At 38.0% G+C, this 144,179-nt stretch overlaps 12 protein-coding genes across 12 annotated transcripts; 6 read left to right on the top strand and 6 right to left on the bottom strand.

The window, feature by feature from the left end:
• The first annotated feature begins 9,685 nt into the window (after positions 1-9,685).
• LOC113881475 (olfactory receptor 2G3-like) lies at positions 9,686-10,627 on the top strand. The gene has a single exon (XM_027524498.1). It carries the CDS (start codon positions 9,686-9,688, stop codon positions 10,625-10,627), a length of 942 nt encoding a protein of 313 aa, XP_027380299.1.
• A 16,876-nt stretch (positions 10,628-27,503) lies between these two features.
• Positions 27,504-28,448, top strand: LOC113881320 (olfactory receptor 2B2-like). The gene has a single exon (XM_027524272.1). It carries the CDS (start codon positions 27,504-27,506, stop codon positions 28,446-28,448), a length of 945 nt encoding a protein of 314 aa, XP_027380073.1.
• An 8,547-nt stretch (positions 28,449-36,995) lies between these two features.
• LOC113881216 (olfactory receptor 14J1) lies at positions 36,996-37,961 on the top strand. Its single transcript, XM_027524050.1, has one exon. The coding sequence runs from the start codon at positions 36,996-36,998 to the stop codon at positions 37,959-37,961; it is 966 nt and encodes a 321-aa protein (XP_027379851.1).
• Positions 37,962-42,503: 4,542 nt separating this feature from the next.
• On the top strand, positions 42,504-43,518 carry LOC113881473 (olfactory receptor 14J1-like). Its single transcript, XM_027524497.1, has one exon. The coding sequence runs from the start codon at positions 42,556-42,558 to the stop codon at positions 43,516-43,518; it is 963 nt and encodes a 320-aa protein (XP_027380298.1). The 5' UTR covers positions 42,504-42,555.
• A 19,060-nt stretch (positions 43,519-62,578) lies between these two features.
• Positions 62,579-63,532, bottom strand: LOC113881349 (olfactory receptor 5V1). Its single transcript, XM_027524315.1, has one exon. It carries the CDS (start codon positions 63,530-63,532, stop codon positions 62,579-62,581), a length of 954 nt encoding a protein of 317 aa, XP_027380116.1.
• An 11,164-nt stretch (positions 63,533-74,696) lies between these two features.
• LOC113881348 (olfactory receptor 5V1-like) lies at positions 74,697-75,620 on the bottom strand. Its single transcript, XM_027524314.1, has one exon. It carries the CDS (start codon positions 75,618-75,620, stop codon positions 74,697-74,699), a length of 924 nt encoding a protein of 307 aa, XP_027380115.1.
• Positions 75,621-83,826: 8,206 nt separating this feature from the next.
• LOC113881472 (olfactory receptor 12D3-like) lies at positions 83,827-84,765 on the bottom strand. The gene has a single exon (XM_027524496.1). The coding sequence runs from the start codon at positions 84,763-84,765 to the stop codon at positions 83,827-83,829; it is 939 nt and encodes a 312-aa protein (XP_027380297.1).
• Positions 84,766-93,722: 8,957 nt separating this feature from the next.
• LOC113881471 (olfactory receptor 12D3-like) lies at positions 93,723-94,679 on the bottom strand. Its single transcript, XM_027524495.1, has one exon. The coding sequence runs from the start codon at positions 94,677-94,679 to the stop codon at positions 93,723-93,725; it is 957 nt and encodes a 318-aa protein (XP_027380296.1).
• Positions 94,680-101,413: 6,734 nt separating this feature from the next.
• Positions 101,414-102,364, bottom strand: LOC113881188 (olfactory receptor 12D3). The gene has a single exon (XM_027524017.1). It carries the CDS (start codon positions 102,362-102,364, stop codon positions 101,414-101,416), a length of 951 nt encoding a protein of 316 aa, XP_027379818.1.
• A 6,765-nt stretch (positions 102,365-109,129) lies between these two features.
• LOC113881470 (olfactory receptor 5V1-like) lies at positions 109,130-110,077 on the bottom strand. The gene has a single exon (XM_027524494.1). It carries the CDS (start codon positions 110,075-110,077, stop codon positions 109,130-109,132), a length of 948 nt encoding a protein of 315 aa, XP_027380295.1.
• Positions 110,078-126,176: 16,099 nt separating this feature from the next.
• On the top strand, positions 126,177-127,103 carry LOC113881166 (olfactory receptor 12D2-like). The gene has a single exon (XM_027523982.1). It carries the CDS (start codon positions 126,177-126,179, stop codon positions 127,101-127,103), a length of 927 nt encoding a protein of 308 aa, XP_027379783.1.
• A 13,458-nt stretch (positions 127,104-140,561) lies between these two features.
• On the top strand, positions 140,562-141,488 carry LOC113881167 (olfactory receptor 12D2-like). The gene has a single exon (XM_027523983.1). The coding sequence runs from the start codon at positions 140,562-140,564 to the stop codon at positions 141,486-141,488; it is 927 nt and encodes a 308-aa protein (XP_027379784.1).
• The last annotated feature ends 2,691 nt before the right edge of the window (positions 141,489-144,179 follow it).

Below are 144,179 nucleotides of genomic sequence, written 5' to 3'. Positions count from 1 at the left end.
GCTGTCTCGTACACAGGGTTGTTGTTACCATCTTTCTAAATTCCATATATATGCGTTAGTATACTGTATTGGTGTTTTTCTTTCTGGCTTACTTCACTCTGTATAATAGGCTCCAGTTTCATCCATCTCATTAGAACTGATTCAAATGTATTCTTTTTAATGGCTGAGTAATACTCCATTGTGTATATGTACCACTGCTTTTTTATCCATTCATCTGCTGATGGACATCTAGGTTGCTTCCATGTCCTGGCTATTATAAACAGTGCTGCGATGAACATTGGGGTACACGTGTCTATTTCACTTCTGGTTTCCTCGGTGTGTATGCCCAGCGGTGGGATTGCTGGGTTGTATGGCAGTTTTATTTCCAGTTTTTTAAGGAATCTCCACACTGTTCTCCATAGTGGCTGTACAATAATAGTGGGAGACTTTAATACCCCACTCACACCTATGTATAGATCAACTAAACAGAAAATTAACAAAGAAACACAAACTTTAAATGATACAATAGACCAGTTAGACCTAATTGATATCTATAGGACATTTCACCCCAAAACAATGAATTTCACCTTTTTCTCAAGCGCACATGGAACCTTCTCCAGGGTAGATCACATCCTGGGTCATAAATCTAGCCTTGGTAAATTCAAAAAATTGAAATCATTCCAAGCATCTTTTCTGACCACAATGCAGTAAGATTAGATCTCAATTGCAGGAGAAAACATATTAAAAATTCCAACATATGGAGGCTTAACAACACGCTGCTGAATAACCAACAAATCACAGAAGAAATCAAAATATGCATAGAAATGAATGAAAATGAAAACACAACAACCCCCAACCTATGGGACACTGTAAAAGCAGTGCTAAGGGGAAAGTTCATAGCAATACAGGCATACCTCAAGAAACAAGAAAAATGTCAAATAAATAACCTAACTCTACACTAAAGCAACTAGAAAAGGAAGAAATGAAGAACCCCAGGGTTAGTAGAAGGAAAGAAATCTTAAAAATTAGGGCAGAAATAAAGGAGACCATAGCAAAAATCAACAAAGCCAAAAGCTGGTTCTTTGAAAGGATAAATAAAATTGACAAGCCATTAGCCAGACTCATCAAGAAACAAAGGGAGAAAAATCAAATCAATAAAATTAGAAATGAAAATGGAAAGATCACAACAGACAACACACAAATACAAAAGATCATAAGAGACTACTATCAGCAATTATATGCCAATAAAATGGACAATGTGGAAGAAATGGACAAATTCTTAAAAAAGTACAACTTTCCAAAACTGAACCAGGAAGAAACAGTAAATCTTAACAGGTTAGGTTTTATGTCTCAGTTTACTTTTCTTTTTTCCTTTCCTTCTTTTTTTTTAAATTTTAATTTAAAAATTTTTTTTTACTTTACAATATTGTATTGGTTTTGCTTTTCTGAGCTTAGCACAGTGACTCCATCTGGGGTGGGTCATTTCTTTTTTTAAATAAAGTCTCAGGAGCACAGAATTCCAGGTTCTCTAGCATTATGATCTAATTTATTCCTTATCTTCTACAACATGTTGTCATTCATCTTTTGTTCAATTAATATTTAAATACCCAGCAGTTTCTTAATATTCAGGGCAAGTTATTGAACTTGTAGGTAAAATTATTCCACTATAGTGAGTAGAACAATAATACCAAGTTCCTATGGTGGTGAGTGATAAGTGAGGTACCTAATGTAACATGCTTGGCAGAGTGCTTGGCACCTAGCAGACTCAATCCATGTTTACCCATGATATCCTAACAGTAAGAGTACTCATGGCGTGTGATTAAAGTAGAAGAACAACAATTTTATTCCTTTATCTATCCTGCCTGTACCATGTAAGCAGTTCTTTCCCTGCTCCTGGATAACATCTTTAGAATGTCTCATAATCTTTCCAGCCATTTTCAAATGGTAACAATGTCAACTTTTACTAATAAAGTGTTTTCACATTAGTAATTAAAATGTCCACTGTCCAGTGACACTTAATTCACATAAAGATTCTGTGTTTCCTGAGCTTGAGCCTGTTCCTGTCAGAGACCTTACAGTGGGGATTTGGGTGAGATCAGTCCCTGCTTTCAGAGAAGGCAATGGCACCCCACTCCAGTACTTTTGCCTAGAAAATCCCATGGACGGAGGAGCCTAGTAGGCTGCAGTCCATGGGGTCGCTAGAGTCGGACACGACTGAGGAACTTCACTTTCACTTTTCACTTTCATGCACTGGAGAAGGAAATGGCAACCCACTCCAGTGTTCTTGCCTGGAGAATCCCAGGGACGGGAAGCCTGGTGGGCTGCCATCTATGGGTCGCACAGAGTCGGACACGACTCAAGTGACTTGGCAGCAGTAGCAGCAGTCCCTGCTTTCCATCTTGTGCATCTTCCTCTGTGCCTCTAGCTGATAAGTGTAGTTTCTGAACTGCCAGGGTAAACCTGTAGGGGAATCTAGGTGGGAATGTTTACTAGTTTCTGTAGTCAAAGACTGACTTTTCAGTTTTTCACATTTATGTTATTTTTAGTCAATTATCAGGCAATTATTAATGTGAAGTCAATTAGCTAACTTCATCAGTTATCAGTTCAGTTCAGTCTTTCAGTCATGTCCGACTCTTTGCGACCCCATGAATCGCAACATGCCAGGCCTCCCTGTCCATCACCATCTCCCGGAGTTCACTCAAACTCACATCCATCGAGTCAGTGATGCCATCCAGCCATCTGTCGTCCCCTTCTCCTCCTGCCCCCAATCCCTCCCAGCATCAGAGTTTTTCCAATGAGTCAACTCTTCGCATGAGGTGGCCAAAGTACTGGAGTTTCAGCTTTAGCATCATTCCTTCCAAAGAAATCCCAGGGCTGATCTCCTTCAGAATGGACTGGTTGGATTTCCTTGCAGTCCAAGGGACTCTCAAGAGTCTTCTCCAACACCACAGTTCAAAAGCATCAATTCTTCTGTGCTCAGCTTTCTTCACAGTCCAACTCCCACATCCATGCATGACTACTGGAAAAACCATAGCCTTGACTAGATGGACCTTTGTTGGCAAAGTAATGTCTCTGCTTTTCAATATGCTATCTGGGTTGGTCATAACTTTCCTTCCAAGGAGTAAGCGTCTTTTAATTTCATGGCTGCAGTCACCATCTGCAGTGATTTTGGAGCCCAGAAAAATAAAGTCTGACACTGTTTCCACTGTTTCCCCATCTATTTCTCATGAAGTGATGGGACTGGATGCCATGATCTTTGTTTTGTGAATGTTGAGCTTTAAGCCAACTTTTTCACTCTCCACTTTCACTTTCATCAAGAGGCTTTTGAGTTCCTCTTCACTTTCTGCCATAAGGGTGGTGTCATCTGCACATCTGAGGTTATTGATATTTCTCCCGGCAATCTTGATTCCAGTTTGTGCTTTTTCCAGTCCAGCGTTTCTCATGATGTACTCTGCATATAAGTTGAATAAGCAGGGTGACTGTATACAGCCTTGACGTACTCCTTTTCCTATTTGGAACCAGTCTGTTGTTCCATGTCCAGTTCTAACTGTTGCTTCCTGACCTGCATACAAATTTCTCAAGAGGCAGGTCAGGTGGTCTAGTATTCCCATCTCTTTCAGAATTTTCCACAGTTTATTGTGATCCACACAGTCAAAGGCTTTGGCATAGTCATCAGTTATCAGGGGAGTACAAATTGAAATCATGATATATACAACCAGATTGGCTAAAATTTAAAATACAGAAAGTATGAAGATATATTTGTATCTTCAATTCAAATATACAAAATTTCTTCTTGTATATTCTTAAATATACAAATATTCAAGATTACAATTCAATTTGTATTCTTCAATTACAAATATAACAGAATATATTTGTAACTAGCAAGTACATATATGTATAATATAGATTATATTATTAGAAATTTAACATGAACATGGCAGAAATTAGAAAACAACTCAGTGTTGGGTGGTTATGAGAGCAGAGTTTAAATATCTCTGTAGTTTGGCCTGGATGGAAACAACAGTGAAAAATCAGAGGGACAAAACTCTCTCTTTCAGGATCATCTCCTGGGACAGTTCTTCTTATGAAGCCTAATATTAATTGCCATGTTGGGAGAACTGTTTCCATGGAACTTTTCCTTATTTGGTGTTCTGTATCCTTTCCAGTCTCTCCTGACTTGCTGACCTTCCAAAAGCTCCATCTTAAATAACAGTCCCTAAAACTAGTACATGGGCCTTCAGAGCTCATTTCAAGGTAATAATAATTTGAATCCTATGACTTAAAGTTCTTTTTCACAATAAGAGTATCAGTATTCCCCAAAAAAGGAAATCTGGAAATGTTCCTCTTTTAACTTATTTACTTTTTCTGATGCCTTGCTTTTATATCTATATCATGCTTATGACTCTTAACTTTTAATGGCAAATTGAGATTCTATTTTAAAGTGATGTTCATTCAGGTGTGGAGATAATATGGTACATGGGTGATGATAAGTTTTGCATCATACTGGAATAGAATCCTTCTAGAAGCCTAAAGTAAACATACTGTTATAACTTTCTGTATAAATAAGGAGCAAATTCATGACTGTGAATTGATCTTTCATGGTATTTCTGTTGAGGTATTGCATATGTGTGTGGGGAAATGTGGCAGAATTTAAAACACAGGAGAAATTCTCATTAGAGAGGATAAGGTAGCAACCTGCAGTCTGAATTAAAATCAAACAAGGGACCTGGGTTTGGCTTTTTGTTACTCTTTTGATAGGAAAAATGAATACTTTTTAGGGAACTAAATAGTTGAAAATTGACCATGAATAATAGAATCGAAGGAATTACACATGTATGAATGTATTTGTATTTTTGTGCATGCATATGAAGATATATAATTATGAGAGTGTTTATAAGAAAAATATGTCTGTATAATATAAACTGGTTTGTTCCTTAGAGATCCTTTTGTATGCTCATTTTACTGTTATTTACTTTTGCTATTTTGAGTGATCACTCAGAGACATCATGCTGCTGTTGAATGTCTAGATTCCACACTGGATGCTTCCCTTAACTTCTTTCCTTTTCACTGGGTTCTACTAAGTATCATATTTATGTGATAAGTTAAATCAATACATCTTATATATAAGAGTATATTTTACATCCATGAATAATTTTCCCAAAAGTAATAAAACAATTTTAGGATATGCAATTATTAAGGAAGAAATTTGAAATCTGAGTGATTTTCACTGATGACATGTAAAAGCTTCTGTTTGTCTTAAACAGGAAATAGAGTTACTGTCTTTGGGGAATAAGGTTTGTATCAGTGAATATACTTTAAACATTTGCATTTATAGCTGTTTGGACTTTTTAAAAGTCCATTACAAATCCTGGCCTTTTAATCTTCCTGAAGATAAAAATTCAATGTGGATTTGAAGGGCATTGAAGCAGCCTTTTTCATCCCACCAAAGATGCTTCCTTTCCTGATCCTCATTCCTTTAATCAGATTCAACCACCTCTTCTTTCAACACACAAGACAGGAAAGCTGACTCCTTTCCTCAACACCACTCACCAAAGAAGGCAAGGAGGTTTGCTCTAAATATGTTCATGAATTTACATCACTATTAAGTGGTAGGATAGATGAGTTGACTAATCCTTAAAGGAAATAGATTTTTGAAATCATGTGTGCATAATGATTGAATATTTGGATATAAATGTTAATATTATTTCTTTCAATAGCCAAATGTTTGCCATTTTATAGGAAAAATAATCTATATAATCTCCAGAAGTAGGCTGTATTTATATATATGAAAATCCTGGGGAAAAAACGCCCACTTAAAATTCCAGTTGAAGAATTCAAATATTATTTACACATATTATACATCAGTATTACTGAGTTTTCCCCATTTAATTTGAATGATTTTTCATAAGCTATAAATTAATCATGTGCTAATAATTATTAATAACAATTAATATCAATATTAATATTATTCTTCAAAATTAATTACAATTAATAACAATCTTAATAATATTAATAATCAGATCAGATCAGTCGCTCAGTCGTGTCAGACTCTTTGGGACCCCATGAATCGCAGCACGCCAGGCCTCCCTGTCCATCACCAACTCCCGAAGTTCACTCAGACTCACGTCCATCGAGTCAGTGATGCCATCCAGCCATCTCATCCTCTGTCGTCCGCTTCTCCTCCTGCCCCCAATCCTTCCCAGCATCAGAGTCTTCTCCAAGGAGTCAACTCTTTGCATGAGGTGGCCAAAGACCTGGAGTTTCAGCTTTAGCATCATTCCTTCCAAAGAAATCCCAGGGCTGATCTCCTTTAGAATGGACTGGTTGGATCTCCTTGCAGTCCAAGGGACTCTCAAGAGTATTCTCCAATACCACAGTTCAAAAGCATCAATTCTTCAGCGCTCAGCCTTCTTCACAGTCCAACTCTCACATCCATACATGACCACAGGAAAAACCATAGCCTTGACTAGACGAACCTTTGTTGGCAAAGTAATGTCTCTGCTTTTCAATATACTATCTAGGTTGGTCATAACTTTCCTTCCAAGGAGTAAGCATCTTTTAATTTCATGGCTGCAGTCACCATCTGTAGTGATTTTGGAGCCCAGAAAAATAAAGTCTGACACTATTTCCACTGTTTCCCCATCTATTTCTCATGAAGTGATGGGACCGATGCCATAATCTTCGTTTTGTGAATGTTGAGCTTTAAGCCAACTTTTTCACTCTCCTCTTTCACTTTCATCAAGAGGCTTTTGAGTTCCTCTTCACTTTCTGCCATAAGGGTGGTGTCATCTGCATATCTGAGATTATTGATATTTCTCCCAGCAATCTTGATTCCAACTTGTGTTTCTTCCAGTCCAGTGTTTCTCATGATGTACTCTGCATAGAAGTTAAATAAGCAGGGTGACAGTATACAGCCTTGACATACTCCTTTTCCTATTTGGAACCAGTCTGTTGCTCCATGTCCAGTTCTAACTGTTTCTTTGTGACCTGCATACAAATTTCTCAAGAGGCAGATCAGGTGGTCTGGTATTCCCATCTTTTTCAGAATTTTCCACAGTTTATTGTGATCCACACAGTCAAAGGCTTTGGCATACTCAATAAAGCAGAAAAAGATGTTCTTCTGGAACTCTCTTGCTTTTTCCATGATCCAGTGGATGTTGGCAATTTGATCTCTGGTTCCTCTGCCTTTTCTAAAACCAGCTTGAACATCAGGAAGTTCATGGTTCACATATTGCTGAAGCCTGGCTTGGAGAATTTTGAGCATTACTTTACTAGCATGTGAGATGAGTGCAATTGTGCGGTAGTTTGAGCATTCTTTGGCATTACCTTTCTTTGGGATTGGAATGAAAACTGACCTCTTCCAGTCCTGTGGCCACTGCTGAGTTTTCCAAATTTGCTGGCATATGGAGTGCAGCACTTTCACAGCATCATCTTTCAGGATTTGAAATAGCTCAACTGGAATTCCATCGTCTCCACTAGCTTTGTTCATAGTGATGTTTTCTAAGGCCCACTTGACTTCACATTCCAGGATGTCTGGCTCTAGGTGAGTGATCACACCATCATGATTATCTGGGTCTTGAAGATCTTTTTTGTACAGTTCTTCTGTGCATTCTTGCCATCTTTTCTTAATATCTTCTGCTTCTGTTAGGTCCATACCATTTCTGTCCTTGATCGAGCCCATCTTTGCATGAAATGTTCCCTTGGTATCTCTGATTTTCTTGAAGAGATCCCTAGTCTTTCCCATTCTGTTGTTTTCCTCTATTTCTTTGCATTGATCACTGAAGAAGGCTTTCTTATCTCTTCTTTCTATTCTTTGGAACTCTGCATTCAGATGCTTATATCTTTCCTTTTCTCCTTTGCTTTTCGCTTCTCTTCTTTTCACAGCTATTTGTAAGGCCTCCACAGCCAGCCATTTTGCTTTTTTTGCATTTCTTTTCCATGGGAATGGTCTTGATCCCTGTCTCCTGTACAATGTCACGAACCTCATTCCATAGTGCATCAGGCACTCTATCAGATCTAGACCCTTAAATCTATTTCTCACTTCCACTGTATAATCATAAGGGATTTGATTTAGGTCATACCTGAATGGTCTAGTGGTTTCCCCTACTTTCTTCAATTTAAGTCTGAATTTGGCAATAAGGAGTTCATGGTCTGAGCCACAGTCAGCTCCTGGTCTTGTTTTTGCTGACTGTATAGAGCTTCTCCATCTTTGGCTGCAAAGAATATAATCAATCTCTTTTCGGTGTTGACCATCTGGTGATGTCCATGTATAGAGTCTTCTCTTGTGTTGTTGAAAGAGGGTGTCTGTTATGACCAGTGCATTTTCTTGGCAAAACTCTATCAGTCTTTGCCCTGCTTCATTCCGTATTCCAAGGCTAAATTTGCCTGTTACTCCAGGTGTTTCTTGACTTCCTACTTTTGCATTCCATTCCCCTATAATGAAAAGGACATCTTTTGGGGGTGTTAGTTCTAAAAGGTCTTGTAGGTCTTCATAGAACCATTCAACTTCAGCTTCTTCAGCATTACTGGTTGGGGCATAGACTTGGATTATTGTGATATTGAATGGATTGCCTTGGAAGCGAACAGAGATCATTCTGTCATTTTTGAGATTGCATCCAAGTACTGCATTTCGGACTCTTATGTTGACCATGATGGCCACTCCATTTCTTCTGAGGGATTCCTGACTGCAGTAGTAGATATAATGGTCATCTGAGTTAAATTCACCCATTCCAGTCCATTTTAGTTCGCTGATTCCTAGAATGTCAACATTCACTCTTGCCATCTCTTGTTTGACCACTTCCAATTTGCCTTGATTCATGGACCTGACATTCCAGGTTCCTATGCAATATTGCTCTTTACAACATCGGACCTTGCTTCTATCACCAGTCACATCCACAGCTGGGTATTGCTTTGCTTTGGCTCCATCCCTTCATTCTTTCTGGAGTTATTTCTCCACTGATCTCTAGTACCATATTGGGCACCTACTGACCTGGGGAGTTTCTCTTTCAGTACCCTATCATTTTGCCTTTTCATACTGTTCATGGGGTTTTCAAGGCAAGAATTCTGAAGTGGTTTACCATTCCCTTCTCCAGTGGACCACATCCTGTCAGATCTCTCCACTATGACCCGCCCATCTTGGTTTGCCCCATGGGCATGGCTTAGTTTCACTGAGTTAGACAAGGCTGTGGTCCTAGTGTTATTCTTCTGCTATTCTTTATTTTTTTGTGATAAATTTTATCTCAACTTCTAATAGTTATTACACAAGGAAATTCTTAAATTAGCCATCATGTACATCTCTTTGTAGTCTGGGCTTTATTGTCATTTGCTGCAGCTTCTGAAGGACATTGCCAAAATTTATTCTATGGGGCACAGTAATTTCTCTCAGAGTCAGTGTTTCAAAGAGAAATTTTAAAAGGTTGATCTTGGTTTCCCTGGTGGCTCCACTGGTAAAGAATCTGCCTGCAATGTAGGAGGTGCAGGCTAGATCCGTGGGTCAGGAAGGAGGAAATGGCAACCCACTCCAGTATTCTTGCCTGGAGAATCCCATGGACAGAGGAGCCTGATGTGCTTACAGTCCATGCAGTCGCAAGAGGCAGACACAACTTAGCAACTAAACCACCACCACCACCACATTGTGACCAGCATTCAATACATTATCCTTTCTCTAAATTCTTACAATGTTTTCCTCCTTTTTGTGAACAGGGTGATGGGCATGAACAGTAGCAGTGTCAAAGAAGACTTTGTCCTGGTGGGCTTCTCTGATCAGCCCAACCTAGAAAAGATACTCTTTGTGGTTGTTTTGGTATCCTATCTCCTGACTCTGATGGGAAATACAGTCATTATTCTGATCTCCTCTACAGACTCTAAACTCAGAACACCCATGTACTTTTTCCTTACTCACCTCTCCCTAGTTGATATTTGCTTTACTACCAGTATTGTTCCCCAGCTTCTGTGGAACCTAAGAGGACCAGCCAAGACCATAACAGCCCTGGGCTGTGCTGTCCAGCTCTACGTCTCTCTGGCTCTGGGCTCCACTGAGTGCATTCTCCTGGCTGTAATGGCTTTTGATCGCTATGCTGCGGTGTGCAAACCTCTCCACTATGCAGCCGTAATGAACCCACGGCTGTGCCAGGCTCTGGCAGGGGTTGCGTGGCTGAGTGGAGTAGGAAACACTCTCACCCAGAGCACTGTCACCCTCTGGCTGCCTCGCTGTGGACACCAGTGGCTCCATCATTTCTTCTGTGAGGTACCCTCAATGATTAAACTTGCATGTGTGGACATCCACGCCAATGAGGTCCAGCTATTCATTGCTTCATTGGTCTTGCTCCTTTTGCCCTTAGCACTGATATTGATGTCCTATGGACATATAGTCAAGGCAATTATTAGGATCAAGTCAGTCCAGGCCTGGCGCAAAGCCCTGGGGACATGTGGATCCCACTTGATGGTAGTGTCCCTCTTCTATGGGACCATTACAGCTGTTTACATCCAGCCCAACAGTTCTTATGCCCATACTTATGGGAAATTCATCTCCCTCTTCTACACAGTAGTGACTCCAGCCCTCAATCCTCTCATCTACACACTGAGGAATAAAGATGTGAAAGGAGCACTGGGAAGACTTTTTCACAGAGCCAGAGACCTAGGCTTATAAAAAATGAAGCTGAGCGCATAGAAGTCGATTTTTGATGGCAAAATGAAGCTGAAGGTCATCTTGTACATTCTTTGTCTAAAGAAACACTAACCTATAAGGAGCACACACAATCATCACAGTCTGCTACTCAGCCTCAGAATCATCCGTCCTCTCAACCTCTTTCCCAGGCTTCTTTTGAACCCTTTGAAGCCACTATTTCCGCACACCCTTTAATTGTCCATTATTCACATAATTTCTGTTTCTTGCCCTCCCTTCCTGCTTTTTTTCAATCTTCCTTCCCTTTTTCTACTGTTCATTCTATTTTTCCAATTGTTCTCTCCTGTATTACCCCTTGCCTTCCCTTCCCTCCTTTTTGTTGCTTCCTTCCTTTCCCCCTTTTTAGTCTTTCATTTCTTTCCATTTTTATGAGGTGCTTAACAACCATTTTCCTGGCTGCTTCTACACTATATCCCTTCCCAACAGTATTCTAACAATTCCTGGAAACAACTCTGTCTAAAAGTAATTTCCCATTTATCACAATAAAGAGTTTTCATTTGCTGTGTGGTGTCCAATGCAGAGAATAGACTCTAAATGTGTGGATTTTAACTCCACAACTTCCTTTCTGAGCTTGTGCAAGTTTTATTAAAGCTTTTTTGTATCATATTTACTTAGGGAATGTACATCTCTTACTTACTTATCATATTTACATATTTCATTAAACGAATGAAACATCATTATTATGTTTATTAAAAGATCCAAAAGGCAATGTAGTGTAAGTTTAAGAGGCTTTTCTTTGTTCATTTTGTAATGTAAGTGCTTGACTTAAGCTATGATTATGGAGGCATCCACTCCAAATGTTCTTAAAAAGAATCATTGCTAAGCACATGAATAGATTAAAGAGCCAGGCTTCCCCCAATCCCATACTCTTAGACTCTTTTGTTTCAGAGGTCTTGGTTGATTTTGGGTGACTGACAACTTGGGCCACTTGTTTTTCACTTCCTGCTCTTTTAATTCCCTCTCTTATGTTTTCACCAATGAAGAGGAAACCCAGAAACCCAAGGCCACCACCTTCAGCCTCATTGAAAGCAGAACCCTAGACCTGCTCTCTCTCTATCCAAGACCAGACTTGCCATGTATACTCTTGAACTTGTTAGTAATGAACCTTGTTCTTTTTTCAGGTTTCTCAGTGGTTATTGTTGAGGGCATCTTGCAATCATAAGAACCACAAAGGGCTAATCCAACCACAACACTGTTTAACCATACGCTGAGATCAGCACAAAACAATAAGTAAAGCATGTGCAAAAAATGATCAATAAATAGCAATTAACATCTTTTCAATCTTCTAATTTTCTGATCATAATATTCCCTCTGTTTTAGTCTATATATGGGTACTGTTTATGGTTATGTTCAATTTACATAGTCAATAACTAGTTTCTGTCAGGCGAGTGTATTCTCCTCGGTTTTTGTCTCATCACAACAAAGATTTGGAGTTATGGACATTAAAGCCCCCTTGGCGTGTCACAGCTCTCAGGTCTTGGACAGACCGTGTTATAGCTCTCAGGTCTCGAATGGGCTGTGTTACAGCTCTTAGACAAATCAGTGTTATAGCTCAGTGTTACAGCTCTATTTTATTTAGAAGATAGCAGGAAAATCCATCTTCGAGGCGTGAGGGCACATTGATCCAAAGACTTGACAAGAAGAACGCCCCAGCACGGCGGAGAGAGAAACAGAGAGAGGCTTTTGGCTCCTCTTTTTAATGTGTTTTTTCCTACCCCCTGGGCCTGCCCTATGCAAATTGGGCTTAGCCAGGAGTGCCGTTTTACCAGAAGTCCTCACTCCCATCCTCGGACCTTCCTTTGACCTTCCATTGTTCTATTTTCGCGGGCTTTTCCCTTCCTTGTCTTTTAGCCACTGCCATTTTGGACTCCTTTTCCCTATTCTCAGTCAGTTCAGTTCAGTCGCTCAGTTGTGTACAACTCTTTTAGACCCCATGAATCACAGCACGCCAGGCCTCCCTGTCCATCACCATCTCCTGGAGTTCACTCAAACTCACATCCATCAAGTCGGTGATGCCATCCAGCCATCTCATCCTCTGTCTTCCCCTTCTCCTCCTGCCCCCAATCCCTCCCAGCATCAGAGTCTTTTCCAATGACTCAACTCTTCGCATGAGTTGGCCAAAGTACTGGAGTTTCAGCTTTGGCATCATTCCTTCCAAAGAACATCCAGGACTGATCTCCTTCAGAATGGACTGGTTGGATCACCTTGCAGTCCAAGAGACCCTCAAGAGTCTTCTCCAACACCACAGTTCAAAAGTATCAATACTTTGGCGCTCGGTTTTCTTCACAGTCCAACTCTCACATCCATACATGACCACTGGAAAACCCATAGCCTTGACTAGACGGACCTTTGTTGGCAAAGTAATGTCTCTGCTTTTGAATATGCTATCTAGGTTGGTCATAACTTTTCTTCCAAGGAGTAAGCGTCTTTTAATTTCATGGCTGCAATCACCATCTGCAGTGATTTGGGAGCCCCAAAAAATAAAGTCTGCCACTGTTTCCACTGTTTCCCCATCTATTTCCCATGACGTGATGGGACCAGATGCCATGATCTTCGTTTTGTGAATGTTGAGCTTTAAGCCAACGTTTTCACTCTCCTCTTTCACTTTCATCAAGAGGCTTTTTAGTTCCTCTTCACTTTCTGCCATACAGTTACTCATTTATATCTGGATGGAAAAATAATCACCTGAGGAGAGCTATTCTGAGAGACTGCTTCCCAGACCTGAAGTCCTCAGAAAGTCTGCCAAATAAAACAGAATTCTAAAGAAAGAGAGAGAGAGAGAGAAGGAAAGAAAATGAAAAATAATCACCTGAAAATGTGGCAAAAATAAGTTAGTCCATTTTTTTTTTGACTTCATAATATGGAAAAAACATGTTTATTTTCTCCACTCAAAAAGTGTGACACATTTGCTTTCAATGGTGACAACAGAGCCTAAGCTGTTATTTCCGAAAGGACAAGTATAGTAATGTGGTAGTAAATAATATTTGAACTCAGATATCAGACTCTATGTCCTGTCTCCATCATTTATTTCCCAGCTGCATAACTCCAGGTAAATCACTAAGCATTTCTAACCCTCATTTTCTCCATTTCTAAAGTGAGGACAGCCTTAGAAAGAATATAGTAAGAATTTGGTCAATGTTAGTTGTCATTAATAAACTTTGTTGATCTTGGTGATAAGCATGGTGTCAGATTGAGTGGCCTTGATAGTAAATATATGTTTTCCCAGCATAAATTTTGTGGGTTGTCACAACTCACAATTCTCATTCTACTCACATTCTACTAGTTTCACTTATGAAAATCAAATGAGTTCTGCTTTTGACATCTCACCAAATATGTTGGTAAGTTGTTTCATTCAAACATACTTTTTTTTTTTTTCATAGACAAGCCAAAAGCAATTAGTCTACTATGATCTAATAATTGTGACTCAATTATAGTATCTAAATCTTGCTTTGATTTTGGTGGTTTTCCATTGCCAGAGCCGAGGGGGAAATGTATTCCTCATGTAAACTCTGAACAAAGATATCCCTATTCCTAGTCCACTTCACACTTGCTTATAGTTCACCTTCCAACCTTCAGACTGAATTCATCTACTGTAATAGTAACAGATGAAGTCTTTATTGGCAAGGTTCTCCTGAAAATCTGTACCAGCAGGATCCATTAATCACCCGTATAATCATCCATATTTTTTCTTTTAGTTTTTATAACTATAAGCTCTCTTTCTCCCTATTATCCTCACAGTTAACCTTTTTAATTTTCACAGTTACTTAATTTCTCACATTAAACCTAAATCAATAAGAAATTTATGCTAAAGAAAATGAACCTATGATCTCTACTATTTAAGAACTCTCCTTAAGATGAAAACATGTGCACTAAGAAGTGACAAACCAAGTCATAAATCAACATATAAGTTTATCTCTAATTTACTCAATCAGTAATAATTTATGCACCATTGTATGTTTATCACTGTGAAGAATTAGAATATCCTAGCATTATTGAAGAATAATATATAATATTCCTATAAAATATAAATTAATTGAAGATCATGATAGATGCAAAATAAAAGGGCAAGTATATCGAATATCTATGTGTTTAAGAAATTCATACTAAAGGATAGATCTATTATAATTGCTTCATAAATCATGAAATTTATTTTATAGGGGATTCCTGAGATTCCTTGGTAACTCAGATGTAAAGAATCTGCCCACAATGCAAAAGACCCGGGTTCAATCCCTGGGTTGGAAAGATCCCCTGGAGAAGGAAATGGCAACCCACTCCAGTATTCTTGCCTGGAAATACCATGGACAGGGGAGCCTGATGGGCTACAGTCCATGGTATCACAAAGAGTCAGACATGACTGAGCGACTATCACTTTCACTGTTTACTATGTAGTACTTTGAAGGAAGAGATAAAACTGAAAATATACATGGAATCAAGAAAGTTGCCTTCCAGGAAAGAATATCCTGAATCTGGTAAGGCTTAGATGGCATCATCTTTGAAGGATGGAAATCACATCATTGACTTCCAATGATATATATCAAGAATAAAAATAATATGGCACCTTACATTTTATAATTGTATAAATCTTTGCTGAATAAAAAGTTAAGGTGCATTTTTCCAAGCTTAACATATATTTTCTATTATTTTATCCTTATAACCAGCTATCTAAGTAGATTTTTTGAAAAATGATTCTGATTAAACATAGTAAATTTAGCAAAAATATTTATTCCCATTCCTTTCTAAAAACCATAAAAATTGTATTAAATACAAAATTGTATGAATCTGTAAGAACAAATCAAACTGGAGCCAAACTATGAGCAGAGAAGAGATCTATAAACATTAGAGAGATAGGAAGTAGGTGCTTGTGTGCTCAGACACTTCAGTCATATCCAACTCTTTGAGACAACATGGACTGTAGCCCACCAGCCTCCTCTGTCTATGGGAATTCTCCAGATAAGAATACTGGAGTGGGATGCCTGATTCTCCTCCAGGATTCATCCTGACCCAGAGATCGAACATGAGTCTCTTTTTTAATCTTCTGCATTGGCGGGTGGGTTCTTTACCACTAGCGGTGGAAGACAGTAAGTGATTTATAGAGAAAAGTATGACATCTGACTGCTTTTGAAAGATTGAGAGGCAGAAATAAAACACAGCAGCCAACATTCAATGCCTCAGGAAATGCTATTATCTCCAACTTCAAAGATATCCAGAAGTTCGCCACTTCTCTTGCTAAGACCCTGCTCTAAGTCTCCACCATCTCTCAGCTAGATTACTGTCTTAGTGTCTGTTTTTGTAATCACTTCCACACTTCCGGGGAATTCTAGGCACAACAGATATTCTGAAACTCAAGGTCAATCATTCATCTTCTTATTTCTCTTTTTAAAGCCCCAAATGTCTAAGCACAGGAAAAGCCCAAATTCTTACAGTGGCATCTCCTGACCTCATCTCCCAACTCCCTCCTGACTCACTCAGCTCAGCCTGTTGGCCTCCATGTTGTTATTAAAATACACCAGGTAAGGCCTTTGCCATTCTCTGGCTGGGAAACTTTATACCTGCTTGGCTCACTTCTTCCGCTCATTCAAGTGTTTAAATCTCACCTTCTCAAGGAGAGCTCTCCTGAGGGCTCCATTTAATTCTACCATCTGTCCATCTCATTCACTGGATGCTTCTCTTCCTACTCTATGGTTTCTTTCACCCAGAGCACTTTCCCTCTTCTGAAATACTCTACAGCATAATTTATTAGGCTTATTTGTTATTATGTTCCTCCTTCCCCTTAAATTTTAACTTCAAAGAGACAACAATCTTTGTTATTTGCCAAAGCATTCTAAGTGCATAGAGTAGTACCTAACACTCTTAAGCAATGAGTGACTATGTTTGAAAATGTTGAAATAATTTAGAAATATTCAAGAAACTGTCAGATAAAAAATCTAGAAGAGCTGAATGTACTTTCTTGTCATAACAGAAAATGGAGGTAGAGAGGATATGGAATACTAGCTACTGCTGTTTGTTTTTTTTTAACTATGTAGAAATATTTGACTTCATATTATTTACATATATCTTTGAGAAAGCATTGAATAAAAAGTCAAGTCTTATGAAAAATAAAGAGATGCATATAAAGGGAATTTGGTTAAGGTAAAATGTTGGTTTATTTAATTTCAAGCTTTGAAAGTGAGTGAAAGTGTTAGTCACTCAGTTGTGTCCAACTCTTTGCAACCTTATGGAGCCCACCAGGCTCCTCTGTCCACGGGATTCTCCAGGCAAGAATACTGGAGTGGATTGCCATTCCCTTCTCCAGAACATCTTCCCGACCCAGGGATCGAATCCAGGTCTCCTGCATTGCAGGCTTTAAGCACATTTTTTTCACAGCTGTCAACATATTCTCTTTACATCCCTCAGGAAACCTCCCATGAAGGACACCATAGTTGTATAGAGTTGTTTTGTCCTTATTATTGTTAAAAGTTTAAAAAATGTGAAAAACCTGACAAGAAATACACATAGTAAGACTATTCATGGGGCAAATAAATTTCTCCTTCACTCCTAACTCCATGATTGCACTCTGCGCTTCCTGGTATCTTCTGTACACAAACTAGCACACTTAGGGTATGTGCAAATGTGTTTTTATACATACATTTATTTATACATTTATGATGATAGATAAATAAATAGCATCTTGTGTTATCAGTACCCTCCTATAACTTTTTTTCTCAAATATATATACCTTAGAGACCATTCTAATTCTGTAGCCATAGACTTGTCTCATTAATTTTAATAAATACATAATATTACTTTGTAAAGACATATTTAACAACTCCAGGGCTGGTAGTCACTTATGATGTTTGTAGCCTTTTGTTAATGCAAACAATGCTGCAGTAAAAGTCTTTGCACATCCGTCTCTGCACGCCTATGTGAGAATATCTGTCTGGGTGAATTCTGGAAATGGAAATGTTGTGTCAGTAGATGTACATTTTTGCACATAGTATATAGTCTTAAATACTCTAAAAAAAAAAAAAAGCTAAAGCAAAATGGTTTTCAACATGATATATTTTGCTGTATGCAATTTGATAAGCAAAAATTATTACCCATTTAATATAATTTGCATTTTTGTATGTATAAGAATAAACCATTTTATCATATATTTGAAAGTCAAGCAAAAGCCTATGTCCTATACCTTTGCTGTTGTTTCAGTTGGATCATTTTTTTCCATACTGATTTTTTTTTTTTTTTTATAATTGACATGTATATGTTGAGTTTAGCCTTTTTAGTCTTTCACATGGGACTTCCCTGGTGGCTCAGACAGTAAAGAATCTGCCTGCAGTGTTGGGGACCTGGATTCATCCCTGGGTTGGGAAGATTCCCTGGAGAAAGCAATGGCTACGCACTCCAATATTCTTGCCTGGAGAATTCCATGGACAGAGAAGATGCTTCACAAATATTTTTGGAAGTTTATCACATTTTTTTGTTTCATTTTGTGTATCTTATTTGTCTTTACAGAAATTTTTATGTAACAAATGCTTCAATCCTTTTAAGCCCTGAGTTTTAGTGATTTTTTGAGTGATTGTAGATCTTTTGTATGCTATTATCATGCTTCTACACTTAAAGTTTTTATTGTTTTGGAGTTAATTTGAAGGTAGGAATTTATGATCTTTTTTTAAAAATTTTAATCAGTTGGTACAATCACATTCTATTGAAAAATTCTCTTGATGACATGAAATTATAATAATATAAAGTTCTACCTTTATTGTAAAATAAACCTTCATGCATATTTGGGTTTATTTCTGAAGCCTACGCTGGACTGGAAGAAACACAAGCTGGAATCAAGATTGCTGGGAGAAATAGCAATAACCTCGTGTATGCAGGTGACACCACCCTTATGACAGAAAGTGAAGAGAAACTAAAAAGCCTCTTGATGGGAGTGAAAGAGGAGAGTGAAAAAGTTGGCATAAAGCTCAACATTCAGAAAACGAAGATCATGGCATCTGGTCCCATCACGTCATGGCAAATAGATGGGGAAACAGTGGAAACAGTGGCAGACTATTTTTTTGGGCTCCAAAATCACTGCAGATGGTGACTGCAGCCATGAAATTAAAAGATACTTACTCCTTGGAAGAAAAGTTATGACCAACCTAGATAGCATATTGAGAAGCAGAGACATTACTTTGCCAACAAAGGTCCATCTAGTCAAGGCTATGGTTTTTCCAGTGGTCATGCATGGATGTGGGAGTTGGACTGTGAAGAAAGCTGAGCACTAAAGAATTGATGCTTTTGAACTGTGGTGTTGGAGAATACTCTTGAGAGTCCCTTGGACTGCAAGGAGATCCAACCAGTCCATTCTAAAGGAGATCAGCCCTGGGATTTCTTTGGAAGGAATGATGCTAAAGCTGAAGCTCCAGTACTTTGGCCACCTCATGCGAAGAGTTGAGTCATTGGAAAAGACTCTGATGCTGGGAGGGATTTGGGGCAGGAGGGGAAGTGGACAACAGAGGATGAGATGGCTGGATGGCATCACGACTCGATGAATGTGAGTTTGAGTGAACTCCGGGAGTTGGTGATGGACAGGGAGGCCTGGCGTGCTGCGATTCATGGGGTCGCAAAGAGTCAGACACGACTGAGTGACTGAACTGAACTGAAGTGAATATAAATTCCTTTCAAAAAATTAATTTCATATCATAATCTGAAGCCAAATAAGTCAGGGGTTGAATAACCAGAATTTTTATGATAAAGAAGTACAAAGTCTGGCTTTTGGAGTTTTTTGTCCAAAATTACAGATTTAATATTTATAAACAATCATAGCAGCTATATGTCCATTACTTTTCCTACTACATATGTATTGTGAAAGAAAAAAAGAAAGGCTAATACAGCAGAGACACTGGATAAAAACATGTTGAATTTTAATTTTGACATTCGAACTGGGGAGTCTGGATTAGTATTCCTCAGTAACTTGGAGGAAGAAAAACTAGATCAAATTTAGAAGCACTAGTTTTATTCCTGGTTGAGTCCCTTGGACTGCAAGATCAAACCAGTCAATCCTAAAGGAAATTAGTCCTGAATATTCATTGAAAGGACTGATGCTGAAGCTGAATCTCCAATACTGTGGCCACCTGATGCAAAGAACTGACTCACTGGAAATGATCCAGATGTTGGGAAAGATCTAGAAGGAGACGACAGCGGATGGGATAGTTGGATGGCATTACCGGCTTGATGGACATGAGTTTGAGCAAGCTCCAGGAATTGGTGATGGACAGGGAAGCCTGGTGTGCTGCAGCCCACGGGGTCACTAAGAGTTGGACATGAATGGGCGACTGAACAGATTCTGATTCTACTGAACAGATTCTGATTCTACTTGGCTGTATATTTGGGGCAAGTTATTTTATTTTTCTGAGTTTTAGAATTATCATTAGCTAAACCTAAATTATCAAAATGTATACCTCTAATTTATACAGTGACTATGACTACCAAATAAATATATATATTATGTTTATTAAATAGCTTTTATAATAAATACAAATATAGAGTGAGAATGAGGAGCCACTATGGTGGTGAAACATGAAAAGAATCATAATTTAGAAAGATTACTTTTGCAACTATACCTAGTTGTCCTATTTTTCTCAGAATAGTAAGCATATGTAAAGTGTGGTTTTACCTATTTAGTATTGCATATTACTAATTTAGTTATTAATATATTGACATACATTAATGTTTTAATGAAGTGAAGTGAAGTCACTCAGTCATGTCTGACTCTTTGCGACCCCACGGACTGTAGCCTACCAGGCTCCTCTGTCCATGGGATTTTCCAGGCAATAGTACTGGAGTGGATTGCCATTTTCTTCTCCAGGGGATCTTCCCAACCCAGGGATCAAACCCAGGTCTCCCGCATTGTAGACAGACGCTTTACCATCTGAGCCACCAGGGAAGTCAATGTATTAATATAATATACTATATAAAATATAAATTAATCTATAATATATAAAATTATATATAATATCTACATACCATATAATCTATATTAATGTAATTATCAATGTGTATTAATATAATTATTAATATGAAATGATATCAACAACCACTAAATCTTATTGGAATTGATTTGGTTTCCTCTTAGATGATTCTCCATACTGATATGCCCAATGTTTGTGTATCATTAGAAACATTTTCCTGGTTGTCTTTGAGGTTGTCTCACCTTCTAGTCCCTCTGGTTTTTTTCTCCTGGACATGCTGGTGGTATAAATGTTAATTATGCTGACTCTCAGAGGTTTAAATGGAAGGATGAGCCAAGATAGGAATAGCATGACGACTCCTGGGAGAGCTTCTTGTGGATCTATGAATTCTATGGATAGCCTTAAACTGGAGTTAGCTTCTTGAAGTTGACCCTTCAGTAGGTCAGAGAGAGCCTGGCTGAAACTCTGCAGAACTGAGAAGAAATGCAAACAGAAAACCAAGGTCTGGGTATTATGGTATTATGTTTCAGCCACAGGTCAGTCTCCCATAACTCCCCCACTCTGTCATGCCCTGAACAACTGATGAGTTAAAACTCAACATCAAGTAAGTGCAGAAAGAATTTGGGGAGGTAAGGACAGTGAAAAATCAAAAGTCACCTTGCTTTGTCATTGGTTGATTTATAAGATGGAGTATAGGGACGATTCAGCAGTAGAACGCTAAGTGATTTTCTTTTAAATTTAAGGTTGATTCCACAGATGCATATATTTTTGTTTGAGAGGAGAACAATGAAATTAGGAAAAGTGTACAGACCTAGGATTCAAAATCTTATTTTATTCAAAGTTTTGCTTCTGAATTTTGTAGGTTTATATACTTGGGTAAGTCCTGTAACTTCTTGCTGTCTGAGTTTCTTCTCTTCTATCATTAAAAAAAAATCCTTTTTACTTTAGAAGGTTATTATGATAACAAAACAAACATACATGTGAGGAAGATTGCTATATGAGTACCAAAGCAAATATATATGTGTGTTTGTGTGTATATATATATGGTTACATATATGCTTATGGAAAATTCGATATATGCTGATGTTTCTAAATCCTAGGTATACATTATTTTATTATGAGGAAAGCTATGGGAAAATGTAAATTTACTATTAGTGTTAGGTACCTTTGGGACTTTATATTTTCATTTAAATATTTTTAAGTGTGCCTTTTTTTTATCACTTTTCTAGATTAAAACTGCTATTTGTATTACAAAGTTTGTGAACAGCAAGATATTGATTTTGTGCAGATAGCAATTAAGTTCTGAAGGTCCTACTATTCAAACAAATCAAAGACTGTTTAAATCTATGACAATTTAGAACAAAGGAATCCGATAGGCAGAAAGCATGGCATTGAGATCACGGCAAAGATCCTCAGATAATATCTAAAATAAATTAGAGGTGAAATGAATACTTAAATATTGTTTTTATTTTGTCATAACATATTATATTCGAATCATGCTTATGAAGTTGTTAAAGAGTATATCAGGATGCAAACATCTATAAAAATGGCCAATGTTTCCTTAAGCCATGTTTTAAGATACTTCTTTCTTGCTGCCCTTTCATTCCTTTGCAGGTCCTATTTGCTGGAGAAGCACAGATTCTTCTGTCTTCCCAGCTCCATTTTCTCATCCTCTGGGGGGTTCATCAGCATTTCCTTTAACTTCCTATTTAGACAAATTAAGCTCTACTAATCCCATAATTTTCATACATAACCAGAAAGGCAAAAACTCCCCACAGCCTTTTCCAGGCAAATTAACAACTGCTGGATTTGGTCTCACCCCTGTAATCTTTGCATCTTATTTTTTTCTGTTTCTCTCTCCTGTTGCATATTCAGAAGACACATTTAACTCATCATCTGCAATGTGCTGGACAAAACAGTATGCTCTTTGTGGCTGTGTATATCTTCTCTCTCATTCCCATTTTTCTTTCTTTTTTCCAAATAATTCTATCGATTCTTTTTTTTTTTTTTTTCTTTCTATCCTTGCCACATAGCATGAGACATCTTAGCTCCCTGACCAGGGATCCAACCGCATACCCCCTGCAGTGGAAGCACAGAGTCTTAACCACTGGACCACCAGGAAATTCCTTCTTTCCCTATTTTCTTTCTTCATTCCCCCCCCAACCCCCGCTTTACTTATCTGTTGCTATCATTTTATCATCACTTATTTTATCACTATGTTTCTACATGCCTTCAATGTTTAGGAATGCTGTTATGTACTCTGAAAACCAATAAAACATGCTACATATTTTCCTTTAAAATTTTTTACTCTTCCTAGAGTAAGTATGTGATTTAATTTTATTCAAAACAGTCCAAGCTTATCTCAGAAACTTAAAGGCATGCTGGATCCATTTAGAGGGATATAAGAGAAAATAATAAAGATTGGGAAAATAGCATGGCAGTAATCTGTGAAAGGTAGGAGAAAATTTTCAGCTTTCTTTAGATTTAAAAATAGTGTCTGAGTGCAGGTAACTACAAAATGAGATCCTGAGTCTTTATTTAGCAAGAAAGCAATTCAGAGAGGGTGAATTCTACAATTGTATCTTTTATGATTCTAACTGGAAATATTCATGTGCTCATTGAGGGGCATCCTTCTATAAAGTAACCCTGCAACACATGAGTGATTTTTCTTTGATCAAAATAGATGAGGCAAAATTTGGTTCAGAAATTATATATAAAGATAAAAATGTTTCTCAGTGTTGAATCAGGATCCCATGTTTTATTTCTATAATTCTGTAATCAACTGGCAATGATATCTGTGCCATATCTTTGCAAATACAATATAATTCCAAGCATAATCATATTTCCAAGATTATATTTCTAAAGTCCCACTATCATATGATAAGAAATGGGAGAAGAAAAGACACTGGATAAGACCAGTTTTAAATGAAGAGTATTATTCTATATATAAGGATAGGATTTATAAGGGGGAGTCTCAGAAGATAATCAACTTGATTTTCCATAGAAGTTCACAGGTACTTGAAAATTTCCAGAAACATTTTTATATAATTTTACTATGTAAGTAGTCCTACTAATATTTCAGCTACTGCTTATATTTCCCTTAATATTATACAGTTTTTTCTTGATCCAATTATCATGCAAGCAGTATGGAGTTTGAAGTGGCATTCAAAATCCATTGATTTTGATAAGTAATATAAATGTATTTATTGATTGATTAGTTGCATCATTTTGGGAATGAACAGAAAAGCCTTAAAATATTTGCTCTAAGGGTAAAACAGGGTGTATTTAAACTCTGCTTTAGTTTTGGGGTATGAAATGAAAAAGTAAAGCTGTATCTTGGTTCTGTTGTGATGAAATAGCAATGAAATGGATTGAGGTCATAAAATAAAAAAATAATAAATTCAAGGGTGCTAACATAATTTAACATATAGGAAATCCAAAGGGAAGAGATTCACAGTTGTTGGTTTCAATTGAATTAAAGTTAATTCAGTTAAGTTCAGTTCACTCACTCAGTCGTGTTCGACTCTTTGCGACCCCATGAATCCCAGCACACTAGGCCTCCCTGTCCATCACCAACTCCCAGAGTCTAGCCAAACCCATGTCCATCGAGTCAGTGATGCCATCCAACTATCTCATCCTCTGTCATCCCCTTCTCCTCCTGCCCTCCCCTTCTCCTCCTACCCTCAATCTTTCCCAGCATCAGAATCTTTTCAAATGAGCCAGCTCTTCACAAGAGGTGGCCAAAGTATTGGAGTTTCAGCTTCAGCATCAGTCCTTCCAATAAACACCCAGGACTGATCTCCTTTAGGATGGACTGGTTGGATCTCCTTGCAGTCCAAGGGACTCTCAAGAGTCTTCTCCAACACCACAGTTCATAAGCATCAATTCTTTGGTGCTCAGCTTTCTTTATAGTCCAACTCTCACATCCATACATGACCACTGGAAAAACCATAGCCTTGACTAGACGGACCTTTGTTGGCAAAGTAATGTCTCTGCTTTTTAATATGCTGTCTAGGTTGGTCATAACTTTCCTTCCAAGGAGTAAGCGTCTTTTAATTTCATGGCTGCAGTCACCATCTGCAGTGATTTTGGAGCCCAGAAAAATAAAGTCAGCCATTGTTTCCACTGTTTCCCCATCTATTTGCCATGAAGTGATGGGACCAGATGCCATGATCTTTGTTTTCTGAATGTTTAGCTTTAAGCCAATTTTTCACTCTCCTCTTTCACTTTCATCAAGAGGCAATTAAAATGTAGTAAATGCTTAGTATATTTAACATACACTCTTACCTCTATTATAGGCTTACTCTTTAAGAGTATACAATCCATCTGGTCAGGAAAATAGGACTGGTACAGAAACAAAACAAATTACATATATATATATATATATATATATATATATATATATATATATATATATAATTTTTATAAAATATGGAGTGTACCAAAAGAGAATTACAAATAAAGTGCTCTAGAGAATTAGAAAAGGAGTGCATAGTCACTCAGTTGTGTCCAACTCTTTGTGATCCCATGGACTATAGCCCACTAGGCTCCTCTGTCCACGGGATTTTTCAGGCAAGAAATACTGTAGTGGATTGCCATTTCCTTCTCCAGGAGATCTTCCCAAGTCAGGGACAGAAAAAAAGGAAAGTGGGGAATAATTTAGAACACTTTAGTACTTGAAATGGCCCTTACAGGATGGAAAGCAACAACGGTGTCTCATATCAGCATAAATGCCAGTGAGAGAATAAAAAGTTTGGATAAAATGGAATGGTTTGAGCCATGATTATAGGAGGCATTGAATCTAAGTCTGCATTTTAATAAAATGTGTTACAATGTGGAGATTCACTGCTGAATTTTGAGCTGAGATGTGTGTGCATGATCAGATTTGAACTAAGGAAAGACTGTTCTACAAACATGTTAAGATGCTTTGAAGATGAGAGAGCCATTGCAAGTGAGGAGACCACTTTGAAAACTAGAGGCCATGGAATATTGAATTATTTTCTCTGTGTCTGTTTTATTTTATTTTTTTTCTGTGTCTGTTTTAATTTTTCTGTATAGATATAAATTTAATGGATAGACGCAAGAGACAATGTTAAAGAATAGTTGGTCCAGTCTGACAACTTGGCTGACACATCGACAATTGTAATTCAAAGATGACAATTAGGATCCCAAAAGAATTGTGATTTTATAACCAGAGCAAAGAAATCAGAAGTGTGAGATGGATGGGTAAGAAGCTCTGTTTAGAGTTAACAATTCTGAGCTTTGGGCTGTGAAGCAAGCACTTCTCCCTATAATTTCTCACTGTCACTCACCGTCCCCCCTCCCCTGCCACACACACACCAATTCCACAGTTGAATGACACCAATGTGAAAAAAAAAAAAAAAACCTGACCAACTAAATCCAATAATTCTACCACATTAAGGGCACAAGATTATAATGTAAGGCCAATTAGGAGAATCAGAAAAATAAGTAATCAGAGGTTCCAGGGCTATTTTCCTAGTAGTCACATCATATTTATTATCTGTCAGTATTTATTAATTATCTGTTACAAATAGCATTCTACACTGTTTATAGATGCACAAAAATAAGGAAAGTCCAATATTTTAGGGAATTCATAATTTGGGAAAGAAATCATAGTTATTGAATTATTAGCATATGAAAATAACTGAGTTTACATTAATTCACTTAGTCCTATGAGATACATATAATTATGCTCATTTTAGAGAAAAGAAGATTGAAGTACAAAAGGATTAAATGACATTTCTAAAGTCACTCATCTGGTACACTGGGATTTGAAGGAAGAAGGAAAATGTCTTTTATAAAGTAACTTAAAATGCAAAATTTGCCATAACCAGAGAATCAAACCTAAAGAGATTTTAGAGAATAAAAAATTAATCACTAGAGTTTCCTTCAGAAATTTATAATAAAGGAATCGTGTAATTTCGATGGGGGAAGAGTGAGATAGAGGCACCTCAAATGGTAGAAATATTATAATTAATAAATTAGAAAACAAAATAAGAAAGGGAGAGGGGGAAATGTTTAATGTGTTCATAATTATCTTGAGGAGTTAGAAATTTGTATATAAAAATAAGAGAAATTTACTTAAAGGAGCCAAGTATTTGAAACTCTTTCTGGTGTTTTCACTCAGGTTAGAAATTGATCAAATTTATTTAGATATCTGTTGAGTAGCGTTTCAGAGCAAGCAAGTTTCCAATGCTTGATTGTTTTGTGTGTATGTTATCTTGTTTGAATGTTTTGTTTCTTCCTCCTACTTTCAAATTTTCTTAATAGGATCAACACTAATGCTTGGAAGAGGTAAAAGGAGTCCTGATACTCCATATTTTCACTGTGCAAAATCTATGACATGCTCCAGTTCCCATGATGTTTCTGACTAGGATCAGTTTGAGGAAGATGAAGATACCAAAACGCCTTGGCTCCCCCTGGACTGCTGATCCACCTGCCTTCTTCATGCTGTCCTTTGCTCAACCTATATTTGGGAAAGTCTGCCTTCTTGCAATCTGTTTTCATCAATACTCTGATGTTTCTGTTAAATATTCATAACAAGTAGGGCTGATGGTAGTTCTATTGAAACTTTTTAGAAGACAATATAACAAAATCCAAAGGAATGATAACTAACCAGAAGACACTCATCACATAAGGAAAATTTCCCAATTACTTTGCTGGCTCTTTTTATTCTTTTATTAATAATCTTTCACTAGTACACTGATAATGTTGGCTTGATATTTCATCATAATTAGAATATAGATGCAGATTAAAGCAGAAATGAGAGTTTCATCTCAGCATCTCTGGCTTTTAGTTTCCAGTGGCTTCCTTTTATCATTGATACCTATCCTTAGAGAAGTGGGTGTTTAGAGGTCTCAGCTGGAATTTCTCCCATCAGTGCCAATATGTGGGTCAGTAATCAGAGCTCACTAGATGATTTTATCTTATTGGGATTTTCTGATCGATCCTGGCTGGAAACACCACTCTTTGTCATCCTTCTGGTGGCTTACATCTTTGCCCTGTTTGGAAATATCTCTGTTATCCTAGTTTCCTGCCTGGATCCCCAGCTGGACAGTCCCATGTACTTTTTTGTTTCTAATCTATCCTTTCTGGATTTCTGCTTTACTACCAGTACTGTCCCACAGATGCTAGTCAACCTTCGGGGACCAGAAAAGACCATTAGCTATGGCGGTTGTGTTGCCCAGCTCTATATTTCCTTGGCCTTGGGTTCTACGGAATGCATACTTCTAGCCATCATGGCTTTTGACCGTTATGCTGCTATTTGCAAGCCCCTTCGCTACCCAATCATCATGAACCAGAGACGCTGTATCCACATGGCCACTGGGACCTGGATTAGTGGCTTTGCTAACTCCCTTGTGCAGTCCACTCTCACCGTGTTGACCCCAAGATGTGGACAGAGGGTGATAGACCATTTCTTCTGTGAAGTTCCTGCTCTTCTGAAACTAGCTTGTACAGATACCCATGTGAATGAGGCTGAGCTCAATGTGCTAGGGGCTTTGCTACTTCTGGTGCCCCTCTCCCTCATCCTGGGCATTTATGTGTTCATTGCCCAGGCAGTAATGAGAATCCGCTCTGCTGAAAGTCGCTGGAAGGCCTTTAATACCTGTGCTTCACATTTGCTGGTGGTCTCTCTCTTCTACTTTACAGCCATCAGTATGTATGTCCAGCCTCCCTCTAGCTATTCACGGGACAGAGGGAAGATCATGGCTCTCTTCTATGGAATCGTCACACCCACACTCAATCCATTTATCTATACACTGAGGAACAAGGATGTGAAAGCTGCCCTTAGAAGGGCACTAACTAAGGAATTTTGGGTCAGGACAAGATGATCTTTGAAGAGAAGACCTAAGAAGTAAGGCTGACTGGTTCTGCCTTTTAAAGAAGTTTTCAGACATGGAGACGAGAGGACAGTGTCATAAAGTTCACAGGTGAAACAGGACAAAGAAAGAAACCATCAACTCTTAATGATCTCCACACAGCCCTTATCTACTTTTCAGACTATCTGTTTTTGCAATATTGGATCTTACCAAGTCATATCAATTTTTTCCCTAACCCTTATGACTAGTTAACTTAGTTTCAGAGGAAAAACCTGGTGTAATAGATAGAGAAAAGATATTTAGAAAGCTTTAAAAGGTATATTTGGCATAAACTCTTCCTAAGTGAATCCCAAGTAAACTGGAAATGACCCCATGCTTTTAAAAATGCCATACTATGCTGAGTTAACTTTAACCAACATGTATTGACAGCATTTAGTCGTCTTCTAACAGTCACTGTCCAATTATGTCATCCACCAAAGGCCCCAGAGGCAAGTGAAATAAAGAAACATTTAGGTCAAAACCATATAAGACAGACATATGCAAAAGGAAATACATAAAAATTTTAGACTCAGTGATTTTAAATGTTACTTTTGCCATAAACCTGAGCCAGTCTTACACTGGTATGATAAACAACAATGAGGTCAGGGCAAATACAAATAGAACTTACTGTGGAGGAAGAGAGAAAAAGCAGAAAGATGCTTTGAACAATGAACAATGATGGAAAAACCGAAGGCCGAAAATATTCTAACTCAAGAAAACTTACTAGTAATTTATGAGTTTAAAGAGACAACTTCCTTTACCACTTGACTGGGTAAGTTGGGCCTAGTTCAATGTAGGCGTTATGAGGAAATCACGTTGAGTTTAAAGCCTTGCTTGACTTCTTAGCTTTACTTGAAAAAAAGATCTTATAGCCAACTGCCTTGCAAATATGTATTAGTTAAACATGCCTAAAGAAAAGAGAGTGAGTTCAGTAAAAACTCAACATCATTGCCTGGAATGCAAATCAAATATTTTTCTTCATTAATGAGTATATTTATCCCCATAGATAAAGTGATAAACATATGTGTGCCTTTTGGTGAAAACCATTCATTATCTTTGACTATAGTTTTTTGCCACCAAATAGGGACATTAACACTTGCCTTAATTCAAAGGTGCTTGAAATTGCCTTTCTTAGCAAACTTTAAATTTAATATGTAATACTATAGTTCTGTGGCCCATAAAACAAATCTAAATAATAAAATTTTAATTCTAAATTCATAGAACTGTACATAATTCTTTTCCCATATGGGTCATTACAGAGTATTATTCTGAGGATCAGTAGAATTTCTGCCAATCTCTCTTTTATAGTACATATCCCCAAACTTTCTTTATAAAATCATCCTTTCCAAAATACATTTAACCATTTTTACTTATTTTAGTCCTCTAGTTATTTCAAAGTAATGAATCACAGTCCCTTAATAAGGTAATCTCTAAGTTCTTGATAAACATGAATTTCTCGAAACCCATCAGTGTGTTTCATCAGATTCCTGAATTTTGGAGAATAAATACAATGGATGGTATGAATTCTGGAATCTGAATTAAATTGGTATATGACTAGGAACATTAACAATCTATGTGCATTCAACACTGCCAAAAATAATGTAAATTTTTGAATCGCAAATACTGAAGACAGGATGTAAGTAAAATATGCAAAAACTCTCCCTCCCAAAATAAAATATTCCAGTAAATCAAGATCACCTCATAAAATGGAATATTTTATATGAATTTCTCTTTTCTCCCCACATATCAGTAAGAATCTTGGCATTTTCCTACTCAGCATATTCGACTGCATTTAGAATTTGTTTTTCTGACAACACTGGTTAACCCCAATCACATGAGATGTCCTTCTTTCAGGTGGGTTCTATTTGAATACTTTATCAATGCATTGCCTTTCAATATAAGTCATTCCCAAGCCCATATAACATTCATATTTGTAATTTCTCAGATTACTGCAGATTTCTCTTTCATGCTTTGGACATGATAAATGTTCAGTAAATGCACCCAACATGATTGAATCTAGAACTGTTACTTTTTCTTTTTTTTTCCACTGCAACCCTCCCATCTCCTCCTAAAAAGAACAATGCAAAGATCTACTTCCTGTCAGTTAAGTACAGTGAACAATTCTGCTTTCTGTGGTCCAGTTGGAAGACAGATGAAGCTAAAATATAAGGAAATGGATTTTTTTTTTTAGTTTTTTTTTTCTTTTTCTTTTTTTTTAAATTTAAATATATTTATTTTAATTAGAGGCTAATTACTTTACAATATTGTATTGGTTTTGCCATATATCAACATGAATCCACCACGGGTGTACATGTGTTCCCAATCCTGAACCCCCTCCCACCTCCCTCCCCATACCATCCCTCTGGGTCATCCCAGTGCACCAACCCCAAACTTCCTGTATCCTGCATCGAATCTTGACTGGCAATTCGTTTCTTACATGATATTATACATGTTTCAATGCCATTCTCCCAAATCATCCCACCCTCTCCCTCTCCCACAGAGTCCAAAAGACTGTTCTATACATCTGTGTCTCTTTTGCTGTCTCGCATATAGGGCTGTCATTACCATCTTTCTAAATTCCATATATATACATTAGAATACTGTATTGATGTTTTTCTTTCTGGCTTACTTCACTCTGTGTAATAGGCTCCAGTTTCATCCACCTCATTAGAACTGATTCAAATGTATTCTTTTTAATGGCTGAGTAATACTCCATTGTGTATATGTACCACAGCTTTCTTATCCATTCATCTGGTGATGGACATCTAGGTTGTTTCCATGAAAAGATGCTCAGCATCACTCATTATCAGAGAAATGCAAATCAAAACCACAATGAGGTACCATTTCACGCCAGTCAGAATGGCTGCGATCCAAAAATCTACAAGCAATAAATGCTGGAGAGGATGTGGAGAAAAGGGAACCCTCTTACACTGTTGGTGGGAATGCAAACTGGTATAGCCACTATGGAGAACAGTGTGGAGATTCCTTAAAAAACTGGAAATAGAACTGCCATATGACCCAGCAATCCCACTGCTGGGCATACACACTGAGGAAACCAGAATTGAAAGAGACACGTGTACCCCAATGTTCATCACAGCACTGTTTATAATAGCCAGGACAAAGAAATGGATTTTAAAGAAATGAAGGTTCCTAGTTAGATTAGAGAAAGAAAATCTGTTTCCTCAATTCTAACAAAATCTGGAAAAGTATACTAAACTTAAAAAAAAATTTTGATAACAGTGTTTGTCACAATTCATGATCCATTTTTACACAGGACTTCATGTCACTGTATTAATAATATAATTATATGCTAATATTTATATTAAAAAAGTTTATAGTATTAATTTATTAATTCTTGATAAAGCAGTATATTTCTCAGAGCTTGTATGTTGTACTTCTCAGAGGGTATTCGAGGTTGTTAAATAAAAATGCTACATCTTCTTGAGTTTATTAGTTTTGCTTGAAAGTCTAGATAAAATTTAAATAAATGAACATTGAAACTACTATTTTGTATTGGAACAAGTATGGATCTATTATGCTGTGGAAGTTGCATACATTTTTAAGCAAAAACATGGGACCACAAAAAAAATTAGCACTGCTGTTGGAAGTTGCTTCCTATATGCCCCCCCCCCAAATCCTAAGGGTATGTTTTGATTTACCTTCAATATTACAGATATATCAGAGCAAAAACTTGAGACTTAAAAAAATTCTGAATTTTTAATATTTTTACATAAATGATATCTGCTATTTTAGAATTTTATACATTAAAATACACAGTTAAATGAATTACAGTACAGGTACTATCAAGCAGGCAAATAAATATAGTACAATGCTGAAAACAAAATTAATGAAAAAATTTAAATATTCTTACAAATATTACTAAAACATCAGTAAATTTATTAAATTTTATATTAGTAAATTTTATAAATAGCAAGTCATTAAACTGAAAAATATTTTGTGATATAGAAAGAGCAGTAGGAAGCATATTCAACAAGGTAAAATTATCTATTTCAAAACAGTCTAGTGTCTATTTATTAGAGGAGCACTAGAAAATTCCCAACGATGTCAAAAACAAATCAAGGCTTAGATAATGTGGCACTACACAGATTCCTCTTTCCTACCATGTGTGAGATCCCATTTTAACATCTACCTTCTAATTCCTCTGCGGTGACTTCCCTGGTGGCTCAGACGGTAAAGCATCTGTCTACAATGCGGGAGACCCGGGTTCGATCCCTGGGTTGGGAAGATCTCCTGGAGAAGGAAATGGCAATCCACTCCAGGACTATTGCCTGGGAAATCCCATGGGCAGAGGAGCCTGGTAGGCTACAGTCCATGGGGTCGCAAAAAGTCGGACACGACTGAGCAACTTCACTACTATTCACTACTAGGGAACAGGCAGAGGAAGAAAACTGGGTGAAAACTCAGCAGGAAACATGAGTATGCGGGCCCTCCTCCAGGACGCCTTACTCAATTCTATTTAAATAACATACAGCTGACCCTTCAACCACACAGGTGTTCATCTGCCTATAATTTACAGACAGCCTCTTGAATCCTCCGTTCCTAGACTCTGCAGATTTAAGCAGCTTCAGTACTGGTACAGCGCAGTAGTACTTACTATTGAAAAATATCCACATATAAGTGAATCCAATTCACATATAAGTGAATCAAATTCCTTTGGGACCACATAATTCAGGAAAATAAAATGTGAGTCTAAGTGATGCGTGTCTTTTCTGGATTGACACAGTTTTTAAACAAACACTTTTTCCTACTTCTTGCACTCTCACTCTATGCCATATTTTGAGATGACTGGATCCCAAGATAGATAAAATCTGGATCCCCCAATTATTGGAAAGAAAGAAAGAAGCACCAACTTCCCAAGTCAGATTTTATGTGCATAAGAAATACAGTGGTGGTGGTGAAAGTCACCAAGTCGTGTCCAACTCTTGGGACCCTGTGGACCCCGCCAGGCTCCTCTGCCCATGGGATTTTCCAGGCAAGGATACTGGAGTGGATTGCCATTTCCTTCTCCAGGGGATCTTCCCGACCCGGAAATCCAACCCAGGTCTCCTGCATTGCAGGCAGATTCTTTACCGACTGAGCTACGGGGGAAGCCCAAGTATTTTGTTTTAAACCACTGGGATTTGGAATTGATTTATTACTGCAGCAAAACCTATGTTACCTTGACTAATATGAGTACCATACACATAAAATCCCAAATGTAAGAAATTGTATTATTTAAATATAATTGTTAAAAAAACACTTAAAGCTGATACCTGCAGTAAATATTGTAGTTAGGTAAAATATCAGTATTCCCATTATGAATCATGTAAAATTACTAGAAATATAAGCCACTTTTGTTCATGCTGCGCTTTACAACAATAGTCCTGTTTATAAACATAAGCCAGCACATGATTTTCTGAGTTAGAATTATAAAATTTAAAATCCCTAAATTTCTTTCTAAATCTACAGCTTGATTGGTGAGAGTGTTACATAGAGAACACAAACCAGCAAGCAGGTTTAAAGTCGTATTTCTTACATTAGTTGAACTTGTACAGAAAGATGGCACTACTAATACAAAGGTATCCAACTGAAACTTTATGACTCTTTTTACCATAAATACTTTGATTTTTCATAAAGTAAATTCTGGGGAAATTTTTCAGTTAATAACTACATTGGACCATAGCCTTAGGACCACTCGCTTATGGCAATAATTCTACATGAATCAATCTTAAGAGTTACTTTAATTTTCTAGATTAAGGAGTAGCAGAAGAAAAAAGAAACCTGTTAAACGAGTTCTAGTATTTTAATCCTTGGTATTCAGAAGGAAAAATAGAGTGGGGATAGTTAGGTCTTTCTCCTCAATCACACAGCACTAGGTTTTAAGTCAGCAAATCCTTGAAAGTAAAAGGTGAATGAGATTTCAGGTCTTAAATTCCTCACTCATTTGTCTGTGACATGTTCTCAGACCATAATAAATTATACTAGAAATCAGCAACAGAAAGATAACAGGAGGATATCCAAGCCTTTGAAATTTAAGTAATAGTCCTCTAAGTAATCCATGGATCAAAGAGAAAATCAAAGGAAATTAGATAGTATTTGGAAGTAAGGGAAAATAAAAACGCCACATATCAAAATTTGTGGGATGCAGTGCTTAAAGTGTAATACTTATTATTAAATGTTCATTTTAAAAAAGAATAAAAATCTCGAATCAATAATCTAAACTTTTACCTTAAATAAAAAACTAAAAAAGAGAAACAAAATGAACCCACACAAAGTAGAAACAAGGAAATACTAAAGAAAAGTATAGAATTCTGATTTAACCCTCCCTGCAACATTTCCCCTTTGGTAACCACAAATTTGCTTTTGGTATCTGTAAGTATGTTTCTGTTTCGTAGATATGTGCATTTATTATCTTTTTAAAATGAAATTCTATATATAAGTGATATCATATGATATTTTTCTTTCTCTGAGTTACTTCACTTAGTATAAAAATCTCTAGGTCCATCATGTTTCTGCAAATAGCATTATTTCGCTTTTTTTTTTTTTTACATTTAGGAGTAGATGCAAGAGTAAACATTTTAAAATTTTTATCTTATTGTTTAAAAGGTAGATCTCATGTTAAATGTTCGTACCACAATTTTTTTTAAATGCTTTCCCATTATCATAGGATTTGAAAACAGAATACGTTCAATTTTGGATGTATTACCCATCTGTGGTAGCCTATTGTTAAAATGGTGAGTGGATTATCAGGTTCAGTTATTTTAGAAAAGATATAGTATTTGAATGAAGCCTAGACTCAATGACAAAGAAGTTGTCTTTTAACTCTAATTTCTTTTGATTCTGTAATTTTGTATGCATTTATGTAACAATTACTAAACATTCTCTTTTTAAATGAGATCCATACAAACATGCGTGACTTCATGGGTGACCAATAAAGTTAAAATTGATCTTTCTTACTAGAGAAACTTAAGTCTGAACTTATACTGTAGAAAATAAACTGTATATGTTGTAGCAGAATCTAAGATTCAGTTCAACCCAGATGATAATTAACTACTTTTCACTGAAGCAATCCTTGAGGGACAGGTCCATGAAGTCCCATGCTTGAACTCACAGTGTTTACCTGAAACATCAACCACACTGAAAAGTTTGTTCCCTAGTGCCAGGGCAGCACTGATTTCATGGGCTGTCCATAGGCTCATGGGTATCAAGGGCTCAGTGGGAAGTTAAAATGTCTCTGGGTCTATGCTCACTGTTTAATCTTATATGAAAACATCTCAGTCCTTTCCCTACATGAAAATTACAAAGATCAAGCCGCCAGCTCAATTCTAGAATAAAGATGTCCACTTTTAGGATTAAAAGAGATTGGTTCCTACTGACGAAGATCAGCTCTGGTGAGTGAAACTTCTCTATATTTTATGAAACATTTTATAGCTGTGCTCCAAAATTTCTATATTTCCTTTCACATTTCGTTTGTTTTTTAAACCATGTTTTTCATGCTTTTGTACCCATTAGTCCTCCCAAATGCTTCTAGCAAATCCACAAATGACCCTCACAATGGTAAATTCAATACTTTTATTGTTATTTTAAATTTCCTTTCTTACATTAATGAATCTACTGTACATGGGGGCTTCTCTGGTGGCTCAGTGGTAAAAAAAAAAAATCTGCCTGCAATGCAGGAGGTGCAGGAGATGCGGGTTTGATCCCTGGTTTGGGAAGATCCCCTGGAGAAGGACATGGCAACCCACTCCAGTATGCTTGCCTGCAGAATCCCTTAGACAGAGGAACCTGGTGAACTGCAGTCCACAGGGTCACAAAGAGTCAGACACAACTGAAGCAACTTAGCACACACTGTACATTTTTTTTTTTAAACATCTGTCTTCCATTGGCTCTATGATGTCACTCCTTACAGGTGTTCTTCTGTAAATATTCTTTCTCAGTCTGACTCAGTCCTCTTCTCTACATCTATTTAAATTTGATGGCATCTAAAAATCTATCCTCAGACCTCATTTCCATTCTTTTTTTAACTCAAAAGTATTCTTGTAAGAGCACTCTTACTGAATTGGGGGTGTTTCAAGCACTGCCATAGTCTTCTGAGTTCCAAATCCTCATATCTAACTTTATGGTTGGCACACCTCTGACTGGGATTCTCCCATCAGAACTCGTTTCTTCTCCCAATCATCTCCCTGTCACTGTTATCTGTTTCAAAAAATAGGAAAATTTATCTTTCATCTGCACATTCATCTTATCTGCTTATTATCTCTCCAGAAAGTTCTCATAACTTTTTTCAACCTATGTGAAGCTGTTGATCACATTTAGAAGTTCAATTTTTGAAAAAAAGGCTAAAGATTTTTCTGAATTAAATATTACCTCATTCCCATGAAGATAAATTTGTCTTGATTTTAGTAGCTCTTTGCTGAGTACACTTAGTTACTTGACTAATAACTGTATCAATATCATACATTCTTTCCTGCTGTTCTTTGGCTTCCTAAACAGAGTCATCCTTGCTATCTTCAGAGTGACATGGCCAACCTGACCTCAGTGAGTGGATTCCTCCTCGTGGGGTTTTCTGCTGACCATAAGCTTCAGATTTTACATGCACTGCTGTTTTTGATGACATACCTGCTGGCCTTGACAGGCAACCTCCTCATTATCACCATAACTACCTTGGACCATCGCCTCCATTCCCCCATGTATTACTTCTTGAAGCACCTCTCTTTTCTGGACCTGTGTTTCATCTCTGTCACAGTCCCCCAGGCCATCGCAAATTCACTTATGAACAATGGTTACATTTCCCTTGATCAGTGCATTCTTCAAGTTTTCTTCTTCATAGCTCTGGCCTCGTCAGAAGTGGCCATCCTCACAGTGATGTCTTATGACCGGTATGTAGCCATCTGTCAACCACTGCAATATGAGACCATTATGGACCCCTGTGCCTGTAGGCATGCAGTGATAGCTGCGTGGGTTGCTGGGGGCCTCTCTGGGCTCATGCACGCAGCTGTTAACTTCTCCATACCGCTCTGTGGGGAGAAAGTCATTCACCAATTCTTCTGTGATGTTCCTCAGATGCTGAAATTAGCCTGTTCTTATGAATTAATTAATGAGATTGCAGTGGCTGCATTCACAACCTCAACAGCATTTATTTGTTTGATCTCTATTGTGCTTTCCTACATTCGCATCTTCTCTGCAGTGCTGAGAATTCCATCAGCTGAGGGAAGAACCAAAGTCTTCTCTACCTGCCTACCCCACCTATTTGTAGTCACCTTCTTCCTCTCAGCTGCAGGCTTTGAGTTTCTAAGACCTCCTTCTGATTCCCAGTCAGCTATGGATCTCATGTTCTCCATCTTCTATACTGTGATACCTCCAACGCTCAATCCAGTTATCTATAGTTTACGGAATGAAGCCATGAAAGTGGCTCTGAGGAAGATACTGTCAAAAGAAGAATTCACTCAGAGAAAGATGCATTTAAAAGCCATTTTTAAACTCTAAAGTACCATACAAATAAAAGGTACTGTTACTATGTTTCAGACTGTAGGAGGAATAAATCTGATTTCTTTCCAGAACTCCCTTCTAACTTTTCCGTTCTTTATAGTCTTCTCAAAACATAATTCTTCAGAATTTAAGATGCTATGGTTCTAGGGATATTGGTCTTCTTTCCACAAGTTCAATTTTTATTTTTAGGCATCTTACAGCATTTTTTCTGAAATAAAAGAGAAAAGGCAATTCGTTTGGGACTTGGTGAGCATAATTTAAAGCTGGCTTTTAGAGATACATGTGTATAGCTGAGTCCCTTCATTGTTCACCTGAAACTATCACAACATTGTTAACAAATAGATTCCAGACTGCTGCCAAATAAGCTGATTGCGTTCATGAGATAGTGTATCTATGGTGTATTATGTGATTTCCAACAGACCTCCAGGTTTCTTTTGTGCATTAAGTACCCATATTAATTTTCCCTTCCTTTTATGTATTATAATAGCTTTCCCCATACCTATTTATTCAGTCTCTAATAAATGTCAGGTATATTACATACATTTTCCTTTTAATTTTATCAAGCAACTGTTCTACCTATGCCCCATTCTGTCAATTAGGACACTAAATTTAGAGGAGATTAATTTCTTGAGACTTCTCAAAGAATAGCAAATATGTGATTCAAAGTAATATTTGTCTGATTCCAAGCTCACTTATTTGCCTCTACTCATTGCAAATGATTTGTTTCTCCATGTGTGTGCATGCTAAGTCATTTCAGTTGTGTCCAACTCTTTGCGACCCTACGTGAGTATACGTGTTTTTGTATCATCTGTAAAAATAAGCATATTCTACTATTATACACTAATGAGATAGCCTTCAGCAGAATGCTGTTGTAGCCTTTAAAACAGTAAATCTATGTCCTTACAGCTTCAGAAGAAGCCTTTGTAATATAAATTGAATAAATTTATAGTCATATGATTATTACTGAAAAATATTAATAAAATATATAAAAGATGGTAAGAGAATTCAGAAATTACAAAACAGCATCATGGACTTACATTCATTTTTAAGTATACTTATAAAGTAGTTGCATATATTTAAATAATAAATTTATTATTTATAAATTATATATTATTTATAAATAATAAATTTAATGGACTGAGCCTCTTTATGAGATTTTCAGGTACTGTTGCTAAATTTGTTTTAGGATCTTTTAGTAGATAGTTTTATATTTATTAGAGACCACAATGGTTGCCCAAAATAGCTGTTCTAAATCTGAGATGCAATGCATAGGCCTCAATTTCTATAAACAATGATTTCTAGTTTCCCAGGACACGTGACATTAAAAATTTCTTTTAATGTTTAAAATCTTGTTTGCCTTTCTGGAATGCATAATTTAACTATTACAGCAGCTCTCTAAATGTGGCATTCAGTCCATCAGCAGCAGCATCAGGCAGTTTGTTAGGCATTCAAATGTATGGAGGTAACATGAAACCTTCTGAATCAGAATTACTAAATGTAAGGTTTAGGTACCTGTTTTATCAAGCTCTCCAGGAGATCCATACCTCTGCTAAAGTTTGCAAACTGCTGAACTAGGAACAAAATCTCCACAGTTTACCAAGTCACTCCCCCTCTGTGTGAAAAGTTTCGAGTCCCAGGTGACAGAGAAAGAGAGAAAATGAAATAGTCTCATCATTCAGTTCAGGCTTCCATTACAAAAGATGGGGGGATAAAAATCCCCAAAGCAACAGAAACCTTGGGTTCTCAAGGGAAACAACCTGTTTTAAAAGATGTCATTGTAGATGAGAAAGGTCAGAATTTTGTGATCAGCTTTCATAACTACCCACACACCAATAGTGGCTGTGGTAAGTTTTACAATCTTGAATGAGGAAAGAGAAAAATGTTTTATGGAAATTGACAGAACGTTATATTCTTCAAATTGAATTTGAAAAAGCAAGACTATTCATTCTAACAAGGAAAATGAGCTGTTAATAAAGGTCATAGATTTAATTCACATGAATATATTACAAAATTAGCAATTTAAGAAAAGTCAATAAATTAAGAAAGGTTCATATTTTATATGTTTATATAAACATTCAGTAAATAATTACACTATAACATATATAGTACTTATATTGTACTATAACAGTAGAGTAACTGTACTATAGTGATATCATAGTCTCTGATATCACCATGAAAGAAAAAGCCTTGTATAGATAAATGTTCAGTGTAACTTTGTCTTTTTTCCCCAATGTTTCTGCGTGTCTTCCATAAATACTCAGAGATTTTAGATGTAAGACAGTGGTATGAATTGCAAAGGAAAAGGTTTGGTGCTTAGATTCAATTCTGTCATTTAAGTATTCTGAATCTTATTTTTTTCTTTTAAAAATAGAGATTAAAACGCTTAGGCCATAGAAGATAAAAAAATAAAACTTGAGGCATATTTTATGACAAACTCTAGCATGGTGTCTGTCTCATGAAAATGAATGCTCAAAATTTTTCAGACAGTTGATAATCACTGGTGGAAATTTGTCAGACTAAAATACTTAATGTACCAATATCAAAATTAAGTATGGATAATGATGTCATTTATTATTTTATCAGTTCAAGGAAAAGAGAAACAAAAAAACAGGCAGCAACTGCCTCTCCAAGGCAGAAAGGGAGAAACTGTTGAAAGCGTAGCCTTTACTCTTTAATTCTTTCTGTTTTCTATTAGCTGTGAGAGACTTTAATAAAAATGGAGTAAGAGGGTGATATTCTATAGTAACTTTGCAATTCACACCCATAGAGAAAGAGAAAGACTTTTAATTTGGCAGCCAAAGCAAAAGTTTAAAAATTTAAATTTAATGTAATATAAAATTGTAAATCTAATACTATTGACCCCTGCTGGTAGAAGGGGCGGGGCAGATGTTGAGTTCATTCTTCATAGAGGAGGTTGATTTCCAAAACCTGAATTAATGACACACACACACACACACACAGAAATTTCTGGTGAGATTTCATATCTGTCGTTCATTCGCTAGTCATATCTAAGAGAATCTTACTTAGATCAGCACCCCACCCCCATTTCTCATCAGTCTGAGAGGCTTTTGTTAGTTCAGTAGCCTCTCTCATTTACTTTCTTTTTCTCTTCTCTAATGTCAAACTTTCCTGCTCATAGTTCAGATTTATTCTGTCTCCCTTATGTCTCCTCTGACGCCTCTTTTCCTCCTGCCCTCAATCTTGCACATGGTTCAGAATAAAACTCAAAGATATTGCTTCATTCAGCAGTTTTTTGTTTTATTTTTTTTCCCCCCAGCTGCTGCCTAGAACTCACAGGCAGAGAAAAAAATTAAGGAATATGAAAGGTTCATGACTAAGTGACTGGTCAGTTCTCATATGCTGAGGTGTATTTTAATGAATGAAGAACTTTTGTTTATCTCCACCCTGCAAAGCCCAAAACACTATACAATGGCCTAAAACTTGATTTATTTCTTTTGTGAATTGTAGATCACTTTATACCTTTTTAGAGTGTCTTTCTGAAGTTGTATATTGGGTTTTTGAAAGTTTTCCTTCCACATTAAAAGCCACCTCAGAGCAATCACTCTTTCTTCTTCTTCTTTGCAAATACCTTTTGCATGTAGTGGGCTTCTCTGGTGACTCAGACGGTAAAGCGTCTGCCTGCAGTGCAGGAGACCCAGGTTCGATTCCTGGGTTGGGAAGATCCCCTGGAGAAGAAAATGGCAACCCACTCCAGTACTCTTGCCTGGAAAAGACTGAGGAGCCCGGTAGGCTACGGTCCATGGGGTCGCAAAGAGTCGGACATGAATGAGTGACTTTACTTTCACTTTGCATGTAGTAAATAGTCAATACATACTTAATAACTTTAGCTGAAGACAATGTGAAGAGAAATGAAATGAAATGAAATTTCAAAGAGAAAACTCTTAGGTACCAGAAGAAGCCCTAGACAGATTAACACTAAATCTGATAGTGAAATGTAAGTAATTCCTTTGTAAAAGTTTTTTTGTTCTTGATTTCAAGATGTGATTATTAAATAAAATGTTAGCTAGAAAGGCAGTAACACTGCATAATTTGGTTGTTGGCCTCACAATTATAGGAACTTTCTCTTTATTAGAATGGTTTGCCAGGGAAGAACCTTAGATATCATCCCATCCAACCACAATTCCTCTAAAGGGCCCTTCAGAATACTAAAATAGAGCAATATAATCTATCCAATTTTGTGAAACCCCTAATTAAGAACTGATCACTTAATTTCTATTCTTGACTTAAAGCAAAACAACAAGTTTCACTTTGTGGAAATGGAATAGTGTTTTTAGTGGCGGAAATGCAACCATTTTTCTGTGATAGGACCAGTGACTCTGATCGCATTTGCACTCAGGTTTACTTTTGTTTTCTGTAAGCTCCCTGAACACAAGATATACGTATACATCTTGTATATCTTGTGAAGACCTTTGAGTCCCCATCATCTAGGGCACAGCTGATGAATGACAGGTACTCAAAAATTAATTGTTGAAAGAAGCATTGATGAATAAATGAATATTTTAACATCTCTCTACTGCATTTCCTCCATCCTTTTTATCTTCCAGCTGCCAATACAATTTGTACCTTCAAAATGGTTATGGCAAATGTAACCACAATGAGCGGATTCCTCCTCATGGTGTTTTCCAACAACCGTGAGCTGCAGATCTTACATGCATTGCTTTTCTTGTTAATATACTTATTAACCTTAGCAGAAAACCTCCTGATTATCGCCATCACAACTCTGGACCAACATCTCCAAACCCCGATGTATTACTTTTTGAAACACCTTTCGCTCCTGGACCTCTCCTTCATTTCTGTCACGGTCCCCCAGTCCATTGACAATTCACTGACAGGCAATGGCTATATTGCCCACGGTCAGTGCATGCTTCAGGTTTTCTTCTTCACAGCTTTGGCCTGGGTTGAGGTGGCCATTCTCACAGTGATGTCTTATGATCGCTATGCCGCCATTTGCCTTCCGCTGCACTACGAAGACATTATGGATCCCAGAGCCTGTAAGCGGGCTATGATAGCTGTATGGCTGAGTGGTGGCATCTCTGGAATCTTGTATACAGCTGCCACCTTCTCCATCACATTCTGTAAGGCCAAAATAATCCACCAGTTCTTCTGTGATATCCCCCAGTTGCTGAAGCTCTCCTGCTCCAATGATTACCTAGGCGTGACTGGAGTGGCTGCTTTCACTACGATGCTGGCGTTCATCTGCTTCGTCTCCATTGTTCTTTCCTATGCGCACATCTTTTCCACAGTTCTAAGAATACCCTCTGCCAAGGGCCGCTCCAAGGCCTTCTCTACCTGCCTGCCCCACCTCTTTGTTGTGTCATTTTTTCTTTCCACAGGCATTTTTGAGTTCCTAAAACCAACTTCAGATTCTCCAACTGCTTCTGACATTATCATATCTATCTTTTATACAGTAGTGCCCCCAACACTGAACCCTATGATCTACAGCTTGAGGAACGAAGACATGAAGGGAGCTTTAAGAAAGTTACTGTTCCATGGTGAATTCACCAGGAAAAAAACTTTTTTGTCCTGTGGTTGATGGCTGTCCAATATTACACACAGGAGCATATTTAATAACTGGAATCCATTATATATAAATGGTAAAGACTGCCAAAGCGTCAGACATGACTGAGCAACTGAGCATTCATGTAACATGTATACAGTAATGTTGAGGAAAAACAACACTTTTTTCCCGGTTGATAAGCCAAATGCTATGAGCACAATCATAATGAAAATGCTTCATTTGACATCTTCACTTTTTGAGACGCTGAAATAAGACTTTTTGTTATTCTTTCAAAGTAAGAGAAAATAAACAATTATATATAATATTTTAGTGTAGGTCCACTACTTTCCTTTTCCTCCCAATACGTATAGACATGCAGACACAAACACGTATCAGGTCATACCAACAAACACAGCACTTTTGGAAAAACAGCATAGGCAAAATTACAGCAATAATATTAATAAACAGTGACCAATTGTTTAATTCCAAATGTCCATTTAAATTTTTGTCTTTTAAATGCCAAGTTTACATGCTGATACAAATATATACAATTATTATGCATATTTAAGTAGTTTCACTAATACAATTTTCTTGAATACACAGAATTCAATGGAATTCATATCATAATACATTTAACCATTCACCTATTTTATACATATATATTTTTTCCAATTATTCATTCATGCTAGAAATTGAATTTCTACTCTTCATAATTCCATGGACTAGGATTGTTGAGACAAAGCATGTGAAATGTTAAGCTGCTTTGAGTATGTGACTGTATTGTTTTCTAAAAATGTTAAATCATTTTATGTGGCTATTAGGAATGTGTGGCCATGTCAGTTCTACAAGTCTCCTGTGATTTATGAATTCATACAACAAACATGCAGAGAGATTCTATTAGGTGGCTGAAATCATAACAGGTGCCTGGAACATAAAAGTGTATAAAATAGACACACATTGGGTAGTGCGGAGATTTTTCATCTTTATAGCTGCAATATTTTAACTTTAATTATTTTGAATGTGATAGATGAAGAAATTAAATATATTACAATTTTTATTTTGCTCTCATATTATTCATTTTAATTTTAAATATTTTTATTCTTTATCCATTATGTAACAAGTTGTATAAATCTTAGAAGTCTGTGTTTTATAACAGCGAAAACCATTTTCTCAGTCCCTCTTTAACTTTATTATTTTAATTTTCTTTACTATGCAATCTCATATAATTTGATATGAGTTTCTAAAGGTTGTAGCAACAAAGCTTAACCAGTCTAAGTTACCAGGGATAGTCTTAAGTGACTAATAATTAAATCTTTTTTGTTAGTTATTAGACTCTTCAATCCATCTGCAATAATGTATAAATTATATTTTTTATGCTACACACCAACTAAATATGTTAATTTATGAAATATTTCTTTTATTGACCTATTATTTAATGAGCCCACTGAATTATAAAGTATGTCAATTTTTATTTCCATTTCTATGCTTTCAAATTTTTATTAATCTATGTTTATGTATTTAAGCTAGTTAAGTAATATTGTATTTTTTTTTTACTGTAGTGATTTAGGTAGAGGACTATTCTTTGATTTACAAAGTATTTTTATTGCCTTGTATTCTTAATTTGAACCTCTTCATTCAGTTCAATAAATATTGCATTTGTTCTTGAGAGCATTCAGTCATTCAAAATTTACAAATTAACTTGGGATATGTACTCTGTTATATAGTTTCTTTTAACCAAAAAATACTAAAGTGTTTTATACTAAATAATATTTTGTTAATTCTCTTTATGAAAGTAGCTCACATTTCTCAATAGCCTTTTTCTATGATTTTACATTTGTGTGGTTACTATCAGATCAGATCAGATCAGTCGTTCAGTCATGTCCGACTCTTTGCGACCCTATGATTCACAGCACGCCAGGCCTCCCTGTCCATCACCAACGCCCGGAGTTCACTCAGACTCACGTCCATCGAGTCAGTGATGCCATCCAGCCATCTCATCCTCTGTTGTCCCCTTCCCCTCTTGCCCCCAATCCCTCCCAGCATCAGAGTCTTTTCCAATGAGTTAACTCTTCGCATGAGGTGGCCAAAGTACTGGAGTTTCAGCTTTAGCATCATTCCTTCCAAAGAAATCCCAGGGCTGATCTCCTTCAGAATGGACTGGTTTAAACCTGATTTAATTTCTATTCATGTTGAACACTCACTGCAGGTACCAAGCATCTTTGAACAATGCCATAAATTGTAGGAATTCCCACATTACTCCTACCACTATCTCCCAAGGCAGAAAACAAAAACTCACTTTCTTGGTATTTATTTCAGCTAGAATGTAGACGTAGAACCTTAGTTCTGAGATTAGATATTTCAGCCTGAGATTTTAACTAAGAAAAGAAAAATGTGAGAAGCAGGAACTATGTGGCATCCATTTCTAAAGAAGTTAGTGGTCCAGGCATTCAGTTTTGGGGAGTGGAAGTAGTAGAGTCTGTAACCCTGTTCCCCACATCCACGATAGGAAATGCAGTCTGTTCAGCAGTGACAGAAGTGTACTCCCTTCTAGGACAGTGTCACTGTCCTGAGCTCATATCTTCCAAGCTTGATTATCAGACCTTCCAAGAGACTGTATGGTATAGCTAGATACAGTTAGGATTGGTTCTGTGTGTTGCTACTAAGAAATTTGAGAACTATAACTGTTAAGAATACTACACTGATTCTTATATCATGAACTTAAACCTAGCCACTTTATTAATTTCTAATAACTCTAGCAGTAATTGATTTCTGTGAAGGTTAGACTCTTACCCTCCCAGAGATACTAGGAGATCAGAAAGGTTTCTTCCTTGACAATTATATTTCAAAATGATGGCGTTCATCCCTGAGAAAGACATTCTTGGGTTGTAAAACTGACAAGAAAGGATGTTCCCTGGTGGCCTAGTGGTTAAGATTCCATGCGTTCACTGCTGCAGCCCTGGGTTCAATCCCTGTCAGAGAGCTGAGAACCTACAAGCTTCACAGTGAAGCTGAAAAAAGGGAAAAAAATGATAGGAAATTTTTAAAAGATTTATATCTTTAAAAAATTTTTTTTAATTTAAATTTATTTATTTTAATTGGAGGCTAATTACTTTACAATATTGTATTGGTTTTGCCATACATCAACATGAATCCGCCATGGGTGTACATGTGTTCCCCATCCTGAACCCCCCTCCCACCTCCCTCCTCATACCATCCCTCTGGTTCATCTCAGTGCACCAGCCCCATATCTTTTTAAAAAGGGACAGTAAAAGAGTTTACAATTTCAAATTTTCTAAAGACAGGAGCCTAGAGTGAGGAAGAAGCCAGTGGGTTGGTTCATCAGTCATTTGATGGTGATATGGCCTTTTTGTTACCACTGTTTACCCAAAATGCAAAACAGTTACTGCATGAACAACTGGGAAATACAGAACTTTGCACCATCTAGGGCAGTGATGTGCAGAGAGGGTGATTTTGTCTGTAAGAACATTTGGCAATGTCTGGAGGTATCTTTTGGCAATGTCTGGAGGTATCTTTAGTTGTCACAGTTGCTTGGGAGGATGCTCCTAACATTTAGTGGGTAGAGGCCAGTGGTGCTGCTAAACATCCTACAATGTACAAAACTCCAGACATAAAGAATTATCCAGCCCCAAATGTCAATGCAGCTGCCACTGAGAAATCCTGATCTAGATGCTCTGTGGCTTAAGGAAGCTACTACACGACAAGCTAAATATGTTTGAACAGTTTTTTTCTCCAAGTAAGTACATTACAGCCAAATATAGAAGTAAGAATAAGTTGATAGGATGATGTCAATCATCCAACATTATACAAGAAGAAATGGAAAAGAGGTCATGGGAAAGACTGCATACTGCATTTATGAAGTCTTTATATGATAGGCTGTGTCCATTCATGCTGCATCCTGCAATCAGGCTTTCACTTCTATTACTACACCAAAACTTCCTGCTTATGGCCAGTAATCATTTCCTTGCAATTAGCAACAGTGTCATGGTTGAATCATATTTCTTAACAATAATTGTATTTGGTGATACCGACATGAGACAATTTGTAGAAGATGGCTGAGAATATGAAAAGTGCCATTAAATGATGCTGCCTAATGACTTACATTTCTTCTGTAAAACAGGTGAAGGTGAGGGCACCACCAATAATGAAGAGAGTATAGATAAGTTAATGAAAAATGGAAAATTTTGAAATAATTCCAGAAGGAAATAGGAAAAATTGGGAACAAAGGACAAATCACTGAAAAATAAGACTGAGTTCGTTATTTTACAAAGATAGCAGAGTACATTATTGTGGCATTTTCTCCAGATTTCCTGAGCAAAATGAGTGGAAGAGACTGCTGCTTTGGGGTGTGTGGTGGAAATAAGGAAGGAGAATATATACTCTGGGGAGCTAGAAGTCACAGAAGAAAGCAGAAGTTTTCTACTCTCACTCTTAGAGATGTGACTTTTGGTTCTAGAGAATATGGTCTGAAACTGAAGCTATTTTTTAAGCCCCAAAAAAGAAAAAGAAATAGTGTAAAAGACTACACATTATTTGATTCCACTTTTACAATTGTTTATATGATTACTTTCTGGAAAAGCTGAAACTATAAACACAGAAACAGATCTATGGTCACAGTGGCTGCTTAGGGGAGAGGGTTTACTAGAAAAGGGTGTGGGTCAATTTTAGGGGGTGATAGGACTTTTCTAGAGGCTTCCCAGATGGTGCTAGCAGTAAAGAACCTGCCTGTCAATATAGGAGACATAAGAGACAAGGGTTCGATTCCTGGGTCAGGAAGATCCCCTAGAGGAAGGCATGGCAACCCACCTCAGATTCTTGCCTGGAGAATCCAACGGACAAAGGAGCCTAGAAACCTACAGTCCATGGGGTCTCAGAGTTGTACAGGACGGAAGCTACTTAGCACATGTGCAGGGGATCATTCTGTGGCTTGAATATGGCTATGACTTCATGACTACAAATGTTTGTTTAAAATCACAAAAATATATAGTCAAGGGTGATTGTTACTATATGTAAATTATACATTAATAAAAATTTTGGAAAAAGAAAAATAGTGGGAGAAAGAGAGAATAGTAATTATATGAGCTTACTCCAAGATCAAGCATGAAGCCTTGAAACGAAGGTAGGATAGTTGGTAGATGTGTGGGTTGTAACATGATGAGATCCTAAAATCCTTTAGTCATCTCCTTTGAAATGTCTTTCTAGGACTCGTCTGTGTCTTTGTGACATCTTTCCATGTCAATTATTGCATTTACCACATTATATTCTAAACATCTGAAATCAATATCTGTTTTCATCTTTACATGATTAATTATTTGAGGGTGGAGAATTAAGACTTGACTTTTTAAAAATTTCTATTCTCTGATGTCCACCGGATATCACATCCCTTATATTAAGTTGGTAATCAACAGTCACTTTGAATAAACAATAAATGAATGAAGTCAAAGAGTTCTGAGATTAATGAGGAGGCTCAATCCCAGGGATTGAACCTGTGTCTCTTATGTCTTCTGTATTGGCAGGAGGATTCTTCACCACTAGCCCCACTTGGGAAGCCCCTACTAATACTAAATTTGTTTATATCTTGAAATGCACATCAGACTAGTGGGGAAACACAATGGTCAGTTAGATTTTAACACTTTGACTTATAATTTTTAAACTAAATCAGGTTAAAATTTAAAAAACAATTCCCATTTGAATTAGATGATATTAACACCATTTAAAAATGTGCTCTCTGCCACTTTGAATGGGATAAAAGTTTATGTCCTATGCCAATTAATAACATGAAAACACCCTTGCATAATGTACTTCTGCCATGCATTCGTTTATTTAGTTATGGATGCAGTTTAGTCATTGTAGTTTAGTCATTTAGTCATTGAGTAGTCATTAGTCATTTATTTTAGAAAATAAAATATAGGAAAGATATAAGTTCAGTTCAGTCACTCAGTCATGTCCAACTCTTTGCGACCCCACGGACCGTAGCACACCAGGCCTCCTTGTCCATCAGCAACTCCCAGAGCTTGTTCAGACTCATGTCCATTGAGTCGGTTATGCCAACCAACCATCTCATCCTCTGTCATCCCCTTCTCCTCCTGCCTTCAGTCTTTCCCAGCATCAAGGTCTTTTCCAATGAGTCAGTTCTTCGCATCAGGTAGCCAAAGTATTGGAGTTTCAGCTTCAGCATCAGTCCTTCCAGTGAATATTCAGGACTGATTTATTTTAGAATGGACTGGTTGGATCTCCCTGAAGTCCAAGGAACTCTGAAGAGTCTTCCCCAACACCACAGTTCAAAAGCATCAATTCTTTGGCACTCAGCTTTCTTTATGGTGTGACTCTCACATCTGTACAAGACTACTGGAAAAACCATAGCTTTGACTAGATGGACCTTTTCAGCCAAGTAATGTCTCTGCTTTTTAATATGCAGTCTAGGTTGGTCATAGCTTTTCTTCCAAGGCCAAGGAAAGATATACAATGAGATATATATCCTTTTTCCACATCCATCAATTTCCCTCAAATAAACACTGTTATTAATTTCTTTTTAAATTTTGTTTTATTATTTTATTGAAATAAAGTTGATTTACAACATTGTGTTAATTTCTAATGTACAGCAAAGTGATTTGTTTTATATCTCCCTATATATCTCCTTAGCTATTAATTTATTAATGCACATAAAAAACAGAGGACTTGAGCGAAGGGAGTAGCGCTGGTTAATTTAACCATTTCAAATGTAGTCATAGAAATTCTGTATCAAGGGAATTTAATGATGAATTAAAATAAAAAGATGCTATAGCAGTAGGAGATAATTTCCATTATCACTATCCTATTTTTATCTGAAGTTATTCTTCCTTAGCTCAAAATCTTACTTTTTGTAGGTTCTTAATTGTGATAATACATGTTTCATGAGTTGGAATTACCTAATGAAATACTCCAAATACACAATTTTATTAAATGTATCTATACATATATATGTTTGTAATATCTGTATGTAGCATTTTATATATAGATATAAAATGTATATAGCTTTCAAAGCTAGGTAAAAAGAATTTATAGACAATCTAGTAATAAATACCAAACAAAAGATTGTAATGGGACTTCCCTTGCGGACCAGTGGTTAAGACTCTGCACTTCCACTGCACAGGGTGTGGGTTTGATCCCTCATCCCAGACCTAAGATCCCCGGCCAAAAGGCCAATCTTAAAAAATAAAAATAAAAAAGACTGTAATCCTAACAGTAAATTGTGTTCAAATAGGAAAAATCTATACCATGATACACAAACAGCAGTAAAACTGTAGAAAAGCAGGAGATTTTTATTATAAACTTGGACAAATTTATTTTAAATGCTGCAAATAGAAATATCAAGTGGTAAAAAGCTTCCATGCTACAGGGTGAGACACATTCTTTGCAATTATGTTACCTAAATTATTATTCAATTTGGTTTAATTAGAACTTTGGATATGGGAAGCTATTATAACAATGATCCAGGATATCAGAATTACTAATTGAATGAACTGAGTGAATAAATGAATGAATGGTTGCATGACTATAAAGAGAGTTGATATTAACAGAGGTCTAGTTCTCATTCATTCTGGAGTTAGTGGCTCTTAGAGAAAATAAAACACCCTGGAGGTTTCCTAAAGTGTCTTACTTTCTCTATAGTAATGACTCTACCGTTGACTGGTATTTTGTGCTCAGTTACCTATTTCCTTTTCCTTGGGGAAAGCTTTAAACTTTGAATAAAGTTTATCTCAATGTTCTTTGTTAAGAAGTCTGCCCCCAGAGGCCTCTTCCAGGAGTTAAGTTGTGAGATTGTTAAAACGTTGGGGCAAAATTGAGATAGAAGCGCCAGTGATTGCCTAACAAAGCTGGGGACTCTGGAGACAACCTCATGTGCCCTGATAAATCACCTTGCTCTTCAGGGAAAATAGTTCTGAAGCACTAAAACAATTAGGTACTGACTGACTTGGTGTAAACGTTCATATTTTAATAATACAATTATCTGGAAGTTTTCTAATGAGCCCTCTAGTGGCTGTAGTAGAACAAGACCTTGCTTGACAACAGCCAATTTCCAAGGAGACAAATTTTAATTGCTTGGAAACTGCAAAATGATGGCTGTAAGCAGCTGCTGCTTGATCTATGTGAAATGAATGGATTGTTTCTTGGGACAAGGTTTGATGAGCACATGTCTTTAGTACAGGCTAGCAATCGCCATAATCTCGAGTCTTGGTGAGAAAATAAATACTGTAGGGGCCTTCAAAGTTATTCTAGTTACTTCTTTATATTAGAAGAAGGAATTCAAACTTCATTTTTTCAAATTCTTTTCTGCTTTGTGATTAAATAATTTAGTGAAATATTCCAAACAGACTGATTCAATCCCTCTTTCTTTTTAACTATTTCATGAAAGCAATAAACCATAAGGCTCATTTTCAGTGTAGCATATACATCCAAGTCCAAGTGAAAGTTGCTCAGTCATGTTCGACTCTTTGTACTGTTGCTGTTGCTCCTAAGTCACATCAGTCCTGTCCGACTCTGTTCGACCCCATAGACTGCAGCCCACCAGGCTCCTCTGTCCCTGGGATTCTCCAGGCAAGAATACTGGAGTAGGTAGCTTTTCCCTTCTTCAGGGGATCTTCCCAACCCAGAAATCCAACCAGGGTCTCCTGCATTGCAGGTGGATTTTTTACCAACTGAGCTATCAGGGATGCATCAGTTAACAGCACAGTTTTTAGATTCAGATTGCTTGAGTTTAAACAATGGCCCAACAGTTGTTAAATATGTGACCTTCAGTTCAGTTCAGTTCAGTTGCTCAGTTGTGTCCGACTCTTTGCAACCCCATGAATCACAGCATGCCAGGCCTCCCTGTCCATCACGAACTCCTGGAATTCACTCAGACTCACGTCCATCGAGTCAGTGATGCCATCCAGCCATCTCATCCTCTGTCGACCCCTTTTCCTCCTACCCCAAATCCCTCCCAGCATCAGAGTCTTTTCCAATGAGTCAACTCTTCGCATGAGGTGGCCAAAGTACTGGAGTTTCAGCTTTAGCATCATTCCTTCCAAAGAAATCCCAGGGCTGATCTCCTTCAGAATGGACTGGTTGGATCTCTTTGCAGTCCAAGGGACTCTCAAGAGTCTTCTCCAACACCACAGTTCAAAAGCATATGTGACCTTAGGAAAGCTAATTAACAATTTTGTGGTTCAATTGTTTGTAAGAAAAAGGCAGTACTAGTACCTCTGTCATGTGGCTGTTGTGAATATCAAATAAGTTAATATACTTAGTGCTCAGTCTCTGTCCTGTTCTACTCTTTTCAACCCCATGAATTGTAGCCCACCAGGCTCCTCTGCCCATGGGGATTCTCCAGGCAAGAATACTGGAGTGGGTTGCTATTTTCTCCTCCAGGGGATCTTCCTGACTCATGGATTGCACCTGCATATCTGGTCTCTTATATTGGCAGATGGATTCTTTACCACTGAGCCACTTGGTAAGCCCTCTAACATATACTAATCACATTAAATAGTGTCACAATCGTGTCACGTACAATAAGCACACAAGAGATGTTAGCTCTCATTAATCTGCTACCCAAATAACAATGTGTTGTTTTCTACAGTTGTTTATTTCAAAAAATTACTTTTGCATTTTTTAAAGACTATGTTCATTTTAACAGAAAAGAAAATTGAAATTAAAGAATAACAGTCTAGAATAAAATTATACTGGTATTTAACAGTAATGCCCAAATTCAAACTCAAGACTATTGACTAATCTGGGGTGCTTCCACCACCTCACAGCTATTTCTAGACCCACCAGCAAGTGCTGATAGAGTCAATCCCTTCCCGTACTGACAGAATTGAAAACAGTATGGACAACTAAAACTGGAAGAAAGAAGTCCTGACCATTTTGTTTCACCAAGTATCAATAAAATTTCCAAAATACAGGTTCTAGTTCCCTTGATGATGACATAAACATGCTTGCTCTGTCTCTTCCATGAAATGGCAGCTGTAAAACCTGAGCAGAAAGCAAGGAGAAGCTATTTGAGCATCCTGAAAAATAAATATTAGCAGGTGGGTTAGGGAAGAACACTAGAATTCAAATTGCCACCAAATTGGCAGTGTTTACCATTTTTTCCATCAGCAATATCTCAGCCTGAGTTTAACACAATCAGAAACAAAAGCAAGAACGGGTAACACCATACCACAGTCGTAGAGAGCTCTAGGAGAAGCCCGCTGAGACTCTCTGGCTCAAGGAGCACAAAGTGAATTCCTAATGCTCAGAATGTGGAGTACCAAAATCTGTATATGTCTAGATTCTCTACAGAACAGAAGCAATAGGATGTGTACCTTTAGAGAGATTTAAGAAATTGGCTTATGTGATTATAGAGTTGGTAAATCTGAAATCTGCAGTTACGCTGGCAAGTGTAACTGGGGATCCAGGGAGAGCTGGAGTTGGTTCTAGTCTCATGAAACTGTAACTCTACAGAATGGAAAATCAGGTTCCCCTCCATCAGAAGATTGACCCTTATGGGTTCTGCTCCCACTGATGTCACTGATCAGAGAAAGTCTCAAGGGAAATTAATATATACTTAAATGTAGTCAAAATATAACATCAATTTTGTGAAATGCAGCTAAAGGAGTGCTTAAATGTTCCTACTAGAAAAATTTTTAAAGTTCTCAAATTAATAATTTGAATTTCAACCTTAACAAAAGAGAAGAGAATAGGAAAAAACCCCAAATTATGTATATACATTAAAATAATAAAGGACAGTAATCAATGAAATTGAAAATTGCAATGTCTTCCTCCAGGGGATCTTCCTGATTGAACCAAATTTCTTAAGCCTCCTGCACTGGCAGATGAGTTCTTTCCAACTAGCATTACTGTCTGAGGCATTAAAATTTTGTAGGAATAGGCTTCTTGGAGGGATGATAATTTTAAAAGATTGGGAGACACTGATCTATGTAACTCTCCCTTAATAGATTTCAATGCCTTTCTTATCAAAACCCAGCAATCTTTCCAGTGGAAATTGACAAGCTGATTGCAAAATTTATTTGTAAATCAAAGATACTTGGAATAAACAACACATTTTGAAAAAAGACCAATTTGAATATTTAAACAACTTTACCTCAAGGCTTATTATAGACCTAGACCTAGAGTAAACCTCAGAGTGTGGTTCAGTTCAGTTCAGTTCAGTCGCTCAGTCGTGTCCGACTCTTTGCGACCCCATGAATCGCAGCACACCAGACCTCCCTGTCCATCACCAACTCCCGGAGTTCACCCAGACTCACATCCACTGAGTCAGTGATGCCATCCAGCCATCTCATCCTCTGTTGGCCCCTTCTCCTCCTGCTCCCAATCCCTCCCAGCATCAGAGTCTTTTCCAATGAGTCAACTCTTCACATGAGGTGGCCAAAGTATTGGAGTTTCAGCTTTAGCATCATTCCTTCCAAAGAAATCCCAGGGCTGATCTTCTTCAGAATGGACTGGTTGGATCTCCTTGCAGTCCAAGGGACTCTCAAGAGTCTTCTCCAACACCACAGTTCAAAAGCATCAATTCTTCAGCGCTCAGCCTTCTTCACAGTCCAACTCTCACATCCATACATGACCACAGGAAAAACTGCCTTGACTAGACAGACCTTTGTTGGCAAAGTAATGTCTCTGCTTTTGAATATGCTATCTAGGTTGGTCATAACTTTCCTTCCAAGGAGTAAGCATCTTTTAATTTCATGGCTGCAGTCGCCATCTGCAGTGATTTTGAAGCCCAAAAAATAAAGTCTGACACTGTTTCCACTGTATCGCCATCTATTTCCCATAAAGTGATGGGACCAGATGCCATGATCTTCGTTTTCTGAATGTTGAGCTTTAAGCCAACTTTTTTACTCTCCTCTTTCACTTTCATCAAGAGGCTTTTTAGTTCCTCTTCACTTTCTGCCATAAATAAAGGTGGTATCATCTGCATATCTGAGGTTATTGATATTTCTCCCGGCAATCTTGATTCCAGCTTGAGCTTCTTCCAGCCCAGTGTTTCTCATGATGTACTCTGCATAGAAGTTAAGTAAGCAGGGTTACAATATACATCCTTGATGCACTCCTTTTCCTATTTGGAACCAGTCTGTTGTTCCATGTCCAGTTCTAACTGTTGCTTCCTGACCTGCATACAGATTTCTCAAGAGGCAGGTCAGGTGGTCTGGTATTCCCATCTCTTTCAAATTTTCCACAGTTTATTGTGATCCACACAGTCAATGGCTTTGGCATAGTCAATAAAGCAGAAATAGATATTTTTCTGGAACTCTCTTGCTTTTTCCATGATCCAGCAGATGTTGGCAATTTGATCTCTGGTTCCTCTGCCTTTTCTAAAACCAGCTTGAACATCTGGAAGTTCATGGTTCACATATTGCTGAAGCCTGGCTTGGAGAATTTTGAGCATTACTTTACTAGTGTGTGAGATGAGTGCAATTGTGTGGTAGTTTCAGCATTCTTTGGCATTGCCTTTCTTTGGGATTGGAATGAAAACTGACCTTTTCCAGTCCTGTGGCCGTTGTTGAGTTTTCCAAATTTGCTGGCATATTGAGTGCAGCACTTTCACAGCATCATCTTTCAGGATTTGGAATTGCTCAACTGGAATTCCATCACCTCCACTAGCTTTGTTCGTAGTGATGCTTTCTAAGGCCCACTTGACTTCACATTCCAGGATGTCTGGCTCTAGGTCAGTGATCACATTATCATGATTATCTGGGTCGTGAAGATCTTTTTTGTACAGTTCTTCTGTGTATTCTTGCCATCTCTTCTTAATATCTTCTGCTTCTGTTAGGTCTCTACCATTTCTGTCCTTTATTAAGCCCATCTTTGCATGAAATGTCCCCTTGGTATCTCTAATTTTCTTGAAGAGATCTCTAGTCTTTCCCATTCTGTTCTTTTCCTCTATTTCTTTGCATTGATCACTGAAGAAGGCTTTCTTATCTCTTCTGATATTCTTTGGACTCTGCATTCAGATGCTTATATCTTTCTTTTTCTCCTTTGCTTTTCACTTCTCTTCTTTTCACAGCTATTTGTAAGGCCTCCACAGCCAGCCATTTTGCTTTTTTGCATTTCTTTTCCATGGGGATGGTCTTGATCCCTGTCTCCTGTACAGTGTCACAAACCTCATTCCATAGTTCATCAGGCACTCTATCTATCAGATCTAGGCCCTTAAATCTATTTCTCACTTCCACTGTATAATCATAAGGGATTTGATTTAGGTCATACCTGAATGGCCTAATGGTTTTCCCTACTTTCTTCAATTTCAGTCTGAATTTGGTAATAAGGAGTTCATGATCTGATCCACAGTCAGCTCCCGGTCTTGTTTTTGTTGACTGTATGGAACTTCTCCTTCTTTGGCTGCAAAGAACATAATCAATCTGATTTCGGTATTGACCATCTGGTGATGTCCATGTGTCGAGTCTTCTCTTGTGTTGTTGGAAGAGGGTGTTTGCTATGCCAGCACATTTTCTTGGCAAAACTCTATTAGTCTTTGCCCTGCTTCATTCTGTATTCCAAGGCCAAATTTGCCTGTTACCCCAGGTGTTTCTTGACTTCCTACTTTTACATTCCATTCCCCTATAATGAAAAGGACATCTTTTTTGGGTGTTAGTTCTAAAAGGTCTTGTAGGTCTTCATAGAACCATTCAACTTCAGCTTCTTCAGTGTTACTGGTTGGGGCATAGACTTGGATTACTGTGATATTGAATGGTTTGCCTTGGAAACGAACAGAGATCATTCTGTCGTTTTTGAGATTGCATCCAAGTACTGCATTACGGACTCTTTTGTTGACCATGATGGCCACTCCATTTCTTCTGAGGGATTCCTGCCCACAGTAGTAGATATAATGGTCATCTGAGTTAAATTCACCCATTTCAGTCCATTTCAGTTTGCTAATTCCTAGAATGTCGACATTCACTCTTACCATCTCTTATTTGATCACTTCCAATTTGCCTTGATTCATGGACCTGACATTCCAGGTTCCTATGCAATATTGCTCTTTACAGCATTGGACCTTGGTGTTAGCACTAAATAGACAAATAGATCACAGAATAAAAACAGTAAAATCTTGTCTAGGAGAGAAAGAATGGAAGTCAGTGTAGCAGAATAGCAGCCTTGCCATTATTCGCGCTACAAGGACAGATAGATAAAGCAGCTACACAGGCTAACAGGGGCACATAAGAGTGCTTTGAGTGACTACTGCTTTCTTATCAATACCACTCCCAGGTTTTACTTACATTGATTGTGGCGTGTAGCCACGTTTCAATCTGTTCACCATGATATATAGTATAACCTTCAAAAGCTCAGCACTGCAACACTCACAGGTCTTCAAAGAGACCCCTCATAGGGTACTAAATCCTGAAGAGCTCAGGCTTAGGTGTCCCAGCTCCCACGTCCTGTTGTCAGGCTACTTGTATTCTTTGATAAAATCAGATAGTAGCAAGTTGAGCAGAGAGCACTTGTGTTGGTTCATAAACTCAGGAGTTCCTGGGGTGACATAAAAACTTACTCATAAATAAAGGGCAGGGGGAGAGAACATAAATAGAGAACACTCCAGATTGGTAGGTGGCAGCTAATTAAAAAGTAAGCAGGGGACTTACAAGACTTCTTCTGGGTGGCTGCCAGAAGAGTAGATCTTGGAACCCACCCTAAGAATCTTAAAGTTTATATACAGGCCTTACCTGGGCTCAGCCGTGCATAACATCCAGATGTCTCAGTATTACATTGCTCTCTCAAGGTTGCAACCCTGAAATATGGCTCCCGCTGTGGGAACGATGGGCAGAACTGACATCCAAGGACAGAGGAGGAATTGAGGAGGCTCTGATTGCTGGGGTCCAGCTCTTGAGTCAACTGCTAGCTCACCATTTCCATTACCTCCTCCAACACCTTTGCAGAAACTCCTCTTGACTCCAGTCCGTCCTGGGGCCAAGTGTCACTTAGAAGTGCTCGTCAGCTCCATCTCCTTAAACAGCCGTTTAGAACCAGACACTCCAAGAGGCAGAACAGGCTTGAGTAAGATCAAGTCAGACAAAACCCAAGGCCTTTTTTACAACGTTTGTGAGATTGGAGTGTGGGGAGGAGTCTAACTTCACCCCTGGAAAAGAAGGTATGCCCAGCAACCATGGATGCTGCTGGAAGGCAGCCTGAGAATGAAGCTCCATGGATGGGAGCAGATCCAAGAGAATCACAAATGGGGGCAGAACCATGATGCAACCTAATGGAAGTCGATCCGCTCTGGACTTCAAAATTACATGAGCCAACTTTCTTTGTTACTGTAAAAAATAACTGACAATATCAAATTGTACTATGTGTTTAAAAATTTGTGAAGAGGGTAGATCTCAGGTTAAGTGCTCTTACCACAATTAAAAATTTAAAATAATAATTTTTAAAAGTTTAAAAAAAAGCTTATTGAGATAAATGAAAGAAAGAAAGAAGGAAAGAAAAAGAAGGAAGGGAAGGAGGGAGGGAGATTAAAGAGTTAGACCACACTGAGATAGAAGATGTCCTTTTCACTTTAAAAAATGTCCTTTTCATTATAGGGGCCTGGAATGCAAAAGTAGGAAGTCAGGAAACACCTGGAGTAACAGGCAAATTCAGCCTTGGAGTACAGAATGAAGCAGGGCAAAGGCTAATAGAGTTTTGCCAAGAGAATGTACTGGTCATAGCAAATACCCTCTTCCAACAACACAAGAGAAGACTCTACACATGGACATCACCAGATGGGAAGTCAACATTGCAATTAGATTGATTATATTCTTTGCAGCCAAAGATGGAGAAGTTCTATACAGTGAGCAAAAATAAGACTGGGAGCTGACTGTGGCTCAGATCGTGAACTCCTTATTGCCAAATTCAGACTTAAATTGAAGAAAGTGGGGAAAACCACTAAACCATTCAAGTATGACCTAAATCAAGTCCCTTATGATTTTACAGTGGAAGTGAGAAATAGATTTAGGTACTAGATCTGATACACAGAGTGCTTGATGAACTATGGAATGAGGTTCATGACACTCTACAGGAGACAGGGATCAAGACCATCCCCAAGAAAAAGAAATGCAAAAAAGCAAAATGGCTGTCTGAGGAGGCCTTACAAATAGCTGTGAAAAGAAGAGAAGCAAAAAGCAAAGGAGAAGAGGAAAGACATAGCCATTTGAATGCAGAGTTCCAAAGAATAGCAAGGAGAGACAAGAAAGACTTCCTAAGTGATCAATGTAAAGAAATAGAGGAAAACAATAGACTGGGAAAGACTAGAGATCTCTTCAAGAAAATTAGAGATACCAAAGGAACATTTCATGCAAAGATGGGCTCGATAAAGGACAGAAATGGTATGGACCTGACAGAAGCAGAAGATATTAAGAAGAAGTGGCAAGAATGAACAGAAGAACTGTACAAAAAAGATCTTCATGACCCAGATGACATCGATGGTGTGACCACTCACCTAGAGCCAGACATCCTGGAATGTGAAGTCAAGTGGGCCTTAGGAAGCACCACTACAAACAAAGCTAGTGGAGGTGATGGAATTCCAGTTGAGCTATTTCAAATCCTAAAAGATGATGCTGTGAAAGTGCTGCACTCAATATGCCAGCAAATTTGGAAATCTCAGCAGTGGCCACAGGGCTGGAAAAGGTCAGTTTTCATTCCAATCCCAAAGAAAGGCAATGCCAAAGAATGCTGAAACTACCACACAATTGCACTCATCTCACACACTAGTAAAGTAATGCTCAAAATTCTCCAAGCCAGGCTTCAGCAATACATGAACCGTGAACTTCCAAATGTTCAAGAAATGTATGGTTTTAGAAAAGGCAGAGGAACCAGAGATCAAATTGCCAACATCCACTGGATCATGGAAAAAACAAAAGAGTTCCAGAAAAATATCTATTTCTGCTTTATTGACTATGCCAAAGCCATTGACTATGTGGCTCACAATAAACTGTGGAAATATCTGAAAGAGACAGGAATGCCAGACCACATGACCTGCCTCTTGAGAAACCTATATGCAGGTCAGGAAGCAATAGTTAGAACTGGACATGGAACAGCAGACTGGTTCCAAATAGGAAAAGGAGTGCATCAAGGCTGTATATTGTCACCCTGCTTATTTAATTTATATGCAGAGTACATCGTGAGAAATGCTGGGCTGGAAGAAGCACAAGCTGGAATCAAGATTGCCAGGAGAAATATCATTAACCTCAGATGATTAACCTGCAGATGACACCACCCTTAAGGGAGAAAGTAAAGAACTAAAGAGCCTCTTGATGAAAGTGAAAAAGGAGACTGAAAAAGTTGGCTTAAAGCTCAACAGACAGAAAACTAAGATCATGGCCTCCGGTCCCATTATTTCATGGCAAATAGATGGGGAAACAGTGGAAACAGTGTCAGGCTTTATTTTGGGGGGCTCCAAAATCACTACAGATGGTAATTGCAGCCATGAAATTAAAAGATTCTTACTCCTTGGATGGAAAATTATGACCAACCTAGACAGCATATTAAAAAGCAGAGACATTACTTTGTCAACAAAGGTCTGTCTAGTCAAGGCTATGGTTTTTCCAATAGTCATGTATGGATGTGAGATTTGGACTATAAAAAAAGCTGAGCGCAGAATTGATGCTTTTGAATTGTGGTGTTGGAGAAGACTCTTGAAAGTCCCTTGGACTGCAAGGAAATCCAACCAGTCCATCAAAAGGACATCAGTCCTGGGTGTTCATTGGAAGGACTGATGTTGAAGCTGAAAATCCAATACTTTGGCCACCTTATGCGAAAAGCTGACTCATTTGAAAAGACCCTGTTGCTGGAAAAGATTAGGGGCAGGAAGAAAAGGGGACGACAGAGGATGAGATGGTTGTATGGCATCACTGACTCAAAGGACATGAGTTTGGGTAGGCTTCGGGAGTTGGTGATGGACAGAGAGGCCTGGCATGCTGCAGTTCATGGGGTCACAAAGAGTCGGACACGACTGAACAACTGAACTAAACTGAACTGAGATAGGAGAGCATATATTCCAAGATTAAGCCTAGGCTCTTTCTCACTTTTATAGTATCTGATTAGAAATACATGCTGACACAAAAACATTAATATTATCTGATTAAGTGATAAGCAAATGTGAACACAGAGATTTATTTAAACTTTATAACCAGTTTTTCATGAGAAGGGGTACCATCCTTGGAATGAAGAATTCAGGAGTGGATATTATGAACAAGAAGAAAATATCTCAAAAGAGTAACATCAATGTCTTTTGCTCAGAACTAACAAAAGCCCAAAATATGTACACTTAGGCTTAAGTGTGCCAACTGTTCAGTACCTGTCCCTACACTGAGTTTCTTATAAATTGAGTGCCACTAGGAATAGCTGGCTGGTGAAAAAGTTAATTTTTAACATGTTAATTGACTGCAGATAAGAGAAGGGTTTTTTTTATACAGTTCATGAGGTTCTTATAGCAAGTATACTGGGGTGGTTTGCCATTCTCTCCTCCAAGAAAGAGGAGATTTCCTCTTCTTGGGCTCCAAAATCATGGCAGATGGTGACTGCAGTCATGAAATCACAAGACAATTGCTTCTTGGCAGGAAAGTGATGAAAAACCTAGACAGTTTATTGAAAAGCAGAGATATTACTTTGCCAACAAAGGTCCATATAGTCAAGGCTATGGCTTCCCAGTGGTCACACACAGTTGTGAGAGCTAGACTGTAAAGAAGGCAGAACACCAAAGAATTGATGCCTTCAAACTGTGGTGCTGGAGAAGACTCCCGCAAGTCCCTTGAACAGCTAGGAGATCAAATCAGTCAATCTTAAGAGAGATCAGCCCTGAATATTCACTGAAGGACTGATGCTGAAGCTGAAGCTCCAGTATTTTGGTCATCTGATGCAAACAGAGGACTCATTGGAAAAGTCCTTGATGTTGGGAAAGATTGAGGGCAGAAGAAGAGGGTATCAGAGGATGAGATGGCTGGATGGCATCACTGATGCAATGAACATGAACTTGGGCAAGCTCCGGGAAATGGTGAGGGACAGGAAGGCCTGGCATGCTACAGTCCATGGGGTTGCAAAGGGTCAGACATTACTGGGTGACTGAAAAACTACAACAAAGGGAAGATTATATATCAAAAGAGAGTATTGGTGGCTGCCACTTTCTCCCTACAACTTTCACAGCCTCTTTAATATCCTTATTCCTCAACGTGTAAATTATAGGGTTTAGCATGGGGGTGACAACGCTATATAATACTGAGATTAGTCTGTCCTTCTCCAGTGAGTAAGCTGAGATGGGCCGCATGTACGTGAAGATGGCACTGCCATAATAGAGCAGGACAATGACCAGGTGAGAGGCACAGGTAGAAAAGGCCTTTTGCCTCCCCTCTGAGGAACGGATCCTCAAGATGGTGGAGATTATGTAAAGGTAGGAAAGGACGATACACAAGAAGGGAGTCCAACCAATGAAGATCCCAATAGATAGTAGGGCCAACTCATTGACAGAAGTGTCCCCGCAAGACAAGATCAACAAAGGAGGGATGTCACAGAAGAAATAATTAATCTTGTTGTTGCCACAGAAGGGCAGACGGAATGTCAGTACTGTGTGCACCACTGAGTTGAGGAAACCACCAGTCCAGCAGGAGGCTGCTAACCGGCTATACAGGACCTTGTTCATAATAACCGAATACCTTAAGGGCTTACAGATTGCAATGTAGCGATCATATGCCATAGCTGCCAGGAGGAGACACTCTGATCCTACAAAGAAAATGAAGGCAAAAAGTTGAGCCACACATCCGCCATAGGAAATGCTCTTCTTCTCTGATAGCAGATGGACCATCATCTGGGGAACGTTGGTAGTGGTGTAGCAGATGTCAAGAAAAGCCAAATTCCCTAAAAAATGATACATGGGTGTATGTAGGTGTGGATCAAGCACAGACACCAAGATAATGAATACATTTCCTCCTAAAGTACAGACATAAGTCAGAAAGAAGATGATGAATAGCAAAAACTGCAGTTCATTTAGGTCAGAGAATCCCAAAATTATAAATTCAGACAGAGCTGTTTGATTCTTTCCTTCCATGATGTTGCCTGGTTCTCTTTGATGAATTGGGCAAAGAGAAGCACAGATTAAAATAATCATATGCACAGTAGAAAGATCTGCAAAACAAGAAAAGTGTTATGAGTAAAAATCACCACCATCTGTACCAGATTCCAATCTTGAGAAGCAGCATCCTTTCGCAAATCATACTCATATGTATCATTGAACAGGGCTTTCCTTGTGGCTCAAATGGTAAAAAATCTGCCTGCATTGCAGTAGACCCCAGTTCAATCCCTGGGTCGGGAAGATTCTCCTGGAGAAGGGAATGGTAACCCACTCCAGTATTCTTGCCTGGAGAACTCCCTGGACAGAGGATCCTGTTAGGTTATGCTCCATGGGGTCCCAAACAGTTGGAAACCACTGAGCGACTAACACTTTCACTTTTTCACTTTCTTATCATCAGACACAGCTATAAGTACATCTAGTGTTCTACTTGGAGAAGACTCTTGAGGGTCCCTTGGATTGCAAGGAGATCCAACCAGTCCATTCTGAAGGAGATCAGCCCTGGGATTTCTTTGGAAGGAATGATGCTAAAGTTGAAACTCCAGTGCTTTGGCCACCTCATGTGAAGAGTTGACTCATTGGAAAAGACTCTGATGCTGGGAGGGATTTGGGGCAGGAGGAGAAGGGGACAACAGAAGATGAGATGGCTGGATGGCATCACTGACTCGATGGACGTGAGTCTGAGTAAACTCCGGGAGTTGGTGATGGACAGGGGGGCCTGGAGTGCTGCGATTCGTGGGGTCACAAAGAGTTGGACATGACTGAGCAACTGAACTAAACTGAACTGAATAGAGACGGAAGAGGACATAAGGATAAAAGGCACTAAAAGGCTTTTCCACCTCTTTGTTAGGTCAATCACCCTTTGTTAGGGTCTCCTGACACAAATTGTGGTTCATATCTGCAAGAGCAGAAGAAACAGGTAAAAGACATGGATCCTGGTTTATTGTGACCTCTTCTAAGAACAGAGAAATTTTTAGATTAAAGGGAACATGGTAGCTTTCTAGATGTTATACATTGTGGTAAGATATAGCACATACTTTTTGACCTTTCCTATTCACTACAGCTCTTCAGAATGGGTGTTATCATCTTCATTTTGCAGATGAAGTTTTAAAGATCAGAGAGGTTAAACAGTGTGTTCGAGATCACACAGCCAGTGAGAACTAAAGAGGGATCACATTTAGTTCTGTCTAAGTCTGTATCTCCAGCCTGTTTTGGAGACCTAGAGTGGCAAGCAGGTCTCATCTTCCCTGCCAATTCTTTTGCTGAAGACTGCTTACCTAACTTGGGTGTATCCTATGTAAGTTGAGAAAAATGTGTTCTGAACCTAGCAATTTTGACTGTTAATCAAGAAAATGATAGTGATTTCATGTATTCCTTCCATTTGTCAACCTGACTTAAAACTATGCTTTATTTTGCCTTCAGAGATAGATTTTCTGAAGCCTGTTTTAGGAAAACTTTCAAGTATCCTCTCCTTCCCTCCCTCTTTCATCCCGTCTTTCTCTCCCTCTCCTTCCCCACCCCCACTCCACTGCCCATACTCTCCCCTCTTCCTATAGCTTTTTGAAACAGGTTCACATAGGGCAACATTGCACTTTGTATGATAGGGTGTTAGTACACATTCCTCGGACACATATCTTCTTACCCTTAACTCTGAGATTTCCAAGTTTTCCTGACATTTTTCTGCTCAGTTGTGTAGACTAAGGACAAACTCTTGGTGCCCAGTCCAACAACCGTTAGTCACTTCACTTCAGTAACAGTTATCGATGTTTCCATCAGAGATATTTCCTGACTTTCTTAATAAGTTATTGGTGCCAAAGAGAAGTAAATGGAGAGAAGTGTCATAAGCTTAACATGACCTAATATCTCTACTACACTGATAATTATGGATAGTTTGAATTTAAATTCCCAGTTCATTCTTTACCAGTGACTTCTTTTTTTTTTTTTTTTTTTTAAGGAAAAGGAACATTTAAGTTTTAAATATTGGTTATTGTATCCATCTAGACCATGAGCTCAAAAATATAAAACTCTTATTTTGGAATTCTTCCCAGACCTGGCCAACTTCTAGGATTCCCCATGACAGTTTCATAGTCTTATGACAGAACACATAAACGTGTTCTTAACCACGTTTACAACTCCCTCTCCTTCACCTCAAGTCCAAATTCTTGCTGAGTTCTGTCCATTTTATTTCATAAACGTCTAATGTGTCTCCTTTTACCCATGTCCATCACATCTGCTCTAGTCCAAGCCTCCCTCCATTTAATTGTCAACCCCCCTTCTCACTGGTCTCTTACATCCACTGAGTGTGTCTGTCTCCCTATTCCCGCCCTCTCCCTCCCTCTCTTACAGTTGCAGAGCTGTCTATGTGTTTCTAGATAAAGGCTACTCTCCTATACAAGGACTTGAAGGCATGGTCTAGCCCCTGTCTACCTTGCTAGCAACATCGAAAGTAGAGCTTCAGTTTCTTGTCCCTCTTTTCAGACTTCCTTCACATCCGCCAATTTCCTGTGCTTCTCCACTTAGATTGTCCCCAAGTTCTGAAGCCTCCTGGTTTGTAAACTCCTTAAATCTAGGCTCCAAGAGTACGTGAACCGAGAACTTCCAGATATACAACTTAGGTTTCGAGGAGGCAGAGGAACCAAAGATCAAATAGCCAAGATTTGTTAGATCATGGGGAGAGCAAGGGAAATCCCACAAAACATCTTCTGCTGCATCATTGACTACGCTAAGACCTCTGACTCTGTGGATCAAACAAACTGTAGAAAATTCTTAACCACAGCGGAGTACCAGACTACCTGACCTGTCTCCTGAGAAACCGGTATGCCGGTCAGGAAGCAAGTTAGAACCAAAGATGGAAAAGGTGACTGCTTTATTTTTTTTTTTTTTTTAATAACCAAAGTTCAGTTTATATTAGGCTTCACACTTGACATTCGTTGTACCTTCTACAAGTTTAAATATTCCATTATTTTTACATATATATGTTATGTTCAAATTATGTTTTAAATGCCCTCTTAAAACCTTTCTCAAGGAATCTTTTTTTTTTTTGACAGCTTTAATTTTTCAGCACTTTATTTTTTTTTTATTGATAAATTTAACGCCTTTTATTGCCATACCTCATTTTACTGTGCTTTGCTTTAGTGAGCTTTATAGATACATGTTTTGTTTTTTTTTTCCTTGTTAATTTTCTGTTTAGTTGATCTATCCATAAGTGTGAGTGGGGTATTAAAGTCTCCCACTATTATTGTGTTATTGTTAATTTCTCCTTTCATACTTGTTAGGATTTGTCTTACATACTGCGGTGCTCCCATGTTGGGTGGATATATATTTATAATTGTTATATCTTCTTCTTGGATTGATCCTTTGATCATTATGTAGTGACCTTCTTTGTCTCTTTTCACAGCCTTTGTTTTAAAGTCTAATTTATCTGATACGAGTATTGTGACTCCTGCTTTCTTTTGGTCCCAATTTGCATGGAAAATCTTTTTCCAGCCCTTCACTTTCAGTCTGTAGTGACTTCTACAGTGACTTCTTTAGTTCCTAAATTGCTTGACAAATCTAAATTCAAGGAGAATTTTTTTTCACATTGTAGAGTGCTTTAGAGTTATTTTAAAAGATATCATAGAGAGCATGCCCAATGTTCACCTTTAGATAAATTTTTTCCAAAGTTTTCATCATCTATTTTTTTCTGATTAAAGTTAACATATTTGTGTTAGAATGTTTCAAAAATATCAAAAACATTAAAAATTAGTATCTCCATCCAAGAAAACCTCTACTAATGGTTTGGTATATGTTCATCTAATCAATTTTCCATGCACGAAATATTCAAAATGGAGATCAGAAAGTACATGTTTTAATCTGTGTTTTTTCCTTAAGCACCATTTTATAATGATTTCTCATGGCAATAAATATTCTCCTGAAACATGATGTTTGAATGATACACAAATACTCATATGAATACAGCAATTTTTTATACACCCACCCTTATTAATGGACGATTATGTTTATGTTTGTTATGATAAATTTCAGTAATAAGCATACTAAATTAGATTCCTTGAACTTGGAGTTAACTGTCCTATCTTTTAACAAACTTTTAAGGTTTCATCCTAATAAATTAGAGACCCCCTGATGCTGGTCATAATTCTGGAAAATTCAAGAGCCATTTGGCTACTGTAGGATTCAGTGTTTGTTGGACAAATTATTGTAAGTGCTGGGTAGAGAAAAGCACTTAAAACCTTTGAGTACTTTCTACCCAGAATCTAATTTTCTCTTTAGATAAGTTCTCTGAGATAAATAATGTTGTCATTCCGAATTCCAGATGAAAACACTGAGTCTCAGCAAAATAAATATCTGATAGAGTTATGTGCAGAGAAGGCAACGGCACCCCACTCCAGTACTCTTGCCTGGAAAATCCCATGGACAGAGGAGCCTGGTAGGCTGCAGTCCATGGGGTCGCTAGGAGTCAGACACGACTGAGCGACTTCACTTTCACTTTTCACTTTCATGCATCGGAGAAAGAAATGGCAACCCACTCCAGTATTCTTGCCTGGAGAATCCCAGGGACGGGGGAGCCTAGTGGGCTGCCTTCTATGGGGTCGCACAGAGTCGGACACGACTGAAGTGACTTAGCAGCAGCAGCAGCAGAGTTATGTGTCCATCAGGTAAAAATTGCAAGTTTTATCTTTCCCAGACTAATACACATTTGATTGAGTAGCTAAAAATTAAACTTTATTGCTGACAATAGAATTTTCTTTAAAAATACTTTTACTACCACTTATATTCACATAACTGGATTATTTCAATTTGTTTCCAACTCTGATCGGTTTTTTCCTGACTGTTAATGGCAATGGGCTATGCCTGCCATGTCCTGATAGTTAAATCTATTAATAATTGTTACTAAATATCTGGTATTTAATTAATTTTTGAAAAATTGATCCTTATTATGATTTTTTAATTTCCTGGCTCTGCTGTAAATTAATTTAAGTGTTCATGCTTGTATTATTAAAGGATACTGCTCTAGAGCTTGGTTTAGGTCAATTAATAGAAATGTGTGATAAAATTAAAATAATAATACAGAGAATCTCTTAGTTTAAAATGTTCAAGTTCTAATTCACAGAGAAATATTGATTTTGTAGTTTGATACAAAAAAGAAGCTAACAAGATAAATTAAACATGACTTTCTAAAAATGAAGGTGAGGGTGGTTCAGTGGCTAAGACTCTGCACTCCCAATGCAGGGGTCCTGGATTCAATACTTGGTCAGGGGTCTAGATCCTGTATACTGCGACTAAGATCTGGTGCTTCCAAATAAATAAATATTTTAAAAATAAAATAAAAAGCAAAAGTAAAAATGAAGGAGAGTATTGTATATTAATCAAAACAATAAACTTCATTGATTGCCCTTGTCTGTATACAAATACATATTTGAATTCTAAGTTTGAAAGGATGCTTATTTGTATTTTTGTTTTAATTTCTGTCTTTTCCCTCTGTGACCTACTGTGGATATTTTCAGTAGAAGGAACAAATATGTTGGATAAAGGGTTAAATTCCCATACTATAGTATTTCACTTTACCAGAATCAAATGAATTCTCTAATGCAAACAGCACTGTCAAGAGAGGGACCCTAAAATCCCATTGTCTAACCCATGTTTTCCATCACTGCTTATCTCTTCCTTCACCTTTTTCAATCTTTCCTTCTATTTTTGAGGTGGTAAGAGACCAACTACTAGACTAACCCATGCTGCTTATTTTACTCAACAAATGTATTTTTAAAACTTGAAATAAAATGATAAATAAAACAGAAATTGATGTGTAAGTCAGACTTTGACCCTATGTTTCTGTCCTTTATTAATGAAGAATCAGTAAGCCAGCAGAGGGCCATTCTGAGTGATGCTGAAATACCTAAAATAGCAGCAGCTCCGCGGTGCACACACACTCAGCCTGCCATTCATAGCATGGGATGAGAGTTCAATTTCTCCCTCCTTTGGAATCTCACAGCTCATTACACTCCACGTGCCCACTTACGTAGTCTCTCATCTAAAGAACAAGGCATAGAAAATGTATCTCCAAGAGATGTAGAGCTATACAGCTAAGCAATTTAAAAACTGCTTACTCACCTGTGATCAAAAATACACCAAAAGTGCAGAGATCACAATTCAAATTGTAGACCCTAGTGTAGAACAACTTTTATGAACACAAGGAAGTGACAGATATTAACTGACCCTGGAAAGTCTGTGCTATTGAATACAGGGTCTTCTACCTGAATGCCAGGAGCATCCTCAACTCCTGAAAGTCAGCGCAAGGAACTGGAGTGGGCAAGGACATGCTCCCTGGATGCAGAAGGTCCCTGTGTTTTGTGGACTCTTCTAAGGACCCTAGAGACACACGTCTGAGGTCCAGAGACTTGCTCCTTCCAACTCCTGCCTCAATCCCTAAGCATCTGCTTGTCTTCCAGCGCCTCTGTTGCCATTGCAATTCTGCTTCTGGAAGTCTCATGTGAAATCAAAACTGTTCCAGGTAGACTCTTACCTTTTGGCCTACAACTGACCAATGAGAATCATCTTGCAGCCTTTGCCCATTATTAGAAGAAAAGCCGTTTTCTGGTTTTTTGTTCCTCTACCACATTATCGTATATTGGTCCTTGAACTCTACAATTCCAGTGGTACAATCGAGCTCTTTAACTTGTTCTCTTTTTTCCTCTCAGCTGAAGTTAAGGGGAAGCACCTTTCTGGGACTGGGGGAGGCTTACTTAACACCCCAGTTCTCACCAAAGAAATCCTCTTTAGCCACAGAATCAATTCTCTAACTATGTACTTCTTTAGTGACCTAGCACCTTGCTTCTGGATATATTTGTCTCAGCTAAAATGGAAACATATTTTAACATCCTGCAAGATGTGTAATGTATTGATATGTAGGTTCCAAGAGGTTTGTTTTGTTTTTTGTTTTTTTAATGAAACTGAGTTTGGAACAAAAATGTTCGGAAACCACTTCTGTTACCACTTCTAAAATTCTCCCTTCCTACCCATGTTAAGCACTTAAGCCATATTCAAGTCGTTAAGTTCATCAAACCACCATGACTTTAGAATATAATTCCATCATCCATTCTATCATGATACACTGGAAAGCTTTTCACTCTGGAAAGCTAAAGATAATGCTAAGATTTTTATAGCTCTTTCCTGTCCTGGAAGTACCTCAGAATCAGAGGGGACTTCTCTACAGCAAATTAAAGTTAGAGCAAAGTGAAACCAACTTTCCACAGAGTAGAGTTAAATTATACAAGGTTGATCTTCAAAATTCTACCATCTAGCCCAGTTATACCTGTACCATCCATAGAAGCATACAAGTGTTCCTCACATTGCTTGGAGTTATCAAGCTTTCTAGTTTTTGACAATCTGATGGGAGTGAGGTGGTGGCTCATTATTATTCTAATTTTTTTTTTTTTTTTATTTTTTATTGCTTGCACATTATAATAGTCAAAAAGTCCACTTTTCAACAAAAAAAATTATGAAGCATGCAAAGAAACAAGTATTGCCAATCCACAGGGGGCGAAAAAGAATTGAACAGAAACAATCTTGAGAAAGCACAAATATTGGATTTACTAGACAAGACTTTAAATCAACTATCTTAAATATACTCCAGAAGCTAAAGGACATAACAAATAAAGGAAATAGGTAAATAATGACTCATAAAACAAAGAATATCAATATTCTAATTTTAATAACTCAGACTACTAGCAATTTTGAACATGTCCTAACTATGAGGAGATTTTTTGTGTGTCAATCATTTGGGTTTCCTCTCCTACTAATCTGCTATGCTTATTCTTTGCACATATTCTTAATTAAGTTTCCTGTTTTTTTTCCTCATTTGTAGCAATTCCTTATTTAAGACATCATTGGTCATTTATAAATTTAACTTTTTCAAATAATTTATAGAAAGGGCTCATCTGTGCATTAATTTTTATCATTCCATAGAAAAGAAGTCATTCATTTTGTCATGATAAAATCCATATTTTCTTAGGTTATGGGCTGTGCAATTTAAGATTTATTTAAAATTTCCCACTGCTAGTTCATAAATATATTCTTTGAAACTTTTTTATATTAACTTTACAATTTTTAAATTTCAAATTTTGCTTCTTGATCCACTTAAAGTTCATCTTTTTACAAAGTGGAAGTTAGAAAACTAATTTTATTTTTCTTCACTTAATAATCTGATTTTTCCAAACTATAACTAAATTTTCATTATTTATTGTAGCACCATACTTAGTACATACTGTTTCCATACAAATTCTTGGATCTGTATCTAAGACCTCTATCCCATGATATTTTTCTTTTTGGACCAGGAACTTGACTTTCCATTAGTAGGCCTTAGTTTATGTCTTAATGCCAGGTTGAACAAGTCTCCCTTTTAAATTTTTCTTCAAAAATTAACCTAGAAATTGTGAAAATAATACCTTCACACAACCTTTAGATGTTTGTTAAGTTTATTGAATGAATAAAGTGTTTGTGGGCCTAGCCATGTGAGGGAATACCATACAGCAATGAAAAGTGAATGGGCAACAGTGTATGCAACAGTATGAATGACTATCACAAGCATTTACTAAGCATTTACTGTCAACAGAAAGAAAAAAGGAAAGTCCGTGAACAAGTCTAAAATACAGATTACTTGATACCTAGTGAAACAAGAGATATTTATTTCTTCCTAATACACAGCTCATAACCATCTAAAGCACCTTCCCTCTCTCTTTGCTTCATTAACTTCTAACAAATATATGCTTTGAGTTTATTCAGACAAAATGTATAGGATTTAGTAAAATAGGGTGAAGAATGGGGAGACATAATAGGAGGCTTTAGTATTAGTCAAGAAAATTGAGAGGGGGGAAAAAAATCAATCCCTAAGCAAGAGAGACTTGGGTGGGGGTGGAAAGGAATATATTAATATTTTTAATTTTAATTTCCTTTTGACATGTAAAATGTTGGCTTTGTCACTTATTCATCTTATCTCATATGGTGTCAACAGTGACAGTCCCCTGGAAACCGGGATCAACCCCACCCACCATGATCGTTAACCACAGAGCAGCAGCCCTAGCCATAAAGGGCTGGGCTGGATGGCTACAGGCTGCAGGAAGCACTGAGGGTCTCCACCCAAGAGGCCTGGTGTTCTCTAGCCCATAGCCTTTGAGTGCAGGGACTCTTGCCCTTCCTACCAGAGGCCGCAATGTTCCCAAGGAGACTGTGTAGTCTCAGGTCTCTTCTCTGGTTTGGATCTGACAAATTCATATGTGATATGGTAGTACATCCTATATCATTTTCTAAAGGCTTTACTGTTCTTTTATACATTGAGGTATGCAGTATTCTAGAACTGATTTTTGTATAAACTGTAAGGCTGGAATCATAAACCCTTTTGTATTTTTATTGAAAAGATTATTCTTACTCAACTTTTTTTTCAAGCTTATTCTAGCCTCATCTATCATATAATCAAATACACATGTTTATTCATAGAACATTTTTTAGTTTGTTTCAATGATCAATATATAAGTGAATCATTAACACACTACCTTTTTAACTTTGCAATTGGTTGCAACATCTCTTAAAACAAGTTGCCTATCTTAGTTTATAACTGCAAAGACAGAATTGTTCTATGTATACATTGTCCACTATGATAGCCACTAGGCCTATAAGTGACTAAGCATAGCACAGGCACGTGAGTTATTGATAAATTTGCCAGATAAAATGAGGATACCAGCTAAATTTCAATTAGGTAGCTCAAGATCCAATTTTAGCCCTCCAATCTTACAAGAATGTTAAAATGCTGTTCAGAAACTCAAACACTTCCTAAGATCATCAGAAATCCTCACAAGGAGTCCCTTTCACAGTTTTTTATTTTCAACTCTGTTCAGTGTTGGCCTTGTGATTCCTGTCCTTTTAGTTCACTGATCCCTGAAAAAAATTTGCAATATTTTATACAGACCACTTGATCTGCCTCTTGAGAAATTTGTATGCAGGTCAGGAAGGAACAGTTAGAATTGGACATGGAACAACAGACTGGTTCCAAATAGGAAAAGGAGTACATCAAGGCTGTATATTGTCACCCTGTTTATTTAACTTATATGCAGAGTACATCATGAGAAACGCTGGACTGGAAGAAACACAAGCTGGAATCAAGATTGCCGGGAGAAATATCATTAACCTCAGATATGCAGATGACACCACCCTTATGGCAGAAAGTGAAGAGGAACTAAAAAGCCTCTTGATGAAAGTGAAAGAGGAGAGTGAAAAAGTTGGCTTAAAGCTCAACATTCAGAAAACGAAGATCATGGCATCCGGTCCCATCACTTCATGGGAAAGAGATGGGGAAACAGTGTCAGACTTTATTTTTCTGGGCTCCAAAATCACTGCAGATGGTGACTGAAGCCATGAAATTAAAAGACGCTTACTCCTTGGAAGGAAAGTTATGACCAACCTAGATAGCATATTCAAAAGCAGAGACATTACTTTGCCAACAAAGGTCCGTCTAGTCAAGGCTATGGTTTTTCCTGTGATCATGTATGGATGGGAGAGTTGGACTGTGAAGAAGGCTGAGTGCCGAAGAATTGATGCTTTTGAACTGTGGTGTTGGAGAAGACTCTTGAGAGTCCCTTGGACTGCAAGGAGATCCAACCAGTCCATTCTGAAGGAGATCAGCCCTGGGATTTCTTTGGAAGGAATGATGCTAAAGCTGAAACTCCAGTACTCTGGCCACCTCATGAGAAGAGTTGACTCACTGGGAAAGACTCTGATGCTGGGAGGGATTGGGGGCAAGAGGAGAAGGGGACGACAGAGGATGAGATGGTTGGGTGGCATCACTGACTCAATGGACGTGAGTCTCAGTGAACTCCAGAAGATGGTGATGGACAGGGAGGTCTGGCGTGCTGCGATTCATGGGGTCGCAAAGAGTCAGACACAACTGAGCGACTGATCTGATCTGATCTGATCTGATACAGACTTTTTAAACAAGAGTGTTTGCTAATCACTGGCTGTGAAAATTTGCATTGACTTTTAATTTTGCTTGAGAGTAATTTGCAAAAGTCAGCTCTAAAAGTAAGATGGACAGTTTTGTAATATGTCGTTTTCTTAGAAAAGTTTACACAGCAAAAGAGAGGGAGCTTGAAGCCTGCTACTTTCTCCCCACAACTTTTGCAGCCTCTTTAATATCCTTATTCCTCAAGGAGTAGATAATAGGGTTTAACATGGGGGTGACAACACTGTACAATACTGAGATCAGTCTGTCCTTCTCCAGTGAATACGCTGATATGGGTCGTACATATGTGAAGATGGAGCTGCCATAATAGAGAAGGACAATGATCAAGTGGGAAGCACAGGTAGAAAAGGCCTTTTGCCTCCCCTCAGAAGACCTGATCCTTAAAATGGTAGAAATAATATAAAGGTAGGAAAGTATGATACACAAAAAAGGAGTCCAACCAATGAAGACCCCAATGGATAATAGGGCCAACTCATTGACAGAAGTGTCCCCGCAAGACAAGATCAGCAAAGGAGGGATGTCACAGAAGAAATAATTAATCTTGTTGTTGCCACAGAAGGGCAGACGGAATGTCAGTACTGTGTGCACCACTGAGTTGAGGAAACCACCAGTCCAGCAGGAGGTTGCTAACTGGCTATACAGGACCTTGTTCATAATAACCGAATACCTTAAGGGCTTACAGATTGCAATGTAGCGATCATATGCCATAGCTGCCAGAAGCAGGGACTCTGACCCAACAAAAAAAATAAATGCAAAAAGTTGCACTATGCAACCCAAATAAGAAATGCTTTTTCTCTCTGATAGTAGATGTACCATTATCTGGGGAACATTGGTGGTGGTGTAGCAGATGTCAAGAAAAGCTAAGTTTTCCAGAAAAAAATACATGGGAGTGTGGAGGCGTGGATCAATCATGGTCACCAAAATTACGAAGGTATTTCCTCCCAAAGTACAGATATATGCTACCAGGAAAATAGTGAAAAGTAAAAATTTTAACTCATTTAAGTTGGAGAATCCCAAGATGATAAACTCAAATAGAACCGTTTGGTTTTCTCCTTTCATAATACAGCTCTGGTTTTCTTTCTGAAATTGAGAACGAGGAAGCATAGATATCTGTAGTCAGGTATTGCTCCAGAAACAGGCTACGAAACTAGAAAATAAAAGTTTCACAGAGGAAAAGATATTATTTATCAAGAAAATATTAGATGGGTCTGTAAAAATGCACAATCCCACAGCAAATCAACTGTATGCATTAGCACCCAGCATAAACATTATCCGCCTTTCATCTGTTGGTCAAATATTTTAAAATGAACACTACAGACAGTTTTGAATTTTCAAGTAAAACACGTGCACTAAAGGAAGAAAAGGCCCATCTACTCTGTCTTCCTGGGCTGCAGCAATTTGGAAGCTCATTGAAGACAATTGTCAGTGGGTCAGTCAACTATGCTGCCCTGATTGTAAAGCAACTATACTCCAATAAAAATTAATTAAACAAAAAACTGTGCTGCCTTGCACACTTCTGGAGGCTGACATTTGTGGATTGAATGTAGAGTCAGTTGGTCACGCTTAGAGAATTAGGAGAGCAGAAAAAGACATAGTGGTACCACGGGTTGATAATATATTTGAGGGGGAGGGCAGTTCCATAAAATACAGAGGAAATTCACAATTAATCTTACCGTATAGATCTTACAGTTCAAGATGCTCAGACTTGGGCATTCAGCTAATAAAAATAAGTTCTGCTTGTTGAAAGCCTTTCTAAACAAACAAACAAAAAAAACTCTTTATAAAGGGAGAATGAATTAATATTTTATTTATCATTTACTGTACAAAGTTTATCCTGTACTTTATGCCACTAGGAATCACTACAGCAAAGGTGCACTAGAGCTAGCTATTACTGGTTCAAAAAAGCTTGTTGTTAATGTCCAGAAATTTTGTAGGCAAGATATTAAGCACAAACATTATTTAAAATGAAATTACATAAACTTCCAATTGAGTAAATTATGTTAAAAACAGAGGTAACTTACACAAGACATCACTCCCTCATCATTTTACATGTTCCTATTATCTTTACTTTAGAGATTATTGCTTTTATTGTATGTGTATGATGGAGATGCCATAAAATGGCTTCCTACTGATCTTTTATTCCCAAACTCATGTTCAGTGAATCATATCGATAGCTTGCAACTAGTCACAGTGGAAGTATTTATGCCAAGGAGCTGGTAATTCTACAAACTATGAGATTGATTCATGGTTTTGTTGATTGTCTAGGCTTAAGAAAGTGGTGGGAATATGTTAATGACGTCTGCCTGCTTAGTCGCTCGGTCATGTCCAGCTCTTTGTGACCCCATGGACTGTAGCTTGACCAGGTTCCTCTGTCCAAGGGATTCTCCAGGCAAGAATACAGGATGGGTTGCCATTCTCTTCTCTATGGGAGCTTCCTGACCCAGGAAGCAGATCCGGGTCTTCTGTGTTAAAGGCAGAGTCTATACTCTCTGAGCCACTGGGGAAGCCCTGTTGGTGATGCAGTTTAAACTTAAAACTGTGTCATGTTTGTAGCCATTATACTGTAAATAACACAAAAAGTGGAGGAACGTTTCTTCCAGCATTCAAAAAGTTTTGTACTTTTAGTAAAACTAATGTCACTGACAAATGAGAGAAATTCAGACATATAACTTCCTTGACTCACTTTCATCTTACTTATTAACATAGACAAACATATCAAACACTAATAGAATTCAGCAATGATGTGAGAGACTTCTTTGTTGAATTGACGTTCACAGAATACTATTGTTAATTTTTGCTAAATGCTTGAATCTATAGCCGCACTATAGCTGAATTCAACTACTGTTTGATCAAGTTAGACTGTATTCAAGGACTTACTTACAGCTCTCAAGTCCATTCACTCTCACACACTCCTGGATAACCATTTCAAACCTCCAGCTATGCTTTTTCTCTATATTTATTCTCAAATGCTAATCTTGCTTTCTTGTCTATGAGAAATTTGAAGCAATTGAAAAGAACTTCCAGACTCAGCATCACATGTATTTGCTTCTATGTACAAGTCTGTTTTCCCATCTGTGTCTATATTACTAGAGAGTGACTGTCTGTGCTTTTTTAAAAATTCAGTTTTGATTGGAGGATAATTTCTTTACAATGTTGTGTCACTTTCTGCTGTACAACAACATGAATCAGCCATAGGTATACATATATCTCCTCCCTTTTGAGCTTCCCCTCACCCCCACCTGTGTTTTTTTTTTAATTTTTTTTTAATATTGTAGTGGTTTTTGGCATACATTGACATGAATCAGCCATGAGTGTACATGTGTTCCCCATCCTGAACCCCACTCCCACCTCCCAAAAGCACAAGCCAACCTTCTCATTTGTGTTTTTGATGACACCCCCTCACTTAATCAAGTGTGCACGTACTCTCTCCTCTGTAATTCTTTTTTCTTTCTCTGATGAAGCATTCTCTTCAGCAAAGGAACAGGCTATTATTTCTCCTAACACAGTCTTTTGGACTCTGTGGGAGAGGGAGAGGGTGGGATGATTTGGGAGAATGGCATTGAAACATGTATAATATCATATATGAAACGAGTTGCCAGTCCAGGTTCGATGCACAATACTGGATGCTTGGGGCTGGTGCACTGGGATGACCCAGAGGGATGGTACGGGGAGGGAGGAGGGAGGAGGGTTCAGGATGGAGAACATGTGTATACCTGTGCAGATTCATGTTGATGTATGGCAAAACCAATACAATATTGTAAAGTTAAAAAATAAAATAAAATAAAAATTTGTTGTCTTTCTTTTTCACTATTTTTCTTTACCATCCCATTTTCCTGATATTTATATCAAAACTTCTCAAAAACAATAACTAAACTGATGGTCTCATTTCCTATTCTTTGCCATCTCTTGAACTTACTTTGTTAGACCTTTATCTCAATGTTCCCCCAATTCCTAGCTGTTGGATCAATTATGAAATGTTTATACACAGAATCTTACTGCTTATTTTCACTTCTCTAGCTACCGAGTCCTCACTATGTCTCAGTTAATAGTTATAATCTTATTCTCAATAGTTTAATGCTTCTAATCTTGCCCAGTGCATGCAGTGCTTAGTTGTTTGGTTGTGTCCAACTCTTTGTGACACCATGGACTGTAGCTCACCAGGCTTCTCTGTCCATGGGGATTCTCCAGGCAAGAATACTGGAGTGGGTTGCCATGCTCTCCTCCAGGGGATCTTCCCCACCCAAGGACTGAACCCAGGTCTCCTGCATTGCAGGCAGATTCTTTACTGGCTGAGCCACCAGTGAAGCCCAATTATGTGTAAATCACCTTCCATCAGCATGCTTCCACTCATAACCCTCCAATCACCCTAGCTCAAATTGTAAATTCAATTTTTTTTTTGCTGCTTTTCCCAGTTTGTGGGAGTCTTATTTCCCCCTCTAAGGATAGAACTAGGGCCCACCACAGTGAAAGCACTGAGCCATAACCACTGGACCACTAGGGAATTCCCTATAAAATCAGATTCTTAAAAAAATACTACAAGCTCTGTAAAATCTTTTTCTTTTCACTCTTCCAGCCTAATTTACCCCCTTTCTCCCCTTTGTTCACTCAGTCAAGTCACACTGGCCTCTTTACTGTTCCCCTTTGCTCTTCTCCATGGCTAGCTATCTGACAAAAGTCTTAACTTTATTTAAATCTTACCTCAAATAACATTTATTTAATGAGACCCACTCTGATCATCCTATTGGTGCCCTCCTACACTCTAAACCCCTCTCATGCTCCTTTCATTTCCCCATGACACATAGCACCTTCTGAAATCCATATATAATTTATCTATTTATCCTGCTTATTGTGGATTGCCTATTCCCCTAGTTGGATATGGGCTCTTCTAGTGACTCAGTCAGTAAAGAATTTTCCTGCAGTGCAGGAGACTCAGCTTTGACACCTTAGTCAGGAAGCTTCTCTGGAGATGGGAATGGCAACTCACTCCAGTATTCTTGCCTGGAGAATTCCCTGGACAGAGGAGCCTGATGGGCTACAGTCCATAGGGTTGCAAAGAGTTGGACACAACTGAGCGACTAACACAAATTGTATATAAGTTTTACAATATCAGTGTATTGACTGTTAATGATGCATTCTGAGCATCTAGAACAGTCCCTGGCACACAACACATATTTGTTCATTGTTAAATCAGTCTTCCAGATCTCCTTTCATAAAGAATTAACTTAGTTAATTTCTCTTTGCAGAAGACTCATAGGTAAATCTCTTTGTTTTTCCAAGACAACTTATGTTAGCCCCACTTACCCAGTTTGGTTTAATTTGATTTGCTGTCTTGATTCAACCAGGAGTTGTCAAGGAGGAAAATGTTACCCTTATAAAGAAGGATTAGCCTCTCCCTCATATTCTCGTGTGAACAGGAATGAAATTGTCTCCTTCAGTGTTACCATCTCTGGCCACTTATGTTTGGAACCACCGTAAGTGTGGCAGGAAGCTGCTGCTCTCTTCGAACTCACATGCCTAACACCAGAAACCCTCTTCTTTCCTCCTGTTTATGTAATGTCTTTAGAAAAGCATACACAGTGTAGTGAAAATCTAATTACTTTTCCCCAAATAGCAATGATGAAGACTTTGGAGACTTTGAATATCTTACTAGTAATTAGGGTATATTATAAAATTGTTTGTGGGCTTCCCCAGGTGGCACTAGAGGTAAATAACCCACCTGCCAATACAGGGGCCATAAGAGACAGGGTTCAGTCCCTGGGTTGGGAAGATCCTGGAGGAGGGCATGGTGACCCACTCGAGTATTCTTGCTTGGAGAATCCCTTGGACAGAGCACCCTGGCAGGCTATGGTCCATAAGGTTGGAAAGAGTTGGACATGACTGAAGTGATTCAGCACAGACACATAAAATTGTTTATAGTGGCAGAATTTAAAAGAACAATACTGCTATTATTATTTTGCACAAAATAATACTGCCATTATAAATTTTCCATAACATTATATCCTTATTGCTGGATATAGTTGAAAATTATTATGATTGCTGTTGCTTTTATTGTTGTATTTAAAATGATGTTCAAGTGACCTTCATTATATAATTATGTAAATTTAAATAGCATGTAATTTCAGAAACTTAAATTTTTAAAGACTATATTTTTATACTATTTGTCTCATTTGAGTCACATAACAACTTTTAAGATGGGTGTATATTTGTAGGCAAAATTCCAAGATAAATCCTAACAAACCTAACCTGTGTATAATCTCCTCCCTTTGAGTATAGGCAGAACATATGAACATAAGGTGATATTACTTCCATAATTATATGGCAAAATATATATATTTTACAGATGTAATGATATCCTCAAGTTAATTAGCATTAAAATAGGAAGATTTTCCAGGTGGGTCTGACATAATCATGTGGACCTAAGTCTGAGTTGAAAAGGTCAGAGTTAAATTAGAAGAGGAATTTAAATGTGAGAAGTTCTCCACTCTTGCTTAAACATGGTTAGAAGTGTAGGCAGCCTCTAAAAATCAGCAGTAGCTTCAACTGACATTCAACAAGGAAATGAAGATCTCTTTCTACAACTGTAAGGAATTTGGCTAACAACCTGAATGAGCTTGGATTCCAGAAAGGAATGCAGCCCAGCCAACAGCTTGATTTCAGCCATTTGATAAACTTAGCAGAAAACCCAGACATAACACACCTGGAATTCTAACCTACAGAACCGACAACTAAGCTAATAAATGATTGTCATTTTAATAGAAAAGACAATAGAAAATAGTACAGTGAAATTATGTCTATATGAGAATTTTACAAATAATAAATAATGTAGAAGGGTCACGTAAAATTGCATCTTCTCACAGTACACTATTTCTCACTATTCCACATCTATCTCCTTATACCTAAAGTATCAAAATACATTTGTTTGACAATATAAATCTTTATTCCCACATAGAAGCAATGGTTATGTCCTCTCCAACTCCCTATTATTTTCTATCTGAGAAATTTGGGCAAGTTCATTGTGATAAAAATAATAGAGAAATAGAGGCAATTGTTCAACAGAGTAAAATCTTAAAAGATAGCATAATATTTAAAAGTTTTGCTTTTTATCTTCTTCTATAAAATATCATCATAGCCACTGTAATCAATTGACAATATTAGGCATTTCACATTTTTATTCTAGTCATTATGCATATATTTTTCTGCCCCACAAATTTCAGCCAGTTTTCTTGGTGAAGAGATTCACAGAAATTCAGCCATGAAGATTATTCTAGATATCATCTAAATCTACAAGTAAAACATTCAATGTTAACATGGTTAGATTAAGTCCATGTTCCCTTCTTATCTTCTAAAAATTTTCCTAAAAGAAATGATAGAGGAATAAATCCAAATTTTATTTTTAAAAAATTAAGAAAAGTCTGAATCCCAGAACAATAAAATAGAAATAAATGCTTAGAAAACAATGGAGATAAAACAAGGGAGTAGAAGATGTTAAGAAAGGAAGCCCACTGGTGCAAAGCTAAGAAAAAGCTGCTGAATTTCCCTTTGTTAAGTAAGTTGCATAAGCTAAGCTATTAATCAGTCAGCAGTAGGAATTTTTCTTGACCTGATTTGGTTTCAAGGAGTAGTCAGCATGGACTCAAAGAATCAAAGAAGCAAGCCGCATTTGACAGAATTATTTCAGGAAGGAAGTGATGATGTAGCGAGAAACTCTGTGTATTTGAAGGAAATAGTCTGTTATTAAAGCTGTGAGGAGAACAGATCTACAACTGCAAACCTCAGTTGCTTTACAAAGAAAGAAATTACCTCACTTCAAAAACCAGATCCAAAAAGCTTCAACTAAATTTACACTTTTGGCAACAGTTTTACACAAACCTTCAAGAGGAGAACTGAAAGTCGGTCAACATACTAAAAATCCTTCTGAAGGAGTCAGAGAGCTGACCAGGCAGTGAGGACTTGCAGGACTAAGATCTAGAAGAGGAGGGCAGTACATAAAAGAGGGTCCAGCATTTTTTTTAAACCATTTTTCTCCTTGAGGTACAAGCATACCTTAATTTTTTGTATTTCAGTTTACTGCAGTCCACAGATACTGTGCTTTTTTTTTTTTTTTTTTTTTTAACAAATTGAAGATCTATGGCAGCCCAGCACTGAGCAAGCTTGTCAGCACAATTTTCCAAACAGCATTTGCCCACTTTGAATCTCCTGTCACATTTTGGTAATTCTCACAGTATTTCAAACTTTTTCAGTGTTATTATATTCGTTATGGTTATCTGTGATCCGTGATCTTTGATGCTATTACTACAGCTCACTGAAGGTTCAGATGATGGCGAGGAAAAGTGTTTTTAATGAAGATACATACTTTGTTTTAGACATAATTCTACTGTACATTTAATAGATTACACACTATGGTATGAACGTATGCAGTGGGGAAAAAGTATTCACATGACTTGCTTTATTGCCACATCTGCTTTAGGGCTGGAAACAAGCCCGCAGCATCTCTGAGGTATGCCTGTACTGGCATATTCTGAAAAGAAGTCACAAGAAAATATTTGAGAAGATTTCATTTATCCTAACATTAATGATTATTTCTACATCACTAGTATCTTGTGGACCACTACGCTTAGACTGTTATACCTTTTTGGTAATTTTATCAAGGATCAAATATAACACAGTTTCTCTTTTAGACAAATGCTCTCTATTCATCCTAGATTTTACCTCGAATTAACATCTATAATGTCGTTTTCACCTGCCATTTTCTGCCATACTTTTATGTTTATATTCTTATCTGATTTGTTTTAGTTATGTATAAATTCCATAATGGTGAAACTATGTTTTTTTTATTACTGCTCTTATTACCAGAAAAATTGAATTAAACCATGCCTAGAGAGAATAAATTGTCACAAATGAAGTTGTCTTTGAAAGTAAAGCCTGCATACTAATCTATGATTTTTTTAATATATTGTTCTATGCATAAAGAGGATTAGTTAGTAGGAAGGAAAACTCAATTCAAACCAATTTTATTATGCAAAAAGCAAATAAAAACTTTTATCACACCCTTGCTCTATTCATAGACTAATTCTACACTATAGATATTTCTTGGTGTTAACATAAATAAATAAAAATTAATGATCATCCTTGATGCCTCTCATCTCCCTACCATTTCTGAAATGAAAACAGAATTCAAGAAATGTACCAGATTTATTAGATATGAGAAAATGAATGTCATAAAAAGCACAGTTTTTATTTATTCCTGTTTGGCCAATGATTTTCTTTAGACAGACAGCTTCAGTTTCCTGCCAAAGACGCTCTTCAAAGCCAACTTCACTTCCTTATTCCTAAGGGTGTATATCAATGGATTCAGCAATGAAGTGACAGTGGTGTGTATGACAGCCACATACCGTCCCTGTGATACAGATGTGGCAGAGGCAGGGGGGATGTAGGTGAGCCCCACAGTTCCATAAAACAGAGATACGACCATGAAATGAGAGGCACATGTGGACAGAGCCTTGTGGAGCCCACGGCAGGTCTGGTTCTTGAACAGAAGGAAGCTGATAATATACAAGTAGGAGAGGAAAGTGAGAAAGCATGCTGCCATAGATAAGCTGCCAGTGACAATAAAAATGAGCCACTGATTGAGCCGAATGTCACCACAAGCCAACTCTAAGAGGGGCTTCACATCACAAAAGAAGTGATTCAGTTTCAGAGAGTGGCAAAAGTTCAGACGTGCAGTCATGACAGAATGCATCAGAGCATAAAAGAAACTGGTGATCCAGGCCACAGTTGCCAGGAGAATACATGCCTTGAGGTTCATGATAAGAGTGTAGCGAAGTGGATAGCAGATGGCCACAAATCGGTCAAAACCCATAATGGCCAGCAAGATGGACTCAGTACAGCCCAGAAAGTGGAAGAAGTGTAGCTGAGTGATGCAGCCCAGGAAAGATACGGCCTTGTGAGCAGAGAGGAGGTTTGCCATTAGTATGGGCAGTGTCACTGAAGAATAGCAGATATCCAGACAAGAAAGATTTCCCAGGAAAAAATACATAGGGGAGTAGAGTCTTGGCTCCAAGATGACAACCACTAATATGGACCCGTTTCCAAACAGATCGATCATGTATATAATCAGGAGGGTCACAAAGAGAACAGGCTGCAGCTCCTGAGTGGAGGTCAGTTCCAGCAGGAGAAACTCATTCACTGTGGTAACGTTCTCCATCGCTCTGAGAAGGAGTGATAACAGTTAGTAAAGCTGCTCTAGTAGACTGTATGGGTTAAATGAAGCAAGTTCATCATCTGAAAGTATATAAGGATGATCTATGGTGAGTAAAATGGTTAGAAATGCTAGAATTAAATTCACTTGCAATGTAATTAAGGACAGAAATTTGTGATAAATTCTGAGTCAGTGTGATATATGTGATACATAGAACAAAGAAGCATATTTAGGATGCTGAGTTAAACCTATAAAGCAACTCATAAAGAATAAAAGCAGATATTTAGTGAACACAGTAAGAGAACAGGACTCAGTTTTAGCCTCATCGTAGCATTAAAATTAGTGTATCTAAAGAGTCTTGTCAGATGTATTTATAAAAATTTAAATATTTTTAAATGGACATAATAGGCACACTTCTCATTTCTGGTACAAGTAGAAATTTAGCAATAGTCCTAAATATGCTTAAAAAAAATAAGAGTAGGTTCTCCACAATCTAAACCTTCATGAAACTAGAAAAAAAAATTGTAAACCCCAAAATTTCAAATGATGTGTAGGCAGAGGGGATACAAATCAGCAGATTTGATGTCAGCATCACAAGAGGGCAGCACAGCAGCAGGGTTATTTATGCAAGAAAATCCCAAAGTACTAAGAAGTTTTAGTAGCAAAAGAGTATTGAAAACAGCAGAAAATTATCAGTCTCAGAAAGAGAGTGCCTCACATTGAGTGTGAATTTTTCCAGAATACCAGAAAACAAGCAAGTCAGTGTGCACATAATGATGAAGAGAAAAGTATGTTACCACAAAGACAGTAAAAATGTTGCAACTGAAGAGGGAACCAATGAGCCAAGAATCTGGGGAAAATATCCTATCCCCCATGCCATATAAACCTCCTGATAACTTGCCCCCCAAATCCAACTTGTTCATATATAAACAATAAATAGATAAACTTCTATATGCACATGAAAGTATGATAAGAAACAAACAGAAAAATAGATAATCATGATTTCTCAACAGAATTACGTCACCTGAAAGAAATATTTGTAGTGAAACAGAAAAATGGCAGCCCAGCACTCCTAAGAGAAGCCACTAAAACTACAACATACTTTTTAGTCAGGAAAAAATATACAAATATTCAAAACGGAAATTCAAATTAAAATTCAATGATATACTATTTTGACAAAGATTAAAATGTTTGCAACATTTATTTTCTTGAAGGTGGTGAAATACACACAGATGGGGATGTCAATTGATTTAATCTCTAACAGACATTTTAGTAATAATGGATGTGAGAGTTGGACCATAAAGAATGCTGAGCACCAAAGAACTGCTGCTTTTGAATTATAGTGCTGGAGATGACTCTTGAAAGTCCCTTGGACAGCAAGATCAAACAGCAAGACCCTAAAGAAAATCAACCCTGGATTTCATTGAAAGGACTGATGCTAAAGCTGAAGCTCCAGTACTTTAGCCACCTGAGGCGAACAGTCAACTCAACGGAAAAGACCCTGATGCTGGGGAAGATTGAAAGCAATAGGAGAAGCAGGTGACAGAAGATGAAATTGTTAGACAGCATCGCCAACTCAATGGACATGAATTTGAGCAAACTCCAGGAGATAAATAGTGAAGGACAGAGAAACCTGGTGTGCTGCAGTCTGTGGGGTCACAAAGAGTTAGACACAACTTAGCGACTAAACAACAACAAAATTACACAAAACATCACTCCCTAATCATTTTAGATGTTCCTATTATCTGCATGTTTAGAGTTTATCACTTTTATTGTATCTGTATGTTAGAGATGCCATAAAATGACCTGTTCATTTATTCCCAAATTCACATTCAGTGAACCACATTAACAGCTTGCAGTTGGTCATGGTGGAAGTGCTTATGCCAAGGAATTGGTAAATTCTACAAATTATAAGCATGGTTTATGGTTTTTTGATTGTCTAGGCTTAAGAAAGTGATGGAAATGATGCAGATTAAACTTAAAAGTGTGTCATATTTGTAGCCATTATATTGTGAATAACGCAAAAATGGAGGAACATTTCTTCTGGTATTCAAAAAGTTTTGTACTTTAGGAAAACTAATATCACTGACCAATGAGAGAAATCCAGGCATATAACTTCCTTGATTCACTTTTGTCTTTGTTATTAACATAAACATATCAAACCCTAATGGAATTCATCAATGATGCAAGAGATTTCTTTGTTGAATTGACATTCACAGAATGCTAATATTGATTTTTGCTAAATACTTGCTGAAATTCAACTATATTTGAAATTCACACCATAGCTAAAATTCAACCTCTATTTGATCAAGTTACAATGTATTCAGGAATTATTTACAACTGTCAAGTCCATTCACCCTCACACATTCCTGGATAACCATTTCAAACCTCCAGCCAACATTCTTCTCCATATTGACTGTCCAATACTGACCTTGCTTCCTTGTCTATAAGAAATTTGAAGCAATTGAAAAGAACTTCCAGACTCACTATCATTTGTGTCTATATTATTAGAAAGTGATTGCACTTTCTTTTTATTTTTAATTGAGGATAATTGCTTTATAATGGTGTGTTAGTTTCTGTCATATAACAATGTGAATCATACAGATATCTTCTCCCTCATGAGCCTTTCTCCCTGCCCAACCTGTGCTTTTTTAAAGCCAAAGCTCTTGCTTGTCCTTTCAATGATACCCATTTGTTTAATCAGGTGTGCACTCCCACAATGCCATTCTCTCTTCCATAATTATTTTTCCTTTCTCTAATGTAACATTCTCTTCAGCAAAGGAACATTTAAAAGTCTTCCTTTCTCTCTGTTTTTCTTCACTGTCCATTTCCTCTGATCTTTACATCAAAGCTTCTCACAAACAATGTTTAAATTGATGGTCTCCACTCTTATTCTTTCCTGTCTCTCTTCAACCTATCTCATTAGACCTTTACTTCAGTATTCCCCTGAACTCTAGTTGGATCAATTATGAAACGCATATGCACAGAATCTTCCACTTATTTTCACTTCTCTAGCTATCAAGTGAGTCCATGTCATGTCTCAGTTATTATTATTAACAGTTATAGTATTATTATTAATAGCTTCTTGCTTCTAACCTTACCTGTAAAGCACCTCCCATCATCATGCTTTTTCTTATAACCCTCCCACCACACTTCAGCTCAGATTGTAAATTCAAACTTATTTATTCATTGCCACACCACACAGCTTGTGTGATCTTAGTCCCCCAACCAGAGATGGAACCAGGACACTTGGCGTGAAAGTGTGGAGTTCTAACCACTGGACAACCAGGAAATTCTCCATAAACTCAAATTCTAAGAAAGACTACAAGCTCTGTAATGTCTTTTTCTTTTTACTCTTCCAGCCTAATTTCCTCCCTTTCTCCCCTGAGTTCAATCAGTCAAGTCACACTGGCTTCTTTGTTGTTCCCCTTTGCTCTTCCCCATGACTAGCTGTCTGACAAAAGCCCTAACTTCATTTCAATCTTACCTCAAATGGTATTTATTCAATGAGACCCACTCTGATCATCCTACTGGGGCTCTCATACACTCCATACCCCCTTCACTCTCCTTTCATTTCCCCATGACACATAACACCTTCTGAAATCCCATATCATTTATTTATTTGTTTATTCTCTTTATTGTGTATTACCTACTCCTCTAGTTGGATATAATCTTTACAAAGTCAGTGTATTATCTCTTAATGATGTCTTCTGAGCATCTATAACAGTACCTGACACACAACACGTATTTGTTCATTGTTAAATCAATCTTTCTAGTCTCCTTTCATGAGGAATTAACTTAGCTGATTTCCCTTTGCAGAAAACTCATAGAAAGTCTCTTTGTTTTTTCAAGACAACTTATTTTTGCCCCACTTACCCAGTTTGGTTTAATTTGATTTGCTGTGGTATAGGTTCAACCAGGAGTTGTCATGAAGAAAAATGTTAACCTTATAAAGAAATAATAGCCTCTCTCTCATATTATTATGTGAACAGGAGTGAAATTTTCTCCTGTGGTGTTACCATCTGTGCCCACTTATGTTTGGAACAACTGGAAGTGTGGCTGGACTCTTCTGTTCTCGTCCAACTCACATACCCAACACCAGGAACCCTCTTTTTTATAAACCCTCCTGTTTATATAATTTCTTTAAAACACACACACACACACACACACACACACACACACACAGCATACTGAGAATCTAATTACTTTTCCCCAAATAGCAATGATGAAGACTTTGGGGACTTTAGGTATCTTACTGGTAATTAAGGTATACTGTAAAATTGTCTACAGGGGCAAAATAAGAAAAATACCATTATTATCCAGAGAAGGCAATGGCACCCCACTCCAGTACTCTTGCCTGGAAAATCCCATGGATGGAGGAGCCTGGTAGGCTGCAGTTCATGGGGTCGCTAACAGTCGGACACGACTGAGCGACTTCACTTTCACTTTTCACTTTTCACTTTCATGCATTGGAGAAGGAAATGGCAACCCACTCCAGTGTTCTTGCCTGGAGAATCCCAGGGACGGGGAAGCCTGGTGGGCTGCCATCTATGGGGTTGCACAGAGTCAGACATGACTGAAGCGACTTAGCATAGCATACCATTATTATCATTTTCCACAAAATAGTATTACCATTATAATTTTCCATAATATTAAATCCTTATAACTGGATAATGTTGGAATTTTTTATTATTGCTGTTGTTTTTATTGTTGTATTTAAATGATGTTAATGTGAACTTCATTACATAATTACATAAATTTAAATAGCATACAATTAGACAAATAAGAGAAGCAACTGTTCAAAAAAGAGTGAAATCTTAAAAAGCATAATATCTAAAAGTTTTGCTTTTAAAAATTTATTTATTTATTATTTTGTCTGCTCTGGGTCTTCATTGCTGCACGAGATTTTCTCTAGTTGCAGTGAGTGGGGCCCGCTCTCTAGATGCGGTGCATGGGCTTCTCACTGCAGCAGCTTCTCTTGTTGCAGAGCACTAGCTCTAACACACGAGCTTCACTAGTTTCAGCACTTGCATTCAGTAGCTGTGGTTCTTGGGCTTTAGAGCAGAGGCTCAATATTTGCGTGCCTGGGATTACTTGCTCTGAGCATTTGGATTTTCCTGGATCAGGGATTGAACCTGTGTCTCCTACATTGGCAAGCAGATTCTCTTACTCTGAGCCACCAGGGAAGACCTTAAAAGTTTTGCTTTTTATCTCTTTCTGTAAAATGTCATCATAGCCACTGTAATCAATTGACAATAATATCAAGTGATTCATTTTTTTCTAATCATTCTGCATTTATTTTGCTACCACACAAATTTCAGCCAGCTTTCTTGGTGAAGAGATTTACAGAAGTTCAGCCATGAAAATTATTATATAAATCATTTAAATCTACAAATAAAACATCCAGTGCTAATATGGCTGTTATTAAATCAGTGTTAATAACAGTGTTAATAATATGGTTGGATTAATCAGTGTTCTTCTCTTATCTTCTAAAAACTTTTCTGAAAGAAATAAGGAGAAAAAGAAGCATAAATCCAAACTTTATTTCAAAACAAATATTAGAAAAAGTCTGAATCCCAGAACAATAAAATAGAAATAAATATTCAGAAAACAATGGAGGCAAGAGAAAGGAGTAGGAAGATGTCAAGAAAGGAAGTCCATTTCTGCAAAGTTAAGAAAAAGCTGCCAGATTTCTCTTTTTAAAGTAAGTAGCACAGGTTAAGATATGAACGAGACAGCAGCAGGAAATTTTCTCGACCTTGTCTGGTTCCTAGAGCAGAGCAGTCAGTGTGGACTAAAAGAAGTAAGCCGAATTAGACAGAAGTTATTTCTGGTTGGGGGCGGTGATGTAGAGAATAATTCTGCATATTTGAAGGAAATAGTCTGTTACTAAAGCTGTGAGAACAGATCTGGAGCTGCACATCTCAGCTGTTTTACAAAAGGAGAAATCACCTGACTTCAAAAGTGGAATCAAAAATGCTACAGCCCAGGTTCGATGCATGAGACAGGGCACTCAGGGCCAGTGTACTGAGATGACCCTGAGGAATGGGATGAGGAGGGAGGTAGGAGAGTGGTTCAGGATGGGGGACACATGAACACCCTTGGCTGATTCATGTCAATGCATGGTAAAAGCTACTACAATATTGTAAAGTAAGTAGCATCCAATTAAAATAAATTAATTAATTTTTAAAAATAAAAAAAAAATGCTACAGCTAAACTTATGCTTTTGGCAACAGTAGGTTGCACTATTTTATATAACCCTCAGGTTGGGAACAAAAGGTTGGTCAATGTATTAAAAATCCTTCTGAAGGAGTCAGAGAGCTAACAAGGCATTGAGTATTTCCAGGACCAAGATCCAGAAGAGGGCAGTATAGGAAGCAGAGTCCAGCATTTTTCACCATTTTTCTACTTGAGATACCTACATTTTGGGGGGCTCCAAAATCACTGCAGATGGTGACTGTAGCCATGAAATTAAAAGACGCTTACTCTTGGAAGGAAAGTTATGACCAACCTAGATAGCATATTCAAACGCAGAGATATTACTTTGCCAACAAAGGTCCATCTAGTCAAGGCTATGGTTTTTCCAGTCATGTATGGATGCGAGAGTTGGACTGTGAAAAAAGCTGAGCACTGAAGAATTGATGCTTTTAAACTGTGGTGTTGGATAAGACTCTTGAGAGTCCCTTGGACTGCAAGGAGATCCAACTAGTCCATTGTAAAGGAGATCAGCCCTCGGTGTTCTTTGGAAGGAATGATGCTAAAGCTGAAACTCCAGTACTTTGGCCACCTCATGCGAAGAGTTGACTTATTGGAAAAGACTCTGATGCTGGGAGGGATTGGGGGCAGGAGGAAGAGGGGACGACAGAGGATTAGATGGCTGGATGGCATCACCGACTCAATGGACGTGAGTTTGAGTGAACTCCGGGAGATGGTGATGGACAGGGAGGCCTGGCGCGTTGCGATTCATGGGGTTGCAAGGAGTCGGACAGGACTGAGCAACTTAACTGAACTGAACTGAATACTTAGATTTATTGTTTTATTTTATTGCACTCCATGGATACTGTGTTTTTTTGTTGTTGTTACAAAATTGTAATGTTGTTACAACCTTGAAGGTCTGTGACTACCTGGCACAAGGTCTAACTAAGCAAGCCTGTTAGCTCCATTTTCCCAACAGCGTTTGCCTACTTTGAATCACCTGTCACATACTGGTAATTCTCACAGTATTTCAAAATTTTCCAGTACTTTATATTTGTTATGGTGACCTGTGATCAGTGATCTTTGTTGCTATTACTACAGCTCACTGAAGAGTTCAGATGATAGTTAGCATTTTTTTAGCAATAAAGTATTTTTAATTAAGGTACATACATGTACATACATAATACTATTGTACACTTAATAGATTACAGTAGAGTGTACATATAACATTTACACACACTGGGAACCAAGTATTCATGTGACTTGCTTTATTGTTATATCATCTTTATGGTGGTGGTCTGGAAACCCACAATATCTCTGAGGTCTGCCTGTATTGGCGTGTTCTGAAAAGAAATCAAAAGAAAATACTTGAGAATTTTTCCTTTATCTTAACATTAATGATTATTTTTACATCACTAAGATCTCGTGGACTACCACACTTAAACTGTTATACCTTTGTGGTAATTTTGTGTGTGTGCCCTGCTAAGTCATTTCAATTGTGTCCCACTATTTGTAAACCTATGGACTATAGCTCACCAGGCTCCTCTGCCCATGGAACTCGCCAAGCAAGAATACTGGAGTGGGTAGCCATTCCCTTCTCCAGCGGATCTTCCTGACCCAGGGATCAAATCCGGGTCTCCTGCATTGGAGGCAGATTGCTTACTGTCTGAGCTATCAGGGAAGCCCAATTAATAGGAAGGAGAACTCAATTCAAAACAATATTATGGTGAGAAAAACAAATCAAAACCTTTATCACACACTTCTCTGTTCATAGCCTGATTTTTCTACACTATCGACATATCTTGGTGTTAACATAAGTACATAAAAATTAATGATCATCCTCGATGCCTCTCATCTTCCTACCAGCTATCAGCAAATAATGAAAGTTGAGTGTTCAAAATACATCCAGAATCTAACTGCTTCTCCTATCCCCACCATTATTACCCTTGTCTAGGCTTCCATAAATTCTCATCCAAAAGATTATAAGGAAATTCTAATTTCATCCTTGCTCCCCTACTCTCTGTTCTCAACACAGTAACATTGTGATTCTTTCACCACAGAAGTCAAGTCAAGTCAATTCTTCACTCAAATGCCCCATATCATACTAATCACCCAGAGTTAGTGCTGAAAGCCTTCAGCCAGACAACAGAATGCCCATGACATGACTATCATCAACTTTCTGCCCTTATCTCCTGCCACCCGCTTCATTACTCACTGAGCTCCAGGCATATGGGACATCTTACTGGAACAACACTCTATACCAATACTCTTTCATTCTCTGTCATTTCTACATAAAAAGCTTTATTGTCACATACTTGCATGACTCACTTCCCTACTTCCTTTGGCATTCTGCTCAAATGTCATTTCTTAAATAAGATTTCATAGACCCAATCTTACAAAAGAGTGCCCGCTGGCACATGCTCATTCTTGTTCATTCATTCTGTGTTTTATCTTCTGAAAGGCATATGCGTTAACTTGTTCATCTTATCTTTGCAAACCTTTTCAAATGAAAAAGATCCATGTCCTCATGTCAGGTACTCATGGATCTTTTCCAAGATATTATCCTCTGCAAATTGAACACTTCTTCCTGAAAAATATATTTCCATTGAATGAATGACTAATGAAGAGTAATTGGAATCATATACATGAAGAACACAGTTACAAATGGAACAAATTTCTGATAAAAAAAGAAAATTCAAGAAATGTATCAAAAGTATTAAAATTAGAAATAAATGTCATAAACATAAAATAGAGTTTTGATTTTTTTTCTAGTGCTGCCAATGATTTTCTTTAGGCAGCTTCAGTTTCCTCCCAAATACTCTGCTCAGAGCCAACTTCACTTCCTTATTCCTAAGGGTGTATATCAATGGATTCAGCAATGAAGTGACAGTGGTGTGTATGACAGTCACATACCGCTCCTGTATTACAGAGATGGCAGAGGTTGGGGCGATGTAGGTGAGCCCCACAGTTCCATAAAACAGAGATACCACCATTAAATGGGAGGCACATGTGGACAGAGCCTTGTGGAGCACACGACAGGTATGGTTCTTAAACAGAAGGAAGCTGATAATATACAAGTAGGAGAGGAAAGTGAAGAAGCATGGTACCATAGCTAAGCTGCCAGTGACAATAAAAATGAGCCACTGATTGAGCCGAATGTCACCACAAGCCAACTCTAAGAGGGGCTTCACATCACAAAAGAAGTGATTCAGTTTCAGAGAGTGGCAAAAGTTCAGACGTGCAGTCATGACAGAATGCATCAGAGCATAAAAGAAACTGGTGATCCAGGCCACAGTTGCCAGGAGAATACACATCTTCAGGTTCATGATAAGAGTGTAGCGAAGTGGATAGCAGATGGCCACAAATCGGTCAAAACCCATAATGGCCAGCAAGATGGACTCAGTACAGCCCAGAAAGTGGAAGAAGTGTAGCTGAGTGATGCAGCCCAGGAAAGATACGGCCTTGTGAGCAGAGAGGAGGTTTGCCATTAGTATGGGCAGTGTCACTGAAGAATAGCAGATATCCAGACAAGAAAGATTTCCCAGGAAAAAATACATAGGGGAGTAGAGTCTTGGCTCCAAGATGACAACCACTAATATGGACCCGTTTCCAAACAGATCAATCATGTATATAATCAGGAGGGTCACAAAGAGAACAGGCTGCAGCTCCTGAGTGGAGGTCAGTTCCAGCAGGAGAAACTCATTCACTGTGGTAACGTTCTCCATCGCTCTGAGAAGGAGTGATAACAGTTAGTAAAGCTGCTCTAGTAGACTGTATGGGTTAAATGAAGCAAGTTCATCATCTGAAAGTATATAAGGATGATCTATGGTGAGTAAAATGATTAGAAATGCTAGAATTAAATTCACTTGCAACATAATTAAGGACAGAAATATATGATAAAATTCTGAGTCAGTGTGATATATGTGATACATAGAACTAAGAAATATATTTAGGATGCTGAGTTAAACCTATAAAGCAGCCCATATAGAATAAAGGCAGATATTCAGTGAATACAGTAGGAGAACAGGACTCAATTTTAGCCTCATTGCAGCATTAAAATTAATGTATCTAAAAAGAGTCTTGTCAGATATATTTATAAAAATTTATTTCTGGGTACAGATAGAAGCTTAGCAATAGTCCTAAATATCTTCTTTTAAAAAAGAGTAGGTTCTCCACAACCTAAGCCTTCGTAAAACTAGAAGACATTTTTTAAAATCCACAAACTTCAAATCATGTGTAGGCAGAGGGAATACAAATAAGCAGAATTGGTGTCAGCATCAGAAGAAGGCATCACAGCAACAGGGCTAATTATGTAGGAAAATCCCAAAATACCAAGCTCTTTAACGGCAAGAGAATATCGAAAACAGCAAAAAAATTCAGTCTCAGAAAAGAGTACCTCACACTGAGAGTGAATTTCTCTGGAATATCAGAAAAGAGAGAGTCAATGTGCTTGTAATGATGGAATGCAGAGAAAAGTACATTACTACAGAGGCAATAAGAATGTTGCAATACAAGAGGGGACAAATGAGCCAAGAATCTAGGGAAAATATCCTATCCCCTTTTCCATAAACCTCCTGCTGATAACTTGCCCCCCAAATTCAACTTTTTCATAGATAAACAATAATATGAGAACTTCTGCATCTACATGAAAGCACAATAAGAAAAAAACAGATAAATAGAAAATCGTGATTTCTTAATCAAATATATTTCTTCGGAAAAAAATATTTGAAGTGAAACAGAAAACTTCAGCACAACATTCCTAAGTGAAGCTATTAAAACTATAACATAATTTTTAATGAAAAAATATACAAATATTCAAAACAGAATTTCAAATTAAAACACAATGATATGCTATTTTGATGAAGATTAAAATGTTTGAGACATTATATTTGCCTGAGGGTGGTAAAATACACACAGATGAGGATGTCAGTTGATTTAATCTCTAATGGATATTTTAGCAATAACTACTAAAAATCTCACATTCAAAGCAATTCCACTTTCTAGATTGTCCTTCAGATGTGTTTGCAAATGTCAAAAATTGTGTATTTGCCATGATATTTATTTAAGCATCACCATAAGAAAGATTGCAAACAAACTAAATGACCATACGGAACTAGTTAAATAATTTTCAGTACATCAGTTCAGTTCAGTTCAGTCACTCAGTCATGTCCAACACTTTGAGACGCCATGAATCGCAGCACGCCAGGCCTCCCTGTCCATCACCAACTCCCGGAGTTCACTCAGACTCACGTCGATCGAGTCAGTGATGCCATCCAGCCATGTCATCCTCTGTCGTCCCCTTCTCCTCTTGCCCCCAATCCCTCCCAGCATCAAAGTCTTTTCCAATGAGTCAACTCTTCACATGAGGTGGCCAAAGTATTGGAGTTTCAGCTTTGGCATCATTCCTTCCAAAGAAATCCCAGGGCTGATCTTCAGAATGGACTGGTTGGATCTCCTTGCAGTCCAAGGGACTCTCAAGAGTCTTATCCAACACCACAGTTTAAAAGCATCAATTCTTGGGTGCTCAGCTTTCTTCACAGTCCAACTCTCACATCCATACATGACCACAGGAAAAACCATAGCCTTGACTAGACGAACCTTTGTTGGCAAAGTAATGTCTCTGCTTTTGAATATGCTATCTAGGTTGGTCATAACTTTCCTTCCAAGGAGTAAGCATCTTTTAATTTCATAGGAAATAGTAAAACAAGGCAGCTCTTTATATACTGTTTTTTGTCTCGCACAAAAAAACATTCACAAGTACACAGGTAGAGATGCATATGTGCTGCTATATCTACTTCATACAAAAGACGCATGATTAAACAGATTAAGGAAATCAAAGCTTTTCCAACTAAGAAATTGTGCCATAAACCCATTTGTTCCACCCTATAGTTTTGACAAATTATATTCAAAGACATTCCCCAGCTACTCTCACTCACCCTTTCTAATGGTCTCAGTTTCCTTCTATAAAACACACACACATATACAAAACACCAAAAAAAAAAAAAAAAACCCACACATTTCTACACATACAAAAACAAAAACCTTCCTTCTTACCTATTCTCTTATGTTCTACCTACTGACTGTGGCAATTCACCCTATTCTTTACTTCTCTGTGTACATCCTTGGAAAAAATATATGGTTTTGGTGCATAAGGAAACCCAAGAATGAGGGCTATAATATGTTGATTATCTCTTTGTATAAAATTATCAGAAAGATTTTAGCTGCTCAGAGTCTTATATGACAAATATCATATACCTAAGAGTAAATATAAATCACAGAGGACTTGGCCTTCATTCCCATTCTAAGCACAAAATAAGTACATTGAATCCCCTCTGAACTCTCCCTAGAGATGTTCCAAGCATAGATGTCTAGGGATCTCTTCTCAAAGGGTTATTCTCTACTTTAATATTTCAATAAATAGTTATTTTGTTTTTTTAATCTATTTGGTAGAACATTTTGCTACATTTAACTAGAAAAGAATATTATGCTGAGCCAGTGATTTCCACTGAAAGGTTAAAGAAAGAGTAAGTATGACAATTTTTAAACAATACAGCTCCTATCATTGGAAACTCTTAACAGCTTGTGGATCCAAAGTTTGTCATTGTTTAGAGAAATATGTTAAGAAATTAAAAGATGATAAAGTTTAAACTGAACCATTTTGACAAGACAAGGTGATTGATTTAACTTGAGAAACGTCAGAGAAAAAGAAAACAGCAACAAAATAAGGGCTTTATAGCCACCAAAATAAAAAATAAAGTACCTTGTTAGACTCCTGTCTATAAATGGAAGAGAAATTGACAGATTTTTCTTAAAATCTGCCTTAGCCAAAAATTTCTTAATAATGACTATTTATAGATGCATACAGCAAAACTCTCAGACTCTGGAACAAGATCTCCTGGAGTTAGAATCCTGGCTCTGCTTGTAATGTGACTATAGTTAAGTTACTTTTCCTTTCTGGTCTCTGGTTTTCCCCTTCTGTAAACATATGCTAATAATGAAACCAACCTAATTTGATTGATGTGATGACTAAGGCTAAATAAAATAATATCTGTAAGTGAACAAACTCTATATAAGTGATTACACACATACACACACAATCATGGCTACAGAAAATTCTGAATAAGGGTTATAAAAACATTTTGCAAGAAGCAGAGAGAGAATCTGTGATGTTAAGAATTATAGTCTGGAAACCTCAATCACATATCTAGAATTTTATCCAGTTCTACTGCATGATGACTTTTGCCAAAGGATTACTTTTCATCCAATTTAAAATATATTTTCTTTCATGGATATTGACAAGCAGATTCTAAATTAACAAAAAAGAATAACAGAGGTTCTAGTTCAAGATGGTGGAGTAGGAGACCCTGAACTCACCTCTTCCCACGGGCACACCCAATCTATAGCTACACAGAAAAGAAAACCAGAAACTAGTTGAAGTACTGTTACACATCAAATCAATGAGAAACATTCCACACTGAATCAGGCAGAGAGACCAAGATACAGTCTGGCCAAACACTCTATTCCCAGCATGGCAACTCACAACTCCCAGCTTCTCACTGAGGAGTAAAGAGTTTAGACTCCACATCTGGCACCCCAACTCTAAAGAATTTCACTTGAGGAACAAGCCCCCAGACATCTAGCTTTGAAAAACAAGACTTGCATATGTGAGACCTACAAGGCTATGGAGAACTAAAAGAAAGTTCTTAAAAGGCTCACAGGACCTCACTCTGGCTAACTGACACCCTGCTACTCCCCAAAGCTCAGAAAAGAGGCAGTAGATTGCAATGTGTCCAGTCTTAGGGAATTCCCTGGAGGTCCAGTGGTTAAGACTGAAGTCCTTCCCAGAGTGACCTTCTTACGTTCTCATGGGAGGACTAGACATAGGAGATGAAAACAGCAAAGGAAGCCCCAGGAGACTTTCTTCCGTCAAAATGCTTTTTTAAAAACCAAGTTGTACAGAGTGAAGTAAGCCAGAAAGAAAATCACCAATACAGTATACTAACGCATATATATGGAATTTAGAAAGATGGTAACAATAACCCTGTATACGAGACAGCAAAAGAGACACTGATGTATAGAACAGTCTTTTGGACTCTGTGGGAGAGGGAGAGGGAGACGGTGGGATGATTTGGGAGAATGGCATTGAAATATGTATAATATCATATATGAAACGAGTCGCCAGTCCAGGTTTGATGCACGATACTGGATGCTTGGGTCTGGTGCCCTGGGATGACCCAGAGGGATGGTATGGGGAGGGAGGAGGGAGGAGGGTTCAGGATGGGGAACACATGTATACCTGTGGCAGATTCATTTTATTATATGGCAAAACCAATACAATATTGTAAAGTTAAATAAAATAAAATAAAATAAAAACCAAGTTGTGGAATTCCGTGGTTGTCCAGTGGTTAGGTCTTGGAGCTTCCAATGCAGAGGGTACAGGTTCAATCTCTGGTCAAGGAACTAAGATCCCACATGCCATATGGAATAGTCAAAATACAAAAAAAAAAAAAAAAAACAGACAAAAAAACTCCCATTTAATGAAATGTGTCCAGTCTTCATGTGAAGGAGATCTATTTGCTTATTTTAAAGGCTTGACCTAAGTGGTAGGCTTCTTATCTAACACACTTCTAGAGGCCAACTACAATACTCTCCATAGACAGAGGCCTTAGCAGACACCATCTCTTTTCTATCCCTCTGCCTCATTCAGATTGCCAATATATCCCAACATCCAGAGGACACCCCTTGACCATTTGACTCTAGTGGCCAGCAGGGCTCATGTCTTTTGGCTCCCACAGATCTGTAACAAACAGAGAAACAATTCTTAACTGGCTATCTCCCCTGAGACAGCACAGAGACATAGACAGAAACACCCAGTCTTTCTGTGAAATAGGACTACTTGTTTCCCTTAAAAGCTACAGCCTAAGAGGCAGGCTTCTCATTTATCACATAGCTAGGGGGCAAGTACCAGAGAGGGCAATGGCACCCCACTCCAGTACTCTTTCCTGGGAAATCCCATGGATGGAGGAGCCTGGTAGGCCACAGTCCATGGGGTCGCTAAGAGTCAGACACGACTGAGCGACTTCACTTTTCCTTTTCACTTTCATGCCTTGGAGAAGGAAATGGCAACCCACTCCAGTGTTCTTGCCTGGAGAATCTCAGGGACAGAGGAGCCTGGTGGGCTTCCGTCTATGGGGTTACACAGAGTCGGACACGACTGATGCGACTTAGCACCAGCAGCAGCAGCAGGGGGCAAGTACAATCCTTTCTAGAGCTCAGGGAGTCCAATGGATGCAATCTTCAGGCTATAGCTCTGCCCCAGCTCCGATCTCTGGTGTTTCTGAGAAAAAAACATCTTCCTGATGTTCCGGTTTTTGTTGCTGACACCCAGAGGCCACATAACCCAGATAGCCTGCTCTAATGACCAGAAGGCTTGTGTCTTTGGGCTTACCAGACAGTCACAAACAAAGAAACTGTTCTTAACTGGCTACCACCCCAGGGCTCAGTGAAGGAGAAGCAAACTCACTTCTTACAGACATCCTCTGAAGGAAGTCTATAGACATTCATTGAAAATTGCTGCCTGAGAGTCTGGCTTCCAATTATTCTGCATCCAGATGCTGATGGAGACATTTATTATAAATCTCAGTTTTAATATGTCTTCCCTTTTCAAGGTATACAACAAGGGATTTACCAATAAATTGAGTGCATTTTCTAGCATTTAGACCAGCTGATCTTTTTCCGATAAATAAATTGATATGAGAATATCTGACATATATGATAATAGAATGGCCAGAATAGAAAAGAAATAGATAAATCATTTATTATGTAGTAAGTGCCTGCTCTCATCCCTCCCTAACTTTCTTATCTCTTTTTAGTTCTCTGTAGCTTCTAATTGAAGAAGGCAGTGGCACGCCACTCCAGTACTGTTGCCTGGAGAGTCCCATGGATGGAGGAGCCTGGTGGGCTGCAGTCCATGGGGTCACTAAGAGTCGGACACAACTGAGCGACTTCACTTTCCCTTTTCACTTTTATGCATTGGAGAAGGAAATGGCAACCCTCTCCAGTGTTCTTGCCTGGAGAATCCCAGGGACAGAGGAGTCTGGTGGGCTGCTGTCTATGGGGTTGCACAGAGTTGGACATGACTGAAGCAACTTAGCAGCAGCATCAGCAGCATCTAATTACCCTGACATATATACTTATGAATTTGTCCATTGTGTAAGATTGTAGAATTTCTTTTGTTCAGTCTTGCTTCCTACACCATTGCTGCCTGACACAATATATATTCAATGACTATCTCTTAAATAAGTGAGTAGGTAAATAAAAACTGAGCAAATAATGACACATAGTTGAGCACAGAACATGGTTATGGGGCTACAAATTCCTGAGGGAAAATCATGTAGACCATTTATTAGAGTGAAGGGATAAAAATCTTAATCAGAGTCAGATATAAGCCTCATTAATCTCAGTGGTGCTGCCGGCAGTCTTTAAATAACTTGCTCCCGAAGGTTTCCTTCAGCGCCAGCCTCACTTCTTTATTCCTAAGAGTGTATATCAGTGGATTCAGCACTGGAGTGACTGCACTATAGACGATGGCCACCATCCTATCCTGAGTCATGGAAGTGGCTGAGGCAGGACGAATGTACGTGAAGCCTACAGGTCCATAGAAAAGACACACGACCGTGAAATGGGAGGCACAAGTGGACAAAGCTTTGTGGAGTATCCTGCAGGACTTATGCTTGAGCAGAAGGGAGCAAATAATATACAAGTAGGAGAGAAGCGTCAGGAAGAAAGCTCCCATAGATACGCTGCCTGTGACAACAAAAAGCAGCCATTGGTTGAGCAGCGTGTTACTGCAGGCCAGTTCCAAGAGGGGCTTGACATCACAGAAGAAGTGATTGAGCTCTTGAGAGCGGCAAAAGTTCAGGCGTGCAGTCATGACAGAATGTACCAGAGCGTTAAAGATGCTGGTGATCCAGGCCACGGCTGCCAAGAGAATACATACCTTGGGGCTCATGATGACAGGGTAACGAAGTGGGTTGCGGATGGCAGCGAAGCGATCAAAAGCCATGACAGCCAGTAAGACGGCCTCTGTGCTTCCCAGAAAGTGGAAGAAGTATAGCTGAGTGATACAGCCCAGGAAAGATATGGTCCTGTGAGCGGAGAGGAGGTTTATAAGGACTTTGGGCAATGTCACTGAAGAGTAGCAGATATCCAGACAAGAAAGGTTTCCCAGGAAAAAATACATGGCGGAATGCAGTTTGGGTTCCAAAATAGTAATCACTAATATAGCTCCATTTCCAACCAAGTTTATCAAGTAAATGATTAAGAAAATCACAAAGAAGAAAGGCTGCAGCTGCTGAACACTGGTCAGGCCAAGTAACAGAAACTCATTTACTGTAGTGACATTCTCCATTGCTTTGGGAAGCAAATGTAATGATGACAATGAATTAGTTTTTTTGAATTTTACACTGTGGGAATTAAGTGAAGCAAGTTTACTTATTTGGAAAAGCCTAAGGGTGAGCTCCAGTGTGGAGGATATTTAAAAGTGGTAAGTAAACATCTCTACCACTGCTGAATATGAGTCAAACATCTTTTTACTGCTTCAGAATTTATCATGTACTAATAAAAACAGCTTATAATGAGTAAGTCAGATATAGATAAAAGACACTTCTTTAAAGCATAAAATGTAAAGCATGACTATATCTTATTTACAATATTAGAATTAGAGGTTAGACAAAAAAAATTAGAGGTTACAAAATTTTAAAACATACAAAGGAAATAATTGTTCAGCTTATGATTCTCGGTTCTGACAGTAAAAGTGATGTAGCCTAGTGAGGATTTCTTCTTTTCTCCTAAGATATTTTAAAGCCTCAGGAAATTAACGCATCCTTCCTACACGCCTAAACTTTCAGCAAAACTAAGAGACGTAAAATCCAGAATCTTCAAATATTGTGTTTAAGCAGAGGGAATAAAAACAGCATCAGTTCAGTTCAGTCGCTCAGTCGTGTCCAACTCTTTGCGATCCCATGAATCGCAGCATGCCAGCATAATTAGCCTCAGTAGTCACAAAACTGCAACATAGTGGTGGGTTTGTGTGTGTAGTTGAGAAAAACTTGAAAGAGTAAAAAGTGTTAACAGGAAGAGAATTTTGAAAACATCCCCAATTTTTCAGGCCCAGGAAAAAGTGCCCTACATTTAGTGGGAATTTCTACGAGAGGAGGAGAATTAGAATAAGGTAAAGCATAAGCATTGAAAGAGAGGAAAAATATATACTAAATGCTTTGGCATTTGTAAAAAATAATCACCACCTTATTAACAGAAGAAGGAGTCCTTGAATTGAGGAATGGAAAAACTACCTGGTACACCCCCTCCCTGGTGGCTCAGATGGTAAAGAATCTGCCTGCAGTGTGGGAAAGATCCCCTGGAGAAGGGCATGGCCACCCACTCCAGTATTCTTGCCTGGAGAATACCATGGACAGAGGAGCCTGGTGGGCTCCAGTCCATGGGGATGCAAAGAGTCCAACATGACTGAGCGATTAAGCAGCAGCCTACCCACCCTCACCCACACTAACACTCCCCTGCTAACAACTGGTCCAGAATATCACAACCCAATGTAAGCTCCCAATAAAATAGCTTCAAAAGTTGACAGAAATAATGAAGAGTAAAATTCACAACCCTAATAGAAGTTTTTAACATCTCTCTCTCTGTGCCTTATAGAAGAGAAAGCAAAAAAAAAAAAAAAAAAAAAAGTTAGTAAGAATATAAAAATCTGAAAAGCATAATTTACAAATTTGATTGACATATATAAACAGCTCAATAAGAAAAGAATTCACACCCACAAAAAAAGAGCAAAATACAAGCTGAGAGAATTTATCACTACACTAAAAATATACACTAAAGGAAGTTCTCTAGTCAGTAAGAAAAGATCCTAAGCAGAAGAATGGAAATGCAGAAGGAAGTGAAGAACATCAGAATGGGTATGTGTCTGTATGCATGTAAGGAAAAATTGACCCAATAAAAGTGAAAAATGACTATACAAGGGAATAATGACTATGACTTGTGGATGTTAATACTATGTAGAATAGAATACATGAATGGAAAAAGAAAAGAATTCACATTATTTTTAATGGCACATTAAACATTTACAAAATCAAGATAGGTTGAGTTTTTTTTTGAGCATCAAAAATTTCAATAGATTGAGTCATTCAAAGAATGTTCTTTGAATATGGTAAAATTTTTAAAAAGTAAGAAAAAGATATCCAGAAATGCACTAAATGCTTGAAATAAAGCAACACACAGCTAAATAATTCATGGATAAAGGGAAAATCCAAATAGATTTTTAAAAATATTTTAACCAAATCATAATGAAGATGAGACATATCAAAACTTTTAGTATGTAGCTAAAGAAATAAACAGAGAAATTTTATGTCTTGAATTCATATCTTAAAAATAAGAAATATTGAAAATCAGTACCCTAAAGTTGTATTTCAAAAACTAAAAGAATGAATGAATAAAACCAGCACCTCAAATCTAAAGAAACCAAAAGAAAGGAAATAATGAAAATAATAACATGAATCATTAAAATAGAAAAGAAAAATACAGTAGAGAAAAGTCAATAAAGTGAAAACTTAGTTGTTTGAAAAGATTGTGAAAGTGATAAACTCCTGTAAGACTTAAAGAGAGAGAGCTCAAAATATCAATTATAGAAGATCTTTATGAGCAAATTTATGCCAATAAATTTAACAATCTAGATGACATTTACAAATTACTTCAAAACAAAAGTAAATTACTAAAACTAACAGTAAAAGAAAGAAAATTTGAATAGTTTGATATCTATATAGGAAACGGTAGCTGCTATTTAAGATATTCCCCAAAATAAAATGCCAAGTGCAGATTTCAACCAAATAGTTAATAAAGAAATAATAATTTACACATAGTCTCCTAAAGAAAGAAAAAAAGAATACTTCTTAACTTCTTTTATAAGGCTAGCATAACCCTGATGAAAGTAGTGAAAGTGAAAGTCGTTCAATCATATCCAACTCTTTGTGACCCTATGGACTATACAGTCCATGGAATTCTCCAGGCCAGAATACTGGAGTGGGTAGCTGTTCCCTTCTCCAGGTATCTTCCCAACCCGGGTCTTCCTCACTGCAGGCAGATTCTTTCTTACTTCCCACAAGGGAAGCCCAAAGCCCCGCAAAAAGAATACTCTCAACCTCTTTTTCAAGGCTAGCATGACCTTGATACCAATACTTGAAAAAGGACTTAACAGAAAGGAGATGTGCAGATTACCTTGTTTCATGAGTACAGATGCAAAATTCCTTTCTCACTGTCTCCTATGTGACTCTGTGCAAATCACCATCATCACTCATTTGAATTATTGGAATGATCTTATTTCCACTCTTATCCAGTCTCTTATTCTCAAGGCAGCATCCAGGATTATTCTGTTAAACATGTCTAATGATTTAAGCTTCCACTACCACTCTATTCCTGGATTACTCAGCCACATTGATCTCTATGTTGTTCCTAAAACACTAACTACATTCTCATCTCAAGGTCTTTGCACCAGCTCTCCACTTGTATGAAGCATTCTTACACTTAATAAATTCACATGTTTAATTCCCACATCTCTTTCAGACCTTTGCCCTAAAGCTACACCTTCATCGTGAGTTTCTCTGATTCTTTTGTTCAGTCACTGACTCCTGTACAACTCTTTGTGATACGATGGACTGCAACACGCCAAGCTCCTCTGTCCTCCACTATCTCCTGGAGTTTGCCCAAATTCATGTCCATTAAGTCAGCGATTCTATCTAACCATCTCATCCTCTCTCACCCTCTTCTCTGACCCTCCATCTTTCCCAGTGAGTCAGCTCTTCACATCAGGTGGCCAAAGTATTGGAGCTTTAGCTTCAGCAACAGTCCTTCCAGTGAAGTGTCAGGGTTAATTTCCTTTAGGATTGACTGGTTTGATCTCCTTCCTGTCCAAAGGACTCTCAAGAGTCTTCTCCAGGTTAAATGACAAAAAAAAAAAAAAAGCATATCCTTTCTTGCTATGTTATTATCAATGGCACTTATCTTAATCTGCTGTATTAGATTTTATTAAATATTTTATTTTTTTATTTAACTTACATGCAGTCTCAAACACACACACACACAAAATTGTTGTCTATTTTATTCACTACTGCATCCCAGCACCTAAAACAGTGTCTGGAACATTTTTTTGGTGCTCTCTCTATACTTATTGAATTAACTACTGGATTATTTTTACCTGTTCAGTTATTATCAGTTACAAAAGCTACCCTCAAAAGGTCAGATTTGTTTTCTTTTGAACATTCTCACCTATCCATACAATTCTCCTGAATGTGATGCTACACTCACAAAAGATTCTTTCAGTTTATCAGAGGACATGGCAACATAGAAAGTGAGAAATGAATATTTGTGATTAAGTAAATAACTTTTAGCCATATAGGGCCATTTTAGCAATTCATTTTTGTCATGGACTGTTCTCAAAGACACTTGTGATTCTTAATGATTAATTATTGTCTATAAACAGTATTTTAAATTTAAGAAATTACATTATTGATGAAAGAAAACAAAAATCTAGGAACTGCACTCCATGAGTATGGATATAGAAGAAATATTCTAAATGGAGTTGTTGGTAGAGAAGATGATTAATCTCAGGAGTCGTAAATATAATTGAAGGACATTATTACCTATGAAGGACATTATTACCTATATGGGAAAATGGGAATGTACTCAAGTGAAAATATTAATACTTAAGTAAATACTTCATACAAGAGTTTTGAAAATTATTATATTTTTCCTGGATAATAGCACCATCCATCTCCCACTAAAAATCATACTATTGCAAAGTTATATAATTATATAAACAGTAGGTACAATCTAACATATTGTTTGACTAGAACTAGAACCTATTATTTTGGCATTATTAATTTTGACATATATTAAGGTATTACTTATGTAATTTTTTTCTCTACTTCACTTTCTTCTTCTCTTTATATTTTCTCTAATTCTCAGTAACACACACACCCACCCACACACACCCACACCCATACCCACACACCACTAAACAGATATAGACACTCAGACATTTAATTAAAACATAGACCTAACTTGACCACAATGAGAGTCTACCCTGAAACAAATAACAAACAACAACAACAAAAAAAAAACAACAACAAACAAAAAGGTACACACACAGACTGAGAAATTCAAAGCTTTACTTGCTAATGACATGTGCCGTGAACACACCTGCTCTTCCACTCTGTAATTTTCACAGCTTAGATTCAAAGAGTTTTCCGCATTTACTTTCACTTGCTTTTTCCAATTATATTAATGCCCTTTCTTCAGAAAATCATTCCTCTAATCTAAGCTCACTTTTCTTCTGTTTACTCTCAGCCAATTTGTCCTGCATATCTGTCTTCACATACTTTATAATAAAATAAAATTTTGGCTCAAAAAGGATATCCAAAAATCAGAGATCAGCTTCATTTACTGTCTCTTTGAATAAGATCATCATAGATAGTTCCAGCTCTTCAAAACTCTTTCACCCATTTTATTGCAAGCAACCTGTATCTAGATGTGAGATTGAATCTCAGCAAATTCGTCTCTTATTTGAGAGAACAAACAGACTAAATCCTGTATAAACCTCCCTGGGGGTATCTGGACATTAATGTCTTGGGATTTTCTCTCTAGAGACTTATTCTTTCCATATTTCTCTTCCATAAGTATCAATTTATACCCTTCTTTGGTGTGCTTGTGAAGTCACTAGATTAATTCTTTAATAATAAATTTGGGACAGAGCCTTTGGTTGATCATGAGCAAAAGGGAGTGATGAGAATATAAAAGAAAAGAGACAGGTCTATCCTTCAAAAGTCTAACACCTTATAAATGCAAAAAAGTTATATCAGAGCAATATAATGAAAACTAAAAATATGAATTATAAACTGAATTCCACAAATAAAGAAAAGTAAAGGATTTAGGGAACTGATAAACAAACAGGGAAGAATAAACAATGGGAATAATTTGTTTAATTTGCATTTTTATGTATGGAATCTTTGAAGTATTGCAAAAAATCTAAGGTTATTATTTGTGCTATTATGATAAATATCCTTTCTAAAGATAAGAGAAATTATATATTTTCTATTTTGTTTCTTTCTTTTTTTTTTTGGTCACATTATGTGGCTTACAGAATCTTAGTTCCCCGACACCAGGGATTGAACCCAGGCCACAGCAGTGAAAGCGCTGAGTTCTAACCACTGGTCTTATGCTTAGTTGCTAAGTTGTGTCTGACTCTTTGCAACCCCATGGACTGTAGCCTGTCAAGCTCCTCTGTCCATGAAATTTTCCAGGCCAGAATACTGGAGTGGATAGCCTTTCCCTTCTCCAGGGGATCTTCCCTACCCAGGGATCAAACCCAGGTCTCCCACATAGCAGGCAGATTCTTTACCAGCTGAGCCACTGGGAAAGTACAGTAAATGTAAGAAGGACAGTGACAAAGGAAGACAACTTTTAGACAAATGCTGAAAGTTAGAGAACCACAAGTCAATGGATAGTTAGTTCACCATAAGACAAAATAAAATTTAAGAACAATAGATTAACTGAAGAATATATTTGATATGTTTGAATATATTTGGGATTCCCTAGTGGCTCAGATGGTAGAGTCTGCCTGCAGTGTGGGAGACCTGAGTTCAATCACTGGGTCGGGAAGATCCCCTGGAAAAGGAAATGGCAATTCACTCCAGTATTCTTGCCTGGAAAATCCCATGGATGGAGGAGCCTGGAGGGTTAAGTCCTTAGGGTCGCAGAGTCGGACACGACTGAGCAACTTCAGTTCACTATATTTGATATGGAGGTTAAAATACCAAAAAAAGTGTGCACAAGTAGAGACAAGCACATCGTAGTTTTACTTATGCTCAAAAGATTCAAATTAACTTTTTATTTAGATATAGTTTCAAATATATAGAATATACATAAGCTTTTCAGGAATAAGAAGAGAACCCCCAAAATCCATGAATTCTTTACCCAGATTAATCTATTGTTAACATTTTGCCCCATTTATCATTGAAATCAATACTGTTGGCAAGAAAAAACAGATTGCATGGGCAAGACAGATAATTTTCTATATTTATCATGAGAGAAAAATAAACACTACACTTCAAGGGAAATGAAGTTTGAAAGTTGCTACTTTTTCTCCCACAGCTCTCAGGGCCTTTCTGATATCCTCATTCCTCAAAGTATAAATGATGGGGTTTAGCATAGGGGTCACCACACTGTACAGTACTGAGATCAGCCGGTCTTTTGCCAATGAGTAAGATGAGATGGGCCGCACATAGGTGAAGATGGAGCTGCCATAGTAGAGAAGGACAATAACCAGGTGGGAGGCACAGGTGGAAAAGGCCTTTTGTCTCCCCTCTGAGGAGCGGATCCTCAAGATGGTGGAGATAATGTAGAAGTAGGAAAGGATGATACCTAGGAAAGGAGCCCATCCAATGAAGATCCCAACAATAAGTAACACCAACTCATTGACAGAAGTGTCCCCACAAGACAAGATCAGCAAAGGGGGGATGTCACAGAAGAAATAATTAATCTCGTTGTTGCCACAGAAAGGCAGGCGGAATGTCAGTACTGTGTGCACCACTGAGTTGAGGAAACCACCAGTCCAGCAGGAGGCTGCTAACTGGCTGTATAGGACCTTGTTCATAATAACCGAATACCTTAAAGGTTTGCAGATTGCAATGTAGCGATCATATGCCATGGCTGCCAGGAGGAGACATTCTACCCCCACAAAGAAAAGGAATGCAAAAAGTTGAGCCACACAGCCCCCATAAGAAATACTTTTCTTCTTTGATAGGAGATGCACCATCATCTGGGGGACATTAGTGGTGGTATAACAGATATCAAGAAAGGCCAGATTCCTTAAAAAAAAATACATGGGGGTATAGAGTTGTATATCGACCAATGTCACCAAAATAATGAAAATATTTCCTCCCAGGGTACAGAGATAGATCATAAGAAATATGGTAAAGAATAAAAACTGCACATCATTTAAGTCAGAGAATCCTAAGATGATAAATTCAGACAGAGTGTGATTTTCTCCTTCCATGTTTTCTCTTGGAAACTGAGAAAGAAGCAGTACAGATTGCAGTATTCATGTGCTGCAGCAGCAGTAATCTACAAAACAAGAACACATAACTTTATAGATAAAATAATCATCAGAAAATAACAGGAAAAAACACTCAAATTTAGAATCTATGACAAGTTACAGTGTTGTACCACAATTATCACATAAGCCTTCGACACACATTTAAACTTTTCCTATAGGACGCATGTCTTACAGAACATCAGCAACACCTTTGCAGGAGAAAGTAAATATTTTAAAGGTCTATGTGCAGCATAAGAGCTATTTATGTAAATAGGTCTTGGCAAGCCCATTTCTTAACACCTCGTTGTGTCTTAGAGATGACTGGTGAATATCCATTACATAATTTGTTTCAAGAGTTGTGGGGTTATTTGAGTTTCTCCTTGTGATGCCTCCTTGTCTTCCTTGCACATTTAGAGATTGATCTTTATGGTTTTAAGTTATATTTTAAGAAAATGAAAGTGGAATAGAAAATTCCAAAAACAAGACAGTTCCAGAATGTGATACCATGTACTTTGATAAAACTTTATCTTAAAAAACAATAGTTGACACTCGTAAGCATGTCCTGGAACAGACTCTTTCAAACCATGACACTAAGACTTGAAGATGACACTGTTATCAATGGAATTAGTTATTGAAACCACTCTCCAGTGCCCTAAGCTTTGTCATATAATTTCCCTGGTGGTCCAGTGATTAGGACTTGGAGTTTTCACTGCTGTAAAAGTAAGACCAAGTAAATGAATAAAAATTTTAAATAATAATTTTGTCTCATTTTAGCCTCAAATATCATGATGTGGTGGTGGTTTAGTCACTAAGTCCTGTGTCTGCATTCAGAGCAGGAACTTTAAAAATAAGACTTCTCTCTCTTTAACTGGTATGGTCACCAACAACAACCTTAGATGATCAGAGAAAACATGAAACAAACAAGAGAACACGTCTCACAACAAGTCAGAATACCTGAGTTCCCTCCTCAGTTCTACAATCCACTAGCTGTTTGAACATGGGAAGATCATTTTAATTTTCTGGTTCCCTGTTGAGTCATATGTGATGTGAAAGTCGCTCAGTCATATCCAACTTTTTGCAACTCCGTGGCCTATACAATCCACAGAATTCTCCAGGCCAGAATACTGGAATGGGTAGCCGCTCCCTTCTCCAGGAGATCTTCCCAACCCAGGGATTGAACCCAGGTCTCTTGCATTGAAGGCAGATTCTTTACCAGCTGAGCCACAGGGGAAATCCTGAGTCATATGTAAAATTATTATAAACTCTCTGTCTCCAAAATTCCAGAAAAATATTTATGTATTATGATGTAAAAGTAACAGTTTTAGTTTGACCATTGATGCATTCTGATTGCTTAGAATGATGAAGAAACAAAAATGTTTAAAAATCAATTTCTCATAAATGGTTTTGGTAATGTGATATCATAATTAATGATCTCAGTAAATTAAGTATACTATGATCATAGCATATTACAACTCAAAGAGTAAATTTAAAATAAAACGCTGAGTAAAATATTGCTGGGACTGCACTGGCTTTGATGAGACATTAGCCCATTGTCCTTTCCCATTTCTGTCTTTTTCCAGATCCATGAAAAGTTTGAATTACTCCAACTCAGATACTTATGACAAAGATCAAATTTATAAATATTTCCACACAAAATAAAGGATAACTTAAAACTTGGATCTCTTGGACATAGGATAAAATTTTGTATATATTATATGCTTAAAATTGTCAAAATAAAAAATAGTAAAAAAACAAAATGGGTAGGAAAGCAACATAATATCCATGGTAATAATCAGTAATTTTTATTTCTAATTATTTAGTTGTTTCCCCCTAGGTTGGCCAAACTGTTTCCAAAACACACCTTAGAAATATGTTTTGGTTTAAGGCCCAGAGAACAAACATCAAGGAAATATTAATGAAACTGAGATTAAGACTGAGTCTTATTTCAAAAAATTATGAGATTAAATACACTTAGTAAATGCAAATTATTTTATTTCTATTTAATTTCCCAGTAGCCATGCATCATTTCAGTATCATGAAAAATAAACTTTCCATGAAGAAAATCTCTCGTGAGTTAGTCTGCTAAGTCGCTTCAGTCGTGTCCGACACTGTGTGACCCCATAGACGGCAGCCCACCAGGCTCTGCCACCCCTGGGATTCTCCAGGCAAGAACACTGGAGTGGGTTGCCATTGCCTTCTCCAATGCATGAAAGTGAAAAGTGAAAGTGAAGTCACTGAGTCGTGTCCGACTCTCAGTGATCCCATGGACTGCAGCCTACCAGGCTCCTCCATCCATGGAATTTTCCAGGCAGGAGTACTGGAGTGGGGTGCCATGAGTTAGTCTACAGATGGCAATACTTGGCTGAATTCCGTCTCAGTGGAGAACTGAATGGAAGACAAAGAAATAGTAATCCCAAGAGTTCAGTACTAGAACTAAGGTAAAATTTAAACTGGCTTTCAGAATTCTTATCAATATTAAAGTGAAGGATTTAATATGAATTCATTTACACAACAAAGCTTTCTGTGGATCATCTGACCATTGTATCCAGTATACAAATAAGAAACTTTTGTTTTGGAAAAGCTCCATTTTGGAAAATGGTTTGTTTGGTGTTACTTGACCCTATGTTGCTGTTTTTGTAGAGTGTTCAGATAAGTGAAGGAAAAACTCTACAATAGAGTATTTCCCTTTAATTAATGAATTCTCTAGAAATGATAACACTGTACGTATTAATTGAAAAATCATGAAAAAGGTAGAAATCTTGAGAAAACCTTTTCTTTAGGCTTTTATCTGCTGTACCACCACTATCCATCTCCTCTCCAACATTGAAATCAAAGTTGGGGCTAACCATGGCTATTTATATAATCAATGAGCATTACTGAGTCTAAGGCATGGTACTTGGTGCTGAAAATTCAATGCGGTATTTTGGACCATCTCTTATGGAATATACAGAATGGGAATTCCAGCTCCAATTGGGAAGGAGCCTTTAAAAGTCATCTAGTCCGGCCACTGAAATACCCTATACAGCTGTTTTGCTGTGCTGTTCTTAGTTGCTCAGTCATGTCTGACTCTTTGCAACTCCATGGACTGTCATCTACCAGGCTCCTCTGTCCATGGGGATTCTCCGGGCAAGAATAATGGAGTGGGTTACCATGCCCTCCTTCAGGGGATCTTCCCAACCCAGGGATTGAACCCAGTCTCTGGCATTACAGGAGCATTCTTTACCATTTGTGCCACCAGGAAGCCCTATATTTTGCAAGGTGATAACCCAATCTAAAATTGTATACTGTATTGATGAGAGATGTAAACTCTTTAAAGGGAGGCTATTCCATCTTTAGATAAATCCAAGTATTAGAAAAAAATTTTGATCATTGTGGGGTTTTTTGGCTTGACCACATTTTAGTTGTGGCATGTGGGATCTTTAGTTGCAGCATGTAGTATCTAGTTCCCTAACCAGGGATCAAACCCTGGCCCCCTGCATTGGGAACAAGGACTTTTAGCCACTGGATCATCAGGGAAGTCCCTGGTCACTGTGTTTTATTACTGGAAGAATGGTTACACCTACCAGCTGTGTGAACACAAAAAATGCAGCTATTCTACCCACTTACTAGCTGTGTGACCATGAATGAATTATAAAGCTCTTCCTCCCTAAATGAAAATAATGATATCTTTCTCATCTGAAAATTTTGACATTAAATGAGGTAATGCATTTAGTACTTAACCTAGTGTGTAGTACATAAAAATAACAATGAATGATAGATATTACTATTGTTATTTCACATATTTGGTTTTAGATCTAAATTCTGAAACCACAGGTAAAGTTTGGTCTCTCTTCTTCATGAAGGACTTTGCTATATGAAACTTTTGACTCTGGACTAAACAAATTTATTTTGTCTTTGTTTCTCACATAATATGGATTTGATAATAGTTATTTATGCCAAATCATGCCAAACTCTTTTATCATCCAGTAGGACTTGTATCTTTTCACTGTCGTGGACTGAATGACTTGTCTCAAGAATTCACAGTATTGGCAGAACAGATGAATCAAATACTTTGGAGAGCCAAGCACCTTTCCTGTAGCTAAAAAATGACATTGCTGAAGGAAGCTACACAGTTTACAGACATTGAGCTGCCCCACACACCCAGAGACAGGATGGATATCTTATTGTCTCCCCAAATAAAGCTCTATGAGATCATTGATTTCCTTTTTCCTAACTATTCCCTACTGTTTTCCAAAGAGGGTGATTGAAGAAAAACAGTAAATCTAAGAATCAGGCTGAAATAAGAAGTAGGGAGGGGGGGGAAAGGAGGCGGAAGACGAGGAGAATAAGAACAAAAAGAAAAACACTTACTTGTAGTAGAAAAGAGAACATGAGAATAGATGTTCAAATTCAAATTCCCAAAACCTGGTACAAGGCTTCTTTTATGGACTCTTGGAGTGACAGACTTCTTGTCCCTGGAGCTTCTATGCTGTTAGAAACATTTAACAAGAGCCCAGCATCCCTAATTAAATGCCGATGCCGTGGGTGTTACAGAAGCAGGATGTGCTGCTTTAGGGAGTTGAAATAGAAAAGTCTCAGATAAATGGTAATCCTTCCTGGTGATTTTGTAAGAGCTCTCCTCAGAAGAGACTGACTTAGGAGACTCTTAAGCCTTTAGACATTCCTGTTCCAATCATGTTTATTTGCTACCACTATCCAACAGGCAATGAAAACAAACTGAGGTCCCCATAAGTTTTGAACATTTCTAGGATCACACAGAATGAAGGTTCAAGACTCTTTTTCTCTCACTTGGGTATCTGGCCCAATCTCACCTTCAAATTAAAAATATCTTCACTTTAGCTGGTAAATACTCATCCATCTTTGCATGAATACAGATCATGAAGGATGAAATTTCAGATTAAGAAATTATGGCTTGTCTTCTAAGTAGCTGGGACTCAGTTAAGAGTTTAAATGAAAAGAGTGATGGGGGTAGAGGGGAACACAACAATAGAAAATTAATCCAAGGATTCTATGCAGATTTTTCCTAAATATAAATCCTGCTGCTGCTGCTGCTAAGTCGCTTCAGTCGTGTCTGACTCTGTGCGATCCCATAGACGGCAGTCCACTAGGCTCCCCTGTCCCTGGGATTCTCAAGGCAAGAACACTGGAGTGGGTTGCCATTTCCTTCTCCAATGCATAAGAGTGAAAAGTGAAAGTGAAGTCGCTCAGTCGTGTCTGACTCTCAGCGACCCCATGGACTGTAGCCCACCAGGCTCCCCCATTCATGGGATTTTCCAGGCAAGAGTACTGGAGTGGGGTGCCATTGCCTTCTCCGAAATATAAATTCTAGAGGCGAAAAAAAAAAAAAAAATCATTTGGAAGTTAATGCAATGATATAGTTGTGAAGTTAAGAAAGCTTGATTGTGAGGTGTAAGTGATGATACTAAAAAGGAAAGAAAAGGATAAAAATCAAAATCACTGTGAAGAAAAAAAAATAGGTACATTTTGTGGTCATGTTTATTTTTCAGCCAAAGAGGAAAGAAAAATTAAAAAGAGCTAAAGGTTAAAGCTTGGGTGAGGAAATTTGGAGAATGGTAAAGTTATAGACGTAAAAAGGCATTCAGAGAAAAAGCTTATTTTGGCAAAGAAATGAATTTTAAATGACTCAGGTTTTCTGGTCTATCAGGGCACTGAGATTAAATGAAAAATATGTACAAGACATGAGCACAGTGATTATCACAGAGTGCTGAACAAATGTTAGCTCTTATTATTAATATTATTTTTCAATCAGAAATCTCCAAAGAATGTTTGAATATATTAAACTGATACTCAAGAGTTAGATAATAACAATTCATGTTATGTGGAAGAAGATAACATTTGACTCATGAAACTAATGAAGATCACATAGCATGAAATAAAAAACAAAGATCCAAATATCAAATTTTTGTTGACACCAAAATTTAGGGCATGAGAAAGAAAAATAAAGACAAAACTTTTGGTAAGGACAAAAGCCATGTAGACAGCAAAATTGACTTCCAGGTAACACACTTATATCCGAAATGATTTTACTCTTTCATACTCAGTATTTTTAATGGTCAAATAATAAATAACAATAAATAACAAATTTAATTTAAAGGAGAGACTAAAAATTTTAAATTTATCTAAGAAAAAAACTGTTAATTTTCAACATACAGTGTTTGTATCTTATCCTTAGTTCAACTTGGTCTTTTTTTTTCTTTTTAAATTAATTTTTATTTTTTTATTTTTTTTAATATTTATTTATTTATTTATTTATTTTATTTTTAAACTTTACATAATTGTATTAGTTTTGCCAAATATCAAAATGAATCCGCCACAGGTATACATGTGTTCCCCATCCCGAACCCTCCTCCCTCCTCCCTCCCCATACCCTCCCTCTGGGCCGTCCTAGTGCACCAGCCCCAAGCATCCAGCATCGTGCATCGAACCTGGACTGGCAACTCATTTCCTACATGATATTTTACATGTTTCATTGCCATTCTCCCAAATCTTCCCACCCTCTCCCTCTCCCACAGAGTCCATAAGACTGTTCTATACATCAGTGTCTCTTTTGCTGTCTCGTACACCGGGTTATTGTTACCCTCTTTCTAAATTCCATATATATGCGTTAGTATACTGTATTTATGTTTTTCCTTCTGGCTTACTTCACTCTGTATAATAGGTTCCAGTTTCATCCACCTCATTAGAACTGATTCAAATGTATTCTTTTTAATGGCTGAGTAATACTCCATTGTGTATATGTACCACTGCTTTCTTATCCATTCATCTGCTGATGGACATCTAGGTTGCTTCCATGTCTTGGCTATTATAAACAGTGCTGCGATGAACATTGGGGTACACGTGTCTCTTTCCCTTCTGGTTTCCTCAGTGTGTATGCCCAGCAGTGGGGTTGCTGGATCATAAGGCAGTTCTATTTCCAGGTTTTTAAGGAATCTCCACACTGTTCTCCATAGTGGCTGTACTAGTTTGCATTCCCACCAACAGTGTAAGAGGGTTCCCTTTTCTCCACACCCTCTCCAGCATTTATTATTTGTAGACTTTTGGATCGCAGCCATTCTGACTGGTGTGAAATGGTACCTCATTGTGGTTTTGATTTGCATTTCTCTGATAATGAGTGATGTTGAGCATCTTTTCATGTGTTTGTTAGCCATCTGTATGTCTTCTTTGGAGAAATGTCTATTTAGTTCTTTGGCCCATTTTTTGATTGGGTCGTTTATTTTTCTGGAGTTGAGCTGTAGGAGTTGCTTGTATATGTTTGAGATTAGTTGTTTGTCGGTTGCTTCATTTGCTATTATTTTCTCCCATTCTGAAGGCTGTCTTTTCACCTTGCTAATAGTTTCCTTTGATGTGCAGAAGCTTTTAAGGTTAATTAGGTCCCATTTCCAACATATGGAGGCTGAACAATACACTGCTGAATAACCAACAAATCACAGAAGAAATCAAAAAAGAAATCAAAATTTGCATAGAAACGAATGAAAATGAAAACACAACAACCCAAAACCTGTGGGACACGGTAAAAGCAGTCCTAAGGGGAAAGTTCATAGCAATACAGGCACACCTCAAGAAACAAGAAAAAAGTCAAATAAATAACCTAACTCTACACCTAAAGACACTAGAAAAGGAAGAAATGAAGAACCCCAGGGTTAGTAGAAGGAAAGAAATCTTAAAAATTAGAGCAGAAATAAATGCAAAAGAAACAAAAGAGACCATAGCAAAAATCAACAAAACCAAAAGCTGGTTCTTTAAAAGGATAAATAAAATTGACAAACCATTAGCCAGATTCATCAAGAAACAAAGGGAGAAAAATCAAATCAACAAAATCAGAAACGAAAATGGAGAGATCACAACAGACAACACAGAAATACAAAGGATCATAAGAGACTACTATCAACAATTATATGCCAATAAAATGGACAACGTGGAAGAAATGGACAAATTCTTAGAAAAGTACAACTTTCCAAAACTGGACCAGGAACAAATAGAAAATCTTAACAGACCCATCACAAGCATGGAAATTGAAACTGTAATCAAAAATCTTCCAGCAAACAAAAGCCCTGGTCCAGACAGCTTCACAGCTGAATTCTACCAAAAATTTAGAGAAGAGCTAACACCTATCCTGCTCAAACTCTTCCAGAAAATTGCAGAGGAAGGTGAACTTCCAAACTCATTCTATGAGGCCACCATCACCCTAATACCAAAACCTGACAAAGATCCCACAAAAAAAGAAAACTACAGGCCAATATCACTGATGAACATAGATGCAAAAATCCTTAACAAAATTCTAGCAATCAGAATCCAACAACACGTTAAAAAGATCATACACCATGATCAAGTGGGCTTTATCCCAGGGATGCAAGGATTCTTCAATATCCGCAAATCAATCAATGTAATACACCACATTAACAAATTGAAAAATAAAAACCATATGATTATCTCAATAGATGCAGAGAAAGCCTTTGACAAAATTCAACATCCATTTATGATAAAAACTCTCCAGAAAGCAGGAATAGAAGGAACATACCTCAACATAATAAAAGCTATACATGACAAACCCACAGCAAACATTATCCTCAATGGTGAAAAATTGAAAGCATTTCCTCTAAAGTCAGGAACAAGACAAGGGTGCCCACTTTCACCATTACTATTCAACATAGTTTTGGAAGTTTTGGCCACAGCAATCAGAGCAGAAAAAGAAATAAAAGGAATCCAAATTGGAAAAGAAGAAGTAAAACTCTCACTATTTGCAGATGACATGATCCTCTACATAGAAAACCCTAAAGATTCCACCAGAAAATTACTAGAAATAATCAATGACTATAGTAAAGTTGCAGGATATAAAATCAACACACAGAAATCCCTTGCATTCCTATACACTAATAATGAGAAAACAGAAAGAGAAATTAAGGAAACAATTCCATTCACCATTGCAACGGAAAAAATAAAATACTTAGGAATATATCTACCTAAAGAAACTAAAGACCTATATATAGAAAACTATAAAACACTGGTGAAAGAAATCAAAGAGGACGCTAATAGATGGAGAAATATACCATGTTCATGGATTGGAAGAATCAATATAGTGAACATGAGTATACTACCCAAAGCAATTTATAGATTCAACGCAATCCCTATCAAGCTACCAACAGTATTCTTCACAGAGCTAGAACAAATAATTTCACAATTTGTATGGAAATACAAAAAACCTCGAATAGCCAAAGCGATCTTGAGAAAGAAGAATGGAACTGGAGGAATCAACCTACCTGACTTCAGGCTCTACTACAAAGCCACAGTTATCAAGACAGTATGGTACTGGCACAAAGACAGAAATATTGATCAATGGAATAAAATAGAAAGCCCAGAGATAAATCCACGCACATATGGACACCTTATCTTTGACAAAGGAGGCAAGAATATACAATGGATTAAAGACAATCTCTTTAACAAGTGGTGCTGGGAAATCTGGTCAACCACTTGTAAAAGAATGAAACTGGACCACTTTCTAACACCATACACAAAAATAAACTCAAAATGGATTAAAGATCTAAACGTAAGACCAGAAACTATAAAACTCCTAGAGGAGAACATAGGCAAAACACTCTCCGACATACATCACAGCAGGATCCTCTATGACCCACCTCCCAGAATATTGGAAATAAAAGCAAAAATAAACAAATGGGACCTAAATTAATTTTTATTGGAATAGAGTTGCTTTACAGCAAAATGACTCAGTCATACATACACATAAACATATATCCCCTCCTTTTTGGACTTCCTTCCCATTCAGGTCATCTATAAAAATAGTATGCTGCTGCTGCTGCTAAGTCACTTCAGTCATGTCCGACTCTGTGTGACCCCATAGACGGCAGCCCACTAGGCTTCTCTGTCCCTGGGATTCTCCAGGCAAGAATACTGGAGTGGGTTGCCATTTCCTTCTACAAGAAAAATAGTATAGATGATCTTATTTGCAAAACAAGTAAGGCAGGCTTAATATTTGCAGACTTGTGACTCAGACCATAAAGCGCCTGCCTACTATGAGGGAGACTCGGGTTCGATCCCTGGGTCTGGAAGATTCTCTGAAGAAGGAAATGCAACCCACTCCAGTGCTCTTGCCTGGAAAATCCCATGGACAGAGGAGCCCGGTAGTCTACAGTCCATGGGGTCGCAAAGAGTTGGATGCCACCGAGCGCCTTCACTTCCTATAGCTCAGTTGGTAAAGAATCTGCCTGCAATGCAGGAGACCCCGGTTCAATTACTGGGTCGGGAAGATCTCCTGGAAAAAGGATAGGCTACCACTCCAGTATTCTCAGGCTTCCTTTGTGCCTCAGATGGCAAAGAATCTGCCTGTAATGTGGGAGACCAGGGATTGATCCCCTGGAGGAGGGTATGCTTCAGTATTCTTGCGTGGAGAATCCCATGGACAGAGAAGCCTAGCAGGCTACAATTCATAGGTTTGCAAAAAGTCAGACATGGCTGAAGCAACTGATCACGCATACACAGTGTTCATGGCTAGCCTACCAAGGGGGACCTCTGAGGTTGTGGTAGCCCACCTGATTGTTGGTTGCCACACCAGGGTGTGGTTTCTGACTAGACCACATCTCTGCCCCTCATATACATCTTGATATGGCCTTTTATTTATATCCTTAGTTGTATAGAATCTGTTCTGCTAGTCTTTGGTCTGTTTTCAGAGATAATTGTCTTATATACAGTTGTAGTTTTGGTGTGTTCATGGGAGGAGGTGAACTCAGGAACTTCCTACTCCACCATCTTGATCTGGAACCAAGAATGGGTGAAATTTTTTTTTCTTTAATTAATTAATTTGTTTTAATTGGAGGCTAATTATTTTACAATATTGTGGTGGTTTTTGCCATACATTGACATGAATCAGCCGTGAGTGTACATGTCCCCCATCCTGAACCCTCCTCCCACCTCCCTCCCCATCCCATCCCTCAGAGTTATCCCAGTGCACCAGCCCTGAGCACCCTGTCTCATGTATTGAAATTGGACTGGTGATCTATTTCACATATGGCAATATACACGTTTCAAAGTTATTCTCTCAAATCATCCCACCCTTGCCTTCTCCCACAGAGTCTAAAAGTCTGTTCTTTACATCTGTGTCTCTTTTGCTATCTCACATATATGGTCATTGTTACCATCTTTCTAAATTCCATATATATGTGTTAGTATACTGTATTGGTGTTTTTCTTTCTGACTTACTTTGCTCTGTATAATAGGCTCCAGTTTTATCCACCTCATTAGAACTGATTCAAATGCATTCTTTTTAATAGCTGAGTAATATTCCATTCTGTATATATGCCACAGCTTTCTTATCCATTCATTTTCTGATGGACATCTAGGTTGCTTCCATGTCCTAGCTATTGTAAGTAGTGCTGCAATGAACATTGGGGTACACGTATCTCTTTCAATTCTGGTTTCCTTGGTGTGTATGCCCAGCAGTGGGATTGCTGGGTCCTATGGCAGTTCTTTTTTTTTTTAATATAAATTTATTTATTTTAATTGGAGGTTAATTACTTTACAATATTGTATTGGTTTTGCCATACATCAACATGAATCTGCCACAGGTATACACGTGTTCTCCATCCTGAACCCCCCTCCCTTGTCTCTCCCCGTACCATCCCTCTGGGTCGTTCCAGTGATATTTTAAAGTATTAGATTTTTTTGTGATTCACTTTGAATCCTAGTTTCACAGTGTATTGCTATAAATTTGGAAATTTGTTAAAATCCTTCGAGCCTTGGGTTTTTGTGCTCCATGATTTTAATATCCTCCTCATTGGGCTTTTATAAAAATTAAATAATCTGACACAGGTAAAGAACTCAGAACAATAACTTACACATAAAATGAGCACACAATAAATGTTATCTTTATATAATATTTGCAACATATTACATAGCAAGGAACTCCTGAAAAGCAACAAAAATGAAAAATTGATAGAACGATGGATAAAGGATATTGTCCCTGACTCACAATGGGCACTCGGTAAAAGTTAGGTTCATTTCCCTTTCCCATTCATTATCTACCATGTGTTATCAAGGTGGAATGCTTCTGTCATGTCCAGTGCTGTGGGATATGTGGAAGCTGCCACTATCGTTGCTGGGTTGGGGGCCCAAGTCATGGATGCCTCCACAGCTGGAGGGATGGGGTCACAGACCTCACTGTTGATGCCCATTTACTTTGGCTCTGATTACCCCTGTGGTTGGGAAGTCAGAGTCATGGGCACCACCTGCTACTATTGGGTTCTCTGGGGCTTTGTGATTAGCTGCTGTAGCCAGTGGGCAAGGGATATGCTGGGATTGTAGGCACCATTTCTGCTGTTCCTCAATTTTGTCTCCTTTATGGGTTCCAGTCCACCCTCTTCTAGATGAAAAGATGTGTGGAATTCTCTGACACTCTGGTGTGTTGGGCAGAGGCAGCTTGTTGAGCTGTGGGTGTTTTACTGGTTATAAGTTGAAGGGGAGAAATACAAGGAGCATCTCACTCTGCCATGATGCTAATGTGATTCCCACTCCTTAACTCATATTGCCAATTTTCTTTTCATCATATATACCAAAGAGTATTTCCAAGATAATTTGCAAAATGAAAAAGTGAATTTATACCTCTGTCCTAGGAAATGAAAGGACATTGAATAGCCACTGAAATCCTGCTGCTGTCTATACTTCTGAAACAAAGGGACAAAAGCAGTAAAGAAAATAGGAAGAATTAAAAAAAAATGGAACTAAAGAAAAGAATTCCCCAAGCTTACCTCATCATGTTGTATGTGTGAAAAACATTCTTCTCGGTATCCAGGAGACATTCTCCCCTAGGATTTTCTTGTGCAGAAATATGTGACCCATAAAAAGGCAGGCAACTTTTCAAAAAGGGAAGAAACGACATCTCAAAATAAAGAGCTTATAATACAATCTCAGCAAGAGCCATCCTTTCAAATATTTTTCTACTGTTATCATTAGGAGTGTCAACCCAAAAAGCTTTCTTACCTATGAATCTGAATACTCAATCAGGTAAGAGGATAAAATAAAAGACAGGCTGGGAAGTTGCCCATATTTTCTATCTCTTAGTAAGTGATCTGTCTGCTTGCTAGGATGAAAATTAAATACCCAGTGTTAAGAGCTGATTTCCTGTCTTATGATGGACTCCTCATTGTGTTTGTGGATTATGAAAGCACTTTACTCCCCACAGTTGTATTGCCAAGTCACATACCTCATTCAATGCTCCTGCTTCTCTAGACATTCTTCAAATTCAATCTTTAATGTCTAAATATTGACATAGTGAAAGAAATAATTTAGAACAGAGGAATCTAATTGTTAATTTTCTTTAGAAATTAGGAAAGGGGTGTGTGTGTGTGTGTGTGTGTGTGTGTGTCTGTGTGTGTGTCTGTGTGTGTTGTGTTTTGTTTATTCCCAGAATAATTTTTGATAATATTTTTCAGGTTGGTCAGAAAACCAAGATGATATTTGGCATATCATTTTTATGTTAAACAGTGATGATAAAATTATTTAAATATGCTAAATATACGTGGCTATCAAAAAATCTACTGAGTTATTTGAAATAGCCCTTTTTGAAGATGTGTAGAGATCAGATAATTTTCTCAATTTTTCTTTCAGAGATAAACCTAAAACTCTATGATTTCCCTCAAAGTGTTTCCCAGTCCATTCACTTTTTTACTCTAGTCAAATCATTTTCTTTTGCCCTCAGTTATTTCTCAAAATTGAACTATCCACCCCTCCAATATCTGCATCTCTCTTCAAACTTCCTTACAGCTCTTACTTTTTTCTCAGTGCTTTTGTATCTATAAGTTTTCTACCCACCTTTGCTTCTTCTCTCACAATATGCAAGGGTTAATTCATTACATCAGCAAATAAAAGGAACAAAGAGGAAGCAATTTTATGTACTTATATCTGCTTTTGTCAGGGTACATGAAGGAAAACAATATACTTTGTAAATAATAGAGGAAAAAAAGATTCAAAAGGTTTCCTGCCTTTCAGTAAATAGGGCAAATTTAGTCAAATATCAAACTTCATTACAGCTAATTTCCTTACAGTTCCTTAAGAGTTTTAGCCTTCACTAAAGAAAAGACTTCAGTCCCACCAATGAAATTAAAATTAATGCTTTCCTGTAGTAGAAAACAAGAATTTTATTTAACAGAAAAGTCAAAAGAGAAAACGCAATTTTCAAGTGAGAGAAATTTGTGACAATTTGGGAGAGAGTTGCTATAAAGCACATAGACTTGGCCAGTGACACACTGACAGAACTGTTAGGGGAAGCTGACTGAAACCGCTCACCCCGGCACCAGGGTAACCATTTGCATGAGTTGTTTTATGCCAGGAGGTTCTAGTAAGGAACATGGAACTAATAAGCCTCCACCACCTGGAAGAGTTCAGGAAAGGTCAAAAGGAGACACCACATATCCGACCACCTCCCAGAATCCTTCTCACTGGCATCCATCTTGGCTGAACAAGGTGTACACCACCAGGAAGGACTCTGAGTCAGAATGATTGGCTAAAGACAACCCAGAAACTAATAAAACCCATCACCATAAAACCCGAGACCGCAGAGCCACATGGCAGAGCAGTTCTCCTGGGTTCCCTTACCCTGCTGCTCTCCAGCCGGGCGCCCTTTCCCAACAAAATCTCTTGCTTTGTCAGCACATGTGTCTCCTCAGACAATTCATTTCTGAGTGTTAGACAAGAGCCCAGTTTTGGGCCCTGGAAGGGATGCCCCTTCCTGCAACAGAACTAGAAGTGAAGAAGGTAAATCGCACATGGGGTAGAATATTCCTTAATATTTGAAGAGCATATTTATTGCAGACAAAATGAAAATGGAACTTCAGAAAGCGGATCATTCAGAAAACATAAGATTTTAAGAGGGTTGAACTCACATACTTCAAAGAGAGGTCAGTGTAAGGTAAAATAAGAACTAGTGAGCTCATTTGAGGAAGAATTTTTCTTATCCAGGGATTTGGCAATTTGGGAAATGAAAGAGAGTCCCAGTGCAACTAGAGAGAAGAAGCATAAGAACATTTGTCATCAAAGTAATAATTTGGGGATCCTGTTTTGAGATAATTTATATTTACATATAAATTTATATTTTCTCAGATTGTAGGAAAAAACTAAGCTCACTATCACATAAAGCAGTAGTAAAATTTCAAATTTACCTCTGGCTAATGTCTGACTAATGTGGTCTTATTTCTTAGCTGGGACTTCCCTGGTACTCAGCTGGTGAAGAATCTGCCTGCAATGCAGGAGTCCCCAGTTCAATTCCTGGGTTGGAAAGATCCCCTGTAGGAGGGCATGGCAACCCACTCTAGTATTCTTGCCTGGAGAATCCCCATGGACACAGGAGCGTGGCGGGCTACAGTCCATGGGGTCACAAAGAGTCGGATACGACTGAGGGACTAAGTACAGCACAGCGCATTTCTTACCCCAGTAAGGTTTTATGACTTTTCCAAGTGTGAGAGTCAGAAAGAGATCAGTATAAGAACACCACTAGCTCCACTAACATTCTAAGAGGAGGAAAAGTTATTACTATTATTTGAAAGAGCACTTTGGTTTTTTAAAAAAGAATTTGTAGTTGTAATGTTTTCATCCCTGTCAATTGTTTTAAATTTAAAATACTTACGATAGCTTATTAGGTATAGAGACAGGGGTGTGGTGGAATACTTAAAAAGTTGCTTCCTATTAGAGTAACTTAGGAAGATAAAAGAAAAGTTGTACAAGAATGTAGCAGTTCACAACCAGAGAACATAGCATGCTGCAGTGTACTCTGAATTACTGGGAGAAAAAAAAAAAAAACCACTAATGACAAATCTTGTAAAGAAAATAAATGTTTGACTTATAGACCATAAGTGATAGGTGGCTTTAGTATTGAATAATCTAATAGTTCAAATATGGCACCACCTCTGATTTTGGATTGTATAGAACAGCAACACTATTCCTTAAAACATTTGTCTCAGCAAGAAATCCTGGGCTGGAAGGACTAGTTCTCATTAAAGATTGTCTTCCTCTATTATCTTGTCTTTTTTTTAAAGTGATGCTGAACCGAACTTCAATCACTGAATTTCTTCTCTTGGGAATGACAGACATCCAGGAACTGCAGTCTTTTCTCTTTGTTACTATTCTTATAATTTACTTTGTCATTGTGACTGGAAACGGAGCCATCTTGATAGTTGTCATCTCTGATCCAAGACTCCATTCTCCTATGTATTTTTTCCTGGGAAACCTGTCATGTCTAGATATCTGCTTCTCCACGGTGACTCTGCCAAAGATGCTGGAGAACTTCCTCTCTACACACAAAGCAATTTCTTTCTTGGGATGCATAAGCCAGCTTCATTTCTTCCACTTCCTGGGCAGCACAGAGGTCATGTTGTTGGCTGTGATGGCCTTTGACTGCTTTGTGGCTATCTGCAAACCACTTTATTACACTGTTATCATGAATCATCAAGTCTGTACCCAGATGGCTGTCACTGTCTGGATCATTGGTTTTTTCCATGCCCTGCTGCACTCAGTAATGACATCTCGTTTAAACTTCTGTGGTTCCTACCACATCCATCACTTCTTCTGTGATGTTAAGCCATTGCTCAAGTTGGCCTGTGGGAACACTGACCTCAATGGGTGGCTACTTCATACTGTCACAGAGACCATTGCCATGGGCTCATTCTTTCTAACCCTTCTCTCCTATTTCTACATTATTATCTATCTTTTCTTCAAGACTCATTCTTGCAGAATGCTTCGTAAAGCACTGTCTACTTGTGCCTCCCACTTCATGTTGGTTGTTCTTTTATTTGGTCCTGTTTTTTTCATTTACATTCGTCCTGCCTCACGTAGCTCCATGGACCAGGACCGGACTGTTGCCATTATGTACAGTGTGGTCACTCCTGTGCTAAACCCACTGATCTATACTTTGAGGAACAAGGAAGTAAAGGTGGCCTTGAAGAGGGTGATCAGAAGGAGGCCCTGACTTGAGGAAGTCTAGAGAACTCTTAGAGGTATAAATAAACAAGCAATGAGACAGTTGAGATGTGAAATAATACTGCTACACAAAATTGCTTGCCATATATATTACTTTGCCAGCAAAGGTCCGTCTAGTCAAAGCTATAGTTTTTCCAGTAGTTGGATGGTTGGATGGCATCACTGACTCAATGGACATGAGTTTGAGCAAGCTTTGGGAGTTGGTGATGGACAGGGAAGCCTGGTGTGTTGCAGTCCATGGGGTCACAAAGAGTTGGATACTACTGAGCGACTGAACTCAAATGATACATGTATATAAGAGAGGGAATAGTATAAAGGAAAAATAACTGGGAAAGTCTAGCCTAGGGCTCAACAATACATTCTTAGGTAATAGAAAGGAAATCTGAGCAAATGGAATACTAGCCATGGAAGTCTAATGATGAATTTGTTTTTGAGATATTAGTTGATAAAATTGATTTGTTATATATGGTAATAAGCTCTTCTCTGAATTTTGTTATAGAAATATGCTTCTATTCCCCATGTAGTGTGTAGATAGGTTGTTTTTAAGCCTATCCATATGATCCCTCCATATTAGCACATTTTAATGTGAGAAGTAAAATTATGACACTTTCAAATTTTGAAGATTTTAATTTAGGAGCATAATTACTCAGTTAGAAAAGTAAATGTTAATTCACATGATTGAAGGGGAATTTTTACGAGTTAGTCATGATTTCTTGTTATCCAAGCAAAGAAGCAAAATAGTAATTAAAGAAAATTACATTGTAATCATGAATTACAATGAAGCTGAAACTCCAATACTCTGGTCACCTGATGCGAAGACCTGACTCATTTGAAAAGACCCTGATGCTGGGAAAGACTGAAGGTGGGAGGAGAAGGGGATGACAGAGGATGAGATGGTTGGATGGCATCACCGACTCAATGGACATCAGTTTGGGTAAATTCCGGGAGTTGGTGATGGACAGGGAGGCCTGGCATGCTGCAGTCCATGGGTTTGCAAAGAGTTGGACAGGACAGAGGAACTGAACTGAACAGAATCACGAATTAACAGAAAACAAACAATGGTTCATCTAAGGAGTTTGGGAACCACTATTTTCAGAGATTTTTGGAAGTCATTGGCCAAACTGTCAAGGATTACTGTTAAATGTTATTTAAAATGGAGGCAGGTTGAAAAAGCATCTCAAGAATATCTTTTCCTTATTTGTGACTTATTTTTTCACTCAACTTATGGTCATGGAAAATGTTGATTTATAGAATTTCCCCCTTTTTTGTTTTGTTTTCCTACTCTATTTCAACAAACTGTAATGCAATGTAATATGATGTAACACAGGAGAAATATTAAGAATAAATAAAATTAGTTTTCTTTCCCTTGTACTCATGTTCAGTCACAACTCTTTGCTACTCCACGGACTGTAGGCCACCAGGCTCCTCTGTCCATGGGATTTTCCAGGCAAGAACACTGGAGTGGATTTCCGTTCCTCCTCCTTCTTCCCCTTACTTGGCAACTTTATACTAAGTAAAAGCAATGAGGCCATAATTTCTGAGATGTTTCTGCAGCTAATAGTAAAGACGCAGTATGTTTCTTGGTGTCTCAGTATCTAGGAGTGGCTCTTGGCCCAATGATAAGGTGTCAGCATTTATAACTCTTCAGATAGACACACGGGGCCTCCCAGCTGGTTCAGTGGGTGAACACCCTGGCTGCAATGCAGGAGATGCCAGAGACGTGGGTTCAATTCCTGGGTCAGGAAGATGCCCCCAGAGGAGGGCACGGCAACCCACTCCAGTATTGTCACCTGGAAAATCCCATAGACAGAGAAGTCTGGTGGCCTACAGTCCATGGAGTTGCAAAGAGTCATACACAACTGAAGTGACTGAGCATAGATATACACATAGGCAAGACTATGAAAGTTATTTTGAACTGTTGGATTGACCATTCAAACCTCCTGCTTTTACTTTTGCATACCCAAATAACTTGGTTCTGATTTCATGCTTGTACTACTTCTATCTTCCTGCTCAGTCTTCTTTAACCCATCAATTCAGGTCTTTAGATGAGAGAAGGCATTTGTGGATAAAGTATATTCCAACTTGAACTATCTCAGACTAGCTTTTCGGTCAGTTGTAATTTGTTCTATAATCCAGTCCTAATGGACGTTATGAACTACAGAAGAACAATAGAGCTCTGATTTTATATTGCTGCATAAGAGACAAGAGGAACTAAAGAGGCTCTTGAAGAAAGTGAAAGAAGAGAGTGAAAAAGTTGGCTCAAAACTCAACATTCCAAAAACTAAGATCATGGCATCTAGTCCCCCTACTGCATGGCAAATAGATGGGGAAACAATGGAAACCGTGAGACACTTTATTTTGGGGAACTCCAAAATCACTGCAGATGGTGACTGCACCCATACAATTAAAAGACCTTTGCTCCTGGGAAGATCAGCTATGACCAACCTAGATAGCATATTAAACAGCAGGGACATTATTCTGCCAACAAAGGTCTGTCTAGTCAAAGCTATGGTTTTTCCAGTAGTCATGTATGGATGGGAGAGTTGGACCATAAAGAAAACTGAGTGCCAAAGAATTGATACTTTTGAACTGTGGTGTTGGAGAAGACTCTTGAGAGTCCCTTGGACTGCAAGGAGATCCAACCAGTCAGTCCTAAAGGAAATCAGTCCTGAATATTCACTGAAAGGACTGATGCTAAAGCTGAAGCTCCAATACTTTGGCCACCTGATACAAAGAACTGACTCATTGGAAAAGACCCTGATGCTGAGAAAGATTGAAGGCAGGAGGAGAAGGGGCTAACAGAGGATGAGATGGTTGGATGACATCACTGATTCAGTGGATATGAGTTTGAGTAGGCTCTGGGAGTTGGTGATGGACAGGGAAGACTGGCATGTTGCAGTCCATGGGATAGCAAAGATTCAGACATGACCTAGCAACTGAACTGACTGATAACACAATAGTACTCAAAATTTTACTGATTTAAAACCACTTTTTAAAAGAAAAAAAAAAACACTTTTTTCATTAAATTGCATTATTCCATGGGCCAGAAAACAGAAAGATTTGACTCTGCTAAAGAAAGTCTGGGTCCTCTTGGTTAAGTTAACTTGAACAGTTGTTCATGGAATAACTAGGACCTGATAAAATTTTTCCCTGTGTTTCTCTCTCCAGTTTCTCTTTGTAACAGTTGGACATAGAATGCCTGGGAACTGATAAAATCTTTCCCTTTTTTTTCTCTCCTCCTCCACTTTCTCCTTGTGACTACCCTGTACTTCCTCAGCAGGGATAATGCAGGGACTTGGAGGGCCAACAGACTAAGGCAAAAGCTGTTAGTCATTGAAAGAAAAACCCCATAGCCAGAATTAACATCATTTCTATGATATTCTCTTAGTTTAAGAAGTTACAGACCAACCTCATATTTCTTCATAGAGAGAGAAAATAAATCCTACCTTTCAAGGGAAAGAGTGTCAAAGAATTGTGGCCATCAGTCCCATCTCTAACTGTTGCAGAAACCAGTACTTGAGAAACCAAGCACCACACTCGGAGAGTTGGAGAACTCAGGTTTATTTCACTGGTGGGCCCAGAGGAGTTACCTCTCCAAGCTCTGAGCCCCAAACAAAGCGGTTACAGAGTTTTTTATACACAACAGTGGGTTTGCAGGGGCTAAAGCAATTGCAAAGAGCAGGACAAGGGTGAGTGAGATAAACTCCTGTTCCTAGTATTGTGAGTCCCCACTTTCTGAGACCTATGTGATCTAGACTGCAAGGAGCAAGCTGGGTTACAGAGGCAGAAGGAGAAGAAAGTTATGTAAAATTTAAATTTTCCTCTTCATAACTACAAATAGCTTTCATAGTCCTCATATACAAAGTACACTTACTCCCTCTCCTAGTTCTAAAATGTATAACATTACAACATCAGTTCAAAGTCCAGGTCTTTTCATCAAATCAAGGTACAAATGGGGCTTCTTGTGTAGATCCTTCAAGTATGATTTCCCGTAGTCTGAAGAACTTAGAATAAAGAGTCAAATTATCTGCCCATCACAGACTCAACAAATAATGATACAATAGATATAGAATGACCAAAACAGAAAACTTTTATTGTAAAAGGGGAAAATGGGAGGCACATAACTGTAACAGGACTTCTCTGGGGGCTCAGATGGTAAAGCGTCTGCCTACAATGTGGGAGACCTGGGTTCGATCCCTGGGTCAGGAAGATTCCCTGGAGAAGGAAATGGCAACCAACTCCAGTACTCTTGCCTAGAAAATCCCATGGATGGAGGAGCTTGGTGCAGGCTACTGTCCATGGGGTCGCAAAGAGTGGGGCACAACTGAGCGACTTCACTTTAACAGCAACATAGCAGTAGTAAACTCCAAGAGGGGGCATTTTTCTAAATTTGCCCCTAAAGCCCAATATTATGAAATTGAAAATGATGACACCGATGAAATTCTTTTTAAAAATATTTTCAGATCAGATCAGATCAGTCGCTCAGTCGTGTCCAACTCTTCGCAACCCCATGAATCGCAGCACGCCAGGCCTCCCTGTCCATCACCAACTCCCGGAGTTCACTCAGACTCACGTCCATCGAGTAGGTGATGCCATCCAGCCATCTCATCCTCTGTCATACCCTTCTCCTCGTGCCCCCAATCCCTCCCAGCATCAGAGTCTTTTCCAATGAGTCAACTCTTCGCATGAGGTGGCCAAAGACCTGGAGTTTCAGCTTTAGCATCATTCCTTCCAAAGAAATCCCAGGGCTGATCTCCTTCAGAAAGGACTGGTTGGATCTCCTTGCAGTCCAAGGGACTGTCAAGAGTCTTCTCCAATACCACAGTTCAAAAGCATCAATTCTTCGGCGCTCAGCCTTCTTCACAGTCCAACTCTCACATCCATACATGACCACAGGAAAAACCATAGCCTTGACTAGACGAACCTTTGTTGGCAAAGAAATGTCTCTGCTTTCGAATATGCTATCTAGGTTGGTCATAACTTTCCTTCCAAGGAGTAAGCATCTTTTAATTTCATGGCTGCAGTCACCATCTGTAGTGATTTTGGAGCCCAGAAAAATAAAGTCTGACACTGTTTCCACTGTTTCCCCATCTATTTCCCATTAGGGCCTTACAATTATTATTAAGATATACTCAATTAGACAAATGCCATATTCACAAAGCTCTTTAATACAAGCTTTTCTCTGAGTTGAGCTGAGGGTCAGAGGACTTTGGAACAATATTGTTAAGATTTCTAGGAACATTTTTGTCTGGTTGAAAGTCTATAAGTCATGTCCTTAAGATTCTTAGAGAGGGTCTAGGAGACCTGACCTTAAGTCTTTTAGAATCTAATCTAGGTTTCCTCTTTATTTTTCTGAGGTCCCAACAAAGGATCTTACAGCCACATCCTTGAGATATCTAACCAAAGCCCACATTTTACTCCCAGCACCAGAATTTGATCTTTGCCTCAACATCATTTTTACTTTGATAACCCTCTACCATATAGAGTATCTAGGACTTACATACAGTTAAACTTTTGAGTCTGAACTGTCTGGCTTCTTTAAATTTCCTGTAAATTCTGCTTGAAAGCTGAGTGGTTTGGTTTTTAGCTCATCTCATTCCTTATGTATTTTATAATAGTCAACTAAAAGAAATTGCTTGGAACTTTCACAATTCTTCCTGGTAGTCTCCTCAGCAAGATATATGGGCTCAGGGTGACGACAGCATCATGGCTGTATGGCTCCCTTTGCTGCTCCCCTTCCATCTAAAACCAGTAAAACATCCATAACTCAACAAAGTTGCCTCTGCCCAACACCCCACGATGCCAGAGAATTCCAAATATCTGTTCATATAAGTGTTAGGACTAGAACATATAGAAAAGGCACAACCAGGAGCAGAGGACGGGTAGGGATTATAATTCCCAACCTCCAGGGACAGCAGCTGAACCTGTGGTCCCAGAAAACAGAGTATCTTCAGGGGAGGCAGCACATGACTCCAATCTCTGAGCCTCAGCAGTCCCCATGGCCACAGGCAACCAAGTGGCAGAGACAGTGAGGCCTGGGACCCCATCCTGCTAGTTGTGGAGACACTCCAACTCCAGGCAGCTTCCACCCACAGCAGCAATGCCTATGAACCCAACAACCCCGGGCAACATGGGGACCCTCCCAACCCTAGCCCTCCAGCCACCTCCACCCTTTTGCTGTGGTGGCCGGAGCCTGCAACACAGGAGGCCCTGGGTACAGTGGATGTGCTGGCCATTCCAGTGCCCTAGGTGGCAATGCCAGTGACACCGGGCTGGGCAAGGCACTAACAACCCCGAAGGCAGGAGTACTGGATGACACCTTGACAGAGGTGCTAGGAGCAAAGTGCCAATTCTCAAGTGTAACCAGAGGTAGCTCGGGTAAGGGAAACCAAAAACTTATGCAGCAGTGCGACCACTAGGAACCAAAGATAAGACCTCTCCTTTCTAACTTTTGAGTCCGCAGAATCAAATAAAAAATAAAAAGTTTTACCTACAGAAGAAAGTGAAAGTTGCGCAGTCATGTATGCAGTAGTGCCACCTACAAGGAACCAAAGGAAAGCCCTCTAATTTCTAACTTGTTGAATCTTCAGAATCAAGTTTAAAAATAAAAAGTCTTACCTACAGAAGAAAGTGAAGTTGCACAGTTGTGTCAGAATCTTTAAAGCTGCACAGTCATGCCCAAGTCTTAGCGACTCCCATGGACTATACAGTCGATGGAATTCTCTAGGTTAGAATACTGAAATGGGTAGCCTTTTCCTTCTCCAGGGGATCTTCCCAAGCCAGGGATCAAACCCAGGTCTCACACTTTGCAGGAGGATTCTTTACCATCTGAGCCACAAAGGAAGTCCAGGAATGCTGGAGTGGGTAGTCTATCCCTTCTCCAGAGGATCTTCCCGACCCAGGAATCAACCCAGGGTCTCCTGCATTGCACGCAGATTCTTTACCTACTGAGCTATCAGGGAAGCCCACCTATAGAAGAAAGGTGTTTGCAACTACAAATGCCCTAAAAGGAACAACTCATCAAACACCATTATGGACCACTGTAACACATTACCACAAAAGAAAATGACAGTTCTCTAGAAATCAGACTTAAAGTATAATGTCCCCTAACAGATAAAGAATTTTAAAAATAAAGGTTTTCCACTATTGCATCCCTGCTACTGTAATAGATCTCAGCCAATGTAATTAAATAATAAAATGAATAGGAAATAAAAGAAGAGGAAGGGAAGAGACAAAAACCTTAAATAATGCAGAATATATTATTTTTGACATATAAAAACTGTAAATTTATCCAAAATAAGTTGCAAACTTCCATTCACACAAAAACCTGCGCATGGATGTTCATAGCAGCTTTATAACTGCTGAAATTTAGAAGTAAACAAGATGCCCTTCAACAGGTGAATAGATACTGGTGCATCCTTACACATGCCTGCATGCTCAGTCTCAGTTGTGTCCAACTCTTTGTGACCCCATGGACTGTAGCCCACCAGGCTCCTCTGTCCTTGGAAATTTCCAGGCAAGGATCCTGGAACAGGTTGCCATTTCTTCTTCCAGGGGAACGTCCCAACCCAGAGACTGAATCCACATCTCCTGCCTTTCTTGCACTGGCAGGCAGATTCTTTACTAACTGTGCCACCTGGGAAGCCATATCCATACAATGGATAGGTAAAAAGAAAAAAAAAAAAGCACAGCTATCAAGCCACAAAAAGACATGAAGACATCTTAAAGGCATATTAATAAGTGAAAGAAGATTCCAAGTACATGGCATTCTGGAAAAGGCAAAACTGAAGACAATAAAAAGATCAGTGGTTGCCAGGAGTCTGGGGAGGGAGAGATAAAGAGATCTAACTTGGGATTTTTAGGGCAGGAAAACCATTCTGTGTGACACTGTAACTGTGGATACCTGACATTATGCATTCATCCAAACCATAGAATGCACAACACAAAAAATAAAACACGATGTAAACGGTGGGCTAGAGAAGGAAATGGCAACCCACTCCAGTGTACTTGTCTGGGAAATTCTATGGACAAAGGAGCCTGGCCGGCTACGGTCCATGGGGTCGCAAGAGTCAGACACGACCTCACGAATAAACCACCACCACCACACAGGCTTGGAATGATGTGCCAGTGTTGATTCATTGATTGTAACAAAGGTATTTCTCTGTAGAGATGTTGGTAGTGAGGAGGCTGTGTGGGAAACGAGGAGGGGTTATGTAGGAACTATGTATTTTCTGCTCAATTCTTCTGTGAAACTAAAAGTGCTCTGAAAGTCTGTTCATTTAAAACAGCAACAATAAAATCGATGTATTAAGAAGCAAATTTAAAATGAATTTGAAGCTTAAGTAATGCTGCCTAATAAAAACCAACATATACAAATCAAATATTCAGCTACAACAATAACGATTATATAGAAAAGTTAGTAGGCCATGAAATACAACTAAAAATAGAAATGAATTCACTTTTTAAAAATGAACAAAACTTACAAAAGTTTTTCTATCCAAAGATTTAAATTAAAACTGAATAAAAGTAGCCATATATCACATTTAAATATGAGATAATTAAATACTGTAACAGATATCTTGTACAAAAAAACAAAAACAAAATAAATCCAATAGACTTTAAAGAAAATTCCACAATCAGTGCAAAGGGAATAATGAAGGAGACCACACAATTAATGAATAATGTTCCTACCTAGACCACTCACTCTAGAGTCTGAACAGGTCAGTTCAGTTCAGTCTTTCAGTCATGTCAGACTCTTTGCAACCCCATGGGCTGCAGCATGCCAGGCTTCCTTGTCCATCACCAACTCCTGGAGTTTACTCAACCTCATGTCCATGAGTCAGTGATGCCATCCAACCATCTCATCCTCTTTCGACCCCTTCTCCTCCTGCCTTCAATCTTTCCCAGCAATAGGGTCTTTTCCAGTGAGTCAGTTCTTCGCATCAGGTGGCCAAAGTATCGGAGCTTCAGCTTCAGCATCAGTCCTTACAATGAATATTCAGGACTGATTTCCTTTAGGATGGACTGGTTGGATCTCCTTGCAGTCCAAGGGACTCTCAAGAGTCTTCTCCAACACCACAGTTCATAAGTATCAATTCTTCAGCACTCAGCTTTCTTTATAGTTCAACTCTCACATCCATACATGGCTACTGGAAAAACCATAGCTTTGACTAGACGGACCTTTGTTGGCAGAGTAATGTCTCTGCTTTTGAATATGCTATCTAGGTTGGTCATAACTTTCCTTCCAAGGAAAAAGCGTCTTTTAATTTCATGGCTGCAATCACCATCTGCAGTGATTTTGGAGCCCCCCAAAATTAAATCTCTCACTGTTTCCATTGTTTCCCCATCCATTTGCCATGAAGTGATGGGAACAGATGCCATGATCTTAGTTTTCTGAGTGTTGAGCTTTAAGCCAACTTTTTCACTCTCCTCTTTCACTTTAATCAAGAGGCTCTTCAGCTCTTCTTCACTTTCTGCCATAAGGGTGGTGTCATCTGCATATCTGAGGTTATTGATATTTCTCCTAGCAATCTTGATTCCAGCTTGTCTTTCATCCAGCCAGCATTTCTCATAATGTTCTCTGCATAGAAGTTAAATAAGCACAGTGACAATATACAGCCTTGACATACTCCTATTTGGAATACTTATATTTCCTATTTGGAAACAGTCTGTTGCTCCATGTCCAGTTCTAACTCTTGCTTCCTGACCTGCATACAGATTTGTCAAGAGGCAGGTCAGGTAGTCTGGTATTCCCATCTCTTTCAGAATTTTCCACAGTTTATTGTGGTTCACACAGTCAAAGGGTTTGGCATAGTCAATAAAGCAGAAATAGATGTTTTTCTGGAACTCTCTTGCTTTTTCGATGATCCAACAGATGTTGGCAATTTGATCTCTAGTTCCTCTGCCTTTTCTAAATCCAGCTTGACCATCTGGAAGCTATGGTTCATGTACTGTTGAAGCCTGGCTTGAAGAATTTTGAGTATTAGTTTACTAGTGTGTGAGATGAGTGCAATTCTGCAGGAGTCTGAGCGTTCTTTGGCATTGCCTTTCTTTGGGATTGAAATGAAAACTGACCTTTTCCAGTCTTGTGGCCACTGCTGAGTTTTTCAAATTTGCTGGGATATTGAGTGCAGCATTTTTACAGCATCATCTTTTAGGATTTGAAATAGCTCAACTGGAATTCCATCACCACCACTAGCTTTGTTCATAGTGATGTTTCCTAAGGCCCACTTGATTTCATATTCCAGGATGTCTGGTTCTAGGTGAGTGATCATACCATCATGATTATCTGGGTCATGAAGATCTTTTTTGTATAGTTCTCCTGTGTATTCTTGCCACCTCTTCTTAGTATCTTCTGCTTCTGTTAAGTCCATACCATTTCTGTCCTTTATTGTGCCCATCTTTGCATGAAATGTGCCCTTGGTACCTCTAATTTTCTTGAAGAGCTCTCTAGTCCTTCCCATTCTATCACATGGAAATATTGAATGATAAGCAGGTCAGGCTTATCAAAGGCATGGAGTCACAGCGAAAGTGGCTATTTTGGTTGAGCCACAGAACTTCAACTGGGCCCGTCAGGGCCACAACCAATCCATCCACCATTAAGCCAAATAGACAGGCTATGTCCACCAGCTCCAAGTACCATCTGGGAGTGGCAGAGAGGATAATAATTACTAGTAGGGATTATATCCTTTGACAACCACCCAGAAGCATCCAGCTATCCTGGGAGAGTCAAAGATAAAGAACTGGATCAAGGAACCAGCCATAGAAATAAATACCTCCTGCAGGAAGCCCTTTAGCATTTTTGGCATCGCTTTAAAGATGTAGGGGGGAAAAAAAAGATATGGAGATTATCAAGGAAGGACAGAAATACAAATATATGGACTGAGAACAATATTTTACACAATGAGTATACAATAATTCTTATTGATTTGTATTCTATTCATAGCATATCCTAGAACAAGAAACTATTAATGTGATGAATATGTAATGAGTTTCGGCAAAGCAAGAAAAATAAACTGCAGTAGAAAGATACATAAAGTACATGGCATTCATAACTGTAATTAGAAAACTTTGATAGATGTTAGATCACATACAGGTACTCCTTCAATGAATCAGATTTTTTACCTAAAGGATATAGGAAGAAGTGAAGATACACATTGGAGAGACCAGCCTCATTCTCCCAGAGAGAAATGTGAGCTCAGGGACCCCAAAATTAAAGAAAATATTTTAGTGTTAATACCAACAGTGAAGAATCAGATTTAGAAGAAACAAAAACAATACTACTTCTCCATATTCCTCTTTTTTTTTGTTTTTTCCATAGAACCACAGTAATAAATGAGCAAAATATTTAAAAGGTATTGAAATACAGATATCTTTCTGTATGGATCAATGGGATATCACTGGCCCTCATTCTTTAACTGTCATTGCTCAATTTCCTTCCATTTCATACAGTTTTTGAAGGAAAGTGCCCAAGATAAGAAAGTGCATCCACACCTCTGGTCCCAGGAAATAAAAGGTAATTTAAGAAAACACGAGGTCATTGTGAATTGTCTCAAACTGTTTGTGGTTCTAAAACTAAGAAAGAAACACAGTAAGCAAAGAAAATAGGAACAACAACAAAAATGGAACTCAAGATGACGAATTCCCTGAGGAGAATCCTCTTATATTGCAAGGAAAGAAAGGTAACAGGTTAATTTTTATAATAATCTTCACAAACCCAGGGGACACTCTCTCTTAGGGATGATATGTTTAAAGATCCATGGATCATAAAAACCGGCAGAATTTCAGCAAGAAGAGGTTTTAGAAGATGAAGAGCTTATACTGTAATCCCAATATAAACCATCACATCAAATATTTTTCAAATATTTTTATACCATTTACTTTTCAGGAGTGTCAACCTGATAAGGCTTCTTAACTGTGAATTTGAACACTCAACCAGGTAGGAAAATGAACTAGGAGACAAGCTGGAGAGTTGTCCATATTATCTGTCTTCTTGCCTGTAGTAAATTTATAAGCCGAGGATTTAGACCTGTTTCTTATCTTATAATGAAACTTGTGTTTGTAGATTATGAAGGTTCTTTACTGTCTACAATTTTATTGCCATATCTCTAGATATTCTCAAAAGTAGATATGTAATCTCTACATATTCACTGTGATGCAGTGAAATAAATCATTTAGTACAGAAAGTTTCATTGATATTTTTTTAATGTTAGGAAATGGTTTTTGCTCCAAATGAATTTTTGATACGATTTTGTTTTGTGTAGAGAACCAAAAATAATATCTGGCATGACAATTATATCTTAAGCAGGAGTCACAGAGTTTAACAATTTACAAAATATACTTGGCTATTAAGGAAAATTAATAATAATTATTAATTTCCCTGATGCTGGGAAAGATTGAAGGTGGGAGGAGAAGGGGATGACAGAAGATGAGATAGTTGGATGGCATCACCAACTCAATGGACATGAGTTTGAGTAAACTTTGGGATTTGGTGATGGACAGGAAGGCCTGGCATGCTACAGTCCATGGGGTCGCAAAGAGTTGGATACGACTGAGTAACTGAACTGGACTGATTAAGGAAAATTACTCTGAATCCCTTGAAGCCAGTCTTTCATAAAAGTGTAATAAAAGTTAGATAATTTCTCAAACTTTATCTGGTTATAAAGCCTAGAATCCCACAGGATCCCTAGAAATGTCCCCTAATTCACTTTTCTACTTTAGTCACTTAAAATCTTTTGTCTCTCCTCTCAGGGATTTTCCAAACTTGAGATGATTTCCTGTTTATAGGGAACACTTTAATGTTTGCATCTCTATTCAGATTCTTATAGCTCTTATTATCCTTTCATTGTCTTTTTTTCTGAAGTGAAACCCTTCAGGTGGTTTCCTACTAAGTCAAGAGACAGCAGAGGGGAGTGCTTAAAAGTTTACCCTCTGTTAGAGCTGACTTGGGATGACAAAAAGGAAGTTGCATCAGAATGTAGAAGTTCACAGCCAGATAAGATGCTAGGCTGGCAACATGCTCCGAATCTCTGGGTAAAGGAAAAAATAATGATAAACCTAATGAAGAAAAAAAGTGGTTAGGAAACAGTTCATTACCAACATGTAGCCTTAATATTTATGAAGTTAATGGTCCAAATATTATACAATTTCTGGTGCTGTAAATGGTTAAAATAACAATGCTCTCCCTCAGAATATGGTGTCTAGGTAGGAAAATCCTCAGCAGGAGGCTTTTGGTTCTGATGAAAGTGAAAGTGGCTCAGTCATGTCCGGCTCTTTGAATTCTCCTGGCCAGAATACTGGAGTGGGTAGCTGTTCTCTTCTCCAGGGAATCTTTCCAACCCAGGGATCAAACCCAGGTCTCCCGCATTGCAGGTGGATTCTTTACAGGCTGAGCCACCAGGGAAGCCCACAGGAGATAGCATTTCATTATTGTTTTGTCTTTTAGGTGATGCTGAATCAAACTTCCGTCACTGAATTTTTCCTCCTGGGAGTGACAGACATCCAAGTACTGCAGCCGGTTCTCTTCGTGGTTTTCCTTACAATTTACTTTCTCAATTTGGCTGGAAATGGAGCCATCCTGATAGTTGTCATCTCTGATCCAAGACTTCATTCTCCTATGTATTTTTTCCTGGGCAACCTGTCATGTCTAGATATCTGCTACTCCACGGTGACTCTGCCAAAGATGCTGGAGAACTTCCTCTCTACACACAAAGCAATTTCTTTCTTGGGATGCATAAGCCAGCTTCATTTCTTCCACTTTCTGGGTAGTACAGAGGCCATGCTGGTGCCCGTGATGGCCTTTGACCGCTTTGTGGCTATCTGCAAACCACTTTGTTACACTCTTATCATGAGTCATCAGGTCTGTATCCAGATGGCTGTCACTATCTGGATCATTGGTTTTTTCCATGCCCTGCTGCACTCAGTAATGACCTCTCGCTTAAACTTCTGCGGTTCCAACCACATCCATCACTTCTTCTGTGATGTTAAGCCATTGCTCAAGCTGGCCTGTGGGAACACTGAGCTCAACCAGTGGCTGCTCAATAATGTCACAGGGACTTTTGCCATGGGCTCATTCTTTCTAACCCTTCTCTCCTATTTCTACATTATTATTTATCTGTTCTTCAAGACCCATTCTTGTAGCATGCTCCATAAAGCACTGTCCACGTGCGCCTCTCACTTCATGGTAGTTGTTCTTTTATTTGGTCCTGTTTTTTTCATTTACATCCGTCCTGCCTCGGGTAGCTCCATGGACCAGGAACGGATCGTTGCCATTATGTACAGTGTGGTCACTCCTGTACTAAATCCACTGATCTATACTTTGAGGAACAAGGAAGTGAAGGAGGCATTGAGGAGGATGATCAGAAGGAAACTCTGACTTGAAGAAGTCTATGATATTTTCTGAAGCATAAACAAGCAATAAGACAGTTGAGATGTGAAATATATTGCTTCTCAAATTGTTTATCAAATATATAAATACATATATATATAGATAGATATAAATACATATATATGTGTGTACATGCTAAATCACTTCTGTCAGGTCTGACTCTGTGACCCTTTGGACTGTAGCCCTCCAGGCTCTTCTGTCCATGGGATTTTCCAGGCAAGAATACTGGAGTGGATTGCCATTTCCTCCTCCAGGGGATCTTCCAGACCCACGTCTCTTACACCTCTTGCATTGCCAGGGGGGTTCTTTACCACTAGAGCCACCTGGGAAGCCCATCTATACATGTGGACCTGCAAAAGGCTTGTCTAGTGTTCAACAATGCATTCTTAGGTAATAGAAATGAAATGTGAACAAATGAAACATCAGCCATGGAAGTCTAATGCTGAATTTGTTTTTGAGATACCAGTGATAAAGTAGATTTGCTATATATCTCAACAAACTCTTCTCTGGATTTAGTTACAGAAATTTGCCTCTGTTGCCCATGTAACGTGTACAGTTTTTTAAGCCTGTCTAAATCACCCCTCCAGGTTAGCACATTTTAATGTGAGAAGTAAAATTATTATGCTTTCAGATTTTGAGAATTTTAATCTAGGACATAATTACTCAGAAAATTAAATGTTAACTCACCATTTAACATACTATTTAAGGGGAATTTTTTTAAGAGGTACATCATGATTTCTTGTTATCCAAGCAGGGAGGCAAAATAAATAAAATTATATTGTAATCATGAATGAACAGAAAATAACCAGTAATTTAACTTCAAATGATTTCAATATTTTTAGAACTCAATGGTCAAATTCTCAGTTACTATGAAGTGTTATTAATAATGGAGGCAGCTTGAAAAGACATCTCAAGAATATCTTCTATCTTATTTATGGTTTAGTTATTTTTCTCAACTTCTGGTCATGGAAAATGTTGATTTACAGAATTTTTTCTAATCTTTTGTTTTTCTTTTACATTCTACCCTTATTTCAACAAACTGTAAAGCAGTGTGACATGATGTAATATAAGAGAAATATTAAGAATAAATAAATTATTATATTCTTTCACTTCTCTGTTCTTAGTCTTATACTTAGTGGCTTTAACTGGTAACATTTTCATTATCACTGCAACTTCCATGGATGGCAGTCTCTGTTTACCTGTATATTTCTTCCTGAAACATCTCTCCTTCCTGGACCTATGTTATATTTCTGTGACTGGACCAAGGTTCATCTGCAACTTGACTCTGCACAGTAGCAATATTCCCCTCTGGGAATGCATTTGCAGTGTTGTGCTTTCACTCTTTGTGGCTCTGCTGAGATGGCCATGCTCACAGTGATGCCTTATGATTGCTGTGTGGCCGTCTGTCTGCCTTCCTCTGCGCTCTGAAAGCATCATGAACGTCAACATCTGTACTCAAGAAATCTTGGCCATTTGGATCAGTGGGGTCATCTCTGAAGTTATGCATACATCTGCTACTTTCTCCATCACTTCTATGGTGCCAATATCATTTACAAACTCTTCTGCAATATCTCCCAGCTCCTAAAACTCACTTGCTCCAATGAGTATGTCAGTGAGCTTGGGGTTACTGGCTTCCTGTCCTTGATGGCATTTCTTTGCTTCATTTCCATTTGATTCACCCAATCACACACACACGCACACACAGACACATATTCTCTACTGTGTGGAGGATCCCATCTGCTGAGGGCAGAGCAAAGGCCTTTTCCACCTGCCCCCTCCACCAGCTATCATCATATTGTGTGTCTCTACTGGTGTCCTTTGAGTTTCTAAAGCACATACTGACTCTCCAACTGCATTAGACTTTACTTGAAAGTGAAAGTCGCTCAGTCATGTCTGAGTCTTTGTGACCGCATGGACTAATGCAGTCATTGGAGTTCTCTAGGCCCGAAAACTGGAGTGGATAGCCTTTCCCTTCTCCAGGGGATCTTCCCAATCTAAGGATCGAACCCAGATCTCCCATATTGCAGGCAGATTCTTTACCAGTTGAGCCACAGGGGAAGCCCAAGAATACTGGAGCAAGTAGCCTATCCCTTCTCCAGCAGATCTTTCTGACTCAGGAATCGAACCATTCTTCTTCATTGCAGGCGAATTCTTCACCAACTGAGCTATGAGGGAAGCTTACTATTTTTATATTGTTTTTTTATAATATTTTGCTTCCGACACTTAATCTGATGCTCTAAAGCCTGAGAAACAAAACCATAAAGGCAGCTCTAATAAAGTTTTCAAGAAAAGAAAAGCCTACCTCTTTTGCTGAGTCACATCTATTCATTCCTCACTGAGAAACAAATCAAAATATATTGGGAAAATATGGCAGAGTCAATCAAGAACTTAAAGCTCAAGCATAACTCATAATAAGGAAAATCATACCAATGGAGTGTCTCTGAGCAATAATAACATATACATGCTGCTGCTTTGCTTACATAGAGTTATCTAAACACTATTCTTGTAAATAGAGTAGATTTAAATCTCACTATACAATGCCAAGTATGGTGAAAATATAAATTTTTTTAACTCTGAAGACTCCAACTTAATTATCCTTTCTGACTCATTTCTTTTTTTTTTTCCTTTTTTGGTTTTCCCATTTAATTTTTTTATTTTCACTTTGACTCATATTTTATC

This window comes from Bos indicus x Bos taurus, chromosome 23, assembly GCF_003369695.1.
Source record: "Bos indicus x Bos taurus breed Angus x Brahman F1 hybrid chromosome 23, Bos_hybrid_MaternalHap_v2.0, whole genome shotgun sequence".
Lineage (NCBI taxonomy): Eukaryota > Metazoa > Chordata > Mammalia > Artiodactyla > Bovidae > Bos > Bos indicus x Bos taurus.
The sequence above is the reverse complement of the archived record's forward strand: the minus strand, read 5'-3'. Positions and strand labels throughout refer to the sequence as shown.

Bases quoted from the DNA above. Each gene is read 5' to 3' on its own strand.
- LOC113881349 (XM_027524315.1), bottom strand. From the start codon at position 63,532: ATGGAAGGAAAGAATCAAACAGCTCTGTCTGAATTTATAATTTTGGGA.
- LOC113881348 (XM_027524314.1), bottom strand. From the start codon at position 75,620: ATGAAAGGAGAAAACCAAACGGTTCTATTTGAGTTTATCATCTTGGGA.
- LOC113881216 (XM_027524050.1), top strand. From the start codon at position 36,996: ATGGCCAACCTGACCTCAGTGAGTGGATTCCTCCTCGTGGGGTTTTCT.
- LOC113881471 (XM_027524495.1), bottom strand. From the start codon at position 94,679: ATGGAGAACGTTACCACAGTGAATGAGTTTCTCCTGCTGGAACTGACC.
- LOC113881320 (XM_027524272.1), top strand. From the start codon at position 27,504: ATGTGGGTCAGTAATCAGAGCTCACTAGATGATTTTATCTTATTGGGA.
- LOC113881472 (XM_027524496.1), bottom strand. From the start codon at position 84,765: ATGGAGAACGTTACCACAGTGAATGAGTTTCTCCTGCTGGAACTGACC.
- LOC113881166 (XM_027523982.1), top strand. From the start codon at position 126,177: ATGCTGAACCGAACTTCAATCACTGAATTTCTTCTCTTGGGAATGACA.
- LOC113881473 (XM_027524497.1), top strand. From the start codon at position 42,556: ATGGTTATGGCAAATGTAACCACAATGAGCGGATTCCTCCTCATGGTG.
- LOC113881470 (XM_027524494.1), bottom strand. From the start codon at position 110,077: ATGGAAGGAGAAAATCACACTCTGTCTGAATTTATCATCTTAGGATTC.
- LOC113881188 (XM_027524017.1), bottom strand. From the start codon at position 102,364: ATGGAGAATGTCACTACAGTAAATGAGTTTCTGTTACTTGGCCTGACC.
- LOC113881167 (XM_027523983.1), top strand. From the start codon at position 140,562: ATGCTGAATCAAACTTCCGTCACTGAATTTTTCCTCCTGGGAGTGACA.
- LOC113881475 (XM_027524498.1), top strand. From the start codon at position 9,686: ATGGGCATGAACAGTAGCAGTGTCAAAGAAGACTTTGTCCTGGTGGGC.